This window comes from Astatotilapia calliptera, chromosome 3 (assembly GCF_964374335.1).
Source record: "Astatotilapia calliptera chromosome 3, fAstCal68.1, whole genome shotgun sequence".
NCBI classification, from domain to species: Eukaryota; Metazoa; Chordata; class Actinopteri; order Cichliformes; family Cichlidae; genus Astatotilapia; species Astatotilapia calliptera.
The window spans coordinates 81,934,695-82,078,486 of NC_137424.1; the positions used below are offsets into that span (position 1 = coordinate 81,934,695).

The following is a 143,792-nucleotide window of genomic DNA, read 5'->3' on the forward strand; positions in this document are numbered from 1 at the left end:
TTTGGGTCCGGGATACAGTGGTACAGTGTGAAGAAATTAAGGCATGCTATGGAGAAACTGGACGAAATGACAATTGCCACCCTGAAAGGTATGTGACTGTTTTGTTTTTTCTATGTTTTGTGTTCTGCTATGTTGCATGTTAAGTCGCTAGCATGGCAGGCTATACCCGGTTGTTAGCTTAGCTTGTGCGGTTAGCTTAGTTGCATTAGCATATTTAAATATGCTAGTGCTATTACACTACATACATGGGTATTTCTGAAAATGGAGATTTTCCGTTTTCATTTTAAAAAATAATCCCGTCCACACGGAAACGCAGAAATGAAGGAAAACGCTGCTAGGAACATGCCAAAGCAACAGGTGGCGATATATTCCTAACCGTGTAGAAATGTTGGCCAATCAGAAGTCTAGAAGCCTCGGTGGGAAATAGTAAAGAAAGATGGGGCATAGAAGCAGAACCCAGTCTGGAGGGACAGTAACTGTGTGTGTATATGTAAGTATTTAAACACTGCAGAGAGTAAAATTAACAGTAACATTAGCCTATTGTAGAAATTCATTTCACCGAAACAATAACGTGGCGCACAAGGCCCACACCTTTGACGCTGCGTTTCCTCCGTTTTTCTCGTCCACACCTAAATGCAAAAAAGGAGTTTTCGAAAATATCCACCCTGGCAAGCGTTTTTAGAAATCTCCTTTTTCAGTGACCGAAAATGCTGTTTACGTGTGGACGAAAGGTGCAAGCGAATCACAAATATAATACTTTTTCCAGTCAATGGGAGGAAGGTAATTTAGAACCTGTGGAGCAGTCAGGAGGGAATATAATGGAATAGAGTATTGTTTTTAAATGGTAAATATTAAATTATGTTTCTTGTGTATCCTGTTTGTTACCCAAGCAAAGCTGTCAGCTGGCTTGCACATGAGGATGATGCAATGTAGTGATAATTGGAAACTCCTATTGCAGAAGCAAATGTTGGAGAAGACCTGCTCTCATCACTTTCACGAGATGACATCAAAGATCTGTTTCCTGGTCCTGAACATTTCCTCAGGCGTCGGGCTCTATGGCTTGCAGTGCACAAATGTGAAGAAGTAAGTTCTGTCCTATCGCTGTGTGACAAAACTGAGAACACACCAGCTTGTTTTATGCAGTTTCAAGTAATTCCACCAATACTCACTTAACAGATAGACAGTAGAATCTTCTTTAGTTTTGATTTAAATCAAGTGGCCCACACATTTATTAAATATACATATTTTTTATTGTTCAACACTTTACTGATATTTTGTTGTACTTTCTTTCATGTGTAGAGACCTAAAGTTCTTGTGCAATCCTATGTGAAATTAGCCCCATGTACACTGTATTTTAGAACAAGACTGCTGCTGAAAAAATGCTAACAACTACTGGAGATGGTGACTTCTCCAGAGAGCAACCCAGCACTTCTAAGTTTGTGACTATGTCCAACCCAGAGTACATAGTCTTCACAGACAGTGAACTTGAGCAAGCTCGACATTCCTACTTTGAAAAGAAGCGGCTGGGGACAGAGTGTGCTGAACCTTTGTCAAAGGAACTCTTTTGTCGACTCGTAAGAAACACCATGACAAACATGATTTCGATAGCAAGAGCAGCTGAAGACTCCAGATACCCCAGCAAACATGAGGTTGATGCCATGGCAAAGCGATTAATGGAGTACTACCCAATGCTTAAAGAAACGTGTGGTGAGTGGGTAAGTAGCATTTGCTCAATACCACTCTGTGTTAATCATGAGTGATGTATCTTATCATCTTTTAATTTTTACCGTTTGTACCTGTTAGGAGCATGTTGCTAAAAAGCTAATGAAGAGACTCTCCAATGTCAAAAGTCCAAGGAAGGGCAAAAAACCTCCTGCGAAGAAGCCAAGAAAGGATGGGAATGAAAGCGTTGCAAAAAGTGACAGCAGTGGGGAGTCCAGTGCATCAACTATTATTCTAGATAAATCACCAGTTAGATCGATGGGCACCCCAGTGCACCACCAGGATGGCAGTGATGAAGAATGTAAGTATAATATAATGCACCCTCTTATTACAGCCTGAGTGTAAATGTGGTTTGGACGATACTTTTTGTTTTTTTGTTAAAGATTCTGCTAACAATGGAACACAACTACTTCACTGTTTATCTTGGAATCTTTGTGTTCCATTTAATAGTGACAACTTCACAGGATTAATGAACAATTTTAAGATAGGTGGTTAGTTAATTTGTTGATCTAATTTACAGATATATTTTGGTATTTTTGTTTTATTGTTTTGCACCAATAACAGATATATAAAGCCTTACTGTGGCAATAAATGATTTACACACCTCTGCTCTGTGTGTTTAGCTGGTTCAGCTGACTTCTTTGACAGCCAAAAAACCCAGGCAAGACACTACAAGACACTTCAAGAAATATACAAGACCAAAAAACCGAACAAAGCTGCTGTTACCCAACTGCTGAACCTGGAGTTTGAGTCTAGAAGACAATTCATTAACTCTGATGCTATAAAGGAGCAGGACAGAGCAGTGAAGATACTAGAGGCATATCCTTGTTTCAGAGAACTGGACCATGTAAGCAGCACTTATTTCTTTTAGCCATCCTGTTATTCCTTTGGGGACATTTTGATATGATTTTCAAATTTCTTAAATACTGGCCCTCATGTTTAAATTGTTATCACTTATTGTCAAGACCAGATACAGAGCTAGACAGATCTATCTCAGTTGGGTTTCTGTCTGTATTTTTCAGGTCCTTGATGAGCTGCGGAGAATTATTCAACCATCCAACTTGAAATACATTTCTGAGATGAAGGATAGATGGGAAATCTTCTACTCGAAGGTGCAGTTTTATGGTGTCATGAAGAAAGTTATGAAGCCGCCAAAAACTTTGGATGGAGGTAATGCTACAGTATCTTGATTTGTCTACATTTATGCTTTGCAGATTACATTATTTGCAATGCTTAATGGTGTTGCCCTGTCTTATTTTTCTTTTTTCAAACCAGTGGAACATGCAGCAGCTGTGTTCAGAGCCCTTCCCGTGCTTTTCCCTTCCAGCACAGTACCACCTAAGAAGCTGGGCATCTGTAGTGAGGCTTTTTTCCATGTCCTAAAGGTAAGGCTGCAATATTCTATGTGTATATATTGTTGAATTTTGCAGTTACTCATGTTTTCATTTTATATATTTTACTGTGGAGTCAGTCAAATATTCTTAAAGTTCAGATCCCCATAACATGTTGATGTTAATAAAACCTACAAAAAAGTTGATCTATTTTAAACTGTAATGCAACTCAAAAATTGTGTTTCTTACGGTCTTGTTCTAATCCTCTTTTTTTCTGTCATGTAGACTTCAGAAGACCCTGAAGGCTACCTGCGTCAGCGACCCCTGTCTGGTCCAGTTCTGCTTGTCTCTGAAGGCAACTGCATGATAGCTGTTGGAACCACACCGGTGAGCACTTTTGACCGGAAGGATCTTAATGAGGGACTGCTCTATCTGATGGCATATTACTATGCCCTCCACCTCACATATCCAAAGTGCATTTCCACGCTGCTGTCTGTCTTGCAAACTGAAATACTCAAAGACTCCATCCATGACCGAGATTCAACCCCCTCTTACAAGAAGGCGCTTGGTGAGTGGAAGTCATTCATTGAGTGAGTCTCTCAGATGACAGACTCCATCTGCCTTGTTTATCAGACTCAGTGTTGGTCAGTGAGGTTGTTTTTTTTCTCTCTAGAAAAGTTGTTCAAATGTAAAACACATGTTTGTTTGTGTGGTCGTTAAACTTGTTCTTCTAAAATGTTATGTAATATAGGATTTGAAATAGTGATTGTTTTAAGCTTCAGCAAAATTTATTTTTGATACCAGCCATGAGTGTGTTATACTGTTATTATTCATGTTAAGAGTATCTGGAATATGCACTTCTTATATTGGCCATGTTACACAGTACCCTGTTGAAATGTATAATTTTAGACATGATTCTCCTGGAACAGACCTCAGTGAGTTACTGACCCATTGCTGTGTCAATAAAAGCGCAAAATCTAAGAGTGCTTTTGCTGTCTTAATTTAAGATGAATTCTCTTATTTTTAGTAGCTTTTTGAAGAGATGGTGTCTTATTCTCAGGAATTTTTGCTGATTATTGTTCTCAGAGTCGAAACATAATTCTTATAGTTAGCTCAATCAAGAAAGAAACAATTCAGTTTTAAGAAAATTTGTCCTATAGTAAGGTTTTTTTTTATGTGAAAAATCTAAATTAAGGTGTCGAATCTTAAAGTAAGCAAATAATTCTTGAAAACAGCTTGTTCAAGAAAGCATAATACTCATTTTAGGTATAGATTTTCTAAATATCAAAGTATCTTTTACTTATAATAAGTCATATTTTCTTCAAATAAGCATACATTTTAGACAATTTTGTCTAGTTAAAAGGCATATGGCAGTTAGATTAATTTGCTAGTTTTAAGAATTCTAGTCAAGCAACTTTTGCTTACCCCATTGGCAGATTTTTTTGCTCAAAACAAGAAAATTTTGTCAGATTTAAGAATATTTGGCTTGTTTCAAGTATAGCTGTTTTTGCAGTGTATGCATGTGACAAATAAAAAACCTTGAACCCTGAACATGGATGCTAAGGCTAATGTGTGTGTATGAATGAAGCTTGCACTGAAAATGGTGACAAGTGGTGTAGAGCTGAAGATATATATACGCCATATAGCCTTACAAAATGACAATACAGGGTGGTGATGTTGGGGTTATATGTCGCGGCCTTTTACGTTCTAAACACCAAAAAAGTCCAAGCAAAGGCCGTGGGTGGCAACGGGAGATTTGTTTTAGAACGCACTTCTGACTCCATTGTTTAAAAATCATATGCCGTTTATTTCGTGGAAAATTCCAAACAGAAATCAGCCAAATAACTTCTTAAAACTTAAAATTAAACGAAAGTTAACTTAATTTGCTTTAACTACTTCAAAAGTGGTCAAAAAACCATTTTCTAACCCTCCCGTCTTCCCATCTGACATTTGGCAAACAAAAAACCTCTTCACCACACCCATCCAGGGTGCTCTTAATCTCTTAATTAATGGGAGGGTCCATAAGCTAATAAACCAATCACTTTCCAAAAGCTTCTCCAATAAAATTAATTACAAGTTTACATAACAAAACCAGGTCAGTATATTCTTACACCTTTAAAGAAAAAACAAAAATGAATACAAATTGCATTTTATAAACATTCAACAAAAATGGCCACAACATTATATTTTATTATTCTCATTTGTATTGAGAAACATGTAATCATTTGTGTTTAGAAGTAAATAGTTGATGGCATATTGAAAGAATGTCTCATCCTAGGAGGTCTCTAACAACTCTGTGTAGCATGAAGAGGGGAGTGTGTTCACTCCTCTTCAGAGTGTTCTGGCATAGATCACACGCCTCGTAGGAGAGGTCGTATCTTCTCTTCCTGATATATGGTATAGCAAACACACATATATCTTTTTGGGCTTAAGGGCCTTTTGTTCAAATGTACTGCTAGACTCCTGGCACCAGCTTTGGGGAGTCTTGATGGGGTCACATCATGACCCAATACACACACACACACACACACACACACACACACACACACACACACACACACACACACACACACACACACACACAGCACTCAAGCTGAGAACTTTCTTACTGTTACAAATGCATGCTAGTGAGGCCAAAGAATAATTAGGGTTAATAATTAAACACTGGTACACCAGTTAAACCATTGAACACTGGACTGAAAAAGTTTACTCAGTATATTTTATTTTGATAATGCCATATCAAGAAAATAAAATCTGAGAAATTCCAAGTCACTACAGCTGTTTTAAATTTTTATGAAGTACCACCACCCCTCTAAAGAGAAAAAAAATTCACAAATCTAAAATACGGTTAATCATGTCCTAATGAGCCACAATAGGATAACAGTCAGTCATGGTCCAAATCACAAAAGTGGGACTTGTTTATTTGATTCTCATATTTTGATCTAATGTTAGAACTGTGCATCAGATAGATGTGTAAAGCTTTATTATGAATTGTTGAACTCATATTGTTGGAGAATAATGGTTCTGACTGGTCTGTGTTTTCTTTGAGTTCAGGTCTGTTTTCAGACAGAGACCCAATTCTGCTGCGGAACCTAGAAAAAGATATACAAACAGACTGAGGAGATTAGAAAAAAGCTGATATTTTCTATAAGACGAACACACATCGTATCAGAAAGTAGTTTTTCTTCTTTAACTCATGACCTACTCACATATATCTGTAGTAGTTTAGGCTAATTTATTCTACCTGCCTTGATTACAGTACTTTTTGATTTATTAACTTTTGTGGTTTTCGATGAAGTCATCTCCAAAGGTTATCATTTTTTCCAGTGCGCTCAGAATCAGTGTGTCTGCATGTGGGTTCATGGAGATCTCATGGCTGTAGTTCTTCACAGGAAAGATGCAGTTCATTGGGATTCCTATTGCTGAACTGAACTCTGACATCTGAAGAGTAAAGAAACACAACATCTTGTTCAGGCTTTTCTTAGCATCATATTATGTATCATCGTATTTCTTAATACACTCACCTTCTTCCTCAGGTGTTTGCTCTTATACACATTCCTCAGGTCCTTCTCAGTTTCAGGACAGGCCTCATCAATTTTGGTAACTATTGCCATTTGAGGAATACCTTCAGATAGAAACATTTAGCAGACCATAAAAATCAATATTTTTTTCATTCTGTTTCTTTTTTAAACAACACCATGGTGTGTGTTAGTCCCCATAGGGAAATGACTCCTCTGCATTTAACCAATTCACCCACTGAAGCAGTGGGTAGTCACCAATGCAGCACCCAGGGAACAGTGTGTGGTGACGGTACATTGCTCAGGGCTACCTCAGGGTAGCCATACAGTGGAATTGTACCCCCAACCTTCCGATCATGGGGAAACCAATCTAGCTACTGAGCTATCCCTGCCCCCCCCCCTTTTTTTTTTTAAATCTTTTCTCTTCTCTTTTGCAGCTAATTTTAAATTCAATTCAACACCAAAGCACAAAAACAGACAACAATTCAAAGAGATTTGTAAGATTAAGATCAAGGTTGTACAATGGTCTCTTCCACAGTGTGGAGATTTCCCAACTGTGCTCACTGGAACCTTAAGTAGTTTAGAAATTCCTCTTCATCCAATGCCATGAGTATGTTTTGTAACAATAAGTCCGCGAAGGTCTTGAGAGTCATTGGTTTTACCCATCATGAGATGTTCCTTGTGACACAATGGAAATGAGACGATTTTTTTTATTTTTTATACAGGCAATCAGTTGGGACTGTACCAGCTGATAATTATCTGCACTAAGGGGCACCATCACTTTCTAATCACTGATAGATTACACCTAGTGTTGTGACTGTTACCGCCCTTTTTTGTGTGTTCAATACTTTTTCCAGTGTCACTTATGGCTCATAGGCATTAACACAATATTTTCCCCATTCAATTTTTCAGTTGTTCTGCTCTTCCTGCTAAGGCCAGCTATATCTTTTGGTGCTCATAACTTTTACACTTTTTGAGATATTAAGCTGTTTTAGCTCACTGAGATGACCAGCCGTTCTCAGACCAGGAGGGCTGGGTTCGAATCCCGCTTATTGAAACATTTTATTCAGTAAACAGTTCAACAGTTTTAACTCTTTTCAACACAATTTTAAGTTTCTTCACCTCTTTTTCAGCACAAATTTCATTTTTATCATCTTTTTTTGCTGAACATTCAGCTTCTTCACCTCTTTTCAGCAGAAAGTTCAACTTCAGCTTTTGTCAGCAGAAAGTTCAGCTTTTTCACCTCTTTTAAGCATAAATTTCAGCTTCTTCACCTCCTTAAGCAGAATTTTCAGCATTTTTCTTTTTTTTCAGGACAAATTCCAAATTCTTCAGCTGTTTTCAGCAGGAACTTCAGCTTCTTTACTTCTTTTCAGCAGAATGTTTAGATTTTCAGTTTTTATTTCAACACAATTGTAGCCTTTTCTGCTCTTTTCAGCAGAATTTTCAGCTTGTTTACCTCTTTTGCACAGTTTTCAGTTTCCTCATCTCCTTTGCTAAACCACCAGATCATAGTAATTATGTCATATCATAGTATTTCTGCCAAATCATAGTATTCGTAACAAATCATAGTATTTGTGCTAAGAGATAGTATTGGTAATATTTTTGCTAAATCCTAGTATTTCTGCAATGTTGCAGTATTTAGCCTAAGTTATATTATTTCTGCTATGTCACAGTATTTATTTCATAACTTTTCTTATACTTGTTTTCTTATACCTTTAAGCAGACAGTTCTACTTTGTAACCTCTTTTCAGTATGATTTTCAGCTTCTTTACACCTTTTGAGCACAATTTTCAGTTTTTTCATCTTTTTTCAGCCAAAAATTCAATAAGGTCACCTCTTTTCAGCAGAATTTTCAGCTTTTCCACCTCTTTTCAGTTACTTGAGAAACAGTTTGGCTCAGTGAAATAGGGTTAGGGTTTTCCTAATGTACATACTTTCCAACTTTTCAACTTCTCGCAGAGGATTCAGCAGCAGATCTCAGAGAACGACTCAGCCTTGGTGTGGAAAACCTTTAGGAAGATCACCAGCTACAAGCCTCACAACATATGAGGCTGGGAAGAATGTCTTGGACTCTATCCGGGCTGTGTTCCTTCTCCTCTGCTTTTGTCCCTGTACACCAATTTCTGCACCTCCAACCACCAGTTTGTCAAACTAAATAAGTCTGCAGATAACACCACCATTATTGGACTCATCTCAAATGGCGATGAGTCCGCCTAGACGATGGAGGCTGAACATCTGATGTCCAGCTGAAACAACCTGGTGCTGAATGCCCAGAAGACAGTGTAGACTATTGTGGACTTCAGGAAGCACACAACACAGTGTTTTAGCCAGTTTGCCCAGGTCAGCTAATAGCTCTGGCCAGTCTGACAGCACCTATGTCAACTTCGGCCTGCTTAACGCTGCTTCCGCTTGCTTATGAACAAGGGACACCTGATCCAGGATCAAATCAATTTATTTATATATCACCTTTCACAGGATAAAACCCACAAAGTGCTTCACACTGATATAACACAGATACATAAAATAAATTAATAATCAAACATACAGCACAAATCTAATTAAAAACCAATCTAAATAAATGAGTCTTAAGCTGCTTTTTAAAAGAATAAATACAATCAAGTCAACATAATGATGGAGGGAGAGCATTCCACAGCCTGGGGGCCACCGCTATAAAAGATCTATCACCTCTGGTTTTAAAATGTGTTTGTTGGACTACCAACAGCCTTTGATTAGATGATCTCAGGCTGCGAGAGGGAGTGTGGAGTTCTAAAAGATCAGAAATGTAAGCAGGGGCATCACAATTCAAACCTTTAAAAGTCTGTACCAAGATTTTAAAATGAATTCTGAAATGTACTGGAAGCCAGTGTAATGAGTGTAACACTGGTGTAATGTGCTCTCTTTTGTGTCTCATTTAAAAGCCTTGCAGCAGCATAACCCTCACAGACCATAAGTTTGACTTTTTTCTGTTTGACTGTGACCTGGCAACAGCCCAATAACTTTACGCAGCTCAATGACTCCACTTCCCCAGGGTTTGTTTACACCTACCAACCTCATGATTCCGGCTATGGTGGAGGTCTTGTGGTAATTTATCATGAGAACTGGAAAGTCTCGTCATGATCTGTACCTGTCTACAGTTCCTTTGAATCCGTTCTTTGTCAAGTGTCAAGACCTGTTCCAACTGTTATAGCTTTTATTTACCACCCTCCAAAGTTTTATAAGTGACTTTGCCGATTTGCTGAACCATATGGCTACTGTTTCCCCTAATATAATACTGCTGGGAGACTTTAACATTCATTTGGATAACAGTTATCATCTTCTTACCAAAGATTTTTCATCTTGCCTCGATAGTTTTGGCTTTAAAAGACATATGAACTTTCCTACTCATACTAAGGGCCATACTTTGGACCTAGTTTTTTTGCTCTGGACTTACTCCTCTCAATCACCAAGCTTATGAGCTGAACCCATTCAAGGTTCTTTATCAAGGTTCTTTATTTGTCACATGCATAGTTATACAAGTATAACACACAGTATAAACTAATAAAAAAACTAATAAACTAATAAAAACACTTTAAAGTCTATTCTCTGAGCTACAGGGAGCCAGTGTAATGACTTTAGAACTGGAGTAATGTCCTTCATTTCCTTGGTTCTAGTGAGAACGAGCAGCAGCGTTCTGGATCAGTTGTCTAATTTATTTTTTAGGTAAACCTGTCATGATACTATTACAGTAATCAAGGTGGCTAGAGATAAATGCATGGATGAGTTTTTCTAGGTCTCCTTGTGTCATCAGTCCTTTAATCCTAGAAATGTTCCTCAGGTGATAGAAGGCTGACTTTGTTATAGCTTTTAACATCAGTTTTAAAATACTTTTGCATACACAAGAGGCTATTCATCATCTCTCCCCTCTCTGATTTTGTTCAGATCACAATTTCATATTACTCCCGCTCCAAAGGTGTGTAGTCCTACCACTACACTATCGAGCTGTCTGCATACAAGCAGCGGAAATGGGCTTTCTTCGAGGTGTGGCTGGCCTCTCCCTTAGAGAAAGGGTGAGAAGTTCAGTAATCTGGGAGGGGCCCCAGAGTAGGAGTCAATTGAAGTGGTTCGGGTAGCTGACAAGGATGCCTCCTGGTTGAGGGGGGCATGTCCCACAAGGAGCAGGCCCTGGGGCAGACCCAGGATACGCTAAAGAGATTGTATGTCTTGGCTGGCCTGGGAATGCCTAGGTGTTCCCCAGGATAAGCTGGAGAAGGTGGATGGGGAGGGGGAAGTCTGGGCTTCTCTGCTTGTGCTGTTGCCCCGTGACCTGGCCCCAAAGAAGCGGAAGAATATGGATGGATGATGTATAATATATAGTTCAAAATGTAGAAAAAAACCCCAAAAAACTGTGTTTTGCAGACCTTAAACTAGGAGCCTGAGCATGTCAGGAGCAATGTTCCCTCTAAGCTGCACACATGTGCAATTGCGCAATGCTGGCACGGTCTCTGCGCACAGAAAATCTGCTTTGTGCACAAAAAAATCAAATCATCCATCCATCCATCCATCCATTTTCAACCGCTTATCCGAGGCCGGGTCGCGGGGGCAGCAGCCTAAGCAAAGAGGCCCAGACCTCCCTCTCCCCAGCCACCTCCTCCAGCTTGTCCGGGGGAATACCAAGGCGTTCCCAGGCCAGCCGAGAGATATAATCTCTCCAGCGTGTCCTGGGTCTTCCCCGGGGCCTCCTCCCGGTGGGACATGCCTGGAACACCTCACCCAGGAGGCGCCCAGGGGGCATCCTTGTCAGATGCCCGAACCACCTCAGCTGACTCCTTTCGATGTGGAGCAGCAGCGGCTCTACTCTGAGCCCCTCCCGGATGGCCGAACTTCTCACCCTATCTCTAAGGGAGAGGCCAGCCACCCTTCGGAGGAAGCTCATTTCCGCCGCTTGTATCCGCGATCTCGTTCTTTCGGTCACTACCCACAGCTCGTGGCCATAGGTGAGGGTAGGGACGTAGATCGACCGGTAAATTGAGAGCTTCGCTTTTACACTCAGCTCCCTCTTCACCACGACGGGCCGGTGCAGTGTCCGCATTACAGCAGCTGCAGCCCCAATCCGTCTGTCAATCTCCGGCTCCCTTCTCCCATCACTCGCGAACAAGACCCCGAGATACTTGAACTCCTCCACTTGGGGCAGGAACTCATCCCCGACCCGGAGAGGGCACTCCACCCTTTTCCAGCTGAGAACCATGGCCTCAGATTTGGAGGTGCTGATCCTCATTCCCGCTGCTTCACACTCGGCTGCGAACCGTTCCAGTGCGAGCTGGAGGCCCTCACCTGATGAAGCCAACAGAACCACATCATCCGCGAAAATCAGAGATGAGATTCTGAGGCCACCAAAGCGAAAGCCCTCCGCCACTTGGCTGCGCCTAGAAATCCTGTCCATAAAAATTATGAACAGAACCGGAGACAAAGGGCAGCCCTGGCGGAGCCCATCACCCACCGGGAACGAGTCCGACTTATTGCCGGCAATGCGAACCAAGCTCCTGCAACGGTTGTATAGGGATCGAATGGCCCGTAGCAATGGGCCAGACACCCCATACTCCCGCAGCACCTCCCACAAGACACCCCGAGGGACACGGTCGAATGCCTTCTCCAAGTCCACAAAACACATGTAGACTGGTTGGGCAAAGTCCCATGCGCCCTCAAGTACCCTGGAGAGGATAAAGAGCTGGTCCAGTGTTCCGCGACCAGGACGAAAACCGCATTGTTCCTCCTGTATCCGAGGTTCGACTAGCGGACGAACTCTCCTTTCCAGCACCCTGGCATAGACTTTCCCAGGGAGGCTGAGGAGTGTGATCCCCCTGTAGTTGGAACACACCCTCCGGTCCCCCTTCTTAAAGATGGGGACCACCACCCCGGTCTGCCAGTCCACAGGTACTGCCCCTGATCTCCACGCAACATTGCAAAGGCGTGTCAACCAGGACAGCCCTACAACATCCAGAGCCTTCAGGAACTTGGGGCAGACCTCATCAACACCAGGGGCTCTGCCACCAAGGAGTTGTTTAACTGCCTCAGTGACCTCGCCCCCGGAAATTGGCGGGTCATTCCCCTCATCCCCAGACTCTGCTTCCTCCTCGGAAGACGTGTCAGTGCGATTAAGGAGGTCCTCAAAGTATTCCTTCCACCGCCTGACAATTTTCTCAGTCGACGTCAACAGCGCTCCACCAGCACTATACACAGTGCAGGTAGAGCACAGCTTTCCCCTCCTGAGACGCCTGACGGTTTGCCAGAATCTCTTCGAGGCAGTCCGAAAGTCTTTTTCCATGGCCTCTCCGAACTCCTCCCACACCCGAGTTTTTGCTTCAGCCACTGCCCGAGCCGCATTCCGCTTGGCCTGTCGATACCTGTCAGCTGCCTCCGGAGTCCCACAGGCTAACCAAGCCAGATAGGACTCCTTCTTCAGCCTGGTGGCTCCCTTCACCTCTGGTGTCCACCATTTGGTTCGGGGATTACCACCACGGCAGGCACCAACCACCCTGCGGCCGCAGCTCAATGCAGCAGCTTCGGCAATGGAGACGCTGAACATGGTCCATTCGGACTCAATGTCCCCAGTCTCCCTCGGAATGCTGTTGAAGCTCTGCCGGAGGTGTGCGTTGAAGATCTCGCGGACTGGGGCCTCTGCTAGACGTTCCCAGCACACCCTCACTACGCGTTTAGGTGTACCAGGTCTGTCCAGTGTCCTCCCCCGCCACCTGATCCAACTCACCACCAGGTGGTGATCAGTTGACAGCTCAGCCCCTCTCTTTACCCGAGTGTCCAGAACATATGGTCGCAGGTCTGGTGATACGATTACAAAATCGATCATCGACCTACGGCCTAGAGCGTCCTGGTGCCACGTGCACTTATGGACACTCTTATGTTCGAACAGGGTGTTCGTTATGGACAAACTGTGATTAGCACAGAAGTCCAATAACAAAGCACCGCTCGGGTTCAGATCAGGGAGGCCGTTCCTCCCAATCACGCCCCTCCAGGTCTCGCTGTCGTTACCCACGTGAGCATTGAAGTCTCCCAGCAGGACAACAGAGTCTCCAGGTGGAGCACCTTCCAGCACCCCCCCCCCCCCACCCCCCCCCCAGGGACTCTAAGAAGGCTGGGTACTCTGAACTGCCACTTGGCGCATAAGCGCAGATGACAGTCAGGACCCGTTCCCCGACCCTAAGGCGCAGGGAACAAACCCTCTCGTCCACCGGGAAAAACCCCAACGTACCGGCAGCAAGCCGAGGGGATATTAGAATACCCACCCCAGCCTGCCGCCTCTCACCAGGGGCAACTCCAGACTGAGACAGAGTCCAGCCCCTCTCCAGGAGACTGGTTCCAGAGCCCAAGCCATGCGTAGAGGTGAGCCCAACTATATCTAGCCGGTACCTCTCAACCTCACGCACTAACTCAGGCTCCTTCCCCACCAGAGAGGTGACATTCCATGTCCCTATTGCCAGTCTTGGCAGCCGGGGGTCAGTCCGCCAGGGCCTCCGCTCCTGGCCGCCACCCGACACACAATGCACCCAACCCCTATGGCGCCTCCTGCGGGTGGTGGGCCTGCGGGAGGATGGGCCCATGTCTCCTCTTCGGGCTGTGCCCGGCCGGGCCCCATGGACTAAGGCCCGGCCACCAGGCGCTCGCCCTCGAGCACCCTCCCCGGGCCTGGCTCCAGGGCGGGGCCCCGGTAACCCTATCCCGGGCAGGGTAAACTGTTCCCTCGATGTCCTTTTCATAAGGGTCTTCTGAATCGCTTTTTGTCTGGTCCCTCACCAAAATCGAATCAGAGTTGAAATTAAAATTAATACTTCAACAATCCTGTTTTGCAGTGTTAGTCAGTGAGTGACTGGCTGCTCCCATATGGGATTAGAACGAAGCCAATTTATCCCATAGTCCAGCCAATAATGCGATTCACATTCGTATATACGCAGCCAATCAACGTGGTTGACAGGCTATGACAGCGTCCTTATGTGCTGACACCGGTGTTTTAGCTAACACAGCAGTGTGGCTGATGTGGAGGGAAGCAAGGTTAATGACAACGTGTACAACCATTGGAGATGTGAGCAGGACAGACGGAACAATTGATGGAAAAAGTGTGGACTTTAAACCAGTTTTTAAATTGTGTTGATCGGCCACGTAAAACCAGAATTATGATAAAAATATCTGCAATGTTTGGTTTTCTTCCTGAATACTGTCGTTGTTTATATTTACTGCAGGAAGAAACGGTAAAAACGGTGTTTTATAAGGAAAACGCTCGAAAGCCTGTGAGCAAAAACAAACCCCACCCTCCTCTGCCACAGTGCACACGTCTGCTGTTGCTCACAATGGTCCAAGGGACGCTCAGGGAGTTTGTGTGTTCAGACACATGAAACATTAGAGGGAACATTGGTCAGGAGTACTATCTAAATCTAGCATTTGTAGCAATGTTAACTGCACTCCTCTCTAGGGGGAAGATTCCGAAATGGAGGCACTTTTTAAATTGCCATTTTTGGGTCAGGTTTGGTGATGCACGCACTTGTCTGCTTCCGTTCTTGTTCTGCTTCAGTAACATCTCACATCTCACCTTTGAGTTTGTTAGTGGGGCCTACAGTTTTTGCATTGCAGCGGTTTCTTTCTGGGCATCTCGACAGCAATTTCCTGAGTCTTTTGGCATGAAAGAAGTAAACGGCCCGCGGAAGAAGACAATTGCTCCTTATTGGTGGAATCAAATTCAGCACATTCAGACCAATTACTCTATAAAATACAGACATTTGGTAATAGCATTTAACCACTTCTGCATATTTTGTCGTAGGAACTGTTCTGATATAAAAATGTTCAGCTTTTTCTTGAGCAGTGTGCTATTATTTTTAACTTTTCAAAACTTTTTAACCCTCTGGGCTCTCTGGTGGTCATTTGTGGCCACTTCACTTTTCCTTTTTCAACTATATGGGTTGTGTTAATCCAAATGGAACGGAACTTCCCACAGGTCTAGATTTTTTCATATTTTAAAATGTTCAACTTCAGCTCCTCAAATATATCAATAATATAAAATATGAATCAAATTGTTCCTCATGGCTCCATCGTGGCCATTTTTGGCTAATTGAATCCTGTTATAACATTTTTAAATTCCTTGTTATTGACAGTTTTAAGTCATGTAATTTAGGTAAAATTGCTTTCATTCTAAACTTAGCGCATGAAATTGTAGTTTTTAATGTTATTAAATTGTTGTTTATTAAATGTTATCAAATTATACCATTTACCCATTTTTGGCCAAACAAGGAATGTCATGCAATAGTCCTAGTTTGTATTAGGGGCGTTTGATGGTCTACTGCACTCTGATGGACCAAAAGAATGACACAATTTTGACATAGGTTTGATCTTAACGATCTAATAGTTTGTGTTTGTGCATGCCATTGCAGCACAAATATTTATTTGCAAGATGGACTGGAATTAGTTATGATGCATAAAATATTCTATAGGCTGCAGTGAATTTCTGTTGATGCAGGAGTTTTGAGGTTCCCAGTCAAACTTAACTGGCACATACTAAAAGCACTTTTACTCTTGTATTTTTCATAAAAAGATAAAAGATTTTATATTGCTCCTGTCATGTGTCACTCAGGAAATCGAGTCTTTACTGGTGTACGATTGCCAATCACTTCTGAAGTTCTGGACAAAAAACTGTTCCATTTTCTAATGGTGGACAGAATTCCTGGTGCCCGCTGCTGTCACAAATCCAGACTTCCCTGTGCTGTGCTGTCATGCTACCTCCCCAGTGAAGGTTTCAGGGTAGGCGCAGTGGTCGGCTGGTTACACTCAAGCAGGAAGGTTGGTGGTTCCATTCCTAGCTTTCCCTAGTCTGCATGTCCCAAATTGCTCTCCGATGCATCCAATGGAGTATGAATGTGTGTGTAAATGCTAGTTAGAAAACACTAAGAAAATGTGCTTGTGGGAATGGGTAAATGCACAAGTTGTGTAAAGCACTTCAAGTGCTCAGAAGAGTAGAAAAGCGTTATATAAGGACAATATGTATGTGAAGGTTCTCAGTCATGCAGGTCATCGTAGTCTAAGGAGCTTGGAAAGAAAAGCGTCTGGACTTCTTTGGGTACGTTCACACTGCAGGCGAAAGCGCATCAAATCCGATTTTTTTGACCCTATGCAACCCATATCCGATCATGCTATGACAGTGTGAACGGTCTGGGTCACTTTCGTATGTGGTACTGAATCCGATACATATCCGATGTTTCAGAAAGTGACTGCTGTGTGAATGGTCAAGTCGCATTAAATCCGTCTTTTACGTCACTGACACAAGACAGATGCCAATTATCAGCGCCGGAGAAGCGCCCGAGAAGACATCGCGAACGCTTCCTGGCCATCCGGTGAAACTGCTAGGAGGACAACGTTGGAGAAACGTTAACATTTTATTTCTACTGCATAACCTGCAGATTCTGACAGAAATCTGCAACTATCCTTTGAAGCACCGCTCCTCTAAAACAGCAATAAGGATCATTTTTAGGTTATCTACATTATTATGTAAATAACAAAATAACTTAAAGCAAAAATTGGGAAACATGAAGTCCGAAGTCTTTATATTAAGGGCCATCAGTCAAACAATATTGTTTGCTCTGGGTCTAAACAGAGCGCGTTGTGTGTGACGTCTTCTTTTGCGCATGTGGGCCGCTTTGAGCGTTCACACTAGAGCGCGTTTGCTGACGCATTTTATTTGTAGTGTGAACAAGCAGACAAAAAAATCGGATTTGATCAAAAAATCGGAATTGAGCATTAAGACCTGCAGTGTGAACGTAGCCTTTGAGTTGCTTGAAGACGTTTCACCTCTCATCTGACAAGCTTCTTCAGTTCTAAGGGTCAGTGATGGGGAGTCCAAGATTTAAACGTAGTGGGAGTTTCCCCCCAAAGAGGGACAAAGAACGCCCTGATGATCCTCTACCTAATCACATGAGCCAAGGTGTGAAACTGGGTGTGGGTCCCAATCAGCCAGGGTTTCAGGTGTGCTCACTGTGAAACCTAGCCCCACCCTATCATGTGATTTCCTGAGGTCAGATGGCCCAGGATGTGAGTGGGCTTTGAGGCGTCTGGGAAGGGATCTCAAAACTGGATTATAGATGGCAGAAAGTTGGTGTCGTAAATCACCGCCTCTGTTCAAAGATGGTCGCTCACAGTGGACATAGATGGCTTCTTTCATCCATCCATCCATCCATTTGCTGCCGCTTATCCTTTTCAGGGTCGCGGGGGGCACTGGAGCCTATCCCAGCTGTCATAGGGCGAGAGGCGGGGTACACCCTGGACAGGTCGCCAGTCTGTCGCAGGGCCAACACAAAGGGACAGACAACCATTCGCACTCACATTCATTCGCACATTCACACCTAGTGACAATTTGGATTTTCCAATTAACCTATCCCCACAACCTGCATGTCTTTGGACGGTGGGAGGAAGCCGGAGTACCCGGAGGGAACCCACGCAAACACGGGGAGAACATGCAAACTTAGAAAGTGTTCTGTATATTTTAGATAATAATTTGGGGGATTTAAGAGTAAGGAAATGTGCCGCACTTGGTGGTGTTTGTAATTCAATTTGACTGAGGTTAAATTTCTTTTTTATTATGGATTTAATTTGTTGATATTCTAAAAAATTTTTCTTGTTGATCCCATATTGTGCAACTAGTCTGTCAAATGGGATAAATTCTGTTCCCTCTAATATATGTTCCAAGTATTTAATTCCTTTACAACTCCATTCTGGGAAATTAATCATATTATTGTTTTGTAATATATCAGGGTTGTTCCAGATAGGTGTACATTTGCATGGGATTAATGAAGACTCCGTTATTTTTAGAAACTCCCACCATGCTGTCAGAGAGAAGCTGATGTTGATACTTTTAAAGCATTCATGTCTTTTGATGTTTGAGCTAATAAATGGTAGGTCTGAAATCTCTAGATCCTTGCATAGTGCCTGTTCAACATCTAGCCAGGGCTCATCTAGGAAGGTATGTTTTGACCATTCTGAGATGAACTGAAGCCTGTTGGCTAAGAAGTATTGGTGAAAATTAGGCAGATCTAATCCTCCTCTATCCTTGGTTCTTTGTAGCGTTTTTAAGCTGATACGCGGGGGTTTATCTTTCCAAAGGAATTTGGAAATATATGAATCCAGAGATCTGAACCAATCTTGTGATGGTTTGTTAGGGATCATCAAAAATAAGTAATTTATTTTTGGCAAGATCATCATTTTTATAGTGGCGACCCTTCCCATGAGTGATATGGGTAAAGATTTCCATCTAGTCAGATCGCCTTCTACTTTCTTTAGAAGTGGGATGTGATTTAATTTAGTTAAGTCTGAAAGCTTAGGAGAAACATTAATACCTAAATATTTAATATTTCCGGATTGCAGTGGGGCAGAGGAAGAATTATGGAAGGAGCAGTTAATGGGGAGAACTGTAGATTTTGGCCAGTTAATTGAATAATCTGAAACTCTTGAAAACCAGTTTATTAGAGTAATTACCTCAGAGAGGTTGGTTTGTGTGTTTTGCAGAAAAAGCAACACATCATCCGCATTTTCACCTTCCACTGCTCCTCTCTCCTCTGCTTTTAGTCGGTTGGCTGTCCCTGCTGATCTTACTCTCTTGGACTGAGGACCTCGGCTCCTGGTTTATATCTTCTAACTATTCTCGACTCTTTGGCACCATTAAAAACCAGGTAAAAAGGCTAAAATTGAGCCTTGGTTTAATGACACCACTCGGGCTATGACGAGGGAGTGTCGTAGAGTTGATCGCTGATGGAAGAGGGACAAACTGCAGGTCTCTCTTCAAATCTTAAAGGACTGCGAATGCCTCTGTCAGGATACGGTCAAAGAAGCTAAAAGAAAATACTTCTCTAAGATCATTTCCTCTAACAGTCACAATCCACGTGTGTTATTTTACTCTATTGACTTAGTCTTAAATGCTCCACAAAGTGGCTGTTTGGAGGCCTCTCATAAACTGTCTAATGATTTCATTTGTTTTTTCATTGAGAAGGTTCCGCAGGCTCTCATTTCTTCCCGAGTCTCAACCCTTTGTCCCGATCCCTTGCTCTGCAGTTTTTAAGCAGTTTGACTCTGTGACTCTTCCCTAAATAAAGGATGTGGTTGGCCACCTGAGGCCATCTGGTTCTCCAAATGATCCTGTCCCACCACAATTTTTTAAGGAGAGGTTTCCTAGCATAGGGCAGGCTGCCCTGACTGTTATAAACAGCAGTTTAATATCTGGTGTAGTCCCTGCTAATTTTAAGCATGTAATAGTACAACCCCTGCTTAAGAAACCTGCCCTGGACCACACTGTATTGGCTAAGTACAGGCCTATCTCCAAGTTGTATTTTATGTCTAAAATCTTTGTATATTGCCAATTGATGGATTTTTTTTTTTTTAATGAGAATGGTATCTTAGAGGTCTTCCAATTAGGTTTTAAAACCCTTCATAGCCCTCTTCAAGGTTTCTAATGATATCTTCCTTACCTGCGATTCTGGTAATCGTGCTTTTCTTGTCCTCCTTGACCTAACAGCAGCTTTTGGCATTGTAGACCACATTATTTTACTATCTCGCTTACACCGTCTTGCAGGCAGTCGTAGTACTGCTTTGAATTGATTTAGGGCTTATGTTTCTGACGGAACTTTTAGTGTTAACTTTTTACGGTTTGAGTCCTTTTCTTTTCAGTTTGGGGTCCCGCAGGGCTCAATTTTAGGGCCTCTGCTTTTCATTATATTTTCAGCCCCTAGGAACCATCCTCTCCATCCATGCCTTCTGAGGATGGTTCCCAGGGGCTGTAAATATATCCTTTCACTGTTGTGGTGATGACTGTCAGATTTATGGGGCGATCGTGGCTCAAGAGTTAGGAGTTGTAATCGGAAGGTTGCCGGTTCGAGCCCCGGCTTGGACAGTCTCGTCGTTGTGTCCTTGGGCAAGACACTTCACCCGTTGCCTACTGGTGGTGGTCAGAGGGCCCGGTGGCGCCAGTGTCCGGCAGCCTCGCCTCTGTCAGTGCGCCCCAGGGTGGCTGTGGCTACAATGTAGCTTGCCATCACCAGTGTGTGAATGTTTGTGTGAGTGGGTGGATGACTGGATATGTAAAGCGCTTTGGGGTCCTTAGGGACTAGTAAAGCGCTATATAAATACAGGCCATTTATCTGCCTCTGAAGCGGAAAGATACTTTCTCTATTAAATCACTTCTAGAAGGCATTAAATCTTGGATGTCCCTAAACTTTTTAAGATGTAATTCAAGCAAAACCGAGGTGATTGTGTTTGGTCCTAGCATACCTTGTGGACCCTTTGCTATTGATTTGGTACCCCTGGCAGAGTATTTTAAACCTGTTGTTACTAACCTGTGTTTTAAGATGGACAGTGATTTTAAATTAGACACTCAAATAGGGCTGGGCCATATTATACCGTTCATGGTAATACCGGTGCAATTCTTAGTTAGTGTATTGTCTGTCTTGTCTTAATGTTGGTTTAAAATGGAGCACTGTAACAAAAAATAATTTCCCCCAGGGATTAATAAAGTATTCTGATTCTGATTCTGATTCTGATGTTAGGCAACGATAAGAAAATGAAATATCGCGATAGAACATGGGTAATACGCGCATGCTCAGTGCCTTTTGTTTTCATACGCACATGGCCGAAAAAGCATGGCAGATCATTGAGTAAAATGGATGAACCAGATTTGTAAAAAGGGTGCCACTTCAGTGACATGGAACTGGTTTGGTGTTTGTCCGTCAGATATCAACCAAAGCACTTTTTTTTTTTTTTTGTAGAACATGCAAGCCGTATTGCAAAATCCAGTGATCCCATCTGCCGGTGGATCACTGACTTCCTGACGGACAGGAAGCAGCACGTGAGGCTGGGAAAGAATGTCTCGGACTCCCGGACCATCAGCACCGGCTCCCCTCAGGGCTGTGTTCTTTCTCCTCTGCTCTTCTCCCTGTACACCAACTGCTGCACCTCCACCCACCAGTCTGTCAAGCTAATCAAGTTCGCAGATGACACCACCGTCATTGGGCTCATCTCGGACGGGGACGAGTCTGCCTACAGGAGGGAGGTTGAACGTCTGGTGACCTGGTGCAGCCACAACAACCTGGTGCTGAATGCCCAGAAGACAGTGGAGATTATTGTGGACTTCAGGAAGCACACAGCTCCACTCCCCCCCATCATCCTGACTGACACCCCCATCACCTCTGTGGACTCATTCCGCTTCCTGGGTACCACCATCACCCAGGACCTGAAGTGGGAGCCCACCATCACCTCCGTCATCAAGAAAGCCCAGCAGAGGATGTACTTCCTGAGGCAGCTGAAGAAATTCAACCTGCCAACACGGACGATGATGCAGTTCTACACTGCAATCATCGAGTCCACCCTCACCTCCTCCATCACCGTGTGGTACGCTGGAGCCACTATCAGGGACAAACAGAGACTGCAGCGTGTTGTGCGCTCTGCTGAGAAGGTGATTGGCTGCAAACTCCCATCTCTGCAGGACCTGTACACCTCCAGGACACTGCGGCGTGCAGCCCGGATCTCAGCTGACCCTTCTCACCCTGGACACAGTCTGTTTGACCTGCTCCCCTCAGGCAGGAGGCTCCGGTCCATTCGCACCAGAACCTCTCGCCATAAGAACAGTTTCTTCCCCTCTGCTGTTGGACACATGAACAATAACCACATGACTGTCCCCACCACTAACACATGACCCTACGCTGTGTCACTGCATCATTTCATGTTTGGCACTGATCACCACCTGCACTCATGTATATATCTTTCTACGTAGCACTCATAATTCTTATTCTCATGTATATATCTCATGTATATCTCATGCACATATCTTTCTTTCTACATAGCACTTTAATTCTTATTGTTTGCACTGAAGCACCGCAGCAATTTCCTAATGTTGTAAACCTCAACATCTGGCAATAAACCCCATTCTGATTCTGATTCTGATTCTGATTCTGAAAATCTGTGCGCTGCTTGTGCCGTTGTTGTACGGCTGGCAGCACGAGGGCTGCCGCCGTTGAATGTACTGTTACAGCAACCGTGTGATTACTGCAAGGGTGGACAGCTTGCAGCTCGGGATGAGCCTGAGGCTGGCACGCCAGTGGGACCTGCCAAGCTGGAGACGGAGGTCGAGATGTGTGGGCGTCCTGCCACGCCCGAGGGCAGTGTGCTGTCCGATGCCGCTGCAGGTTTGGTGGTGGTGATGTGTATGGCTGGCAGTGGGAGAGCTGCAGCCGTTGAGCCGTTGAATGTAATTGTTACAGCAACCGTGTTATTATTGTAAGAATAAATGATGCTGCAAAGCATGAAAATGCCATTGGGTCTGGTGTGGTGGCAATCTCTTTTTTGTCTTAAGTGCACGCAAACAAGTAAACAACTTAAAACAAATACTGTTGGTGAAATATAATACAAAAATTACAATTAAAATTCTCAACAACAAAAACAACTGGTAAAAATATAATTAATATGTAAACAACTTAACAACCCCCAAAAAGTGTCTAAGTCACGTGACATTACAGCGCAATGCCGAAACATAAGAGGGGGAGGAGGAGCAAAGTGTGCCTGCTCTTCACTGACACAGGAGCAGGAAGTCCAGCGACCTGCTTGTTTCATCTTTGCTGAAAGCACCGCATTGTAAACAAGCAGAACTCAAAGTAAAGAATTGATCTAACCAGGCTAGTATCAACCCGATTCCGATGCAGAATTGGTAACGATACTATGAATATTTGGATTGATCTGCCCACCACTAGATTTTATGCTTTTATCCCTTTGTGAATCATGGCAATTATATAATCTAACTGGTATTCAAAGATTTTAACATTCTGAATTTGAAAAATAATTCAGTCTTCATGAACAGCACTGATGCTAAATTAAAAGATCAACGTAGTGAAAGTAGAAAAATGTTTAAATATATGTTAATTTTATAGCATTTTGTAAACGTGAACAAGTGGTGGCCATTTTTGGCCACAAACTAGCTGAGAGGGAGTTTTGTTGATTTTCTCTTCCAGCACAAAAGTAAGAATGCACAATAATCAATGTTGATGTGAATTAATTACATGTCCCAGATTCTACTATTAATAATGAAAGAAATTCCAGTAGCACTACATATATATGAAATTGTGAGATTTGAGGTTGTCTCCCAACTAGTGCAGTGTACAAACAAACTGGTGTTTAAAGGGTTAAAAAAAATCTTAAAATTAATAACTATTTTATATTTATGAAAAGAACTGATGTTAGTTAAAAGATTTATGCAGAATAAAATAAAATAAATTTCAGACCTAATCTGTTAGTGGACACTTTTGGCCACGAAAAAGCTGAAAGGGTAGTGATTCTGAACAAACCCAGAGGGTTTTCAAGTGACAATCATTTGCTTCTGGACATCTCGGCAGTTATTTCCACTTACACAGACACAAGCTGCTCCTAACTGGTGGATTCAAATTTAGCAGATTCAGACCAGTGACTGTATACGTTTGCGTCAAAGGGGTGTTTACAAGCTACCACCCTTCAGAAACTCCCTGGTTAGAAATTATACTGTAGATTTAAGTTGAGAATATTTCAGGTCTCTTTCTCTCATTCAGCATTTGTTTCAACACTTATTCATTTTGATGATATTCAGCTCCAAGTTTTGCTTTTTTTGATATCGTGGCCATCTTATGCAAGTAAGCTCATGCTCATGCAAGATGCAGCTCTGAATATTTCAAATGTGCATTCACATTGCATTTTTTTTTTGTGCCAAGAAATGATTTATTTTTTGGTTTAAACTAAAATTATTATCCTCCTATAAGCAGGTTTCTGTGAGACAGAGTAACTTAATTTGTTAACCAACTACTAAATGGTTTACTAAAAGGACGTTAGAAGACAAAGACCTAATGTTTAATAATACAGTTTTAATACTTGTACTCTGAATACTGTATATTATTCGTTTCTTGTAATTTTTAATGTTTAAATCATTTTGCTGTATTTTGGATTGTTTTGGGGACTTGGTATTGGGGGGATGACTGGAGAGCAAGTTCTTACCCATTTCACTGGCCATCTGTCTGACACTGCTCATCTTCTGCAGAACTGATTGCTTGATTTCTGATGAGTTGGCAGAAAGCACACAGACCAGAACGTGAACTTCATCATCTGCAGTGGGTTTTGGGTTGTAGCCATGATCTTGTGACGACAGCGGAGCCACTGGGTTGAACTAGAAAACAGTAAAAAAAAAAACAAAAAAAAAACCACAATAAAAAGTCAGTATTGTTTTATTTAAAAGTCCAGGAGGAGATGTACAAGAGATGACCTGTTTCATGACTGCAGGATGTTTGGAATGACTGGTAGAAACTTCTTAATGTTATTAATTTGGAAGGAAAACCTAAAAAGAAAGCAAACTCCCGCAGAACCACACTTGGAGGAGCAGTCATTTGCCATGATTGGTTAGGGTGAGGAAGGGAATACAGGAAAAAAGAAAGAGAAAGAGAGGAAGAAATAAAACCAAAACTAATAATTGAATGCAGAGTGATATACAAACACATAGAAAGTGAAAAAAAGTGCATTATGTAAAGCACCCAGCAGTCTAGAGTTATTGCAGTGCAACTGGAGAAGGGTCACTTTATCCAGTTCTAGGCTACACAAAGGAAAGTTTCAGTCCTAATCTTAAAAGTGGAGATAGTGTCTCTCTACTGGATCCAACTTGTATATATGTGTATGTGTGTATATGTATGTATATATGTGTGTGTATATGTGTGTAACCAAAGTGCTGACATCACTTGGGCAATAAATTTATAAAGTAGGACTTCAGCATCAGTTTATCAGTCATTTAAAAAAAATATATATATATATATATATTGCGCAAATGGAAGAAAGCAGCCCTACATATTCATTGAAAAGTGCATTTAGGACATATTCTGGTCAAAAATAACCTTCACAGTGTTACTGGAGATAAAGGTAATGCCATCCAAAAACAGTATTTGATCAGAATCCGTATTTGTAGGATTTTTAGGGCCAAGTATAAGAACCTCAGTTTGATCTGAATTTAGAAGCAGAAAATTAGAGTTCAATTCCACCATCAGGCCGGGGTCTTTCTGTGTGGAGTTTGCATGTTCTCCACGTGTTTGTTGTGTGGGTTCCCTCCGGGTACTCCGGCTTTCTCCCACAGTCCAAAGGCCTATAATTAGCTAAGACTGCTGGGTCAAGTGATGGCTTTTTAAGTAATGGTATAAGTGCTGAGAGCTTGAATGCCTGTGGTGTATTGCTGACAGATAACAACAAATAGAACTGTTTGAGTTTTCCAATTTGGAGTGTAAAAGGATAAGAGTTATGCTTTCAAACTAAATTAAAACTCTGTCTTGGTCTTAAAATGAGTAGATTGGCATCTGTTTTTTACTGATTATTCCATGCATGGAATGTATTGCTATAATATTACTTTAAGTAAAAGTCGAGTAATTATGTTAATTAGGACTCAAGTTATTACCTAAGTTGAGAACTAATATGAATCTTCTTAAAACCTTTGATGCCACACAGATCACAGGCCTGAAAATATTTCATATAATGAAGACAGAGATTTACCTTGTGACCCTCCTTCACGTGTCCCTTCATGGCCAGTTTGATGTCATTATGATGAATGCCAGAGTTATTCCCATCCTCCAGACCCATGATGTCATTGAAGATCACAGAGTAATATGAAGCTGAGCTTCCTCTTCCTGCTTTTATTTTATGTGTTTGATACTGAAACAGAAAACACATTAGATGTTGATTTGTTAAAAATTTAACTCTCAGACGTTTTCACCTGTTTTTCCTGTGCTTTGATGTTGTTTCTCCCTGTTTTTGTCTACTTAAATCTCAGCCACTACTTTTCAACCTGCATCAAGTTGTCGTAGCTTTGTGTTGGTATGCTATGTATAGTATAATTAAATCCGGTGTACATTTCTCTTAAGGTTAAAACAAAAAATAAATAGGATATATACACATAAGTAAATAATCAAAACTAAAAATAAACTTAAACGTCGCAGTAAACTTACAGTCATGGCCAAAAGTTTTGAGAATGACACAAATATTAGTTTTCACAAAGTTTGCTGGTAAACTGCTTTTAGATCTTTGTTTCAGTTCATACGTTTCAAAGGCTTTTATCAACAATTCCATGACATTTATGCAAAGAGTCAGTATTTGCAGTGTTGGCCCTTCTTTTTCAGGACCTCTGCAATTCGACTGGGCATGCTCTCAATCAACCTCTGGGCCAAATCCTGACTGAGAGCAACCCATTCTGCCATAATCACTTCTTGGAGTTTGTCAGAATTAGTGGGCTTTTGTTTGTCCACCCCCCTCTTAAGGATTGACCGCAAGTTCTCAATGGATTAAGATCTGGAGAGTTTCCAGGCCATGGACCCAAAATTTAACGTTTTGGTCTCCGAGCCGCTTAGTTATCACTTTTGCCTTATGGCATGGTGCTCCATCGTTCTGGAAAATGCATTGTTCTTTACTAAACTGTTGTTGGATTGTTGGAAGAAGTTGCTGTTGGAGGGTGTTTTGGTACCATTCTTTATTCATGGCTGTGTTTTGGGGCAAAATTGTGAGTGAGCCCACTCCATTGGATGAGAAGCAACCCCACACATGAATGATCACAGGATGCTTTACTGTTGGCATGAAACAGGACTGATGGTAGCGTTCACCTTTTCTTCTCAAGAGAAGCCTTTTTCCAGATGCCCCAAACAATTGGAAAGAAGTTTCATCTATTGACTTTGCCCAAGTCCTCAGCAGTCCATTCACCATACTTTCTGCACAAGATCAATCTGTCCCTGATGGGTTTTTTATTTTTTGTTTTGTTTTGTTTTTTTTAGATTAGTGGCTTCCTTGCTGCCCTTCTTGACACCAGGCCATCTTCCAAAACTCACACCTGCCTGCTGCCATTCCTGAGCAAGCCCTGCACTGGTGGCACTCCGATCCTGCAGCTGAATCCTCTTTAGGAGATGATCCTGGCGCTTGTTGGACTTTCTTTCCTGAAGCCTTCTTAACAAGAATTAAACCTCTTTCCTTGAGGTTCTTAACCCTTTAAAGCCGGTCGGAATGGGCACGCTCCGTTTTGCATAACTATTTTTAAATCCCGGTAGCACTGCAACCACATAAGCTGGCGCAATAATTTTTTTTACATATGAAACCGGAGGAGTTGTACTTACATCTTCTGCCATCAGCTTGTCCTAGGTCACAGTTTCCTTCCACATATAGCTTTGCAAAAATTGCACAAAACGCACTTGCAGCAACACAAACATAATATTCTAGAAACGCAAACTCTTGCATTTCCGCCATTACCTGCCTGAAACCAGAAGTGACGTCATGTGCGCGGAAATGTAGTTTTTTTTTTTTGTTTTTGTTTTTTCAGGGCCTCATGAGCCTATACTGGTGTCTTTAAAAGTTATGTTTGACTTTATGATATCCTTTATCGTTTCTGGGTTGTTTAGAACTCAAATTGCACTGCTGGAAATAGTTTATTTTGATGCATACGCTGTTTTTTTGTTTTTTATATTTTGCAGTATTTTCGTTTTCCTGCAGTATATAAAAATTGGTCAATTTCAAAAATAAAACTGTCACGGCTGGGAAGGCAAGCTGTGTGGTGTGGAGGAAGGAGGACCCAAGATGCAAGCAGTGGATGAAAATGCTAGTGAAGTTTATTTACAAGGTGGAGTGGCAAACAAGCAGTGGGGCATGACAATTAACTGAAAACACCTAAACTGGGAGAACATGTCAAGAAAAACATATTATTTTACTGTCACGGGGTTATCATTTACATACACTGTTATTATTTCATCATTACTTCATTAGTCTGCATCAGTTTATCAGCAATATTATCATTTATCATTTTCAGTAGACCTGCTACAATGTAATTCTAGATCCAATACTCTATCATGGGAAGCACCAGTTTAGCTGCAGGCCCAGGCGGACCCAGAAAGTCAGATAAGGACACTGAACTCTTTTTGGCCTAAACCCACAACTTCACAAAACTACACACGGTACACACAAACTGTTTATGTTCTCAGATACGAATGAGTGGAAACATCTGGACTCGAGTCTGGGAAAAGGTTGATGTTCTGGGAAGATGAGTTCTGGGGAATTCTACTGACGTCATAATGGCTATAAAGCTTTCTGTAACAGGGCAGAGACCGAGGCTTCCCACACTTGTACTATCTGTGTGTGTGTAATAAATCACTTTTTGGACACCACCCCGAGGCCTCTGTCTGCACTTATTTTTCCTTCCAACTGAAAAGAACCATTACAAACTAAAACTAGAAAGTGCATTTTCTGAAGAAACTGCAGTGTGAATGCTTGAATCTGAATGTATGCACTGAAATGAATTAATTGCTGAATTTTGAGTTAAAAATATTGAATGAGATTAAAAAAAAACAAAAAAAAAAACGAATTTAACCTGAAAACAAAGGTGCTGAACTGCTAAAAGCTGAAGGTTACACAGAAGAAGGAGTTGGAAAAAAACTGAAAATGTTTTAAATGTAAATTAGAAAACCCTAAGAAATGAGAAAAGAACATTTAGAGTCAGAAAACATCTGAATGAATATTAAAAGGTCATATTCTTTGAATCACTGAATGACTCAAATGTGATCCCTCCACTTTGATCCACACAGTTTAAAAAGTTTAAATGCCTGAGCTTTGAAAGATACGGTGTTGGAAAGAGAACAATAATGGCGACAATTTGAGGGTAAAATGATGGCTGTAACACTGTGGACACAGCAGCAGTTGAAAGAGAAGTGCTTAAGATGAATCTTGGTACAGTGGCAGGCAGAGCTCGTTAAGCAGGCAGGTGTGAGCCTGGTTGCTATAGTGACCGCACCCAATGGCTCCATACACACGTACACAGACATGCGCCTCACTTTTGCTGCTTAAAATGAACAGAAAAGTCAGGCCGAAACAAATCGTTCCCAAATGAAAAGTAAAAGTCGTATTGACAAAATTCTTTCACCGTGAGCGACAGCAGCTTCTAGTCTACTGAATTCTCAGTTTTCATGCCTGTGGAGTTTATTATATGGACGTGGTGACAGTGGAAAGACACCATGCTCTTCTGATTTTCAAACGAACCTTCTGAGCCATTTTAACATTAGAGTCTATGGAAGAGTTGGAGGGAGGAGGCTGTGCATTGGTGACATTTATGAAAGAACCATAACACCTAGTACAATAGTAAACACATTGGATGAAAGAGGACAGCCATGGCTACGTTTTGAGGGTAAAATCATACCTGTAGAGCAAACGCTGCAGACACTGCAGCAGTTTTAAAAAATATTTTAAGATTAATTTTTTTGCTCCTCTCACTCTAGCAGTTGAGCTGCCTCACTCTAGCCCCAACATTCCGTCCCATACACACCCATTATAAACTCTGAAACGGGTGAAAAAACATCATGAAACTTAAACTGGAACTGAAGAAAAAGTATAATAGATATTGAAAAGATAAATACAAGTTGAATAGTTGAATGTCTTGTCTTCGTTTTAAAGTTTGAATGGTGGCTCTATGTCAACGTATGTTGAAGTAGTAAGAGTTTAAAAATGAGTAAGTTGAATGAGAATTTGAAGGGTCTCCCCATTGAAATACATGGGAAATTTTTGTTGAATAAAGTTGAATAAAATTAAAAATATAAATGTTAAAAATGAGAAAAATAGAAGCAATGTTGTCCAAAATAATAGGAATCTAACGATGTTTGAATGGTTTTTCTAAGTTGAACGGTTTTGAAGGAGTAGGCTTTCAAAAAACGTACGGAAAAATAAAATATAACTAGAAAGTGCATTTTCTGAAGAAACTGCAGTGTGAATGCTTGAATCTGAATGTATGCACTGAAATGAATTAATTGCTGAATTTTGAGTTAAAAATATTGAATGAGATTAAAAAAAAACAAAAAAAAAAAACGAATTTAACCTGAAAACAAAGGTGCTGAACTGCTAAAAGCTGAAGGTTACACAGAAGAAGAAGTTGGAAAAAAGCTAAACATGTTTAAAATGTAAATAATAAAAAAATGAGTAATGACAAAAGAAAATTTAGAGTCAGAAAATCTCTGAATGAATATTAAAAGTTCAAATTCTTCTAACTGAAATGAACTTAAAAGATGAACAAAAATTCTGGAGAAAATGCTAACTTTAATATACAGCATAATGTTTTTCAGACATATACACATGTGTATATCATGTTTAATAGTATTACATACATCAATTTGTTTTGTATGTCATAGAAAATAAAAAAAAAATCTTAAGTCATATTTTACAGCTTCTTTCTGAAAAGGACTAGTAGAATAAATAAAAATAACTAAATTAAATAACTAAATAAAAAATAATAAGCAAGATATGAAATACATGAAAATTCAACTTTTAAAACCACAATCCTGAACCTTTAAATTGTGTTGGTTTCTTAGAACATGGCTGAACAGCTGTTTCTATCGTCCTACTTAATCTGTCTACACATCTTTTTATTACTCATTCTTCTTTATGTTTTAATGTAAACAGAGTCCACACAGTGGTAAAAGAGAACTGTATAGAGATTTTTGAGTAAACTCAAATGAAAGCCTAAGGTGGTGACACAGTTTAACACGTGCAAATAATCAAATAAACACATTAGTCCTTTTTGTGAACATGGATAAATAAGTATCCATACAGCATTGTTCAGCCATGCCACTAAATGCTTTTTTACACATTGTTTTAACCTGGGCTCAGACACAAAGTCCCAAAATTAGTTAGTCCCTGACTTTGAGTTGTGGTTATGACTAATTATTATACACAAGGCTTTATCTATCTGAACTCTAAGGACACAAATATGAAAAAAAAAACCTATACTTACCAGCTGATACCCCACACTACACACTAGGTGTGCCATGTGACCTGAAACTTTGGTACAAAATCATCATAATCATTCTGTTAACACTGTTTTTTAACACTGTTTGTGTTGCTGTTCAGCAGTTTAAAATGTTTTAGATTGGATTACATGGAATGAATTTGAATTTTCTTGGGGGGTTTTGTGTGTGTTTTGTTCTTAGCAGATTTTTTCTTCCATAACGTTGAATTCCAGTTACCACATTTCTGGCCATATGACATCCCGAGTGCCCACTTAAAAAAATCCCCACAGTTAATTCAACATTAAAACAAAATAAAAATATGTTAAATAAATAAAGGTTTGCTCTGTGATGAAATACTAAATAAGCATACATTGTACAGAGCACTAACAATGACAACAATCCTTTAGCCTGTTGATCAGAGAGAGGCAGTCATTATGTCCATTTAAAACCTGTAATCACAGAGCACAACGTTTCTGTGAAACTATAAAGTCCCATATGATCCTCATCATGTCCAGTGACTTCAGAGTGGATCCTCCCTGTCATCCGGCCAGTGTTTGATGTGTGGCAAGCAGCACAGAAGCAGGATAGCTGAGGACTTTAAAAGAAGAGCAGAAAACAGGAATATGTAGTTGTAAATGTAAATATCAGTGATACTTGTCTTGTCAAAGGGAATAAAATAATGAAAATGTTAACTTACACACTCATTTAGGGAGGATCTTGACACTGCACAGAGGAGGCACAGTCAGTCTGACAATGATGGTGATCTCCAGGGATGTTTTCCTGCAGCAACATTCCTGCCAACTGGCCGTATGATCCAGAGTAGTTGGTTTGTAATAAACAGAAAGGTGTATATGTTAGGTAGTGTGCACTCAGAGCTGGTCCTAAGAAACAAACACATCCTGTAATAAACTGAATACCTGTAGTAGTGCTGCTGCAAATATGAAGCCCTTCTATCATGAGTGGTTTCAAAGAAGGTGTTTTGGAGGCTCAGTCACAGAAACTGTGCAGTCTGTTCAGTCCTGAGTGTCTCAGCTCTGAAGGGGATGGATCACAGAGGGAAACACCTGAGTACAGACATTACAATACACTCTAACACTCCTAAGGTCAAGTGAAAACACAATTTAAACACTTCACAAAGAATGAATACATGTTTTCATGGAAATAATGTCATTAACCCTTTTTGTTGTTAGTAAATCTCACCGACTGCTTGTGGGACAAGCTAGAAGGAAGACTTATCACAGAATCTCTCCTGTGCTCCAGATGTGAAGTCTCACGCTCTGATCGTATGGCGATGAAGATGGTGATGATGAAGTTTCTCTGATCTGTGGCATTACAGTTTCTAGCTGCTATGTGCTTCACATTGTTGGATTTTACATGTGAAGATTGGAGAAGACACAGGAGGACTGTGTCTTGCTTAAAAAAAAAAAAGAAAAAAAAAAGGAAACCTAACAGGAAAGGAAACCCCCCCTCAACTCCCACCGTACCCCCCCCCCCCCCTCCCACTCAACTCCCCAACCTCACACCATCAAATGTCTATACAAATGTAGGGTATCAGCTGGTAACAGAAAGCAAGTGTAACATATGCACTACATATGTAACACTGCTGAAACATTTCTGGCCAGAAATGTGCAGTTATCAACCCAGACCCACCCTGATGATTGCACTGGCCAGAAACATGATAAAAGCTCATAAAAATTTATGTTTCATAGAAAAATTTGTCCAAAAATATAATTGTGTACTTTTGAAAAAGTTTAAAGTTTATAACAAACCAAAATAATAATATTTTTGTAAATAGTATTTCAAAATAGAGGCACACATAAAGTGGCTTAACTGTCATTATTGCTGTAATTAGGTTTGTTTGTTTGTTTGTTTGTTTGTTTGTTTTTTTAAAAAGCAACCTTTAGTCATTATTGTTCTCTCAGAAACAATGAAGAAGCTGTTGAACATTTATGTTTTGTGTGGGCAATCCTCTGGTCCACCCTCCCTCCCTCCCAGCCACAGTGAGACTGGGGCAGCCTGGCAGGATGTTGAAGCCTGGCTGCAGAGAGGATATGCCTACACTATTCATTTTAAACTGCTATATTTGATTTTTCTGACATTTATAGGTTACTGTTAGTGAATTTTAGATTTTCTGTAATAAATAAAATTGTCATCAAACATTATACTGCAATGCAGGGCGTCAACTTTTAAATATCGCTCTACTTTCTTAAGTCATTCAAAAATATAGATATTACTTACTGTATTCAAAGATCTAGATCATGAATCATCACAGGACAATACACAGTATACTGGGTCATGGTAACTATGGTATGTCTTCATGACTCCAGAATGGAGACATCGATCTGACTGAGAAATGAAAATTAGGTCAAGCAGTGTGTTCTTCTCTGTGGTAGGGGCAGTGATGACCTGTGCGTATCCCCTAGACTCAAACAGCTCCAGGATTGGTTTGTTTGCACTGGATAAAACATTCTCATTAAAATCACCACAAACTATGATGGGATGACAGTCCATGATCTCCAATGAGTCTAATAGGCTTACCAGGTTTTTCAGGAATGGCCTCAGAGTGTAGTCTGGAGGTCTGTATACAACTGCAATCAGAGCACTGACTGGTGCTTCAACCTTTAAAGCCAGAAATTCAAGGTCAGTTACATTATGGATGTACTGTTTTTCATGCACTTGAATGTCACTTTTCACATAAACAGCAACTCCACCACCACTTCTGTTTGCCATCTGGGGAAAGTTTGTGTAGGACAGGTGTCTGTTGCGTTTGAACAAATTGTAATTTTCCAAGTGGAGACTCTCTGCGACAAAAGAGCCCCGCAGGTGTGTTTCTGTTAGGCACAAAACATCTGCTAGACACAATTCATGGTGACTTTTGATGTCATTAATGTGAGCTGGCAGTCCCTCTGTATTATGATGAACAATGGTGAAAACCTCTGACCTGCTCAGTGTTTGCCTCACGTGTAGAAGAGGCATCATGTCATCAAGGTTGGCTTGTCTCATGTTCTCAAGCGCTGCAGTGATTTCTGGGTTGGTGAATATTTTTTTCTCTTCCATATCAAGAAGATACAGTCCACTGAGAGACGTCACTCTACTGACAGCTACGTAGGCCATGCCGGGCTCAAAAATGCTCTTAAGAGAGACAACAGCTGATGTAGTTGTCATACCCTGTACCTTATGTATTGTACATGCAAAGGCCAGCTTCACTGGGAACTGTCTTCGTACCACTCCTTTCTGCTTCAGATTCTCCTCTGCTCTCTCAATGTACACCATGTCGTCTGCTGGTGTGCGGTTATTCTTTCCAGATGTCTCATTATCCATTTTAAGTCCAAGCTTGATGATGTGTTGGTCGTTTTCAGAGTGAACTACTCTAAGTAGTATTCCAAAAGCTCCATTAACCAAACCATTTTGTATGTCAATGTTTCTGGTGAGCATGACACGAGCTCCTTCTGCAACTTTCAGTGTGTCTGGTAACTCGTTTTTACCTCCTTTCAACGGTCTGTCTTGAAGTGCCATTCTGCCAGTTCTAGGATCTTTTCTATAATCATCTGCATGGATGTCAATGATATGAGTGTGGAGCAGAGCCAGTGTTGCAGAGTTGTGTGCATCCACTTCTTTATTAGTTGCAAAAATGTGCAACGCATCAGTTGGACAAAGGGCTGGTTCAGTTATGGCCTGTGACAACAAATTTCTATCTGCTTCGCAAAGCTCATCCAACTTTCCTTTCACACGAATTCTGTTCAGCATCTCTGCAAAGACAACATCATCTTTCTGACGCATAATCTCAGTCAGAGTGATCATCTGAAAATGCTCCCGCCACAGGTCGATCTCGGACGGGTCGTGCACACAGAGAGGTTTAGACTGTCGCACTGGGGGTAGCTGATAGAAGTCTCCGACAGCAATGACTGACATGCCTCCAAAGGGTCTCCGAGTCCCTTTGATCTGTTTGAGTCTTGCATCTACATATGCAAACAGATGTCTTGACACCATAGACACTTCGTCAATGACGATTATTTCAGCATTCAAAAGTTCTGATCTGACTTCATCCAGCTGATTGCCAAGTCCCTGAATGGGAGGTTTTAAGCTTCTAGGCAGCTTGAGAAGAGAATGCAGTGTTGTTCCAGAAATGTTAAAAGCTGCAGTCCCAGTGAAAGCAGTTAACAGGACAGTGGGTTTTGATATGTCAACGTCGTCTGCATATCTGGGCACTTTGCTCAGTATCTTAGATGCTTCTGAGTAGATGCATTTGATAAGATGTGATTTTCCTGTTCCAGCACCACCATTAATATAAAAGAAAAACTGCTCTGGATTTAGAGCACAGACTCTTTTAATGCACCAGTCTCTAACTGCATAAAATATGCAGGCTTGCTTCTTGTTCAGATTCTGAAACATCTGACGTAACAATGTGGGATCAATAGCAGGGGGTTCCCTGATGGCTCTGACTTCTGTTGAAGCATCAGCCTGACGGCTGTAGTCGGGCACATCTTCCTGTTCATTTTCATTGTCTCGCTCTCTTTCTTGTTCAACAAGTGGCAACCTTACGAGATCTGATTCAGGTGCCAGATTACACCATTCGTCAGTCACACCTCTGTTCTGCTCATATTCCTCAACAGCGCTCTCGATCTCCTCACTGTTTTTCTCATATTTTTCTCTGTTTCTTTTGACAATGTGTTGCACGTACTCAAGACAGTCAGTACCTGGCAGCTGTACACAGCCAGCACCATAGAAAGCCTGATAGGTTGGCAACGATGGTGTTTTCAGTTCGTGGTCTGAACGATGAGGAAGGTACAGTTTAAGCAGTCTTCCGTAATATTGCTCTGGATGTTTTTCTTGTGAGCAGCGGTGAAATCTGATGATAGCAGGCTTATTGTTTTTGCGCCTTTGCACAAACCCCATCTCATTGAGAAGGGGCAAAACATCTTTACCTTTTTTCTGTTGGCCATAGACAATCCTGCAAGTAGCAGCAAAGTCTGCCATGCACATCTCCTCATACTCTGGTGTTTCAGGTCTGGCTTTGTATTTGTCATTCAAAGATGTCATCCAAACATTGGAAGACTCAGGTGTTGTGTTGTCCAGAACTGACAGGGGACGACTCATTTTCACAGGATTATCATCAGTTGGTATGAATATTACAGCACGTGAACATTGCTTCATGTGAAGACCACATGCACGAGCAACACACTCCTGTGCACTGATCTCTCGCTTCTTTGAATATGCCTGCATGACGGCTCTCATTTCATCGCACTCATTTACACTGTCCTTATTGGAGTTTTCAATGACAGTTTTCAGGTACTCAGATAGCCCGCCCTCTTTTTTTGATATATATTTCATTAAATAATTTGCAGCGCCAAAAGCATCTAAAACAAAGCTTATGTCGATATTACTGTTCCAGGCTTCAAGCAGATGTGGATTATAGCCATTTATCCAAGAGTCTTTTGGATCACGCTTTAGTATGATCGTACTCCTCATGTTCATTTTATTCAGGTATCTCTCATATTCTGCATGTGTCAACTTGCATCTTTCCAAGAGCTGCTCTAAACTCATGGAAGCAGTTTCAGGTTCATTCAGCAGCTGGTTCAGTGGTCTGAGCTTGTTCTTTGCCGTTTCTACTTCCAGTGCATCATCCTCACTGGGTCTTGTGATCATTGTCTCATTGCAGGGTGGTTTGGGAAAACCAAAACGGCACCCGGAGCTTAAACTCCTAAAGCACGTCTTTGTGTGGTTCTTACTGTGTTTTTGCACTTCTGTTACTTTTTTGTACAGTTCGGGTTGTTTATGTGGATCAGGCAGCTGAGCTGTGATGTATTTGTTTATAAAATCAACAACAGTTTGCTCATCATCCTCCTCAAACACAGGAGCACCTTCTACCCACAGGAGGCAGTGTATGTGTGGGCTTCCTCTGTGCTGAAACTCAACTCTGTAAAAGTAGTCAATGACTTTGCCAAGTGGCTCTGCGGGAGATAAGAGTAAATCTCTGAATAATGCTTCAACTCTCTTGTCAAACATGCGCATTGTTGTGACAGGATTGCTTCTCAGGATGTCACACTTTGCTGACCAGTCGAGTCCTTCAAAATTCACTTGTTCACCTTGCTGCCTTGTTATTGCCTCAATCACTTCAGGCCAGCGCATTTCAGCAGCTGAAAATGTGCAAAAGAACGTGGGAGTTCCCAACTGTCTGATCATGGCAAAAAGATCTCTTGTTGTTTTCTCCCAATAGGCTGGGGTTCCTCTCAGAGGCTGCATGAATCTCACTGCATCTTTATTTCGCACCAGTTTCTCCACCTCATGTTTATCTTGTAACATGCCTGAGGTTATTTTTCTACCATCTCTGGTCAGAGGCTTTGCCTTCCTTAACTGTACTGTCATGCTGGATGTAGCCAAGTGTATTTCAGTCACAAACTGTGCAAAGAACAAATAGTTTGTGTCTTTGGCAAAACGATCATCAATGCAGAAAAGTCTTGATTTGAAATACCCACTGGGGGATACTTTGATCAGCCTTCTTTCATCAAGTGTGTTTTGACCTGTAGGAAACTGCACAGGGAAGGCCATGGCCTCCAGTTTAGGTGTTTTGAAAAAACTTATTGGATTGTTTCTCTCTGCAGGAGCAACAGAGTAGATTCCTTCACTGAAACATAATATCTCCTCAGCCACATCAGGGGGCTGCAAACAGGACTCGAGTGCAAAACCACCATTAGTCAGTCCATCTGCTTGCTCTGAATCATCTCTCATCTGTTCATGCGATTGTTCACCATCACAGGGTAACATGTCAATGTCCTGTTCATTTATATTTTGTGCTTCACTCAGTGCATTTTTCTCACAGCTGTCAATTTCCATTAAATCAGCCTCATCATAATCTTCCTCATTCATGTTTTCATCATCATCATCCTCATCATCTTCATCAGGAAGAGTTGGATCACACAGCTCAGCATCATCTCTGATGCTCACATCCTTATACTGTGGATGAATCTGCTTGAGTTTATGCAGTGCTTGCACAAGTTTAGACCAGCTTACAGTCTGAAACAGCTGATGACCTTTGTAAGACAAGCGTCTCTTCAGTTTCACTCTGATCACCTGAGAATTAATTCTCAATCGAGGTAGTGTTTCAACAGTTTCCTGTACCTCTGATGGGACACAGACCACATTTCCTCTAATTGCTCTTTGTCTGCCTTTGGGAAGAGGAATGATCTTGGCAAATGGTATGCACTTGGCTATGAGATGTCTCTCCAGTATGTTGAGATCAGACAGTTCAGCTGGAATATCAGCAAGATCCAACTTATTGGCAACAGCAAGTGCTGGCATGGATCCATTTTTAAGATGATCGTGGCAGGTGTGACAAATCCACTCTCTCTTTCTCTCATCGGGAACATTGCACTGCTCATTTCTGCAGTTTTCATCACAAACATGAACAAACTTTCCTGTCAAACATGTTGTAACTACATGTGGGTTTTTGACATAATTTGACCTTCTGCAGGGTCGTACTTGGTTTGGAAATGAAGCCTTGAAACATACAGTACATGGGTATGATGGTCCAGCTTTGATTTGTGATTTGAACACAGATATGGCCTCGTTAATCACACTGTTGTCACTCTCTTGGGTTTGTCTGTTCACCCATCTGTATTTCCTTTTTATTTTCATTGCACATCTCATATTGTGCATAATCCTGAAGGCAAGATTACTTTGATACCTGTCTCGCATTAGTTGTTTCATTAGTTGTCTGTGTCTTACTCTGAATGCGTTATCACGTGCATAACGCTGAGTCACTCGAGATCTCTGTCTCTCTCTGAAATCTGGGCTCTCTTGATACCTTTTAGTGATATAGTTTTTTTGTTTTTGTCTAAATTCAGCATTGTCACAGTAGCGTCTTTTAATATATTGTTGTTGTTTCTTTCTGAATTCATCGTTCTCACAGTAGCGTCTTTTAATATATTGTTGTTGTTTCTTTCTGAATTCAGCATTTTCACAGTAACGTCTTTTAATATATTGTTGATGTTTCTGTCTAACTTCAGGATTGTTTTTATATGCCTCGCTTGTAGAAGATTTCTTCTTTTCTTTGTAATCTTTATTTGAAGCGTACTTTTGTCGTTCTTTCCTTTTTTGGTTTTCTTTTCTCTGATTTCTTGGTTTGTCTGATGCCATTAATCTTCTTTTCATTTTGCGCCTTTGCTGTTTATTAACTTTTGTCAGTTTATAGATTTTTTGTATAACTGTATCAGAAAGATCACAGTTAGCACCATTTTTTATTGCAGTCCTTGACTGACAGGAAAAAACATCATTTGATGGAAGGAAATTAAAGTCACTCGATAGTTCTTTGGTAGTTATAAAAGTAAATTCATTTTGAGGAGCTTCGTGTGATGTGAACTGAGTCATACGGACTTCTTGTTGTTTCTCCAGTGGTGTACAAACAGACATTGGAGAGATCTCAGTAAGATCAGTGGTTGTGTTTCTCCTTGGAGAAGAGGAGTTTGCTTCATCAACAGTTGTATCAGAGTGAGTAGGTGCCACAGCAGTGGCAGCTGTTGGTCTGCAGACTGTGTCTGTGATAGTATCACTCAGGTTGACTGTGCTCATACTGTAGAACTGCACAGGCTTCAGTTCATAGTTACAAGAAGGTGATATCTCCATCATTTCATAAGAATCCTGGAGTCTCTTAATCATGTCACTGAGGAGTGTGAATTTCACCATCACAGCCGTACCACGATCACGTGACCATAGTGCTAGAGGAAGACCACTGGCTGTTCTGGAGTGTGGATCAAAGAAACCATATTTGCCCGATGTGGATCTGAACACTGCGATACACAATCCACTCATAATCAGTAAGGCATACTGCACATCTGACAACAGGCAGCTCAGTCCTGCTTCTAAGCTGAGAAAGGTATCTACTGCCTCCTCTGGAGGTTCTTCAAATGTCCCATACCGGGAAGGCTGTGTCATGTCGACATCATACATAGACCTGCGAGCATCAACTTTGTCTGGCAGCTCATCGGTAGCCAAATGAATATTTTTAGGAAATCTTTTCTTGGCCTCTTTGTACATCACATCACCTTTATCCAAGACCAGATTAAGGTCAGCTGTAGTCATGTTATCATTCTCATGAAGGAATGCAAGAAATGTGAGTGAGTTACATGTGCACTGCTTGTTTCTGGAGTCTCCATATTTAGGATGAGCCTGGCTGCGAGATGCACAGACATGTATAACAGAGGGCTGGTTTTCAAGGTTCAGTCTTTCTGCATGAGATGGTCCTGCCACATCACTGTGACGGCCTCTTTTTACAATATCAGCATAACCCACCTGTGGGGCACTTGACACCTCAGGTTGGTCTCTATGGTTTACCTGATGATCATTAAATTCATGCTGCAATCCAATCTTTACAGCATCTGCATAGGATACCTGTTGTACATGTGCAGGAACATGTTGACCTGCCTGTTTGACACCATCAGCATTGGTCTTTGCAGACACAAAGTCTTCTGCAGAGCTCTGAGGAAAATCACACTCAGCTTGTTCACATGTTGGTACTTCATGAAACTCATGGAACTTCTTCCAGCGTTGTTTTGCAGCTTGTGACTTTTTCTGCTTCCTTGGCATTTTTACACAAGTGTTTCTCTTAGTCTTTAGAAAAATATGTTTATAAAATAAGAGTGGCACAGAGCAGGAGATGTTTTCTTTGTCTTTATATTTCAGTTTTTATTTCTCAGAAACAGATGTCTTTGTTTGTTTGACAGTTTGTCAGTCGAGAGAATAATATGCACTCTCTTTATTGGCTTGGCACAACTTAGCAGCAAGCGCAAAGTGAAAAACAGCTAGAGAGAAAATTTAGAAGAGAGAACAGACAGAGCAGGAGAAACACGGCTGGGAAATCACAATCAAACCGTGAATTAGAGTTTTCTTTATTTGTTCAGTTTGTTCTCAGGTAGAGGCAATATGCACTCTTTATTGCTTTAATGGCTTGGCATTTTTCAGCAGCAAGCCAAGAGTGAAAAACAGGTAGAGAGAAAATTTAGCAGAGAGAACAGACAGAGCAGGAGAGACACGGCTTTAAATCAAACCGCAGAGTTTTCTTTGTTTGTTCAGTTTGTTCTCAGGTTGAGGCAAAATATGCACTCTTTATTGCTTTATTGGCTTGTGCATTTTTCAGCAGCAAGCCAAAGAGTGAAAAACAGGTAGAGAGAAAATTTAGCAGAGAGAACAGACAGAGCAGGAGAGACACGGCTTTAAATCAAACCGCAATAAGATTCTTGGTTTGGCAAAATTTCTCACAAACCACAGGGTGAAATACAGATGGAAAGAAGGCAGAGACAACAGGTGGAGTAGGACAGAAGATAGAGGGGTTGGGGGGTTGGGATGTGAGATAGAAGACTGGAGATCTGGTCCTTGTTCTTCTTCTGCACACTGTGAACAAAAAACAAGAAAAAAAAATAATTTTAATAAAATTATATCACATGGTAATTGTATGAACTAATTGTGACTACTGAAAAAGGACAAAACAAATATTCAAGCTAAACTGTTGTCGGCTGCCATGTGCAAAAAGTTGCACAATTTGGCACTTTTTAAAAGAATAAATATTTAATTAAATTCAGCAATAATATTTTTAAATACAAATATGATTGAGTGAATTGTTAACTAATCACATGTAATGTGCAAAAATGTACGAAAAAAATATTTTAGCCCAATTGTTAAGCTGAACTTATGTGTATTTATTATAAAAATGTGTTTAAAAGGTCTAGCACAAAGTTTGAACCCATCACTTTAAAGCTTATATTAGTCAGACTCTTTTTTTTAAATTTTGGTGTACTTCTCTAACAGTATGTGCACACCTACCAGGCAAAGCACAGATGTGAGTCAAGTTCCTGAAAGTGTAAGACAAGAAATAACATGTTAGTTGTCTGTACAGTGTTATCAGACTAACAAAAAAAACAAAGCCCACACGACATGATACACTGAACTTATAGTCAGCAGGGTAATTATAGAGTAATATAGCACACCAGCTGATACAGCAGCCATTTTATAATTCAAACTAATTAACTGAAGTATTTATTTAAGTACTTATATAAGGCTACTGTTAGACTGTTACTAGCCTTAGCATCGCTGCTAACGCTAGCATTCCTGCTAGCGTTAGCACTTCAGTTAGTGTTAGCACTGCTGGTAGAACTAGCACTCTTACTGTTAAAACTGAGGCACAATGGCAATAATAAAGCTCATTTGTTACTTTTGTCTCACTGACCGCCAATAAATATCACAGGAATATTCTTTTTGTCAGTTAAAAACTGCTAAGGCTAGTGTTGGCACTATAGCTAGCGTTAGCATTGATGCTAGCATTAGCATCGAAGCTAGCATTAGCACTGCTACTAACAGCAAAAGTCATTAAGTACTCTTACTGTTAAAACTGAGGCACAATGGCAATAATAAATCTCATTTGTTACTTTTGTCTCACTGACCGCCAATAAATATCACAGGAATATCACAAGAATATTCTTTTTGTCAGTTAACAACTGCTAAGGCTAGTGTTAGCACTATAGCTAGCATTAGCATTGAAGCTAGCGTTAGCACTGCTGCTAACAGCAAAAGTCATAAACCTATATAAATGGTAGCAAAGGTTATTCTTTTTTTGCTTTCTTTATTCTTTGAACTCTGTTGAACTTTAAAAAGACTTGATATGTGAGTTTAAATGTCAAACATGTATTTTTACCATCATAAAATTAAAACAATGCTGTACTGAGTGTATTGTACTTACCACAGCAGAGAGCAAAGCGGAATGACGGCAGTTGGTGCAGTGATTAGTTAAAGACTGATGAGGCGTTCAGGTGGTGCTTGGAAATTTGAGCATCAGTTTGAACATCAATAATGAGCATATATATTTCTCTGTCATAGAGAGACAGAGAAAAAAATACACAAGACTCACCAGCATACAAATTGGTACTTTTTCTCTTTATGTCACTCATTCGCTTATACTCAGGAAAGAGGGCAACTGGCATTAAATTAGCAAATAAAAAGTATGTCATCTTGAACTGTTTTATGGATTTTATTTTAAGACTACTTTGAGCGTATTCGTGGGGAGATAAACTATACAGACTAAAAACAGAGACATTAAATGAGATTCGATTATTTAAAATGTGGGAAAATACACTACAGACAGGTAGATGCTGTGAGCTTTAATTATCCAGTCAGAAAAGATTATTTTAAAGTCATCAACTGACTAAAACTGCCGAGGTATGAAAAACCTGTGTGGAGAAGACAAGTCCACCAATACACAATCAACTTGAATTTAACAGGGCAATAATTCAGGGCTCTATTCAGTTAGCCTATATTAACTACTGACATACTGTTAATCTGTGGCAAAAGCCTGTCAAACCTGTCTTATTGTACGTATTGAAAAAGTTAATCTTACTACAACTGCTTAGATGTAACACACATTTTTGATTTAATCTTGGCAGAGTGAGAGACAGAGCTCGTTAAGCAGGCAGGTGTGAGCCTGGTTGCTATAGTGACTGCACCCAAGGGCTCCATACACACGGACACAGACATGCACCTCACTTTTGCTGCTTAAAATGAACAGAAAAGTCAGGCCGAAACAAATCATTCCCAAATGAAAAGTAAAAGTCGTATTGACAAAATTCTTTCACCGTGAGCGACAGCAATGTCTAGTCTACTGAATTCTCAGTTTTCATGCCTGTGGAGTTTATTATATGGACGTGGTGACAGTGGAAAGACACCATGCTCTTCTGATTTTCAAACGAACCTTCTGAGCCATTTTAACATTAGAGTCTATGGAAGAGTTGGAGGGAGGAGGCTGTGCATTGGTGACATTTACGAAAGAACCATAACACCTAGTACAATAGTAAACACATTGGATGAAAGAGGACAGCGATGGCTACGTTTTGAGGGTAAAATCATACCTGTAGAGCAAACGCTGCGGACACAGCAGCAGTTTTAAAAAAGATTTTAAGATTAATTTTTTTGCTCCTCTCACTCTAGCAGTTGAGCTGCCTCACTCTAGCCCCAACATTCCGTCCCATACACACCCATTATAAACTCTGAAACGGGTGAAAAAACATCATGAAACTTAAACTGGAACTGAAGAAAAAGTATAATAGATATTGAAAAGATAAATACAAGTTCAATAGTTGAATGTCTTGTCTTCGTTTTAAAGTTTGAATGGTGGCTCTATGTCAACGTATGTGGAAGTAGTAAGAGTTTAAAAATGAGTAAGTTGAATGAGAATTTGAAGGGTCTCCCCATTGAAATACATGGGAAATTTTTGTTGAATAAAGTTGAATAAAATTAAAAATATAAATGTTAAAAATATGAAAAATAGAAGCAGTCATGTCCAAAAGAATAGGAATCTAATGGTGTTTGAATGGTTTTTCTAAGTTGAACGGTTTTGAAGGAGTGAGATGCCAAAAAACGTACGGAATATATAATAATAATAATAAAGATTCGAATAACAATACTGTGAATGCTTTTCAAGCATTCACACTAATAATAAAGATTACAACAACAATACTGTGAATGCTTTTCAAGCATTCACACTAATAACAGACCTGGGAGCATACGACGAGGGGACGTGCAGGGGACGAGCAGGACACAGAGTAACACAGACTGACACGGAGGAACACAGACGAACCGGCAACAGGCAGGAGAACACACAGGGCTTAAATACACACACCAGTAATCAGGGGATGAGAGACAGGAGGGCAACACAGCTGGGAGGAATCAGAGCTGACGGGACAGGGGAAATGTAAACTGAACACACTCACATCAGACAGAGACCTTCACAATAAAACAGGAAACTCAGACACGGGGAAACAAACAAGACACAGAACTAAACAGACAGATTCACAAACAGACGGGGTGACACCATAGACAGAGACACAGACTCAGAGGCAGACCAAATATAAGACATAGAACTCAAACAATAATCATCATCATCTGGAACTGGTCATCACCCATGGGCTGTCCACCAGCGTGTCCTCTGTTGTTGACTTGGCTGTCTCTGACCACTACTGTGTGTTTTTTAACATCACCGGTTTTATTCAGCGGGAGACCTCGGTGCGAACTGTGAGGAGGCGCTATCTAACCTCTGAAGTGGCTGCAAATTTTACCAGGGTTTTAGACGAATGCCCCCCTGTGATTTTACCTGCACCCTGTGATTTGATTTTTAATCATTTCAACAGCAAACTGAAGAAAAGCCTTGACTCCGTTGCTCCACTCACCACCAAAAAGATTAACGTAAAACATGCATCACCCTGGAGAAACGAAGAAGTCAAAAAACTCAAAAGAAATTGCAGCGCAGCAGAAAGGAGATGGAGGAAAAATAAAAATACTATCAACCATCAAATATTTTGCGAGCAACTTAAAATGTACAATAATACATTAAGGAACTCAAGAAATTCATACTTCGCCAAAATAATCAGTAATAACAAAAATAATCCCAAGGTCCTCTTTTCCACCATAGATCATTTATTTAACCCTGATTTTAACAGCTCCCAAAGAAGCCCCACAGACTCGCTCTGTGAGCAGTTTGCAGACCACTTCAGGGGAAAGATCAGCGCCATCAGATCTGATATTTTATCTAATCGTGATATGATTTTAAATACATCTGAGGCCTCGATTGTACCTGAGGAGACACTGGACAGCTTTATCCTGGTTAATGCTGAGAACCTTCAGAAAGTTTTCTCCACAGTGAGACCCACCACATGTCTTTTAGATCCAATCCCTTCTTCACTCTTTAAAACACTTTATGGATTTTTTAAGGCTGAGCTTTTATACATGATGAATTGCTCTCTTCAGTTGGGTGTCTTCCCTGCTGCCTTTAAAACAGCGGTGGTCCCAGTCTTCAATTAATTCAATACAAAATATTACATAGAGTGCACTATACAGGTCATCGGATGTTCAAGATGGGCTTTACATCTTCCAACAACTGCTCACACTGTCAAGGCAATACACCAGACAATTACATTCACGCTCTTTGGTTCTGTCCACCAGTGCAGAAGTTTTGGCGCGAGATATGTGAAGACTTATCAAAGTGTCTGAAATGTAACATTCCAACTTCCCCCTTAGTGTGTTTGTTGGGCAGCTTAGATAATGTCACTTCAGAAAACAATATAGCCCATATGGTTTTCACTGCCCTATGCATAGCCAAGAAAACTGTCCTCATGAACTGGAAAAATAAAAACAATCTTAATTCTAACCAATATAGAAATTATCTATTAGATTACATTAGTCTTGATACAGCCTCTGCCACCACATCAGATCAATTGCTCTGGGCTCCTTTGATCTGCTCCATCACCTAGTGGGGGTGGGGGGTCATAGTTTGGTCCCGCCTTCACTGTTGTGATTGGTGTGGGGGTAGGGACAGGCTTAGGGCGTCGGGGGGTTCCCCGGAGGCATCTTCCTTGGGAGGCTCAACCCGGGGTAGCGGTCATGTCCGGTTAGGGGCTCTGTTGGCTCTCAGGTGACTGTTTCCTCGTGGCTGCGTGCAGCGGGGCTAGGGGAGGGTCTGTGCTGATGGACGTGGGTTACTGACCTGGTAGCCTGGCTGCCCCTGGGTGGGTCCGGGATGGGCGTGAGGTTCTGGGGGCGCTCCGTCTCTAGACTGGGGCCCTGGCCGGGCCTCGGGGGCTTGGGTCCTGGTTGGTGTGTTGCCGGGGTTGTGGGCGGGTGGGTGCATGGGGGCCCGGCCCTCGCGCAGGGTGCCGCCAGTGCGTCGAGCCACCTGGGGGGCTCTTCAACCGGTGGGGAAGATTGTCACACCTTGCAGGAGCTTTCCTCTCCTCAGGAACTCTCTGCAGGAGGGGGAGATACAGGAGAGGTGGAGGAAGATCTCAGCCTGGGCGTCTATTGTCTTATGTAGTCTGGAAGATGAGTGGATGGTGGGGTGGGTGCAGTTTTTTCAGTGGTGGGGTTGGGTGGACTGTCCTGGGATCTGTGGGGCCTGGGGGTGCTGCTGCACTGGGCTACGGTCTGGATGGGCCTGGGCCCCCTTTCCCTGGCGGGTCGCAGAGTATGGGAGTGCCTACTGAGGTCAGTGGGGGAGCTGGGATCACCTACCCCTCCCTTCCTTCCCTCCCATTCTCCAGCTGCCTCCCTCTTCCCGCTCCACCACAACCACCCACACATGCAGGGCCTTGGAGTAGGGGTATGTCACCAGGGTGCAGAGGAGGCTACCCCCCCGTCCCCTTCTGGCTGCCTCTGCCTCAATTTTATCCCACAACTTAGACATTCACATTACTCACACCCTCATTACACATACATATAGGATCTTGGGGGTGGGCAGTCCAAATTACCATCAGGGTGTACACCTCAACCCTCGCGTGGTTGCCCACCTCTCAATTTTGAATACACGTAGACATTGAGGGCTAGCAGGAGGGGCTATGTGCTTACCTGCTGCTCTCTGGCAGGTAGCTCCATGCCCTCCTGGGTTTTAATTGCACCTTAGAACACACATGCATCAACACTACAATGAGCGGGTGGAGGGAGGTTTGGAGTCTTCTCTCACCCCCGTTCTCTGCGGCCTGCTGGAGCGGGGGGCTAGGAGAAGGAGTTGGCCGTCCGACTTTGGTCATGAATGTGGGGCCTCCCTGCTGCTGCGGAGTCGGGGCGGTCTGCCTCTCCCCACCGCAGGGAAAAGGGTCACACCACCTGGGTCTGGGTGCAGTTCCCCCCTCCATGGGCAAGGGTACGTAGACCCGGTTCTTAGAGTATGCTTGGGGAGTGTGATCGTGTGTACAGCGTCTCTTTATGTCTGTCTCCACGTTGGTTGAGTGTGGAGTAAGTGCATATGAGAGCATGAGGGTGGGAATGGATGTTTGTGTCTGTGTGTGCCTGTATGTCTGTGTCTATATGTCAGGTTGGGTATCAGACGCCACCTCTCTGGGGACATCACAGGCCCTCCAAGGTTTGGAGGCCTATCTCCCCCCACCACCACTTCCCCTGCCAGTGGCGGACTCCCTCAGGCATCGGTGCGTTGGTGGTTCTTTGTGTCTTGGGATGGGCGTCCAGGTACACACCGGCTCACTCCTTGGCGGCCGCTTATCGGGGCCTGGAGCCTGGGACTCGCTCGGTCCACTTCGGAGGTGGGGTGCCCCCGGCCTCTCGGCCTGAGGCTCGGTCACTCAGGCACAGCTGGCTGCCGGCGGAGCTCACGGGCGCGTCACTGCAACTCCCCCTGGCTTCTGCTCCACGGCTGCTGAGTGAGCCCTCATCTGGGACTCTCCTCAGCTCTTTCTGGGACAGTGGCGTGGCTGCCCCTCTGTGGGTCTTCCTTGGTCTCTTGTGTTCTGGAGGCCTCTGGATGTCTGGAGTTTTGATCTCCTCCATACCTGCTTCATGCCCCCCCCCTCCCACACCCTCTAGCAGATCATTACATGAAGGAACCTTTTAAAAAAACAAGCGCGTCCATGCTCACAGGTTTACACACGGGTGATCACACCCACAAATTACACCCTTTTTGGCTCCTACCTCAAAGCACACTGTGTTCTGTTGATCTTATGTGCTGCACAATAATGTTTAATATTTAGTATTTACTGTCATATTCCCATATATCATTGTGATGTTGTTTATTCTATTGCTCTTGTTCTCTTCTGCTTGTTTTCTTTTTTCTTTCTCAACAGGTGATCCAGGTGATCGATAGATGCATTTTTTTTCTGCTTATTCTGTTGGTTTTTGTTTTTTGCTCTTCTCCCCCGTCCCTCTTCTCAGCTGTTTCTCTTTCTTTCTCCGCTTCTTTCCCCCAGTCAAGTCTGTCCCGTATTCAGCAAGTGAAAATAAAATAAACAATAAAAGGTGAATCAAATGGACCATTATAGCAGGGCTGTGATGGTCAATTTGGTAAAGTAAATCCGTTGGGCATCTTTATTTTCCTTTAGACAATAATTCTGATGCAAAAGAGCCAAACAGGACAGGCAAAAAGAAAAAAAAATAGGTCTTAAAGGGTTAATGATCCTTTAAATTATTGATTTAGGTGCAATCTTAGTAGCCACAATATTCTTGCCTGTGAAGCCATTTTCATGCAAAGCAATGATAGCTGCGAGGACTGGGCGATATGACCTAAATTTCATATCTCAATATTTTTTAGCTGGATGGTGATATACGATATATATCTCGATATTTTTTAAAACCATAAAGTAAGAACAAAAAGAGAGTTCTTAGTCACAGATGTGTCCCAGATGTCACACAGGCACTTTTATTAATATACAGCGTAGATGTACATGAAAAATTTAGTCAGGAATAAATTATCAGCATTTATTAAATAATAATGCTCCATAAATGAAATAAAACAATGTTGTTTTTGTCCATAACAAAAAGCTCACAATTGTGCAGTCAAAATGTAAACTAAAAGACCCTGAGCATGATAACAAAGACAGATTTCACAGCAGCTCTGTTCCCAAGTTGTACTGCGTGACTGACAGCCTTGACTTTGAAATCTGCTTCGTAACCATGCCTCTTAACAGGTGCCATTCATGGTCCTTATACACACAAAATGCGATAATATTACGTTGAACGACAGTACGTATCACTCCGCGTGTTCTGTCACCACTTAACCGTGTTCTGTTTAAATAGATTTTTCCTGAGAAAGTTACTCTTTAGTGCCCCCTTCTGGCATGACCTGGTGTAACATGCGCAAATCTGTCTCTGTTCTATGATGTCATCAGAAAGTGCATGCTATTGTTTGGGAAAAAGACTCTCTGCTGTAGTGACAATTTTCTCCCTTAAGATGGTCTTTAAGGGCATTGTCGGTATGTAATTCTGTTCCATCCTTACTAATGAACAAATCTACTTGAAGAAATGTGATTGCAGTGTTTACTTAATAGAAATGTTTGTAAAGAGAGGATTCGCTAACGCTTTTGGCTAAACAAGTAATTTGTACTGTTATTGTGTATTTGTCCTCATCTATGATTTCTAAGAGCATTTCATGTTATTTCTCAGTTTTACCCTACTTCAACTGGCCTAAGTAAAGGGAGTGAAATCAAACCCTCTTGTCTGCGTGGTCATTTTGAAGAGGAGTTTAGTCTGAATGTCGACTCTAGCAAGGCGTTAGAGGCAGAGGACATAACACCGCGAGGCTCCAGACTGCGGTAGCCATAATGCTCCGACAATCCATCAAGCGGTGCAGCTCCGTAGATTAGCAAAGTTGTACTAAAACATTTTGACAGATTGCTGAGCGCCGTGTACCATCATTTAGTCAATGTATTATTATTATTATTAGTAGTAGTAGTAGTAGTATGCGATCAGTTCTATATTTTGTGTTTGATTTAAAATGTCTGACTTATAAAAAGTCATTATTAGACTGTCCTAAAAACGTGCTGAAATTCCCTTCACTTGATCCAAAATGCTGCAGCAAGTGTAGCTAGGAACAGCAAGAGTATTTACACACCTTTCTGCATTTAGTTAATAGTTATTAATCTCTGGCTCTCTTCCACAGTTTGTCTTTTCTCCTGTTTTCCTCCCCTCACAACCAATCTGCCTGTCTCTGACCCTTTTGTTTAGACCATTTATTTTTGTTTAGAGCAATGAAAGTCAAAAAACAGCTTGAAGAGAGTAAGCTCAAGGTTTGAAGTTGTCTTACCTTTACGGTGAAACTTCTGTCAGAGGTGGTTGAACTAGCCAAAGCAGGAATTGCAATTCTACCTCGCAGGACACTGCTAACAGAGCTGATGAAGCTGGACTTTCCAGATCCAACAGGCCCGTGCAGAAGAACTCTGAGATGTGTGATATTCTCAGGTTTGTATGACTTCACAAACTTAAGAGCCGTTTGGTTCTCTCTGTTCAAAAAGAACAAACACAGAATGTAGGTTTCTAGATTTTTGATTTTTGTCTTTAAGAGGATACACTTTCATTTATCAAGACCAACTACAGTCCATATGATAGTGGTAATGGTATATGCCCATGGAACCTCAGGCCGGGGATTTGAGTACCTACCAGGACACCTTTATCTAGTAAGGGTGCCTGTGCGATAGCACACTTATTACTGTTCTCTGGATTTCTTCTTATTATTATTATTAATATGATTAAGTGTGCCTATGCCAATTGCTATTGTGCCTATGCCTATGCTATTATATTTCTGCCAAGTATTATGTTTCCTCTAAGATATTGCAGTTCTGCTAAGTTATTCCATTTTAGCAAAGTTCCTTTATTTCTGCAAAGTTTTTATAATTTTGCAACTTTTCAGCTTTTTCAACTAGTTTTTGCATACAGCTTCAGCTTTAAAGCATCCACACTGCATTTTCGCAGGAAATGCAAATTTTTCTAGTTGTGTGGATGCTTTAAGCATCCACACTATTGAGTTCCTGTTTCTCTTTATTCTTTATCCTACTTTATTGTGTGGATGCTTTAAGCATCCACACTATTGAGTTCCTGTTTCTCTTTATTCTTTATCTTTACTTTATTCTAGTTGCTTCCGTACACTTTTTGGCACTTAACTACTTCCACAATTTTCAGCCGATTTTCACCGTTCAAATTTGAAACTATTCTGCTATTTTTGCTCTTTCCGGCTATGACTTTTGGTATACCAACACAAGGTCTCAAAACTCTGCATAGAAAGTCAATGGAGAGCTTGTTCAAAATCATCGCTGGATTTCTGTAATGAGAGGCATATTCGAATCGTCATATCTCCTTTAAGACATGAGGCTTGTCCCGGTATATCTTCGGACACTCCTGACGCTCACAATTCAAGAATTTCTTTCTCACCTATTACCGTTCTGAAATGAGTTGGACTTGTTTGAGGGTAGGAAATTTGTCCTTCGCTCAGATTTCTTCAGATTTCAAACTCTGGAAATGAACCACTTTTTTCTCTCGTCATAAATTTTTGTTGGATTTCCACAGAGACCTGAAAATTTCCATGACTGTTCACCAAAGCCTGCTGACTCTTACGGTGAAAGAATGATATCCATCCATCCATCCATTCATTCGCTTCCGCTTATCCTTTTCAGGGTCGCGGGGGGCGCTGGAGCCTATCCCAGCTGTCATAGGGCGAGAGGCAGGGTACACCCTGGACAGGTCGCCAGTCTGTCGCAGGGCTAACACATAGGGACAGACAACCATTCACACTCACATTCACTTGCACATTCACACCTAGTGGCAATTTGGATTATCCAATTAACCTATCCCCACAAGCTGCATGTCTTTGGACCGTGGGAGGAAGCCGGAGTACCCGGAGAGAACCCACGCAAACACGGGGAGAACATGCAAACTCCACACAGAAAGACCCCGGCCTGATGGTGGAATTGAACTCAGGACCTTCTTGCTGTGCGGCAACAGTGCTAACCACCGTGCCACCGTGCTGCCAATGAAAGAATGATATCGATACTCCAAATAGATTTAGAGTTACAAAGCGTTGTTTGAGGGCAAGTCAAGGCAGTTTTTGCTTCGCTCTACTCAGTTATGGTGCATTAGAAGTCAAATATCTTTAATAATTCACATTTTAATGATACATTGTCAACACTGGAAGATTCCCCCATCTCTTCTGAACAAAACGGTGTAAGAATGACCGCTCTAGCCCCTACAGTTAGGAAATTATGGTCATTTGTTTGAGGGGAGTCGTCACTATGAGAAATAAACTGCAATAATGTGCCTCTCTGTGCTGCGTGTGTAAAAAGATGCACCTGTTTTGGCGGGAAAACGTAAACAGCCACTCTGATTGGTGGATTTAAATTCGGCAGCTCTCTCCCTCTGTGTGTGTGTGTGTGTGTGTGTGTGTGTGTGTGTGTGTGTGTGTGTGTGTGTGTGTGTGTGTGTGTGTGTGTGTGTTTAGTGGGAGAGAGAGAACCCTATCCTTATTTGGCAGCATGTCATTGTAGGATTTAAATTGAATATAGTTAGACTGGTTGACTGGATTAGAGCCTGTGTTTGTGTGTCCCTCTGTGCATTTGTGTTTCAATATGCCTCCATATTTGTAATTTTGTAAGTTATTACTATTCTGCTAAATCATACTATTTCTGGTACTTTTCGGTACTTGTGCTAAATACAGTATTTCTGCTAAATCATACTATTTCTGCTTTTCATAAGATTTGTGCCTAATATAGTATTTCTGCTAAATTATAGTATTTCTGCTTTTTATACTATTTGTGCCTAATATAGTATTTCTGCTTTTTATAGGATTTGTGCCTAATATAGTATTTCTGCTTTTTATAGGATTTGTGCTTAATATAGTATTTCTGCTAAATTATAGTATTTCTGCTTTTTATAGGATTTGTGCTAAAACATAGTATTTCTACTAAATGTAGTATTTATGCTTAATCATACTATTTCTATTTATTTCTGCCAGGTCCCCAGGCAGCCAATCCTCTGTGAGGACTGAGACATTCAAATTTTCAAATCAGGGCCTGCACGGCTTCCCAGCCAATCATATATGTGTCCTGAGGCATTCAAATTTGCATATTGGGGCCTTCATGGCTTCTAAGCCAGCCAATCATATCTGAGGGCTGAGGAATTCAAATCCACAAATCAGGGCCTGCACGGCTTCCCAGCCAGCCAATCATATATGTGGCCTCAGGCATTCAAATTTGCATATTGGGGAATTCGTGGCTTCTAAGCCAGCCAATCATATCTGAGGGCTGAGGAATTCAAATCCACAAATCAGGGCCTGCACAGCTTCCCAGCCAGCCAATCATATATGTGGTCTGAGGCATTCAAATTTGCATATTGGGGAATTCGTGGCTTCTAAGTCAACAAGTCATCCATGTCATATATCTCTAAAAATTCACATTTTAATGATAAATTGTCAACACTTGAAGATTTCCCCATCTCTTCTGAACAAAACGGTGTAAGAATGACCGCTCTAGCCCCTACGGTTAGGAAATTATGGTCATTTGTTTGAGGGGAGTCCTCACTATGAGAAATAGACTGCAATAATCCTGTGTCTCTCTCTGTGCCGCGTGTGTAAATGGATGCACCTGTTTTGGCGGGAAAAAGTACACAGCCTCTCTGATTGGTGGATTTAAATTCAGCATCTCTCTCCCTCTGTGTGTGTGTGTGTGTGTGTGTGTGTGTGTGTGTGTGTGTGTGTGTGTGTGTGTGTGTGTGTGACAGAGAGAGAGAGAGAGAGAGAGAGAGAGGCTTTTAATGGGATGATCTCATTCTAAGATTCAAATTCAATATATTTAGACTGGTTGACTGAATTGGATCTTGTGTGTGTGTGTCTCTGTGCATGTGTGTTTCCTTATGTGTACATATTTGTGATTGTGTGGCTGTTATAGATTTTTTTGCCAATTTTTTTCATTTAACAAGTATATTTTAGGGACCCTCAGCATGTTCAGCATTTTTTCATCTGTCCATTTTGCTTTTCCAATTTTTCTGTTTATGTTATTACTATTGTGCTAAATCATACTATTTCTGCTATTTTATAAGATTTGTGCTTAATATAGTATTTCTGCTTCTTTATAGAATTTGTGCTTAATATAGTATTTCTGCTTTTTATAGGATTTGTGCTTAATATAGTATTTCTGCTTTTTATAGAATTTGTGCTTAATATAGTATTTCTGCTTTTTATAGGATTTGTGCTTAATATAGTATTTCTGCTTTTTATAGAATTTGTGCTTAATATAGTATTTCTGCTTTTTATAGGATTTGAGGTAAATATAGTATTTCTGCCAAAACATAGTATTTCTACCAAATATACTATTTCTGATTAATTATAGTTTTTCTACCAAATCATAGTACAGTATTTCTGCTTTTTATAGGATTTGTGCTTAATATAGTATTTCTGCTTTTTATAGAATTTGTGCTTAATATAGTATTTCTGCTTTTTATAGGATTTGAGGTAAATATAGTATTTCTGCTAAATGTAGTATTTATGCTTAATCATACTATTTCTATATATTTCTGCCAGGTCCCCAGGCAGCCAATCCTCTGTGAGGACTCAGACATTCAAATACACAGATCAGGGTCTGCTTCCCAGCCAGCCAATCATATCTGAGGTCTTCCGTTTCCTCTCTCGTCATATCTCAGCAACGGTTGTACAACGAGCAATGAAAATCACAGTCAAAGTACACAAAAGTCCGCTGATTCACCCAGTACAAGAATTATGCTTCTAGTCCACCTAGTTTTTGAGTTACACAACGTTTTGTAACTCCAAAAAACGGCGTTTTTCGCCTCTCACCGCGATCTAATTCTGACTCCTCATCACCCCGTTTTTCAAAGCGGCTGCTCTCTTTCCCAGTGGCGCAGTTGGTAATGACACGGGTCTGCTAGCCAAAGATCGTGGGTTCGATTCCACCTTGTCAACATGTTTTTTTCCCTACAAATTAATACACTGTCACAGACCAGTAATTCATATTCATCATTTATTACAATTATGCAAACTTTTATGATTTTACCAGCTTTTCTAATATGGACCTCACATTCTTGTTAACACTCCATGGCACAAATACTCTTCCCTTTAGGCTCTGTGCATGTGTGTGTGTGTATCAATATTTCTCCCATTTTAAAGTATTACTCCTCCATAATTGTATTTCTGTTAAATCAAAATACTTTTACTACATCTTAGTACTTCTGCTCAATCATAATATTTCTGCTAAATCATAGTATTTCTGCTACTTTTTGGTACTTGTGCTAAATACAGTATTTCTGCTAAATCATACTATTTCTACTATATTATATTTTTCTTTCTAAATTTAGCATTTCTGCTATATAATTGTATTTCTGCCAAGTATTATGTTTCCTCTCAGATATTGCAGTTCTGCAAAGTTAGTCCATTTTAGCAAAGTTCTTTTGCTTCTACAAAGTTTTTACAATTTCTGCAACTTTTCAGCTTTTTCAGCTACTTTTTGCATACAGCTTCAGCTTTAAGCATCCACACTGCATTTTCGCAGGAAATGCAAATTTTTCTAGTTAGTGTGAATGCTTGAAAAGCATTCACAGTATTGTTCTTCTAATCTTTATTATTCTATTTTATTATTAGTGTGAATGCTTGAAAAGCAACAAAAATTTCCCATGTTTTTCAATGGGGAGACCCTTCAAATTCTCATTCAACTTACTCATTTTTAAACTCTTACTACTTCCACATACGTTGACATAGAGTCACCATTCAAACTTTAAAACGAAGACAAGACATTCAACTATTCAACTTGTATTTATCTTTTCAATATCTATTATACTTTTTCTTCAGTTCCAGTTTAAGTTTCATGATGTTTTTTCACCCGTTTCAGAGTTTATAATGGGTGTGTATGGGACGGAATGTTGCCGCTAGAGTGAGACAGCTCAACTGCTAGAGTGAGAGGAGCAAAAAAATTAATCTTAAAATCTTTTTTAAAACTGCTGCTGTGTCCACAGCGTTTGCTCTACAGCCACCATTTTACCCTCAAAACGTAGCCATCGCTGTCCTCTTTCATCCAATGTGTTTACTATTGTACTAGGTGTTATGGTTCTTTCATAAATGTCACCAATGCACAGCCTCCTCCCTCCAACTCTTCCATAGACTCTAATGTTAAAATGGCTCAGAAGGTTCGTTTGAAAATCAGAAGAGTATGGTGTCTTTCCATTGTCACCACGTCCATATAATAAACTCCACAGGCATGAAAACTGAGAATTCAGTAGACTAGACATTGCTGTCACTCACGGTGAAAGAATTTCGTCAATACGACTTGTACTTTTCATTTGGGAACGATTTGTTTGGGGCTGACTTTTCTGTTCATTTTAAGCAGCAAAAGTGAGGTGCATGTCTGTGTCCGTGTGTATGGAGCCATTGGGTGCGGTCACTATAGCAACCAGGCTCACACCTGCCTGCTAAACGAGCTCTCTCTCTCACTCTGCCAAGATTCATCTTAAACACTTCTCTTTCAACTGCTGCTGTGTCCACAGTGTTTGCTCTACAGCCATCATTTTACCCTCAAAACGTCGCCATCGTTGTTCTCTTTCCAACACCGTATCTTTCAAAGCTCAGAGATGTAAACTTTTTAAACTGTGTGGATCCAAGTGGAGGGATCACATTTTAGTCATTCAGTGATTCAAAGAATATAACCTTTTAATATTCATTCAGATGTTTTCTGACTCTAAATTTTCTTTTCTCATTACTTAGGTTTTTCTAATTTACCTTTAAAATATTTTCAGCTATTTTCCAACTTCTTCTGTGTGAACGTCAGCTATCATAAGTTCAGCACTTTGGTTTTCAGGTTAAAATTTCTATATTTTTCATCTCATTCAAAATTTTTAACTTAAAATTCAGCAATTAATTCATTTCAGTGTATATATTCAGATTCAAGCATTCACACTGCAGTTTCTTCAGAAAATACACTTTCTAGTTGTAATAGGTGTTATGTTTTTTTCATAAATCTCACCAATGCACAGCCCCTCCCCCCCTCCAACCTTTCCATAGACTCTAATGTTAAAGTGGCTGAGAAAGTTCATTTTAAAATCAGAAGTACAGGCTGTCTTGATACTGTCACCACGTCCATATAATAAATGCAGTAAGTTCTGCAACAGTTCTGCACTTTGAATTTTAAAGTGAAGGATTCTATTTTCAACTCATTTCACATTTCTTTCCACCAAAGATACAGCCATTAATACATTTTAGTTTTTAAAAAATTCAGCTATCAGCGTTCACACTAAAGTTTCTCTGTGCATTCTATTCTCATTAGCTAATGCTCAGCTGGTTCCAGATGCTATTTCTGCATTAATAAAATGTTCAGATAAGTGTGAAAGGAAACTCACCCCCAGGAAAGTTTCCTCCATGGGTCAGCCAGAGCTGAAAAAAAGATGGGGAAATAAAAGACGAGAGAAGTTCATTATCTTTTTCAGAGAGAATGCTAGTATTTTATCTGAATAATGCTGATAAATCATTAACTTCTTGGAGTAGATGGTCACAAATGTAGGTGAGATAATGTGGTTAACATGCATGAAACCCTTCAAAGACAAATCTATACAAACCATGTTCATGAAATATATCCCAGAATAAATAAATCCAAACTCAGACGTGTAATCAATAGTACAAAACAGATGATTTACATGATTTATACAAGCATATTCATAAATCTTTGTACTGTTTAGTTAGAAAAACACTGATTTAAAAAAGTTACTTACAGGTTCCATTCTTTCAGATTTTGTTTTTTACAGCATCCAATATGAACCAATCAATCTCTTAACACACTAAACGTTTCCATGTATCTTTTCATGAAATACATTTAAATTCATTTAGTAGACATGTCGTTGCAATTTTTATTGATGTCAATTAATGTCTGTATCGTCTGTGCGTTTTCAGCAATTTTTCAGTCGAAGTTCTTTACTGTAACAACACCTGAGTGATGTCGATTCTGGTCATTTCTGGTTCGGAAGTAATACTAGTACTAATACGACAAAAAATAATAATACTAACCAAAAAAACAGATTCAATTCAAGGTGAGTCACACTTCATTCTTTATTTATTATGAACGAAAGTTCGGAATAATATTCTCTGGACTTCTATCTTCAGTAAAACATTTATTGCATTAAGTGAAACATCTCTACTTACAAGAACTCATGATATTGCCGTAGTTTTGATGCCAAAGAAGCGAAGGAAGGACAAGTCACAGACTGAAAGATACTCCTGCTTTTATAAAGTGAATGATGTCATATTGTTACGATTGTTACTCTGCTGTAGTAGTCTAACAGTCCAAGTCACATTCCATTCAAAGAATGCTGTAGAACATTAATGTTTGCCATACTGATACCAGATCGTGAATTCTGCATCCAGCCTTCTATTCTACTGGCTCCTAAAGCTGCTGGTTTTAGTGTCATTGGCTGTGGTGTTATTTTGTAGATTATTACTGCCATCTTATGGAGAAATAGAATAAGGAAAAACTAGAGGAGCCACAGAAACAAAGTTCTATCAAATTAGGATTAGGTTAGGTATTACGAATTTGAATTTTTGTTGTTCCACTGTTGTGATTTTGGTGCACTGGCATACAGAGGGTTAGGGTTAGGGGAAGGGTACTGAGCCCGCCACCTCTTTGCAAAATACTAACTCTCACTTGCTCTCTGACGCATCCATCGGAGTATGAATGATAGTTAGAAAGCACTAAGAGCATAGTTAATAGTGGGAATGGGTGTGTATTCTTGGGTGAATACAGACCAATATGAATGACGTGTGTTTTATAGAGCACTTTTAGTACTCCAGGACAGTGGAAAAGTGATATAGAAGTCCAAGTTCATTAACTCAGTCTTAGCTCGAGGTAAGGTTTTGCCCAACCTTATAAGTGGTACATTTGCATAATGACCAAAACTAGCACCACTGATTAACAGTTGGCCGTGAGCTCAGATGCATGAACATAAATAGGCAAAATGTCATGACCATTGATCAATGACCATGTAGCACAGTTTAAATCTACACAAGAACAATTTGTATATCCAGCTCCAATGCTCCGGCTTTGCTTCCCTTCTAACGGGACCCCTGACCACACAATATAGCTACCGTCCTTCTCTCCATCACGTCAGGAAGTGAGCCCCCTTTACCAGTCATACTCCCTACATTTAAAAATCCTTCTCTCAACTCCTCACTCCCCTGTCTTTCCTTCTCTCTTGTAGCCTCCTAGCAGGCCTTACCCCTCTCCTTTTCCTTTGTCTTCATCCTACAGCAGTAAATTCTCCACTAAGATCACTGGTGGTGGTGACTGGTAACCCAGACCCCAAATCAATCCAGCGAGAAAAAGCTCATTCTTCCAGTCTGCATGTTTGATTTGACCAAGATTTTATGGGAGATGCCTGTCCCAACACAACCTTCCTCATCTATCTGGGCTTGGTTTCGGCACTTGGAATCCCAGAGCTGCTGTAGCTACAACCACTACTGCTACCGGATCAAATCAAGGAAGCTGTCAGGTCAAGAAGATTTTAAGTCCAGGTTTTTCATGTGTTGTGCAAATCAACTGTGCAGGATAGTTGAGTATATTTTTAAACTGAAGCTGAAGCTAGGGAGAGGGCCAGAGCTTTGGAAAGTATTTTGGGGTTTTAGCTGTTGCCAAGAGAATGGGTTGTGGCTGGGATGTTGAGATGGAACAGAGTGGGTGACATTTGCGCAGTGTGTAAAGAAGGTGTGGTAAACTGGGTGTTGCTGGCTGCAAGGGGGAGATCGTAGAAGTCGAGTCTACGATGGTGCAAAGTCTACGCTGTCTGTAGACCGTTACATCTTGTTATTGGCCCAGAGTCTACCGTGAGCGTAAACACTGTAGACTCGGGCCAATAGGGGCGCCGAATCCCACTGTAGACGACCAATCGTCTGGTCGACGGAAGTTGCGTCACCAAAACAACAACAACACACAGCAGAAGAGCCAAGAAGCCGGCAAGTCCGCCATTCATTTTTAATGGAAACTGGCATTTCTTCTATGTTTACGTTAAGTTACAGACTCTGGATTTAGCGGAAATTACACGACGCTGAATAGCGCATTTAAGCCTTTTTCTTTGTGGTAAATGTTAGCCGCGCGCTAACCAACATCTAATGTATTACGCCCATTTCTAGTCTTTTCAGTGGCTGCAACTGATGATCGCGACATTAGCAATTCATGTTGTAAATCCAGATGCCCATGAGAAGTATGGTCTTCACCAAACCTGCACACAGCAGCTGCTCAGCCGAGCCGCTGCCTTCACTCACGCACGGAGGGTATCCACGCGCCTTCAAGTCAACATGGTGCTTAATTGTCAGTACATCTCGCTCGTTGTAAACTTTCTGTAAGTATGTGTAACATTCACAATGATATTGTTGATGGTAACGTGTATGATTCCAGCCTACCTGATAGGCACTTTTGACTTTTTCTAGTTCAGTTCACTGATTGACTACCCTGCAGTGCTGTTTTCCTGTATTCCTGTTTCATGCACTTTAATAAAGTGTCCTGTGTTACAGTAACAGTGAGTTGTGGATTTACTTAATGAATACCCAAATTGGGCTTTAATCTGCCTTAGACACGTAGACACAACTATGTAGAAACACATAACAGACCTGAACCAAAGACGCAATGCGTACAAGCAGGCAAAGACAAGTTTTGGAAGTATTTGTACAACACATGGCTCCGCAACAACTTCAGTGTTTCCTGGAATTGATTAGGAAACACTAACAGAGCTATTATCTATCTGTTATGTGTGTCAAATTTCCCCAGAATAGTCTTGGTTGACATCAGGTGACTGTGAAAGCCATGGTGTATGATCACGCCATTTTCATAATCAACTACTCAGTCTATTTGTCCCGGGAGAAACATAATCTCTGATAGCAAGTTTGTAATGATTTTACAACTCTTTTACTTTTGACAAGTGAACCCTAACTTGGCAGCAAAGTGCAACAATGTATCTCTGTGTAGAGTTCAGGGCATGCCTTTAATTTCTTGCCTGTCTGTAAATGACAGTGTCATGGCATGAATAATCCTTCAGATTTTACCAGTAGAAAAGTAAAACAATTACATTGTCTCATCAGGAGAACCTAAAAGACTCCTCTTATGGCTAGTCTTTGCACAGAAGAAAAGAAAGGAATTGATTTTCAATTGCATTTAATTTCAGGAGACTTTCCAACATGTCGGTTCAAATGAGCCAAAAGAAAATCCTCATCGATGTTGGAGTAAAAACTAGATGCTTTTATTGGAATATACACTGATAATGCTTGCTGTCCTGTCATTGTAAACCAGTCAAAATACATAAATAACACATTGTGATCACGCTGAAGACCACAGACAGCAGTCCAGGCGTCAGGTGGGATAAAGGAGCTGGAAACATCACCTGATAAAGAAAAAACAGACAACAGACTGAATGAATAAAAGAAGGCTTCTTCATTGCACATTTTTCACCAATCACAAGCCTCTTCTTTCACTCTAGACTTCCGACCAATCACCGATCAGGATGAATTGCACTACTGTACTGTGCATCCCCGACTGCAGCTGAACTCAGAAGAGTAGTGCTTTAACCATAATTAATTTGTTATAGTCAGCTGCGAGGGTGGCTATAAAAATCAGGTAATGAGATGCTCACTCTGATCTTATGCCTTCCTTATTTCGGCACAACGGATACCACCCATTATCCAAGCTTCATTTTGCCTGTTCCATGATGATCTTCTTCTTCTACAATAATTCAGTGATTTCAGGGTGTTAGCTATCGGTCACTTATGAGTGGATTTTAAATGATATCTTTACAATCTGTAACATCAAGAGCTCAATCATTTGTACAACCCAGCAAACCCCAAATCATCCTCTTGAATAAATCTGGTGTCAGATCCAAGGTGTATTTATACAAGTACCTGTCCAACCACCCACAACCAATTAAGAATGTGTAGTTAACCTAATGTGCATGTCTTTGCAGGGTTTGGAGGAAGCTGGGGTACCAAGAGAAAACCCACACAGGACCAGAGAGAACCAGTTTCCAAAGAAGGAAATATAATACACCTTGTCGATTTCTTAAAGCACAAAACAACACCTGCACGAATAACTTCTCTTTTACGTCAGTTGTCTTAAGGTTAAAAAAATGTCAGATAAGAATGAGGATATCGTTGAAACAATTTTGTGTTTGCTGGGTGTCACAAGGTCTTTTCAACTAAGATACTGAACAAAGATACGGAGTTCCTCATAACACATTCCACTGGAGTATCAGTGTGTGCACACTGGAAATGAAGAATCCCCCAGTACGCTTTAAAGCTCGGGATTTTACAATTCTTTATAAATGAGGATTTCGTGGCAGATGGGGTTTTTGAGTCAGGTTGTTAGCACGGAATGGGTGCCATGACAAGAGGGCAGAGCGATGCAATCAGCCGGCAGAACAGATGTCTACAAGATCCAGTCAGCATGGTTAAATGCATATTCCTATCTACACTACATCCCAAAATCTTAATTCTGTTCATTTGGACGTAGAGTTTTCAGTGTGAGAAACGTTTCATCGCTCACAAAAATGAGTTCTGCATTGTCCGCGTATAGATGGATTTTTGTAGCCAGTGCATTTTAGATTTCAGGGTGGTTATGGTTATACAGGACACACAAACACACATGCAGGCAACACACGTATTGCTCATATAACTTAATGTTCATAGATATATTCACTCAACATCAAGCACCACTCAGGTCCCCATATTGCATATGCCGTTTTGCGACCTCTCACCACACCTTGTTAGTCCCAATGGGTGTGTTTTTTTTGTCCATTTTGTGTGTCACTAATTTCACATAGTGGGCTACGTAATGCCCAATTTGATCTTAAATGGGTTGGACCAGTGAAGCTCCCCTGCAATTTTTTTGTGGTGTAAGTAAAACTGCCAAAGAAAGACAATTCATTATAACATTTTTCCACTATTACGTGTAATTTAGTCTTCTTTTCCTGTTGGTTCTATGAATTTTGCTTGGATTGTGATGAAACCTGGAGTCTCACAGATTATTATTTGTGAGATGTCGGCTTTCAGCTCCCAATGTCATGTCTGTGCACGTCCCATCGGGTAAATGAGCTGTGCTTTGTTTTTAATTTTTGTGGATTCTCTTTATCTGCTGTTTAATCGTTTGATGTTTGAGCTCTTTGGTGGTTGTTGAAATGTTCTTTTGAGCTTTTAGTTGACATTCTGACATTTCCATGGATACCACATATGTCTACAGTGCCTTGAAAAGTATTCATACTACTTGAACTTTAACACATTTTGTTACCTTACAACCACAAACTTAAATGTTTATTGAGATTTTCTGTGGTAGACCAACACAAAATAGCACATAATTGTGAAGGTTTTCAAAAATCTGTGGTGTGCATTTGTATTCAGCCTCTCTGCATCACTACTTCTTAGAGCCACCTTTCACTGCAGTTACAACTGTCATTTGGGGTATGCCTCTACCAGCGTTGCACATCTAGAGACTGAAATTTTTGATAGGATCTGTGAACACCAACTTTCAAGTCTTGCGACAGATGCTCAATGGGATTTAGATCTGGACTTTGACTGTGCCGTTCTAACATATGAACATTATTTGATCTAAACCATTCCATTGTAACTCTATGTTTAGTGTCTCTGTATTGTCTTGTAGAACGTTTTTCTCACAATCACCGACATACACGTGCCCACATACACACATGTATATACATTTACACTGAAACTCAGTCTAACATATACACCTGGTTTCATTACCTGCTATGCTTATGTACCGTATATATTCACCTGCTGGTACACATATTTGACCCCTTCTAGGCGATATGATGACAAGGTCAATGGATGTAAGGGGCCCTCGTGAATAGGTCAACTCAATGAGTGGAAGCATATATTTTGTCCACATTTTTTTAATGGGTTTGCTTATACAACAAAGACACATCATCTCATAACCTATTCAAATATTCCAGTAGATGTTTACTCAAAATTATTTAGCTTGACTTGTGTAAAGCTTTTTCAAATAGTACTTTAGGTTTTATAACAGCATTATTTCAATTCAATTCAATATTATTGTTATAGCAACAAATCACAACAGTTGCAATGAAGGTTCTTTATATTATAAGGTAAAGACACTACAATAATGTAGTTTCAGAAAATTAGTTTTCTATGAAGTCGTCTCCAAAGTCGATCATTTTCTCGAGTGCACTGAGAATCAGCGTGTCAACAGCCTTGTTCATGCTGATTTCATCGCTATAGTTCTTCACAGGAAAGATGCAGTTCATCGGGATTCCCACCTGTGCGCTGAAGGCTTTCATCTGAGCATTAAAGAAACACCACATGATGTTCAGATTTTTTGCTCTATCATCATATTTCTGTACAGACTCACAGACTTACCTTCTTCTTCAGGTATTTGCTCCTATACACATTCCTCAGGTCTTTTTCAGTTTCAGGACAGGCATGATCAATTTTGGTAATCATTGCCATTTGAGGAATCCCTGAAGACAGAATCACTGATTCACATCATATAAATCTTCATCTTCCTGTTTCGTCCCTGCCATTTGAGGCATAAAACATGGTTTAAGCTTGTCCTTCACATCTGTCCTCCACATGTTTCTCATATATATGTACATACGCGCACACACACACACGCATACATATACACACACACACATATATATATATATACATATATAAAAACACCCAGCACGCCCCTGCGGGCAGTTTATCCTTCAAGCTCGGGTCCTCTACCAGAGGCCTGGGAGCTTGAGGGTCCTGCGCAGTATCTTAGCTGTTCCCAGGACTGCGCTCTTCTGGACAGAGATCTCCGATGTTATTCCCGGGATCTGCTGGAGCCACTCGCCTAGCTTGGGAGTCACCGCACCTAGTGCTCCGATTACCACGGGGACCACCATTACCTTCACCCTCCACATCCTCTCGAGCTCTTCTCTGAGCCCTTGGTATTTCTCCAGCTTCTCGTGTTCCTTCTTCCTGATATTGCTGTCATTCGGAACCGCTACATCGATCACTACGGCCATCTTCTTCTGTTTGTCTACCACCACTATGTCCGGTTGGTTAGCCACCACCATTTTGTCCGTCTGTATCTGGAAGTCCCACAGGATCTTAGCTCGGTCATTCTCCACCACCCTTGGGGGCATCTCCCATTTTGACCTCGGGACTTCCAGGTTATACTCGGCACAGATGTTCCTGTACACTATGCCGGCCACTTGGTTATGGCGTTCCATGTATGCCTTGCCTGCTAGCATCTTGCACCCTGCTGTAATGTGCTGGATTGTCTCTGGGGCATCTTTACACAGCCTGCACCTGGGGTCTTGCCTGGTGTGATAGACCCCAGCCTCTATGGATCTTGTACTCAGAGCTTGTTCTTGTGCTGCCATGATTAGTGCCTCTGTGCTGTCTTTCAGTCCAGCTTTGTCCAGCCACTGGTAGGATTTCTGGATATCAGCCACCTCCTCTATCTGCCGGTGGTACATACCGTGCAGGGGCCTGTCCTTCCATGATGGTTCCTCGTCTCCCTCCTCTTTCTTGGGTTTCTGCTGCCTGAGGTATTCACTGAGCACTCGGTCAGTTGGGGCCATCTTCCCAATGTATTCTTGGATGTTCGTTGTCTCATCCTGGACTGTGGTGCTGACACTCACCAGTCCCTGGCCCCCTTCCTTCCGCTTAGCGTACAGCCTCAGGGTGCTGGACTTGGGGTGAAACCCTCCATGCATGGTAAGGAGCTTTCTTGTCTTTATGTCAGTGGCTTCTATCTCCTCTTTTGACCAGCCTATTACCCCAGCAGGGTACCTGATCACGGGCAGGGCGTACGTGTTGATGGCCCGGATCTTGTTCTTACCATTCAGCTGACTCCTCAGGACTTGCCTGACCCTCTGCAGGTACTTGGTGGTTGCAGCCTTTCTAGCGGCCTCTTCATGGTTCCCATTTGCCTGCGGGATCCCCAGGTACTTGTAACTGTCCTCTATGTCTGCAATGTTGCCTTCTGGTAGTTCAATCCCCTCAGTTCTGACTACCTTCCCTCTCTTTGTTACCATCCGACTACACTTCTCCAGTCCGAACGACATTCCAATGTCATTGCTGTATAGCCTGGTAGTGTGGATCAGTGAATCGATGTCTCGTTCACTCTTGGCATACAGCTTGATGTCATCCATGTACAGGAGGTGGCTGACAACTGCTCCGTTCCGTAATCGGTATCCGTAGCCAGTCTTGTTAATGATCTCACTGAGGGGGTTCAGGCCTATGCAGAACAGCAGTGGGGACAGAGCATCTCCTTGGTAGATCCCGCACTTGATGGTGACTTGTTCTATGGGCTTGGAGTTGGCCTCTAGTGTTGTACGCCACATCCCCATTGAGTTCCTGATGAAGGCTCTTAGGGTCCCATTGAGCTTGTACAATTCTAGGCATTCCAGTATCCAGCTGTGGGGCATTGAGTCATAGGCCTTCTTGTAATCAATCCAGGCAGTGCACAGGTTGGTCAGTCTGGTCTTGCAGTCTCGGCTGACTGTTCTGTCTACCAGTAGCTGGTGCTTTGCGCCTCTGGTATTCTTGCCAATTCCTTTCTGTGTCCCACTCATGTATTGACCCATGTGCCTGTTCATCTTAGCCGATATGATGCCTGACAGGAGCTTCCATGTAGTACTGAGGCAGGTTATTGGTCGGTAGTTGGAGGGGACCGGTCCCTTCTTGGGGTCCTTGGGGATCAGGACCGTCCGACCTTCGGTTAGCCATTCCGGGTGTCTCTCGTTAACTAGCAGCTGGTTCATTTGTGCTGCCAGACGCTCGTGGAGTGCAGTCAGCTTCTTTAGCCAGTAGGCGTGAACCATGTCGGGCCCTGGTGCTGTCCAACTCTTCATACTGGAGACCCTTTCTTGGATATCTGCCACTGTGATGGTTACTGGACCCTGTTCAGGGAGGTCGCTGTGGTCTGCCCTCAGATCCACTAGCCACTGAGCATTGCCGTTATGGGTTGCGTCCTTCTCCCATATGCTCTTCCAGTATTGCTCCGTCTCCAGCCTTGGTGGTGCTGTTCTCTTATTATTGTTCCCTTGCCACTGAGAGTACACCTTTGCTGGTTCTGTGGAGAACAGCTGGTTTATTCTCCTGCCTTCTATCTCTCTGGTGTACCTCCTCAAGCGGCTGGCCAAGGCTGTGAGTCTTTGCTTGGCAGTTTCTAAGGCCTCAGGTATGGACAGCTTGCTGTATTTCTTATGCACCTTCTTTGTCGCACCTTTCTGCAACTCCGTTAGTTGGCTAACCTCCCTCCGTGCTACTTTGATCTTGCCCTCTAGCCTCCTTCTCCATGGAGGGTACTGCCCCTTGTGGCTGTTCAACTTGTAGCCAAGCATCTCACTGATCACTGCTGCCGTATTGTAGATCAGCTTGTTAGTGTCGGTAATCGTGGTTGTAGGTATCGTCCGTAGTGCTGCATTAACATCATCTAGCAGACCTTCTGAGGGTACTTCACGTAATCTTGGTAACCGGCTACGGGGGATCCAGGTTTCAAGCTTGGCCATTATCCTATTTTTCAGGTCAGTTCCTCTCGCACTCAACAATCCTTCTCCTATCGCACTTGGGGCTATGTACCCAATCTCGGGTGGGGGTGATGATATCTCCCCCCTGACCTGGCGTCCTGACTCCTCCTTGCCGTAGCATTTGTGTTGTACCTCGTCAATCTCTAGCTGTGAGAGCAGTCCCTTCTTTCGAATGTTGGAACACTGAGCTACTAGCTGTTTCGCCGTCATTGTGGATGTTGGGTATCGAAGAATCCATAGGTCCATCATCCTATTCATGTAGCCCCTTCTGCCGGGGTTACTTGCGTAGTAGCATTCCAACAATGCCCTGTTTTCGTCTCTTGCCCACCGATGCCTTCTTGTTCCAGTAGTCCACTTTTCGTCAGGGTGCCACTACGCTATCCAACGTTGATATATATATATATATATATATATATATATATATATAAAAACACCCAGCACGCCCCTGCGGGCGGTTTATCCCTCAAGCTCGGGTCCTCTACCAGAGGCCTGGGAGCTTGAGGGTCCTGCGCAGTATCTTAGCTGTTCCCAGGACTGCGCTCTTCTGGACAGAGATCTCCGATGTTTTTCCCGGGATCTGCTGGAGCCACTCGCCTAGCTTGGGAGTCACCGCACCTAGTGCTCCGATTACCACGGGGACCACCGTTACCTTCACCCTCCACATCCTCTCGAGCTCTTCTCTGAGCCCTTGGTATTTCTCCAGCTTCTCGTGTTCCTTCTTCCTGATATTGCTGTCATTCGGAACCGCTACATCGATCACTACGGCCGTCTTCTTCTGTTTGTCTACCACCACTATGTCCGGTTGGTTAGCCACCACCATTTTGTCCGTCTGTATCTGGAAGTCCCACAGGATCTTAGCTCGGTCATTCTCCACCACCCTTGGGGGCATCTCCCATTTTGACCTCGGGACTTCTAGGTTATACTCGGCACAGATGTTCCTGTACACTATGCCGGCCACTTGGTTATGGCGTTCCATGTATCTCGGGTGGGGGTGATGATATCTCCCCCCTGACCTGGCGTCCTGACTCCTCCTTGCCGTAGCATTTGTGTTGTACCTCGTCAATCTCTAGCTGTGAGAGCAGTCCCTTCTTTCGAATGTTGGAACACTGAGCTACTAGTTGTTTCGCCGTCATTGTGGATGTTGGGTATCGAAGAATCCATAGGTCCCTCATCCTATTCATGTAGCCCCTTCCGCCGGGGTTACTTGCGTAGTAGCATTCCAACAACGCCCTGTTTTCGTCCCTTGCCCACCGATGCCTTCTTGTTCCAGCCCTCTTGTTCCGGCTCGGACGTCCAGGGCGACGTCCGAGCCGGCATGCCTTCATATTTATCTGTCTCGCTCATGTCTGCGGTAGGCTTGCTTAGCATAGGGGGTCTAGCCTTAGGACCCTTACTGGATACAGACGCCCCAGGCAGGAATCGAACTTGCGATCCTCTGTTCCAAAGGCGTGTAGTTTAACCACTACGCTATCCAGCTGCTATATATATATATATATATATATATATATATATATATATAGCAGCTGGATAGCGTATATATATATATATATATATATATATATATATATATGCAGCTGGATAGCGTAGTGGTTAGACTACACGCCTTTGGAACAGAGGATCGCAAGTTCGATTCCTGCCTGGGGCGTCTGTATCCAGTAAGGGTCCTAAGGCTAGACCCCCTATGCTAAGCAAGCCTACCGCAGACATGAGCGAGACAGATAAATATGAAGGCATGCCGGCTCGGACGTCGCCCGGATCAACAAGGTCCGCGTCAGGTGTTGAGGAACCAGGGCACCCTGACGAAAAGTGGGCTACTGGAACAAGAAGGCATCGGTGGGCAAGGGACGAAAACAGGGCGTTGTTGGAATGCTACTATGCAAGTAACCCCGGCGGAAGGGGCTACATGAATAGGATGAGGGACCTATGGATTCTTCGATACCCAACATCCACAATGACGGCGAAACAACTAGTAGCTCAGTGTTCCAACATTCGAAAGAAGGGACTGCTCTCACAGCTAGAGATTGACGAGGTACAACACAAATGCTACGGCAAGGAGGAGTCAGGACGCCAGGTCAGGGGGGAGATATCATCACCCCCACCCGAGATTGGGTACATAGCCCCAAGTGTGATAGGAGAAGGATCGTTGAGTGCGAGAGGAACTGACCTGAAAAATAGGATCATGGCCAAGCTTGAAACCTGGATCCCCCGTAGCCGGTTACCAAGATTACGTGAAGTACCCTCAGAAGGTCTGCTAGATGATGTTAATGCAGCACTACGGGCAATACCTACAACCACGATTACCGACACTAACAAGCTGATCTACAATACGGCAGCAGTGATCAGTGAGATGCTTGGCTACAAGTTGAACAGCCACAAGGGGCAGTACCCTCCATGGAGAAGGAGGCTAGAGGGCAAGATCAAAGTAGCACGGAGAGAGGTTAGCCAACTAACGGAGTTGCAGAAAGGTGCGACGAATAAGGTGCCTAAGAAATACAGCAAGCTGTCCATACCTGAGGCCTTGGAAACTGCCAAGCAAAGACTCACAGCCTTGGCCAGCCGCTTGAGGAGGTACACCAGAGAGATAGAAGGCAGGAGAATAAACCAGCTGTTCTCCACAGAACCAGCAAAGGTGTACTCTCAGTGGCAAGGGAACAATAAGAGAACAGCACCACCAAGGCTGGAGACGGAGCAATACTGGAAGAGCATATGGGAGAAGGATGCAACCCATAACGGCAATGCTCAGTGGCTAGAGGATCTGAGGGCAGACCACAGCGACCTCCCTGAACAGGGTCCAGTAACCATCACAGTGGCAGATATCCAAGAAAGGGTCTCCAGTATGAAGAGTTGGACAGCACCAGGGCCCGACATGGTTCACGCCTACTGGCTGAAGAAGCTAACTGCACTCCACGAGCGTCTGGCAGCACAAATGAACCAGCTGCTAGTTAACGAGATACACCCGGAATGGCTAACTGAAGGCCGGACGGTCCTGATCCCCAAGGACCCCAAGAAGGGACCGGTCCCCTCCAACTACCGACCAATAACCTGCCTCAGTACTACATGGAAGCTCCTGTCAGGCATCATATCGGCTAAGATGAACAGTCACATGGGTCAATACATGAGCGGGACACAGAAAGGAATTGGCAAGAATACCAGAGGCGCAAAACACCAGCTACTGGTAGACAGAACAATCAGCCGAGACTGCAAGACCAGACTGACCAACCTGTGCACTGCCTGGATTGATTACAAGAAGGCCTATGACTCAATGCCCCACAGCTGGATACTGGAATGCCTAGAATTGTACAAGATCAATGGGACCCTAAGAGCCTTCATCAGGAACTCAATGGGGATGTGGCGTACAACACTAGAGGCCAACTCCAAGCCCATAGCACAAGTCACCATCAAGTGCGGGATCTACCAAGGAGATGCTCTGTCCCCACTGCTGTTCTGCATAGGCCTGAACCCCCTCAGTGAGATCATTAACAAGACTGGCTACGGATACCGACTACGGAACGGAGCAGTTGTCAGCCACCTCCTGTACATGGATGACATCAAGCTGTATGCCAAGAGTGAACGAGACATCGATTCACTGATCCACACTACCAGGCTATACAGCAATGACATTGGAATGTCGTTCGGACTGGAGAAGTGTAGTCGGATGGTAACAAAGAGAGGGAAGGTAGTCAGAACTGAGGGGATTGAACTACCAGAAGGCAACATTGCAGACATAGAGGACAGTTACAAGTACTTGGGGATCCCGCAGGCGAATGGGAACCATGAAGAGGCCGCTAGAAAAGCTGCAACCACCAAGTACCTGCAGAGGGTCAGGCAAGTCCTGAGGAGTCAGCTGAATGGTAAGAACAAGATCCGGGCCATCAACACGTACGCCCTGCCCGTGATCAGGTACCCTGCTGGGGTAATAGGCTGGCCAAAGGAGGAGATAGAAGCCACTGACATAAAGACAAGAAAGCTCCTTACCATGCATGGAGGGTTTCACCCCAAGTCCAGCACCCTGAGGCTGTACGCTAAGCGGAAGGAAGGGGGCCGGGGACTGGTGAGTGTCAGCACCACAGTCCAGGATGAGACAACGAACATCCAAGAATACATTGGGAAGATGGCCCCAACTGACCGAGTGCTCAGTGAATACCTCAGGCAGCAGAAACCCAAGAAAGAGGAGGGAGACGAGGAACCAGCATGGAAGGACAGGCCCCTGCACGGTATGTACCACCGGCAGATAGAGGAGGTGGCTGATATCCAGAAATCCTACCAGTGGCTGGACAAAGCTGGACTGAAAGACAGCACAGAGGCACTAATCATGGCAGCACAAGAACAAGCTCTGAGCACAAGATCCATAGAGGCTGGGGTCTATCACACCAGGCAAGACCCCAGGTGCAGGCTGTGTAAAGATGCCCCAGAGACAATCCAGCACATAACAGCAGGGTGCAAGATGCTAGCAGGCAAGGCATACATGGAACGCCATAACCAAGTGGCCGGCATAGTGTACAGGAACATCTGTGCCGAGTATAACCTGGAAGTCCCGAGGTCAAAATGGGAGATGCCCCCAAGGGTGGTGGAGAATGACCGAGCTAAGATCCTGTGGGACTTCCAGATACAGACGGACAAAATGGTGGTGGCTAACCAACCGGACATAGTGGTGGTAGACAAACAGAAGAAGACGGCCGTAGTGATCGATGTAGCGGTTCCGAATGACAGCAATATCAGGAAGAAGGAACACGAGAAGCTGGAGAAATACCAAGGGCTCAGAGAAGAGCTCGAGAGGATGTGGAGGGTGAAGGTAACGGTGGTCCCCGTGGTAATCGGAGCACTAGGTGCGGTGACTCCCAAGATAGGCGAGTGGCTCCAGCAGATCCCGGGAACAACATCGGAGATCTCTGTCCAGAAGAGCGCAGTCCTGGGAACAGCTAAGATACTGCGCAGGACCCTCAAGCTCCCAGGCCTCTGGTAGAGGACCCGAGCTTGAAGGATAAACCGCCCGCAGGGGCGTGCTGGGTGTTTTTTTTTATATATATATATATATATATATATATATATATATATATATATATATATATATATATATATATATATATATATAAACGTGGGAATGTCCTTACCCAGATCACTGGCCAGCTGCTGGACATTTTTCATCTTCTGCAGAACTGATAACTTAATCTCTGATGCATTGCCAGAATGAACACAGACCAGCACATGAACTTTATCATCTGCAGTGGGGGTTGGGTTGTAGTTGGGATTTTCTTCTAACAGTGGAGCTAGTGGGTTGAACTGGAAACCAGGAAAAACACTGAAAATCGGTCAGTTTGTTAAAAGATACCACAGGCTGCAGAATGTTTGGAGTTATATATAGAAGCTGTTTATTCATGTTATTCATACATTGATATTAAAAGTTGTGTATTGAGGATGGTTTTACAGTATAACTGTAAGAGCTCGTTGGTTGAGAGTTAATCCCCAGGTCACAAGAGTGTCCCAGTCCCTTATAGATGAAAACTGATCATTTAATTTGTGGATTTTTAGATTAGTCCTAAAAGGTTTCCACTGGATAAACTGTAACACGTACCCTGTAACCATCCTTCACGTGGCCAAGCATGGCCAGTTTGATGTCATCAGGATGAACGCCACAGTCCACCCCTTCCTCCAGACCCATAATGTCATTGAAGACCACAGGGTATACTGTAGCTGAGCTTCCTCTTCCGTTTCTTATTTTATGTGTTTGATACTGAAACAGAAACAAATTGAGTGTTGCTTTTACTAATAGCAAGACCTTTTATGTTCCTCATATTTCAGGTATTTTTCCTCTGTACCCTACTTTATCTTCCTCTTCTGGCCCTGCATCATATTCAATTCAATTCCATTCAATTCAATTGTATTTACATAGCGCCAAATCACAACAACAATCGCTTCAAGGCACTTTATATTGTAAGCTAGACCCTACAATAATACAATACATACAGTCCTAAATTTGTGTTGTTCTTTTAATACTTCATGTTTATTTATTGTGGCATCTCTAAGGTTTCTATCACCTCAGTTCCTGTGTTTGAAATGTTTCCTCTTCATTTTGATTCATTCTGTAACTCTCCTTATTTTCAGTTGTTTTTAATTTAAGTTTACAATAGTAGTCTGAAGGCTACAGGTAAAGACTACAATATCAGATAAAGAATCCCAACAATTAGTGGAGCCACATAGATTCAGAATATAATTACTTTTCATTTAGAGTAACAAAGCTAAAAGAACAGTTTGAAGAAGTAGCGAGCTGAAGCTATCTCACCTTTGTGGTGAAACTTCTGTCAGAGGTGGTTGCACTGGCCAAAGCAGGAATTGCAATTCTACCTCGCAGAACGCTGCTGACAGAGTTGATGAAGCTGGACTTTCCACATCCGACAGGTCCATATATAAGAACTCTGAGGTGTCTGATTTCACTTATTGTAGGCTGGTAGTCCTGCACCTTCGTAAGAGTTTTGTGATTGTCTCTGTTCAAAATAACAAAAATAATACAATGCAACTTTTTGGATTTAAGAGCCTTGTTCTTTTGGAATGAAACACAAAGACTTCCAGCCTTTGTCTTTGCTACCTTTATAGATTATTTGAGCAGCAAGTTTAATTATTAACGATGCTCATGTGGTTTTAACTACTCATTCTATATTAATAATGTGTTCAGATATGTGTGAAAGGAAACTCACACCCAGGAAAGATTCCTCCATGCGTCACCCAATGCTGAAGAGGAGACAAAAGAAAGAAGAGACAAATTAATTATCATAATTCATAGAGAATACTGATAGTATTTTATCTGAGTAATATTCAGAAATCATCTGACTTACGGGGAGAGGGTGGTGACACAACTTTAGGTGAGAGGAAAAAAAATGTTTGTCAACATGCATGAACCACTGAGTCTTTTTTTTCATGAACATAAACAGTTTGAGTAGATTTGTCTTTAGAGGTTCAAAAGGCAAAGACTGGCATCTGGGGGCCGGTTCGATCCCCGGGCTCTCTGTCCTGGTCGTTGTGTCCTTGGGAAAGACACTTCACCTACCGCCTACTGGTGTTGGCCAGAGGGGCCGATGGCGCGATATGGCAGCCTGGCTTCTGTCAGTCTGCCCCAGGGCAGCTGTGGCTACAACCGTAGCTGCCTCCACCAGTGTGTGAATGTGAGAGTGAATGAATAGTGGCATTGTAAAGCGCTTTGGGTGCCTTGAAAAGCGCTATATAAATCCAATCCATTATTATTATTATCTTTCAGCATTACTGGTACAACAAGAAGCTTTCTTTATTCAAACCCAAACTATTTAATAAAAGCAAAATTTTATTATATTCTTAACTTAATTTGAGTCAAATTGCAAAACAAAACAATCTGTATGTGCACTCAAAGTAAAAAAAAAAGTCAGTTAATTCTGCTTTGTGTTCCATAGTTAAGCATGTTACTTACCAGGAGGAGGATAATAATAATTACCTAAAGAGAAAAAGTCAGATGATCAAATGATGTACAACATCTACCAATCTCACTGTTGTTATAAAAGAAAACAATCACTGTTAATAAAATAAATGTTTGTATAAATTTACTGTCCTGCAGTTAACTGTGATACTTACGCTGAGGAGGAGAAGGAGAAGAACCCTCTAAAGAGAAAAAAGTCAGATGATCAAATGATGTATAACATCAACCAATCTCACTGCTGTTACTAAGGAAACGATCACTGTTAATACAATAAATGTTTGTATGAATTTACTGTCCTGGAGTTAACTGTGATACTTACTAGATTGACCCTGACCTAAAGAGAAAAAGTCATATAATCAAATGGCGTACAGCATGAACCAACATAACTGTTGTTAACAGAGAAAACTAAATACTGGAAATAAATTAATTGTTTGTATGGATTTCTCATGAAATGAATTTAACTTGTTTAAGCAGAATTATTTGTGTTAAAGAACACTAAATTCAGGAGGTACAGGGGTGGATGGTCTCAGAAGTGTCGCTCTCTGTACCAGACGTTAATCTGAATTTTATATAAACTCGACTCAGTGATTTAAAAAAAACACAAATTATGCCAAAAGCTGAATCTGACTTACCCATTGTCCTGCGGTTTTAGTATTAGTCCTGAAGGAAGGACTGTTTATCTGAAAGATCCTCCCGCTTTTATAAACCTCATGATGTTTTCATGACTTACTTTCACTTTCATTCTCTGGTGCAGGAACCTGATTACATGCACACAAAGACATGCCATTGAAGCAGTAGGCGTTTCATTATTGTTCACATGGTAAATGTGGGTGGGGCTGTGGTATCTTTACATAAGGAGATGATTAGAGGAAATTTGAGAGAAAGAAGATCAGCAGTCTGGGAGCAGCAGCAGCAGAAGAAGAACTGCAGAACATCTGAAAGCTGAAGGTAAACATTTTTCTCCTCAAGCAAACTGCTGTACTGCCTGTATAAACCTGGATGCTGTCTGATCACTTCTGTTTCCAGCCTTAGGTTCATTTAAAACCTTTATTTTCATTTACTTTAAATGAAGCAGTATTAATGTGCGTGTAGAACAGTGGTTCTCAAAGTGTGTGTCAAGTTCAGATAGGTGGGGTGCAAGTTCCCTGGCAGAAAAATCATGCGAAATAAATTTTTAACATCCGAAATCACTTTTACCGTGGGACATAGAAATTTGCAGCAGTTACGTTAATAATTAATTTGTGTATCTGCTGAAAAGCTGCAGCCACGTGTGTAAGTCGACAGCTGCAAAAAGAAGTGTAGCAAAAAGTGCAAACATGTCTCGTTGTGCATCATTTACAAGTGGTGCCAAACCCCAGGACTGGGGCACGACAGACCCTGCCACTTGTTCGCACTTTTCACTACATCTATTTATTGCGACTGTCAACTTACACACGTGGCTGCAACAGCTACAGCCTACACACATCGACAACAACAACAGGACCAGTTCATTCTGTTTTAAGCCGTTATTGCAGAAGCCACTCAGGTTTGTCCGCCTGCCCCGCAGCCGTGCCACAGACCACGCCCTGCCACCGCTCTGCATAGTAAAGAAAAAAAGAAAGAGAAAGAAAGAAAGAAAGAAAGAAAAAAGAAAGCGAGAGAGAAAGAAAGAAAGAGTTTTGAGTTTTAAAAACACATTTATTACCAATAAATAAACATCAAAACATCACAAGCGTTGTCACAAAGGGAAAAAAAAACAAAAAACAAAACTGTCACATGAACATAGGGCTGAAGTACAAACGGCCATCTATGACAGAACACACCACATTCCTAACACACCACTGAGAAGAAAACTCTGTTAAATTATTCATCAACGAGTAAAACTGAAACTCCACTTTAACTCTATATTTAACCAGCAAAATGAAAGTTGTATCAACCCGTTTCTCTGAAAAAAAATCAATCTTATCCTTTCTACTTTTATATATAGAATATTTCGCTAGGCCCACCACAAAATTTAGCAGCTTCCATTTTGAAGCCTCTTTTTTTTGTATAACCAGCACCAAGGAGAAATGCCAATGGAGACCAACCCACTCCACATTTGTCAAAAGACACTTTTTTATGTGTGTGTGCGTGCGGAGTCCTGTCTGTGCTCCTCAACAATAATATTTAACTATTAATCACAGTTTTGCTAAATAAAAGGATCTGGCTTGCATCAGTCACATGATCACTATTAACCAATGATCGCCCTTGATGGCAGAACGCGCTGGTTACGAGCCGGGAACGAGCTCACAAAGAGCACGCGCATTTTTAGCGGTCCGGAGCTGTAGGAGAAACACAGACTGATGCGACACAACCAGGAAGTAGGTGTACAGCGTACACTGTAGTGTGTAGCACACAGGAGTATTAGCTTATTACGTACACGTTGGTAAGCTGTCTTGTTGCAACTGACGAACTGAAACAAACGAGCGTGCTGTGTGTGCAACAGCGCGACAAACATTACCTGTCCTTTTATTAACTGCACAAGCAGTGCTGGTCATAGCTGCTGGCTACCTGTGTAAGGCTGTCATGGGTCTGTAGCTCTGTCACCGTTTTAGGGAACATATTTAGTTTTAAAGTATTTTGAGCATATTTAGTTTTAAAGTATTTAGAACATATTTAGTTTTAAAGTAAGTTTCTGGGCATTTCCTGCCTTTCTGGAGGGATTATATTTCACTAAAAACGATCTAATATGCATGTCCCCATAATTATGCATTATTACAATTATAATATATTAAAAAACACACGCTGTATTTTAAAGAACATACATTAAGAAGCAGATTATATTAGATTTATATTTTAAATAAGACAAAACTTGGATTTTACAGCAGTAAAATTATTGTATCTCTACAGTTTAAAAATGTAATAAGCTTTGCCCTGCACAGAGTGGATAGTGAAACAAATGGAATCATCATAATGACATTATTTCATATTTATTACTTCCCCCTCCTCTTTGCTTTATTATTGTAGCTCTAGTAATGAATAATAATGTAAGGATTCTGGATCAGCACCATGATGCCCATAGTATATACAGTATTCTGAAGAAGGTCTAAAATGTCACAGTGTGTGCATGTGTGTGTTTTATTTAGCTGGATTTTTAAAAAAAATATTACTCATGATATAACATTGTGCAGACATGGCTGGTAAGGACATGAGGAGGAAACAGCAGGAGCTGTGTGAGGCTACTAAAGGCAGGGCTATAACATTTTTCTGTCATCATTTTATTATAGATTAAGTGCAAGAGTTGTTAGGTGTGGATAATTAGATTATAGTTTATTGCAATAGCAAGTTGTGCCTTGTTCTCAGATGGACAGCAAGTAGAGAGTGATATATGAAATGATGGGATGGAAGGAAGAAGAGAAGCATATATATATATATATATATATATATATATATATATATATGTACACACACATATATATATATATATATATATATATATATATATATATATATATATATATATATATATATATATATATATATATATATATATATATATATGTGTGTGTATGTATACACGTCTGGTCCTGGAGCTTTGTGAGGATTGACCTTTTTAAAGGTCCATCTCACAGCTTCTGTTTTCAGAGTTAAAGTTGCAGCCTCACTGTCCTCCTGAGGGTAGAGGATCTGCTCTCTGTATTCTGCATCAAAACAAGCATAAAAGTTGTTGAGCTCGTCTGCTAGAGATGCAGTGGGCTGAACACTGCCTGTGTTGGCCTTCTTGTAGTCAGTGATGCAGTCAGTCCATTCCACAGTCGCCTGGTGTCAAATCTGTGGTAGCTGTACTCCATTTTGTCCCTGTAGTCCTTTCTGGCCTTTTTTATGGACTTCCGGAGGTCGTACCTGGCTGCTTTATATGCATCAGCATCCCCGGAGTTAAAGGCAGAGGTCCGCACTTTTAGCTTGGCACGAACGTCTTTATTTACCCAGGGTTTCTGATTTGGATATATGCGGACAGTGGTTTTTGTGATGGTATCATCCATGCACTTTCCAATATATCCAATGACAGAGTCTGTGAGTTCATTGATGTTGCCATCAGCTGCATCCACAAAAATCTGCCAGTCAGTTGTGTCAAAGCAGTTCTGCAGGACCTCCTCAGCCTCACTGTCCCATTTGTAAATAACCCTGGAAGCTGGTTTTTCCTGTTTCAGTCTTTGTCTGTATGCAGGCAGCAGCAGTATGGAACAATGGTCTGCCTTACCAAAAGCTGGGCGGGGGAGGGGTTTGTAGCACTCTTTGAATGGAGTGTAACAGTGGTCCAATGTTTGATCACCTCTTGTGGGGAAGGAGATGTGCTGGTAGTATTTGGGGAGAACCTTCTTCATGTTGGCTCTGTTGAAGTCTCCCAGCACAATAAAGGCAGCTTCTGGATTTTTTTTCTCAAGTCCAGTAATGATGTCATATAGTTCGTCCACAGCCGTAGCGTTATCAGCGTGTGGAGGAATGTAAACAGCTGAGAGGAGAACTGAGCTGAACTCCCTCGGGAGGTAAAAAGGCCTGACTTTAATGGTCAGCAGCTCGAGGCTCTGAGAGCAGTAAGTTTTTAACATACACACATCTCTATCCCACAAAGAGTTAACCATAAAGCACACCCCTCCTCCCCTTTTCTTACCTGAGTCCTTCGTTCGGCCTCTCCGGTAAACAGTGAATCCATCCGGCATGATGGCGCAGTCGGGGACGCTGGGCTCCAGCCATGTCTCTGTGAAGGCCAGAACGTCTTGTCTTGTTGGTGTTTACTCCGTGCACGCAGCTCGTCAAGTTTGTTGTCCAGAGACTGGAGATTCGCGAGCAGGATGCTGGGCAGAGGTGGCTTGCTGTTTCTCTGCCGCATTCGGCACAAAACTCCTGCGCATTTCCCCCTCTTTGTTTTCCCTCGACGTCGCGTGAGTAAACATAGGATCCCAGGCAGCAGAGCGTCCACGGAGTCGAGACCCGCTGTAAAGTCCGAGCTGGCTGACGAATGTAGCATCAAAAGCGTTTGTCTGTCATACCGAGTGTATGATCGCGCTGTGCGCACAGAAATAGAAAGGAGTGCAAAATAATAATTTGCTGAGATGACTCGGAGCTCTCATCGGTGAAGCCATCTTACCGCAGTTTTCCCTTGTTGTATTTGAAATATGTATTGGTAAGGCAGAGGTCTAACAGGGTGCAAATCTGATCGGGTGTGAAGTTTGTCCTGTCCTCCAAGGAGCTGTCTTCTTGTAGTCCTTTTATGACAGTCTCCACTGCCTCCGTGGTGGGTATGCAAGTGAAGAGAGAGACTACATCAAAGGACACCATGGTTTTATCTGATAAACACAAGGTCCAGAAACTTAGGGTAAGTCTCCTTAGACTACAATGACCTGGATGACTGAGAGCCTTCCCAGACATTAAAAGTTCATATTCTTTTAATCACCGGATCACTGAAATGTGGGAGAATCCACTACAGACAGGTAAATGCTGTAAGTTTTCATCATCCAGTCAGAAAAGATGATTTTAAAAGTTATCAACTGACTCCCAATGCCAGATGTGAACCACCTCTCTGCTGAAGACAAATCCATCAACAGAAGCTTGGAATTCATGCGCCAATCAGAATGCTGGATCCAGTTGTCCAGGACTAACTACTGACATACTATTACTCTGTGGCAAAACCTTTCTAAAATGTATCTCAGTCCACCTTTTGAAACACTGCTTCTAAATCCAAGACCCTAACTTCTATCCAAATCATTTTCAAACTGTTAGGATGCCTGGGTCGTTGACCCAGGGTTTTTGAGTTTACGATATTATTTATACTGTCTAGTTTTTGGTTTCTTTAAGTTCTGTCTTATGGCTTAGGTCTCTGTCTTCTTTAGTTGCTCTGTCTCCCCTATCACCTGCATCCCCTTGTCTAGTTCGCGTCTATGTGTATCCTAAGTTCCTATATCCCCGTGTTCAGTCAGTGTTTGTGTCTGCCCTGGTCCCACGTCTCTGTTCCCTTTGTAGTGCCTGCATATGAGTCTGTGTCTTTGTTCAGTCTGTGTTATGTGTTTCCTGTTTTACTTTGAAAGTCCATGTCTGATGTTAATGTGTCTGGTTTTGCTTCCCCTTGTCTCATTAGGCCTGATTTGCACCAGCTGTGTTTCCCTCCTGTTACCCATTCCCTGATTGCTCCCTCTGTGTATTTAAGCCCTGTGTTTCTCTGTGTCCGTGTCGCGATCTACCGTTTATTTTGCTGTGTGTTTTGCCTGTCCACCGGTGTAAGTTTATTTTGAGTTTTTCTAGTTATGTCATGTTGCGTTCAGCATTAAAGCCTTTTTGAGTTCACGTCTGTCTCCGGAGTCTGCACCTTTGGTCCTATTCCTGACTGCACACAGCCTCACCTAACAGAAGATCGCGACCAGAACATGGACCCTGCAGACTCTTCAGCTTTTGGATTCGATGCTGAGATGGAGCGGATGATTAGGCTCCTTGACCGCATTGCTCAGGCCAATGATTTGAGGACCATGGCAGTTGGGCTAAGTGCTGTGGATGCCATCATTCGGAGCAACCCTCGGCTTACTCAGTTTTCTATGGACACTGTGCTGGGCAGCTCCATAGCTGCCTGGAGGGAGCAAGTCAGGGCTGGCGAGCTTGCTCTCTCTACCTTCACTTCCACTTCTTCACCGCCGCCCCAGGACAACACACACTCACCACCTGCCTCGTCTCTACCTCAGACTGCCTCTCCTTCCTCACACCAGCCAGGACCTTGTTCGCCTGCCCATGCGCCTGCCTTTTTCCTGGCGGCCATGTGGTCAGATGAGGAGGAGGTCTCCGTATCTCCGCCAGTTTCAGTTCCCTCATCTAGAAGGAAGCGACGCCATCGTCACTCCTCTCCTCTGTCATCCGTCCAGCAATCTGCCTCCGCTGGAGGGTCCGAGGGACTGCTTCAGCCGTCTGTTCCCGCTGGAGGGCCCGAGGGGCCCGTTCAGCCGTCTGTCTCCGCTGGAGGGCCCGAGGGGCCCGTTCAGCCGTCTGTCTCCGCTGGAGGGCCCGAGGGGCCCGTTCAGCCACCTGTCTCCGCTGGAGGGCCCGAGGGGCCCGTTCAGCCACCTGTCTCCGCTGGAGGGCCCGAGGAACCGCTTCAGCCTCCTTTCTCCGCTGGAGGGTCCGAGGGGGCCGTTCAGCCACCACCGGCTCCACCGCCTGGTCCGGCCTCCGAGTCTGCAGCTCCGCCTGGTCCGGCCTCTGCTGCTCCGCCTGGTCCGGCCTCTGCTGCTCCGCCTGGTCCGGCCTCTGCTGCTCCGCCTGGTCCGGCCTCTGCAGCTCCGCCTGGTCCGGCCTCCGAGTGTTCAGCTTCGTCTGCTCCTGAGGTCTCCATGCTGTCTGTTCCTGCACGTCCTGTCCGGCCTGCACGGCCTGCTCGTCCCGTCCGGCCTGCTCGTCCTGCACGTCCTCTCTGGCCGATGACTGGACGTCATTGCTGTCATGGACGGCCCCCTGAACTACGTCGCCGTCGGTGCCTCCCGCCCGGCCGGCCTCCTGATCTGCTCGGTCGCCGTCGGTGCCTCCCGCCCGGCCGGCCTCCTGATCTGCTCCGTCGCCACCGGTGCCTCCCGCCTGGCCGGCCTCCTGAACTGTTTTCTGGGCTCTTGGGCCGTCAGCCTCCGGGCCGCCCCCCTGAACTGCCCGGGTTTGGACTATTGTGCTGTCAGCCTCCGGGCCGGCCCTCTGAACTTTTTGTGAACTGTTTTTCCTGGCTGCCTGCGCCTGTCATGAGCCTGTTTTTTGTTCTGTTGCTTTCCGGGCTCCAGTGTTTGCACTTTTTTTGTTTTTGGCTCAATGTGTTTCATTTCTTTCGAGCCCTCCATCCTGTTTCCCCCGCCGCCCACCCTGGTTGGGTTGTTTTTTTTATTTTTTTTTTTATTTTGATGTTTTGGTTTGGGCTGTCTGGAAGCCAGCCCTTAAGGGGGGGGTACTGTTAGGATGCCTGGGTCGTCGACCCAGGGTTTTTGAGTTTACGATATTATTTATACTGTCTAGTTTTTGGTTTCTTTAAGTTCTGTCTTATGGCTTAGGTCTCTGTCTTCTTTAGTTGCTCTGTCTCCCCTATCACCTGCATCCCCTTGTCTAGTTCGCGTCTATGTGTATCCTAAGTTCCTATATCCCCGTGTTCAGTCAGTGTTTGTGTCTGCCCTGGTCCCACGTCTCTGTTCCCTTTGTAGTGCCTGCATATGAGTCTGTGTCTTTGTTCAGTCTGTGTTATGTGTTTCCTGTTTTACTTTGAAAGTCCATGTCTGATGTTAATGTGTCTGGTTTTGCTTCCCCTTGTCTCGTTAGGCCTGATTTGCACCAGCTGTGTTTCCCTCCTGTTACCCATTCCCTGATTGCTCCCTCTGTGTATTTAAGCCCTGTGTTTCTCTGTGTCCGTGTCGCGATCTACCGTTTATTTTGCTGTGTGTTTTGCCTGTCCACCGGTGTAAGTTTATTTTGAGTTTTTCTAGTTATGTCATGTTGCGTTCAGCATTAAAGCCTTTTTGAGTTCACGTCTGTCTCCGGAGTCTGCACCTTGGGTCCTATTCCTGACTGCACACAGCCTCACCTAACACAAACAGTGAGGATCCCGAGCAATTGTTTCAGTTTCAGGAGTTGTTCTACACAACAGTGCGTTCTTTCTGTTCCTGCTGTCAAATGTGGTCACAAGAGCAATTTAAAAAGTGGGGTCATCCCTGCTGTTGACACAAACTCCTGACTGAAAATTGTTGAGAAATCAGTTTTACCCCGGTTCTTTTATTTTCTTTTATTTTAAACTTCCAGAGACGGCACCAGAACTCGGTAGTCATTTCACAAAACCTGTATTCATCTTTATTCATCTTCATTTAAGCATGCACTTCTAGAAGGGAGGACGAGTCCAGTGTCCCTCTGCAAAAATCTTCACCCCTTTGTCTGAGAAAAAAACAGTTTTATAGAAGCGACCCCATCATAAACCCCCTACGGTGTGCTGCAAACTCTGTCTGTGTCTATGTGCACAAGCACATGAATGCCTATATGTGCACGTTCCCATGTGTCTATGTGAGTGCTCGTGTGTGTGACTGTGTCCGCATACCTGTGTGTATGTGTGTGCACATGAGTGAGTGTGCGTGTGGATGTGTGTGCGTGACAGTTAAAACACTGTGGGTGTAGGTAACTCCCTAGAGGTCATAAAACCCCTCTCCCTTCGAAACCACAGTTATCCAGTTACAAATATTGAGACCCCCACCCTAAAACATCCTCTGGGGAATTTCCACTCAGTGGGGGGAGGTCTCCTACACTCTACTCCTAAGTTCACGACACAGTCAGCCTTTATTAGTTTAAGGGCAGTGTCTCTACAATAGTTCTACATTATATTTTAACACATTTCTAAACTCTAAAATAAGCGAAACACTCCTACAAAATGCAATGTATTTCTATGGGTCAGTTAGAAGGTTATCACTCTACTTATATCTACACACTTCAAAAAGTTTAAATCTCTGAGCTTTGAAAGACACACTGTTGGAAAGAGAACAAACATCCTCCAGCTTCACTGTGCTAATGTTATGCTATCATAGCTGTGTCGCTAGCAATCACTTAGCACATCATTATATACCAGCTAATCCAACATCAGTAACCCTATAAACGTCACTGCTGTTTACTTTCCTGTCTTCATTTATGTCGAAAGTGATAGCAGAGCTGAATGTTTTCTTTTTTTCAGAAATCTCTCAAACAGATCATGTTTAGGTGGAAACTAGCAAGTTAACTTCCAGCTAACTTCTAACTCTGTTAAATTTAATTAATTCTGTTTTCATGAATGTCTGGATGTTAAACTTAATTGCTACAGCTGGTAGAGCAGCCACACTGATCATTTTATTAAAGAAGAAAGAATTTAGACAGTTTTTAACTCTTAGTGATGCCGCAGTGATTGTTTGACTTAAGAGCCTACAGCGGAGTCCAGATATGGCTCTGCTGCAGAAATGGCTAATGACGTCAGACTTAAAGACCAGATAGCGACTCCAGCCAGTGGCACCACACACACACAGACATGTGGCTGTCTGCTGCTGTTTTAAATAAAAACAGAAACGTAACCCCGAAACACATACTTCCCAAGAAAAAACTACAAGTCGTTTTGACAAAATTCATTTACCGTGAGTGCCAGCAATATCCGCTCTACAGAATGGAGTTTATTATATGGATGTGGTGACAGTGTAAATACAGTTGAAGACAGACAAATTTTCGGAGCCATTTTAACACTGGACTCTATGGAAGAGATGAATGGAGGAGGGTGTGGATTGGTGACATTTATGAAAGAATCATAATATTAATTATAATAACAATAACATTGGATGAAAGAGGGCACCAATGGCTATGTTTTGAGAGGAAAATGATGGCTGTAGAGCAAACGCTATGGACACATAGCAGTTTAAAGAGACGATATTAAAATAAATCTTTCCCTGCTCCCATTCAGTTGACCTGTCTCACTCTAACCTCCAATATTCCGTCCCATACACACACATTATAAACTCAGAAATGGGTGAAAAAAAGCATGAAAGTTAAACTGGAGCTACAGAAAAAAATGTAAACAATATTAAAAAGATTAAAATGAAGCCTAGCCATTGAACTTTTCAGCTTGTATTTAAGTTTGAAGGTTGGCTCTAGGGTCAACGTATTTGGAAGTAGTTAGAATAGAAATAAGAGTAACTGGAATGAGGATTTGAAGGGTCTCTCCATTGAAATACATGGTAAAAGTTTTGTTGAACACATTTGAATAATTTAAAAAATATAAAAGTAAAAAAATGAGAATAATACAACCAGTAATGTCCAAAAGAAGAGGAATCTAATGGTGGTTGTATGGTTTTTCTAAGTTGAATAGTGTTGAGGCAGATAGACGGCAAAAACATCATCCATGTACAGGAGGTGGCTGACAACTGCCCCATTCCGTCATAGGCCTTCTTGTAATCAATCCAGGCAGTGCACAGGTTGTTCAGCCTAGTCTTGCAGTCTCGGCTGACTGCTCGGTCTACCGGTAGCTGGTGTTTTGTGCCTTTGACATTCTTGCCCATCCCTTTCTGTGCCCCACTCATGTATTGACCCATGTGGCACTGAGAAATGTTATTGGTCAGTAGTCAAAGGAGCTTGCAAAGAAAAGCGTCTGGACTTCTTTAAGTTACTTCCAGATGTCCAGACACTTTTCTTTGCAAGCTCCTTTGACTACGATGACCTGGATGACTGAGAACCTTCACAGACTTATTGGTCAGTAGTTGGACAGGACCAGTCCCTTCTGGGGGTCCTTGAGAATCAGGACTTCCCGGCCTTCAGTTAGCCATTCTGGGTGTGTCTCATCAACAAGCAGCTGGTTCATTTGTGCTGCCAGGCGCTCATGGAGTTTTACATCCTCTAAATGTCATGATCCAGCTTTGTGCAGGCAGGAATGAGACCCAAGCGCAATTCACCAAAACGGGGGACTTAACTCTATCTATTGCAGCATAACTAAGGGAGGATTCAGGGTCACCTGGTCCAGCCCTAACTATATGCTTTAGCAAAAAGGAAAGTTTGAAGCCTAATCTTAAAAGTAGAGATAGTGTCTGTCTCCCGAATCCAAACTGGAAGCTGGTTCCACAGAAGAGGGGCCTACTTTTAAATACTCTAGGAACAACAAGTAGGCCTGCAGTGCGAGAGCGAAGTGCTCTAATAGGGTGATATGGTACTACAAGGTCATTAAGATAAGATGGGGCCTGATTATTTAAGACCTTGTATGTGAGGAGCAGGATTTTGAATTCTGGATTTAACAGGAAGCCAATGAAGGGAGGCCAAAACAGGAGAAATATGCTCTCCCTTTCTAGTCCCTGTCAGCACTCTTGCTGCAGCATTTTGGATTAGCTGAAGGCTTTTCAGGGAGTTTTTAGGACTTCCTGATAATAATGAATTACAGTCGTCCAGCCTGGAAGTAATAAATGCATGAACTAGTTTTTCAGCGTCACTCTGAGACAGGATATTTCTAATTTTAGAGATGTTGCACAAATGGAAGAAAGCAGTCTTACATATTTGTTTAATATGTGTGTTGAAGGACATGTCCTGGTCAAAAATGACTCCAAGGTTCCTCACAGTGTTACTGGAGGCCAAGGTAATGCCATCCAGAGTAAGAATCTGCTTAGATACCATTTTTCTAAGATTTTCAGGGCCGAGTACAATAACCTCAGTTTGATCTGAATTAAGAAGCAGAAAGTTAGCGGCCATCCAGGTCTTTATGTCTTTAAGACATTCCTGCAGTTTAAGTAATTTGTGTGTGTTATCTGGCTTCATGGACAGATAGAGCTGGGTGTCATCTGCATAGCAGTGAAAATGTATGCTATGTCTTCTAATGATGCTGCCTAAGGGAAGCATGTATAATGTAAACAGAATTGGTCCTAGCACTGAACCCTGTGGAACTCCATAATTAACCTCAGTGTGTGAAGAGGACTCTCCATTTACATGCACAAACTGGAGTCTATTAGACAGATATGATACAAACCACTGCAGTGCAGTACCTGTAATACCTACAGCATGTTCTAATCGCTCTAATAGGATGTTATGGTCGACAGTATCGAACGCTGCACTGAGGTCTAGCAGGACAAGCACAGAGATGAGTCCACTGTCAGAGGCCATAAGAAGATCATTTGTAACCTTCACTAAAGCTGTTTCTGTGCTGTGATGAGCTCTGAAAACCTGACTGAAACTCTTCAAATAAACCATTCCTCTGCAGATGATCTGTTAGCTGTTTGACAACTACTCTTTCAAGGATGTTTGATATGAAAGGAAGGTTGGAGACTGGCCTATAATTAGCTAAGACTGCTGGGTCTAGAGATGCTTTTTGAGTAAAGGTTTAACTACAGCCAGCTTGAATGCCTGTGGTACATAGCTGATTATTAGAGATTTGATTGGCTAACAAACACCAGTCCACAGGTATGAGGTTAGTGAGGCTGTAAATACTTATAGAAGCAGCTGTATAAACTGTGATGTGTACAGCGCTGTACTCCCTGCTCACATTCAGACTAATGTTGCAAAAACTTCACAGAGCAGAGTACTGACAGGGTCTAGAAACAGCAAACATTGGTGTCTCTTCATTGGCTCCCTGTTAAATCCAGAATTGATTTAAAATCCTGACCCTCAGATAAAAGGTCTACATTAATTGGGCCCATCTTATCTTAATGACTTATCTTAATGACTTTAATGATGTATTTGTATATGTATTTGTGTCTTTGTGTGTCTTGTATGCCCTCTAATGGTGTGTCTCTAGATGCTTAATATTTGATAAATAAGCGGTCAGTTAAATTAAAAAAATGTTTAAAAGTATTAGTTAAACCTGTTATTTAAATATCAATATAATATGGATATATTCTGCCGATGACAGCTTGTTTCAGCATCAGATGAAACAAGGTATCATCAGAATCGAATGTTAAACTACACTGTTAGAAAAAGCATCTTGAAAAAACGGTAATATTCCGGCAGCTGGGGCGCCAAAATACGACCTTATAATTACAGAAAATAACTGCCGCATAAAAATACGGTTATTTCCAGTAATGAAAATACAATTAGTTGCGCTAATTTGACATGGGATCTTGCCTTTTTCAAGTGCCGCTAAACATTAAATCAGGAACATGTTAATGTGATTAAACAAAGAAATCATCTATAAATAGGGAAAAAAAAACATCTTAAAAAAAAGGTAATATTCCCGCAGCTGGGGCGCCAAAATACGACCGTAAAATAACAGAAAATAAGTGTCCCATAAAAATAGTTATTTTCAGTAATGAAAATAGTTTGTTGCGCTAATTTGACATGGGATTCTGCCTTTTCCAAGTGCTTTTAGACATTAAATTAGGAACATTTTTACGTGATCAAACAATGAAATTACCTATACACAAGGTCACTGAATGTGGCAATATGAATCATAATAAATGTACAGAAATATACAGTTAACAGTTGGTTTAAATAATAATTGATTGCATGCCCTGGGAAAGAGGCGAGGCTGCCATATCGCACCATCGGCCCCTTTGGCCATCACTAGTAGGCGGTAGGTGAAAAGTCATGACCACGGAAACAATGACGGAGAGTGTCCGAGCCAGGGCGCGAACCGGCAATCTTCTGATCACAAGGCGAACTGCCAACTCTTGAGCCAAGAACGACCTAACTAGCAATGATCATAATACTTATGTGATGTAACACAAGCTTATAGGAATCATGTTATATACTTTTCCATAGCATTACATTTGAATTCAACAGTTCAATCTTTCAAATAACGGACAGATATTTGTGAAACCATGATACATTTGTGAATGTGTTTTAACAATCTAAATATGCATATGTACAGACAGATACATTTAATAATCATGACAATTATGTTGTATTACATTACAGTGATTTAACGTTAATTTACATTCAAAATGTGAAGTCAAAGTCTATTTACGTAACTTTAATGATGTTCTAGAAGAACAGAACATTACTGTAAAATGCACAGTAAAATACCTTCATATTAGGGTTTTTTCCTACGGTCGCAGCGTTACCCGCGACCTTGTTGTTAGTTCACATTCATTGGCCGATGCTTAGCGCCATGTTATTTATATTAATTGCAATTCCTACCTCTACATTTCTTTTTCAAATTATATATTAGCACAGCGTGTCCGTGCAATGTTTTACATTGTGGCATGCAGAGAAATTTTAACAAGGAAGCTCACAGAGAGAGATTGAGCTTGTTATTTAACCCCAAGCTGGTAGGAGGAGCTCTTTATTGAAACACTTGATGGTACTACAATGTGCCTCAAGGTTCAACAACAGCACAACAGAAATCACTCATGGTACAACATTCTCTCCACAAAACAACAACTGTCAGTGACGCTGCACCACGGCGTAAACACAACATTCAAGATAACAGTTTAAAGTAACGTAACCATAAACAATAAAACAAGAACATCTAAACAGCAGCACATGTCCAAAGGCATGATGGGAGACATTCCTGGATGTATTTTTATGATCTAAATATGCATATGTACAACAAAATATATTTAACAAACAAGTAAATTGTGTTTTATTACATTTACAGTGATGTTCCTAATGTTGTAAACCTCAACATCTGGCAATAAACCCCATTCTGATTCTGATTCTGATGTTATGTTATTTTACATTTGACGTGTCAGATCATAGTCTACTTATGTAAATGTAATGATATTCTAGAAAAACAGTGAAAAATACACAGTAAAATAATTTGACATTACTATTGTTTGGAACAGTGTATGTTAAGCATCAGTTTTGAACTTTATTTCATCAGAAGGGAAAACTTCCAAGCAACCGGCACAACCAGTCAGAGGTAAGACCTTTGTTCATCAGGTCCTCGAAACTCTAAAGTTCAACGCTGGTAAATTAACATTAATCATCATCTTTCTCAGGAAAGGACCGGCAATCATCTCCATCATGTTCATCGACTCGGCCCACAGTGAGAGTCGGGTTTGTTGTTACTGCTCAGAAGACCTTTGGTGCTGATGCATCCATCCTGGAGCAACTACAGAGCCAAACATCAGTGGAGGTTCAAATCAGCAGCAGCCTTCATGAATGTGACATCATAATGGTCTTCTGTCCAATCACATCCCGTATTGGATCGGATTTAGAGGCAGCCATGGGAATAAAGGAATGTAAGAAATAGATTTTCATTTTTGTTCAGTGGACTCTGTGGGACACTTTACTTTTCAAACTGCCTTCTGGTACTAAAGATGTTCTTCCAGCCATTCCTCAGTCTGTTTAAAGCTTTATGTCTTTTGTGTTTATAAGACATTTTACCTTGCCATTCAGGGTTCTCTCCCTTACCTCTCCTGCTTGGCTTCTATGTCCTTTTCTAGTCTCATCTAGCTCTAACTGTCAGATAGTGACTCAGGCTTGTTCTCTAGAGTTATGGAGTTGATCAACTGGTCCCTTAACGAAATTGACACCCTATTCTCAACAAAAAGCCTGGGCTCAGGAAAGTCCGATTGTCCTGCAGAGAAGGTTTTCTGCCAGATACGGGATGGTCAGTTGCATCGGGTGCCTGGTGACACTCTTGATGGAGGGCATTGAACGAGATGTACCTCCATCGAGAGTCGGAACCATGATAACCATGTATTTTTTTTTCATACCTCTCTGACCTGGCACTGATCACCACCTGCACTCATGTATATATCTTTCTACGTAGCACTCTTAATTCTTATTCTCATGTATATATCTCATGTATATCTCATGCACATATCTTTCTTTCTACATAGCACTTTAATTCTTATTGTTTGCACTGAAGCACCGCAGCAATTTCCTAATGTTGTAAACCTCAACAGCTGGCAATAAACCCATTCTGATTCTGATTCTGATTCTGACCTGTCTGCCCAATGCTATGTTTGTGTATTTTATATATGGTTGGAATGGGTGCTCATGGTCTGGCAGCCTTTAAAACAATTTCCATTGGGATAAATAAAGTATTATCAATCAATCAATCAATCAATCAATCAATCAATCAATCAATCAATCAACTCCACAAACCTGATGTTATGTCTCTCTTTTGGCTTTTAGTGTGGATTGGTAAACCCATCATTCTTGTGCTTATGCATCACATCCGAGATGTTGACTACTCACCTGGAGGAAAAAGCCTGGATTACTGCAGTGTGAAATAAACAAGCAGGCTGTCAGAGAAATATTCAACGAGTTATGCAATCACAAAAAATGTAAAGGTAGAAAGGAGTCACCTAAGTTAAAATGTGGTTTTCTTTCCTCATTTTTTGGTCACAAACAGTAATCAAGAAATGGAAAACATGGGGGAAAAAAGATGACCATTTATCAGTCAAAAAGAAATACAGTACAATAGAAAACTGATTGTCTTTCTGTGTGTTATTGATCATGCTGTTCAAAGATGTGATGTTTAATCCCGAAGCTTTGTCATAGAGGTTCTGTAAACATGTGATGATCAGTACATCTGTTTTCATTTAATTATTCAATTCAAATTATTATAATCAACATTTTACTGTGTGGATAATTAACACTGTTAATGAATATGCAATAAAAATTTACTGTTTAAACAATATCTAAATTATTTTTTAAAAGTATATTTCAGATTTTATTGATCCTATCCTGATCCTATCAGTTCTAAAACTGCTTTTCCTTCTCAGTGTTTACTGGTGTTACTCCTCTCTGTAACTGATATCAGACTAGATCAGCTAGGAAACTACCAGCAACATAGTTTATCCTAATATTTTAATTAGATGCTTCTATATCAAAAGAAACACAATACAAATCCTGTGGGCTGGATTTTGGACTGTTTCCCTAACAGGACTCATAGAGCCCAGTTACATGGGACCCTGTCCGCTAAGGTGTGTTCCTGATGTGGCTCCTACATCGATTTGTCCTCTTACTGTTATTGCTGATCCGAGAAACAAACATGAGAGCATGAGAGCAGCTGTGACAAAAGGAGTATTTTTTGAAGGTCAGCAGATTACTGAGTTAGCTCCAGGAGTATGAGAGCAGCCTCAGTTTGCTCCCTGATGATTATGTTAACTGTGATTTAGCAAAAAGGAAAGTTTGAAGCCTAATCTTGAAAGTAGAGATAGTGTCTGTCTCCCGATTCCAAACTGGAAGCTGGTTCCACAGAAGAGGGGCCTGAAAACTGAAGGCTCTGCCTCCCATTCTACTTTTAAATACTCTAGGAACAACAAGTAGGCCTGCAGAGCGAGAGCGAAGTGCTCTAATAGGGTGATATTGTCATGGTCCTGGGTCTGTGACCCAGTGAGTTGAATTGTTTATTATTTATTTTCCTGATGTTATTGCAGTATTTTGGTTTTGGTATTTCTAGGTCCTAGCTTTTGATCTCTTTGCGCCTCATGTTATTCTGTGCTCCCTATGTTCTGTGTCTAGTCATCCCCGCGTGTGTGTTCCCTCTGTTCCAGTGTAGTCAGGTCTCTATGTAAAGCCCGTGTCTCTGAGTCTGTCTTAGCATGTGTGTTGAGTTTCCTGTTTTATTGTGAAGGTCTGCGCCTTATGTTAGTGTATTCTGTTTTGCTTCCTTGTCTCGTCTTGCACAATTAGTCCCAGCTGTGTTGTCATAATACATAAAACTATCAAAAGTAAAAGTACAAAAAACAAAAACACTGGGTCCTTTTGTCATGGTCCTGGGTGGACCATGACAAAAGGACTTATCCAAAAATTTCAATTTAAACCATTCAGGGGTGCTTCTTTTAATGCCTACTAAATATTCTAGTCTTGTTAGCAGAATGCTGCGGTCCCCCACATCAAAGGCTGAAGACAAATTCAGTAAAACAAAGACCACAGGGCTCCCAAAATCTGCAATTAAAAGGTCATTAACAACTCTCAGCAGAGCCGTTTTAGTACTATGATGTGGTTTAAACCCAAACTGAAATCTGTCGCCATTTCGATTAGCATCTAAAAAGCATGGTAATTGCTGAAGAACTACGTATGCCTGTTCTTAAACTGCTGTTTTAAAAATAAGTGATCCATTTTCCTTATTTGGATTTCTTTTTTAATAATATATTTTTGATCAACAAGAAATATGAAAAATACACAAAAACAATCAACAGTGAAACAAAAGGAAGCCTACATGAAACGAATGTGTGCAGATGAGAGTAAGCTGACATTTCCAGACTTTTCTGGTCCCCACGATGACCATGCCCATCCCCCCATAAAGTGTGTGCCTCAGCAGGAGGAAAGAATCTTGTTTGCAAAGGTTACACACTTCCTGAATTTTGCGGTCCCCACGTTACCTATCAGTTTATCCCCTCCCATGCTTACACTCAGCACGAGGATGTTGGATGGAGCAAAGCAATTTTAATTTCTGCAAAGACTGATTACATGATGGAAACCAGGTAAGTCCTCTCAAAACTTTAATATTGCTGCTCTCAACAGATGCAGAGACGTTTCAGAGATATATTTTAGCTTTTTATGAGTTAAAGTATTTAACTGCAATCTTTTTCATACATGGTTAGCGTTGATTAGATCTGTGGCCTGGAGGCTTACTGAGGGATGATGATGGCTCCTTGACACTGGTTTGGTTGTTTATTCATGGGAGCTTAAATTGACCTATATTACATTTGTACTAACTTTAAAAGCCTGAAGTCTTATTGAAATGCCCAAGCATGCAGTGGTGGAGGTGGTGAAGGGGGATGGAAGATCAGAATACGAACACGCTTTAACCTTTAACCGTGTTAGTTTACCTTGTTGTTTAACCTTCACATTCCATTGCAGTGATTATGTGCAGTTTATCTTCTAAATTATTCTGATGAGTTCCTGTTTGTTTTCAATCCATATAGCTATTTAATGTTACACGGTGGACATGCACCTGTAGACCACGGTCATGTGCATGAGGCCCAGTAAAATAACATTTGTGTAGAAACATGGAGTCTGGTCAACCTACTGTTATCTCAGCAATTTTATTGAAACAAAACAGCTGCTTCTGCTCTCCATGCCTGGTATGTGACATGGACAGACCCATGGGTTATTCATGCATGGAATGTTCATGCAGCTGCAGATCCTGTTTGGGTCAATGCAGCTCTGCACAAGGAAGAGCTGCATTGAGCGAATGTAACTGTGTACGTGTTAGCGGTGCCTCATTATTAGGATTAGGATTTAACTTAATTGCCATTACACATGTATGAATATAGGTTAACGCAATACAGTTTGTATCTAGTCAGAAGTGCAAGAGTAGTAAGTGCAATAAGAGCATATTATATACAGATAAGTTAAGCAAATATACAGATGTACTTTGAACAAATATATGTATTTGCTAAAGATATACAGATGTGCTACATATATGAATATGTGTCGGTGTAAGGTATATCGGCTCAAATTATGGTCATTGTAAATCAGTTTTGTACCCACCCAGCCCCGGACTCTGTGGGGCTGGGCGGTGCTGCTGCTGCGGGCCCCGGTCCGGATGGGCCTGGGCCCCCTTGCCCTGGTGGGTTCCAGAGTGTGGGGGTGCCTACCGGGGTCAGCGGGGGAGCTTGCCCCTCCCTTTCTTCCCTCCCCATCCTCAGCTGCCTCCCTATTCCCGCTCTACCACACCCACCCACACACGCAGGGCTTGGGGTGCAGGGGAGGCACTCCCCCTCTGTCCCCTTCTGGCCGCCTGTGCCTCAATTTTATTCTGCAACTTAGACATCCACATTACTCACACTCTCACATGACACATACATATAGTGCAAGCCTATTCAAATGGCGGCCCGTGGGCCACATGCGGCCCAGAAGCAACCTGGGAGTGGCCTGTGGTCCTGGCAGAAACACAGAGAAAACGCAAAAAAATAATTAATTAATTTAAAAAAAATTACAAATTCCTATAGCGTAGTCCAGACTGTGAATGCAACACTCCTAGTAGTCTAGCAATGTTAATGCACAGTGATGTAAATATATTAAACTATCCTCGTAATGTATGAAGTGAAAACAGCATGTCTTTCTCAGTCCAAAAGTGTAAAATTGACAATGAAAACCGTCAGTTTAACCCTGCCTGGACTGACATATACTATAATATTATTCATTTTACTGCCAAATCCAAAGGCCAAACCTATGTGTTTAATTTGCAGTGAATGTGTTACGGTACTTACGAAGACACCACAAACACCAGACTTCCTGCACAAATTTTCCAGAGCAATCTTAGGAGAGGGCTGCAAAAGTACAGTTTAATTGCGAGTTTAACAATCTTACAACCGGACTTGTGCTACCATGGTGAGGGTCCTATACAGCCTAAGAGAGAGCTGCAGCATCTTCCCTTCGTGTTTGCTGGATCTTGATGAAGAAGAAAAGGCCTTTCACAGATTCTGAAACAGTGAAATGCTGCATGCTGCCCATGGTGGATGCGGTGATAAGTGACAAAAAAATTAAAGTAAGTGTGACATCTGCTATTAAAAACGTACCCCTGTCAGATATGTTCAAATATTTGTAGAGTTGAAGTTCTGGCTTCAGACGAGCTTGAAATGCTGTTAGATGACCTGAAGAAAACTGATGTGATGTCTATAGTAGGACAGACATTCATTCACAGATAGAACTGATAATGCACAGTTGTTGATGGCAAATTGCTCGGCTTACTACTGTGGGACACACACCTGGCGAATTAATGTTCATGTAGATTTCAGCTTTTTTTTTTAGGAAAATGGACTGGAAATGAAGCGTTTCTGTATACTTGTGACGGGGTGCTCCATCCATGGCCTACCCTACCCTAACCCATGAAAAATGGGTGGTCAGCAAAATATTTATTTTAATTTGAAAGGGAATTATCAAAATGGTTTTTGTTATTATTTGAAATGTGCAAAAAAAAAAAAGAAGTTTGGTTATAGCTCCCTTTCTCTTTAAATGGACCTTTTGGCATGCATTTTGGAGAGGTCACCAGATTTACAGGGGAAAAAAGAATGATAAATTACTGATCATGATCTGCTGCTTAGTGGCTGCAAAAAAAATATCTGGCCCAGATAAATTCCTCGGTTTGAAAATCTGACTAACCTTTTAGTTGAATAGCCATGATATAGGGCCTTGGGGGTGGGCATGTTTTACAGCATCCAGAGGATGGTCGGTGTACTCCAACCCACCTCTGGCGCTGGTGCCCTACCCTCAATTTTAAATGCATTTAGACACTAAGGGTTTTCGGGAGGAGCCGTGCTGCTCTCTGAGAGGAAGCTAGTACCATGCTCTCCTGAGTTTTAAATGCACTTTAGAACAGCACACAGCAACACTACATATGAGCGGGCGTAGGGAGGTTTGAGGTCTTCACTCACCCCGGTTCTGTTAGCCGTCAGGGCTGGGGGGCTGGGAGGAGGTGCTGGCCGTCAGACTGGGGTCAGGGATGCAGGGCCTCCCTGCTACTGCAGATAAGGAGGTGGTCCTCCATACCTGCTTCATGCCCTGGTGGATGGGACTATGGTTCCCCACACTCCCTAGCAGATTGTTACATGGAGAAACCTTTGGAAAACAAGCATGCTGATCCACACAGGTGTACACACAGGTGGTCACAGACGAGGACTACAGCTTTCTTGGCTGCTGCCACAAAGCACATTGTGCGCTGTCTATCTTGCGTGCTGCACAATATCATTTAATATTTAGTATCTACTGTTATCTACTGCAAGCTAGATTATTGTGATGGTGCTGTATTTATTATGTTGCTGTCTTTGAGCGGCTGCTTCGATCAACTACTTTTGTTTTGATTGTCACGATCACCGTCGCTCTCACTGTCTGTGTGCGAGAAAATCTGGATCCTGTTCTCATATGAATGATGCTAATCTCCATCTGTCGTTATCATAATCTGTTATCATCCCAGCACTGAAACAAGCTAACAGTTCACCTGTAACTCAGTTTGTAATCCACATGTCTGAACTACAGATGAACGTGATCGGCTCAGACGCTGCTTGTCTGCATTTTTATTCTCTCCTTTCTTCTGCAGCTTAAGGACTGAAGCAGTGTGTGCATTACACCAGAGATTTGGATTTTCTTCTGCTTTTAATAAGCCTGAACAAACAGAATGCTTTCTACTCTATTTTGCTTGTAACTGTAGGTTTTTATATGAAATAAAACAATTTAAGCACAAACATCGTTTATTACTTAGTAAATACTGATATCTATGACTAGCTAGTTTATTGTGATGGTATGGTGCTTTGTTTTCTCTATTATTATGTTGCTCTTTGTTGTTTGCTGTCTCCTCTGTTTGTTTTTGTTTGTTTGTTTGTTTGTTTTTTTTCTCCATACAGGTGACCCAGGAGTTTTTTGTTTTTTTTTTTGTCTCTCTTCCCCCCCCTTCTCACCGTCTCTTCTCCCCTTTGGTTTTCTTTCTTTCTCTCCCCCTCTCTCTCTCATTCATTCCCCCTGTCCTATTTATTAAAAAAAAAAAAAAAAAAAAAATGACAAAGGATGAACTGAAGCTCTGCCATCACGTAATGTCGCATACTGCTGTTTCTGATGTCATTTAGAAAGAAAAAAAAAAAAAAAAAAAAGCACAAACATCCTAAATGATCTAAACATCAGATATTATCTGAGGAGTACCAGCCAGACAGAGTCAGGCTCACCTTAATGCACAACTTGGGAGAGAATTTTCAAACGCTGACACACTGATCATCAGACACCTTCACGAGACAGTGAGTAATGTATCAATCACGAGTATGAGCACGCAAATATGTGTGGAGATTCTTTTCTGAGGTCGGGTTACACCGAAGGACGGCTTTGTCACTCCCTCCTTGACAAAGCAGTCAGAGATGTGCGTATAGTGCTTATCACTGCTAATCAAGCCAGTAAAGTAAGATGTTCTTGCAGCGTTTAGTCAGTTGAACAAGGTTAATAAGGTCTTTTTCCACATCTGTTCAGCTTTTCTACAGAATATAATCCTGCATCCAAGAGGAAGGATTGACGGTTTGAAATAAGCTGTATTTTAAGGGGCTACACAATGGAGAGCTAATCGACATGTATTATTAAAACAATTGAGGTTACCACAGATTTTTGAAAACGTGGATGTTTAAATAAGGCAGAGAGATTAGAATATAAGTGCAGAATTCAGATATAGCTTCTGAACTTTAGAATGAATTATGTAGTAGTCATTTTGTGGAGTATGTCTTACTCGGCTTGTTTATACTCTGCCTGAACACTCACACCACTTTATACAACACGCCTCATTAATGGCACAAGCTTTAAGTGCTTTCTATCCCACACTCACACTGCAGTGGGCTGTGGAGAACAACCTGGGGTCAGCATCGTGCCCGAGGATATTTGGCATGCAGACTGATAGTCTCCCTTCTGAACCACAGCCACACTATGAGATCACATCCTTCTAATTACAAGGATTATGTTTCTTCCCTCAGGAGTTGGGATGATGGGCAGTGAGTACGACTGAACATAGAGATGGGAGGAGCTGAGGAAAGCATGAAAAGCTCTGAGACAGAATGATTGGCTGTTTATTATTTGACTCAATGGCACGTAAATCAATTCATAATCCTGCTAATGTGGTTTTCTTTCAGAATCTCTGGTTGCTATGCTCTCTCACAATTAAAATGAGTCCACAGTTCATTTCTTTTCAAACGTTCAAACTCAGTCTTTTTATCTTTCATGTTGTTTTTACGTTGTTCTAGTGCAACACTCAGGCTGTAGTTTCCAGTTCCTGTGTATTATCTGCACACATGGTTTCTGACAACAAAGCTGACTTTGACTTGGAACATGTCGTGTCAGCAAAAGCTCTGGATAATGTTTCAGTGAGTCCTGTTCTGCAGACAAGAAATACTATTTGGCAATAATAGCAATAATTTTCCACATGGAAAATCTTTCTATACAACTTTGTTTGCAGTGTGAGCTTCACTTCTATTTGTAGAACACAAACACTCATGTTCTCTTGTCCTCTTATACTCTGTCCAGGTCTGTTGAAAATAATGTCCCAGTGGAAAAGCTTGTTAGTTTAGGCCTTTATAGATTCTGATGATCTCTGAGCAGCAGCAGAAGGAAATAAACCTCCAACAGAACGAACTCTGGGAAATTCAGTCATCTTTTCACAGGTGGGGATGAGGTGAGAGAAACAAAGAGCTTTTAGAAATAACAGTCAACAAACACATTATTGGGATGAAGTCCTTTCAGCCTCTGTGCGACACACAGACAACCTCCCACAGACACACACAGACAACCTCCCACAGACACACACAGACAACCTCCCACAGACACACACAGACAACCTCCCACAGGCACAGACACACACAGACAACCTCCCACAGACACACACAGACAACCTCCCACAGACACAGACACACACAGACAACCTCCCACAGGCACAGACACACACAGACAACCTCCCACAGACACAGACACACACAGACAACCTCCCACAGACACACACAGACAACCTCCCACAGGCACAGACACAGACAGACAACCTCCCACAGACACAGACACACACAGACAACCTCCCACAGACACACACAGACAACCTCCCACAGACACACACAGACAACCTCCCACAGACACAGACACACACAGACAACCTCCCACAGACACACACAGACAACCTCCCACAGGCACAGACACAGACAGACAACCTCCCACAGACACAGACACACACAGACAACCTCCCACAGACACAGACACACACAGACAACCTCCCACAGGCACAGACACACACAGACAACCTCCCACAGGCACACACAGACAACCTCCCACAGGCACAGACACAGACAGACAACCTCCCACAGGCACAGACACACACAGACAACCTCCCACAGGCACACACAGACAACCTCCCACAGGCACAGACACACACAGACAACCTCCCACAGGCACAGACACACACAGACAACCTCCCACAGGCACAGACACACACAGACAACCTCCCACAGACACACACAGACAACCTCCCACAGGCACAGACACACACAGACAACCTCCCACAGACACACACAGACAACCTCCCACAGGCACAGACACAGACAGACAACCTCCCACAGACACAGACACAGACAGACAACCTCCCACAGGCACAGACACACACAGACAGACTGTAGACAGATGAAACGAACATATATTGATGAACTCAGGATGACCTACTAGCCTTGTGTACATGTGAGAGCTTCAGGTATATAGAATTACTGAAGGCTGTTGTTGAGTGTTAGTAAAAGGCGTACATGTGACAGGCGTGTACTCTCTGACGTGAAATGTTTCTGAGGCCAAGGTAAGGCCAAGCTGGGCAGCCAAGACCAAGAAATGGACCAAACACACCAGAATTGTTATATGTAGCAACGAGCAGCACTTTGCATGTTGAAGGACACGTGTATCAGCAGGGGTGGCTTACCCAAGAACACGAGCCACTCTTCTGTGGTCCTCGTGTGGTTCTGGGGCACACCGCTCCTCCTGGCTGCCTGACCCACGTCTTCGCCTTTCACCTTGAATCATGTTCGCTGAAGCCAGAACTTTTCTATGTCTCACAAAAAAACAAGTCATCTGTTCACCAGCCGTTATGTTTATCAGTAGGCTGGCTTTATTGTGCTCATTAATGCTGCAATAAGGACATAGTTAAAGCCTTGTATTCTTACTTGTATTGTTCCAACAGTTGTGCTGGGTCAGGGGTGTCAAACTCAATCGCACAGGGGGCCAAAGGTCAAGGCCCGCTTTAGGTCGCGGGCCACACAAGATAAACATTTATTGAACACTAAAACAATGTGTTTAAACATAAATATGAATCAAAACAGACAGGAATATTATTAAATAAACTTCAAAAAATAAACTTTAACTTTAAATATTTTGCTCTCCATAAAAATATATCCTGTCAAAATTACACAAGTTAGAAATATGAACATGCTGCCAGAAACCCAGAAAAATAAATGAGAGCAAACACAAGGTTGGAGCCGCATGTAGACGAGCTGGGCACTGCTGCAGGAGTGCAGCTAATAAACTGTGTGGGCCAGTCAGTGTCTCTCCCTGAGTGCATCATTACACTGCAGCTGCATCTGCACAGGTGCAGCTCAGCAAAGTGCGCTGACTTGGTTCAACATTACTGCAACAGGGAAAGTGAGGCAGGCTGCACACTGTTAACCTTTGCTGTATTTTTCACAGTAAAATACCACAAAATGCCCAGTAACTTACCTGAAAACATTTCTACAGTTAATTACTGTAATTTGCTTTGCATTATGGGTATATTAAGGTTATTTACATTTACTTACTGTATTTTTTAAAATTGCGGTAGTAGTTATACCTACCGTTAACACATTAGCAGTAGTGCTACTGTATTATGTGATTTGAATGGTTCATCATACTGTTTGTGTATTTTTACTCTTTCAGTGGTTGGTTGCAATAGTGCATTACATTTTAACTCTTTCACTGCCAACCATTTCCAGATTTTCCTCCAACCTATGCCATTTGTCAGTATGATACCAGTGAAAGTATTATGGTTTTGACTTTTTAGGGGACTTGCCTGTGTGTAAGGTTCAAGAATTCTGATCATCTAATCTGCTGCATGCAGTTGTATGCACATGCACAGCTGCTGCAAATGTGTGCTTGCCACTGCGTTGCCAAAGGCGAACTTCAGTCAGTGGAGAATATTGTAATAATTTGGCGGAGGCTTCTCAGTCGAGCAGTAACTGAATTGCTCATTTACTGAACGTGCAACATGTACAGAACTCTTCTGGGAACTAGTCAACCCAACTTAGTGAAACACACACTGAATGCATGCTGGCCCCGCCCACCCACCTACCTCTACCAACCACCACTCCATATCCTGACTGACATGACCTGTGACCCAGTGATTGACAGGAGAGGAAAGACAGTCCAACTTTGTTAACTCTTCATTACGATATGCTCGAGAGGACAAAAGATTTTGCACCTCGTTATTGTTGGACCTCTGTGTGGAAACTGCAAACAGGACGTCATAAGGTAATGCAAAGGACTCTCCTACCTAACATACTCGTTTATTAATTCTTTTTTTTTAATTTTTTTTTATTTTTTATTTTTTTTTCTAAATGACATCAGAAACAGCAGTATGCGACATTACGTGATGGCAGAGCTTCAGTTCATCCTTTGTCATTTTTTTTTTTTTTTTTTTTTTAATAAATAGGACAGGGGGAATGAATGAGAGAGAGAGGGGGAGAGAAAGAAAGAAAACCAAAGGGGAGAAGAGACGGTGAGATGGGGGGGGAAGAGAGACAAAAAAAAAAAAAAAAAAAAACTCCTGGGTCACCTGTATGGAGAAAAACAAACAAACAAACAAACAAACAAAAACAAACAGAGGAGACAGCAAACAACAAAGAGCAACATAATAATAGAGAAAACAAAGCACCATACCATCACAATAAACTAGCTAGTCATAGATATCAGTATTTACTAAGTAATAAACGATATTGTGCAGCACGCAAGATAGACAGCGCACAGTGTGCTTTGAGGCAGCAGCCAAGAAAGCTTTAGTCCGCGTCTGTGAATACCCATGTGTGCATACCTGTGTGGATCAGCATGCTTGCATTCCAAAGGTTTCTCCATGTAATGATCTGCTAGGGAGTGTGGGGGGGCCACAGCCCCGTCCTCCAGGGTGTGAAGCGGGTATGGAGGAGATCAAAACTCCAGACATCCAGAGGCCCCCAGAACACAAGAGACCATGGAAGACCAACAGAGGGGCAGCCGCGCCACTGTTCCAGTAAGAGCTGAGGAGAGTCCCAGATGAGGGCTCGCCCAGCAGCCGCGGAGCAGAAGTCAGGGGGAGTTGCAGTGACGCGCCCGTGAGCTCCGCCGGCCCCCAGCTGTGCCTGAGTGACCGAGCCCTAGGCCGAGAGGCCGGGGGCACCCCACCTCCAAAGGGGCCCGAGCGAGCCCCAGGCCCCAGGCCCCGACAAGCGGCCGCCAAGGAGTGAGCCGGTGTGTACCCGGACGCCCACCCCCAGACACAAAGAACCACCAACACACCGACACCTGAGGGAGTCCGCCACCGGCAGGGGAAGTGGTGGTGGGTGGAGATAGGCCTCCAAACCTTGGAGGGCCTGAGGTGTCCCCAGAGAGGTGGCGTCTGATACCCAACCTGACATATAGACACAGACATACAGGCACACACAGACACAAACATCCATTCCCACCCTCATGCTCTCATATGCACTCACTCCACACTCAACCAACGTGGAGACAGACATAAAGAGACGCTGTACACACAATCACACTCCCCAAGCGTACTCTACAAACCGGGTCTAGGTACCCTTGCCCCTGGAGGGGGGAATTGCACCCAGACCCAGGTGGTGTGACCCTTTTCCCTGCGGTGGGGAGAGGCCGACCGCCCCGACTCCGCAGCAGCAGGGAGGCCCCACACCCCAGACCGCAGTCGGACGGCCAACTCCTCCCACTAGCCCTCCCGCTCCAGCAGGCCGCAGAGAATGGGGGTGGGAGAAGACTCCAAACCTCCCTCCACCCGCTCATTGTAGTGTTGATGCATATGTGTTCTAAGGTGCAATTAAAACCCAGGAGGGCATGGAGCTACCTGCCAAGGAGCAGCAGGTAAGCGCATAGTCCCTCCTGCTAACCCTCAATGACTAAGTGTATTTAAAATTGAGAGGTGGGCAACGACGTCAGGGGTGAGGTATACACCCTGATGGTGATTTGGACTCCGTGATTGTGCCCACCCCCAAGATCCTATATGTATGTGTAATGAGAGTGTGAATAATGTGAATGTCTAAGTTGTGGGATAAAATTGAGGCAGAGGCAGCCAGAAGGGGACAGGGGGGGTAGCCTCCTCTGCACCCTGGTGACATACCCCCACTCCAAGGCCCTGCATGTGTGGGTGGTTGTGGAGGAGCGGGAAGAGGGAGGCAGCTGGAGATGGGGAGGGAAGGAAGGGAGGGGCAGGTAACCCCTCCCTGGGGCCAGCTCCCCCGCTGACCCCAGTAGGCACTCCCACCCTCCGCGACCCGCCAGGGAAGGGGGGCCCAGGCCCATCAGACCGGGGCCCAGTGCAGTAGCGCCCCCCGGCTCCACAGAGCCCTGGACAGTCCACCCAACCCCACCACAGAGAAAACTGCACCCACCCCACCAACCACACATCTTCCAGACTACATAAGACGGTAAACGCCCAGGCTGAGATCTTCCTCCACCTCTCCTGTATCTCCCCCTCCTGCAGAGAGTTCCTGAGAGAAGAAAGCTCCTGCAAGATGTGACCATCCCCCCCACCAGTTGAAGAGCCCCCCAGGCGGCTCGATGCACCGGCGGCACCCTGCTCCAGGGCCGGGCCCCCATGCACCCACCCGCCCACAACCCCGGCAACACACCAACCAGGACCTGAGCCCCCGAGGCCCGGCCCGGGCCCCAGCCCAGAGACGGAGCGCCCCCAGAACCTCACGCCCATCCCGGACCCACCCAGGGGCAGCCAGGTTGCCAGGTCAGTAACCCGCGTCCGTCAGCACAGACCCTCCCCTAGCCCCGCTGCACGCAGCCGCGAGGAAACAGTCACCTGAGAGCCAACAGAGCCCTCAACCGGACGTGACCGCTACCCCGGGTTGAGCCCCCCAAGGAAGATGCCTCCGGGGAACCCCCCAACGCCCTAAGCCTGTCCCTACCCCCTCACCAATCACAACAGTGAAGGCGGGACCAAACTATGACCCCCCACCCCCACTAGGTGATGGAGCTGATAAAAGGGGCCCAGAGCAATTGATCTGATGTGGTGGCAGAGGCTGTGTCAAGACTAATGTAATCTAATAGATAATTTCTATATTGGTTAGAATTAAGATTATTTTTATTTTTCCAGTTCATGAGGACTGTTTTCTTGGCTATGCATAGGGCAGTGAAGATCATATGGGCTATATTCTTTTCTGAAGTGACATTATCTAAGCTGCCCAACAAACACACTAAGGGGGAGGTTGGAATGTTACATTTCAGACATTTTGATAAGTCTTCACATATCTCGCGCCAAAACTTTTGCACTGGTGGACAGAACCAAAGAGCGTGGATGTAATTGTCTGGTGTATTGCCTTGACAGTGTGAGCAGTTGTTGGAAGATGTAAAGCCCATCTTGAACATCCGATGACCTATATAGTGCACTCTATGAAGTATTTTGTATTGTATTAATTGCAGACTGGGATTTTTAATTAATTTAAAAGTTTTTAAGCAAATCTGAGACCAGAAGTTTTGGTCTAGGTTGACTGATAAATCTGCTTCCCACTTTGCAGTAGGAAGGGATATTGATTCATCTAATTTAGAAAGTGTTCTATATATTTTAGATAATAATTTGGGGGATTTAAGAGTAAGAAAATGTGCCGCACTTAGTGGTGTTTGTAATTCAACTTGACTGAGGTTAAATTTCTTTTTTACTATGGATTTAATTTGTTGATATTCTAAAAACCTTGTCTTGTTGATCCCATATTGTTCAACTAGTCTGTCAAATGGAATAAATTCTGTTCCCTCTAATATATGTTCTAAGTATTTAATTCCTTTACAACTCCATTCTGGGAAATTAATCATATTATTGTTTTGTAATATGTCAGGGTTATTCCAGATAGGTGTACGTTTGCATGGGATTAATGAAGACTCCGTTATTTTTAGAAACTCCCACCATGCTGTTAGAGAAAAGCTGATGTTGATACTTTTAAAGCATTCATGTCTTTTGATGTTTGAGCTAATAAATGGTAGGTCTGAAATCTCTAGATCCTTGCATAGTGCCTGTTCAACATCTAGCCAGGGCTCAACTAAGAAGGTATGTTTTAACCATTCTGAGATGAACTGAAGCCTGTTGGCTAAGAAGTATTGGTGAAAATTAGGCAGATCTAATCCTCCTCTATCCTTGGTTCTTTGTAGCGTTTTTAAGCTAATACGCGGGGGTTTATCTTTCCAAAGGAATTTGGAAATATATGAATCCAGAGATCTGAACCAATCTTGTGATGGTTTGTTAGGGATCATCAAAAATAAGTAATTTATTTTTGGCAAGATCATCATTTTTATAGTGGCGACCCTTCCCATGAGTGATATGGGTAAAGATTTCCATCTAGTCAGATCGCCTTCTACTTTCTTTAGAAGTGGGATGTGGTTTAGTTTAGTTAAGTCTGAAAGCTTAGGAGAGATATTAATACCTAAATATTTAATATTTCCGGATTGCAGTGGGGCAGAGGAAGAATTATGGAAGGAGCAGTTAATGGGGAGAACTGTAGATTTTGGCCAGTTAATTGAATAATCTGAAACTCTTGAAAACCAGTTTATTAAAGTAATTACCTCAGAGAGGTTGGTTTGTGTGTTTTGCAGAAAAAGCAACACATCATCCGCATAGAGACTGATTTTATGTTCTATGTTCTTACATTTTATGCCCTTAATTGTTGTAGCCTGTCTAAATGCTGCTGCTAGAGGTTCGATAAAAATTGCAAAAAGTGAGGGGGAGAGTGGGCATCCCTGTCTGGTGCCCCGCTTAATTCTTAAGAGCATATATATTTTTTGTGTGTGGGGGGGAGGGAGGGGGGGCTTAAAATCGGTGTTAGCTTGGTCGAAATAGCACATTAGCTGAATTATTCTGGAAAAAATAGGTTGTGTGTGTTTTTTTCTTTTCTTATTTATTTATTTATTTATTTATTTATTTATTTATTTATTTATTTATTTATTTTTTTTTTTTGGCCTGTCCCGTTTGGCTCTTTTGCCATCAGAATTGTTGTCTAAAGGCAAGAAAGATACCCAACGGATTTACTTTACCAAACTGACCATCCCAGCCTTGCCGTAATGGTCCATTTGATTCACCTTTTATTGTTTATTTTATTTTCACTTACTGAATACGGGACAGACTTGACTGGGGGAAAGAAGGGGAGAAAGAAAGAGGGAAAGAGAAACAGCTGAGAAGAGGGACGGGGGAGAAGGGCAAAAGACAAAAACCAACAGAACGGGCAGAGAAAAAAAATGCATATATCAATCACCTGGATCACCTGCTGAGAAAGAAAAAAGAGAGCAAGCAGAAGAGAACAAGAGTAATAGAATAAACAACATCACAATGATATATGGGAATATGACAGTAAATACTAAATATTAAACATTATTGTGCAGCACATAAGATCAACAGAACACAGTGTGCTTTGAGGTAGGAGCCAAAAAGGGTGTAGTTTGTGGGTGTGATCACCCGTGTGTACACCTGTGAGCATGGACGCGCTTGTTTTTTGTTTTTTTTAAAAGGTTCCTTCATGTAATAATCTGCTAGAGGGTGTGGGGGGGCCACAGCCCCGTCCTCCAGGGCGTGAAGCAGGTGTGGAGGAGATCAAAACTCCAGACATCCAGAGGCCCCCAGAACACAAGAGACCAAGGAAGACCAACAGAGGGGCAGCTGCGCCACTGTCCCGGAAAGAGCTGAGGAGAGTCCCAGATGAGGGCTCACTCAGCAGCCGCGGAGCAGAAGCCAGGGGGAGTTGCAGTGACGCGCCCGTGAGCTCCGCCAGCAGCCAGCTGCGCCTGAGTGACCGAGCCCCAGGCCGAGAGGCCGGGGGCACCCCACCTCCGAAGTGGCCCGAGCGAGCCCCAGGCTCCAGGCCCCGATAAGCGGCCGCCAAGGAGTGAGCCGGTGTGTACCTGGACGCCCACCCCCGGACACAAAGAACCACCAACGCACCAATGTCTGAGGGGGTCCGCCACTGGCAGGGGAAGTGGTGGTAGGGGGAGATAGGCCTCCAAACCTTGGAGGGCCTGAGATGTCCCCAGAGAGGTGGCGCCTGACACCCAACCTGACATATAGACACAGACATACAGGCACACACATATACAAACATCCATTCCCACCCTCATGCTCTCATATGCACTTACTCCACACTCTACCAACGTGGAGAGAGACATAAAGAGACGTTGTACACACGATCACACTCCCCAAGCGTACTCTACAAACCGGGTCTAGGTGCCCCCGCCCCTGGAGGGGGGAACTGCACCCAGACCCAGGTGGTGTTTTCCCTTTTCCCTGCGGTGGGGGGAGGCAGACCGCCCCGACTCCGCAGCAGCAGGAAGGCTCCACACTCCAGACCGCAGTCGGACGGCCAACTCCTCCTCCTAGCCCCCCTGCTCCAGCAGGTCGCAGAGAACGGGGGTGAGAGAAGACTCCAAACCTCCCTCCACCCGCTCATTGTAATGTTGATGCATGTGTGTTCTAAGGTGCATTTAAAACCCAGGAGGGCATGGAGCTACCTGCCAGAGAGCAGCAGGTACGCGCATGGTCCCTCCTGCTAGCCCTCAATGTCTACGTTTATTTAAAATTGAGAGGTGGGCAACGATGCCAGGGGTGGGGTGTACACCCTGATGGTACTTTGGACTCCGTGTATCGTGCCCACCCCCAAGATCCTATATGTATGTGTAATGAGAGTGTGAGTAATGTGAATGTCTAAGTTGTGGGATAAAATTGAGGCAGAGGCAGCCAGAAGGGGACAGAGGGGGGGGGGGGGGGGGTAGCCTCCTCTGCACCCTGGTGACATACCCCTACTCCAAGGCCCTGCATGTGTGGGTGGTTGTGGTGGAGCGGGAAGAGGGAGGCAGCTGGAGATGGGGAGGGAAGGAAGGGAGGGGCAAGTGACCCCTCCCTGGGGCCAGCTCCCCCGCTGACCCCAGTAGGCACCCCCATACTCCGCGACCCGCCAGGGAAAGGGGGCCCAGGCCCATCCAGACCGGGCCCAGTGCAGCAGCGCCGCCCGGCCCCACAGAGCCCGGGACAGTCCACCCAACCCCACCACAGAGAAAACTGCACCCACCCCACCATCCACTCATCTTCCAGACTACCTAAGACAATAAACCCCCAGGCTGAGATCTTCCTCCACCTCTCCTGTATCTCCCCCTCCTGCAGAGGGAGCTCCTGGCGAGAGGAAAGCTCCTGCAAGATGTGACAATCTCCCCCACCAGTTGAAGAGCCCCCCAGGTGGCTCGACGCACCGGCGGCACCCTGCTCCAGGGGTGGGCCCCATGCACCCACCCGCCCACAACCCCGGCAACACACCAACCGGGACCCAAGCCCCCGAGGCCCGGTCCGGGTCCCAGCCCAGAGACGGAGCGCCCCCAGAACCTCACGCCCATCCCGGACCCACCCAGGGCCAGCCAGGCTACCAGGTCAGTAACCCACGTCCGTCAGCACAGACCCTCCCCTAGCCCCGCTGCACGCAGCCGCGAGGAAACAGTCACCGGAGAGCCAACAGAGCCCCTAACCGGACATGACCGCTACCCCGGGTTGAGCCCCCCAAGGAAGATGCCTCCGGGGAACCCCCCGACGCCCTGAGCCTGTCCCTCCCTTTTCTTATTTAAATATATATTTAGATATATATTTTCCACGGGGAGGGGCGAAGAACACAGGCACAACGACAGTCTTTGTCTTTTTCCCGCCGAGTGTGGTGCATTGTCCTCCTGCGCTTCTGTTCTATGACTATTGAGAAGCTGGCCATGCTAACAGTGGGACATTTAGCTTCAGCTAAAGCAGCAGGTAAAAATACACATTTAATGAGAATAAAGAAAGACAACTTTTTTTTGGAAATTTAGAGACTGCTAAAACAATCTTATCCAGTTTTGAGCTTGCTCATGTAGGTTAGCCTGCTTTATTTAATTTTGTGTGAGCTGCAGTACACAACACTAAAAAGTTAATATAACATTAGGTTGGTGGCATGAGGAACTCCAACCTAAGTTTAATATTTATTATTTTTTTAAGTGGGAAGGGGAGCATGTTTTTTTTCCTTTAATACAACGTCTTCCAGGGTCTTTTTCATAGGAAAACCGTGTAACGTCTGTGTTAGGTTGGTCAAAAGAGCAATTAGTTGAATTATTCTTGAAAAGATGGGTTGTGTTTTTTTTTTCTTTTATTTACTTATGTAAATATATTTTTCAAGGGTTAAATAAATGCAACATTAAATTAACAATTGTCTCTCTGTCTTTTCCCGCCCAGTGTGGTGCATTGCTGTCCTCCTGCCCTTGCTGGCTGCGCTGACAGTGTGATGTAGCCTCAGTGTTTGTGTTTTAAAGGCTTTTTCCACCAAGATGTCTGTTGAGAGAGAGATGACCTTACCCATCACACCAAGGGTAATAGCGCTTGGTAAGTAAATAGTTTCAATCCTCTTGTAATATTTTTTGTAAAAAATCTATGTAATTATTGTGGTATTTGTACCCACAACAACTTACTTAACAGGGGTTTGTCTGTTTTATATTGTATAAAAATAGAATCCACACAGTTTGCTGCTGTTTCTCTTATTATTTATTATACACAATGACCAACAGGAAAAAACAGCCTAACATTTCAGCACAGGCCAAAATGCCAAAACATTAGGCAGTTTTTTCCTGTAATTGATCATAATTTTCATTACATAATAAATAATAAGAGAAATAGCAGCAAACTGTGTGGATTCTATTTTTGTACAGTGTGAGGCCTGCTATCCAGCATTCTTGTGGAAACCTTATTTGTAAGGGTGAGCACATTGTCTTATTGGACTCTTGTCTGTTTTTAGGGAATAATTTCATGTCTGCAAGCCGCTGGATGATCAGTTTGGAGGGCAAGGTACTTTATGAGCCTGAGCAGATGCATGACTTTGCCAGCACCCTTGCTGTCTTCTTTGCGTCATACTACGTTTTCAACCTGGAGTATCAGGAGTCAGCGTCCATCACACTGGAGATGATACAGAGGTAAATACTTTACACCATTAAAGCTTACACCATTTAAGAATGAAATATATGTGATAGCTTGACTACAGTTGCAGAAACATATAGGTGATTGCTGTAATGTATGTTTTAATTTTGAAATTAAAGCAGCCTTTTTTCCGTTAAAAGGTTCTTTGTGAGGATCAATCCAGACATGGGAACAAAATGCTTTGCAAAACTTGGTACAAGCTGCAAGACAGGTCGTGTCGTAAAGAGGAAGGTTACAAGAATCAGCCCTCGGATCACCACCTTCCTCCAGCGGCTCTCTGAGTTTGAATGGAGGACTTCCAACTAGGTAAGAATACAGAGATGATAATATCTTTTACATAGCTGATAATTATATACATACTGTACACACATCCATACAACAGTATGAATGATCTCAGACAGATGTGAACAAGTGAATAACCTGAGCAAACATGAATATTGATGATGTGTCTTTGACAGGTGGTGATAAAGACTACGCTGAACCCGACCATCCTGGTAACGGAAATCTAAATCCCATGTCACATTCTATTTCCTGGGACCCACTGATAATTATTACATTTTGTAAATGATTTTTGTTTTATAATTGTAATAGTTTATTTAATGTTCATGCTGGTGGGTTTGTCCTGTTTTTAGTGGAATGAAAAACTGTTTTCCTTAAAAAAATCAGACACAGAAAGGTGAAGGACTGTGTAGTTTTCATGTACGCTTCTATTTATTTTGGTTATTGACATTGTTTTTATTCAGTTGAAAAATGTTTTTCTTGTTAAAAAAATATCAACAATAAATGTTGGTTTAATTCACTATTCTGAGACTACTTTATTGAATTATATTGTTTTTTGTAAATGTTCTTATATTGAATATGAATGTTAATATTATTTTATATGCTGTAAAACACAATTACAGTCTAAACAAATTATACTGTACACAATTACAGTGTTATACCATAAACCACATTTGCAGTACAGTGATACTATAAAACTTAATCACGGTAAGTCTTTCTAACTGTAAACCACGTTTACAGTAAAGCTGTTATACTGTAATATATGTTTACAGTAAAGTGGTTGAACTGTAAAACATCACAACAGTAAAGATACTGTAGATTAGTAATTACAGTAACTTACTGGCAATAGTGTTGCCAGTAAGTTGCTGTAAAAATACAATAAAATGTCTAACAGTGCACTGGTGCATTAGTGACAGCTTCACTGCGTCACACATGTCCATGAACTGACAGGTTTCCTTGCTGAGCTCAAAACCTCGATTGAGAACTTTTCCCAGCTCAGCCAGCGGAGCTCTGTGATGAGGAATGTGGGCAAACTCTGAATCTATTTCCCACATGAAAGACTGAAACTGACGGTGATTTAAACCTTTAGCTCAGATCAAATGTACTTTGACGTCTTTTCCCGTCGTTGTCCCATGCATCGATTTAATGTTCAATATTTCCTCTCCACGGATGAAGATGGTCAGCTGTGCAGTGTCCATCATGTCTGTACTTTCATCCACAGAGAGTATTTAATAACGTTTTTGCTTCTTTCACAGCTGTGTTCTTAAATCAGTGACCGTCTCACAAACCCGATCAGCAATCGTATTTCTGCTCAGGCTCACGTTTGCCTAAATCTGCGTTTTGTCTGGACACAAGACGTCCACAGCTTCATCCTGCAGCTCTTCAGAGCGGTACCGGCCTGATTTGGCTCCTCTGCTACAATAAAACTTGCTTTTACAACAGCTTCACTTTGTGATTTTGCTCTGGTGACGAACGTCTGCTGAAATGTCAGATTCTACTTCCTGTAGTTTCTGTATTTAGGTTTTTCAGCTCATCCTGACGTTTTGTCTCGCAGTGCCGTCTTAATTAAATTCCTTCATTACAGCCACATTAGCTCCACTAATAAGACGCACGGTTTACCAGCATGTCTGTAAACATATATTCAGCCTCCCACTGGTGCTGAAAGGCTCTGCTTTCAGAGTCAACTTTTCTCTCCACCATTGTGAGCAGCGAGCTTCAGTAATAGAAGTTTGACTTGATTGATGCAAATGTTCCCAGTTAGCCTAGCCAAGGAGGCTGCAGCGCTGCATTATGGGATCTGTAGTTTGTATATTATTAGCGCCTCATCTCGCCGGGCCATGCATAACAACAATAGCACATCTATATAAAAGGATCTCGCAGGCAGGATATAAATGTACGGATGTGGCCCGCGGGCCTTGACTTTGACACATGTGTGCTGGGTCCTGCGCTGTCTGGCTCTCCACTCCTGCTGCTGAGCAGCCTCCGCTCACACATCAGCTAGTCTTACGCCATGGGTTGATGTAGATTCTTATGGGTCTCCTTTGTTACTTTTTCATTAGCACTCTTTCCAGCCAACTCTAAGGCTACGTTCACTCTGCAGGTCTTAATGCTTAACTCTGATTTTTTGATCAAATCCGATGTTTTTGTCTGCTCGTTTACACTACAATTAAAATACGACAGCAAACGCGCTCTAGTGTGAACGCTCAAAGCATGCGCAAAAGAAGACGTCACACACAACGCGCTCTGTTCAGACCCAGAGCAAACAGTGTTGTTTGACTGATGGCCTTAATATAAAGACTTGTTTCAGACTTTGCGTTTCCCAATTTTGCTTTAAGTTATAAAGTTATTTTGTTATTTACGTTTGGCCTAATAATGATCCTTATTGCTGTTTTAGAGGAGCGCTGCTTCAAAAGATAGTTGCAGATTTCTGCAGTACAAAGAAAATGTTCACGTTTCTCCAACGTTGTCTTCCCAACAGTTTCACTAACATCTACACGGGATGGCCAGGAAGTGTTCGCGATGTCTTCTCCGGAGCTGATAATTGGCGTCTGTCTCGTGTCAGTGACGTAAAAGACGGATTTAATGCGACCTGACCATCAAACAGCAGTCGCTTTCTGAAACATCAGATATGTGTCGGATTCAGCACCACATACGAAAGTGACCCAGATCGGATTTGACAATATGGGATTTGTGCCGTTCACAGTCACACCATGATGGGATAGATGGTCTCATAGGGTCAGAAAAGTTGGATTTGATGGGCTTTCACCTGCAGTGTGAACGTAGCCTAAGCCTACTAAATGAAAACACGTGGCTCAGTAGCACAAAAGACCACTAAAGCTAGGAAACACTTATTTCAAAAGCATATGCTTTACTAACTATAAGAAGCTAACATTTTTAATAGCTCACCTGAGAGCCTGCATCATGCACAGTGGCTGTGTCTTCAACACTGTAGCCCACACCATTTACTGCATGTCACTGACTGGTAATCTGAAAGTGTGTGTGTTGTCCAACTGAACCATATCCTTTTGGTTTTTTATTTGGCAATATTGAGTTTGAAAATCATCAAGATGACATTTGCCATAATCTGGAGATACTTAATGAACCGCAGACGCACAAAGATGCTTCTGTCGCCGTTTCACAGAGGTTTTTGGTTTCCAAGCAGTTTTCAGCCGAGTCCTCTGGGCTGCTGTTAAAGCTCCATGCTTGAGTTAGCACTTGGGTTTTGTGTTCTTCTACAAAAAGGTTTGAGAGACCATTTTATTTCCTTTTCTTTTCTTTCTTTGCACACTTGAAATGTATATAGTTGGTGTACTAATAGATCATCTAATGACTTTTATTTTACATGGAAGTCATTCTAAACTGTCCTTTTCTGTCTCATTTTCCAATTGGCTGTTCACCAAATCACTGTTCAGGTTGCTCCCCAATTTCAGGGGTGTCCCCAGTCATTACTGGGAAGAACAAAGGAACACACTGTTGGCATGTTTTATTTCATCTAGTGTGGATAATGATGAGTAAAAGACAGCTACCTTCACCATGCAAAACAACAGTGTGACACAAAGATGAGGTTATGTATCTCTGTGTTGACCATCAGTCAATATGACAAATTAAACAGCAGTGACATTTTATCTGGGTGGAGGTAAAAACCATTGTTATAAAGCGAAATGCAAGCAAGCATGGAGCTAAAATAAATAACAGTGTATTTTAGTCTGTTTGCTCTTGGTTTTGAGTGAAGGTACAGAAACAGTATATAAGTGCTGGTGTTCGGTTCAGCACCTGCACACTTGAAGGCTGAAGTTACAAGCTGACACTGATAACAGGGAAGATAAGGTAAGAGAGATACTCCCTACAGTATGTGACAAAATTTGATTCGATTTGATTGATGACCCTAATCATGACCTTTTGACCTCCCCCCTCCCCCCCGGAAGTGTGTAATTTGATCCCCTAAGCGCGCCACCTGTTGCGCCACCTGTTGTTGGAAAGGCCATCAGACTGCTGAACACGTCATAGACACCTCAGCTTCACTACTGGAACTTCAACATTATGCACTCCACACTGTATATAAATGCCACTTGTTTTGCACATATTCAACTCTGTATATTTTATATATTTTATTTATTATTTTTTTACTATTTAATTTGTAAAATATGTGTATACACACACACACACACACACACACACACACACACACACACACACGTAGAAAAACATTTAGTATACACATCCAGAAATGCATACACTATTATATATTGTACATATATTTATTAGTTTCAGGTTGGCCATTCTTGTATTTTGCTCGTTTGTGTTGTTGTGTTTGCACATCTCTGTTGCTTGTGGGGCTCGCACACAAGAATTTCACTCGCATGTGCTGTGCCAGTGTGCCTGCACATGTGATGTGACAATAAAAGTGATTTGATTTTGATTTGATTTGATTTGAAAAAAAAGAAAAAAGTTTTTAGAGGGAGGGAGGGGTCTGCGGCATGGGAGGGGAATAAAAGCAGAGAGGAGGAGACCGTCACAATTTCTAGGCACAGACGCAAGATGGATCCTTTCATTCTGCAGCTGTGGAGCAGGGAAATTATTTTACTGCTATTGTTAAATAATTGTCATCATTACCATTGCATTAATAATATAATCTGGAGTTTATATTGCATTCAGAGGTTTAAACAGTGTCTCTTTCAGAAAGACTGAGTTGCAGGCTGACAGGAAGTTGTATGCAGAAGTGAAAGCAGATAGTTATTTTGAGCCGCAGGCTAAGACGAGGCTTTAACAATGTAACAGATAGCTTTAAGAAGGCCTTAAGCAGTTATGACTATTTTATACACAATGCATATCTGTGCTTATTAAAGAGTTGGAGCTCGGTCAATTAATTGGGGGTCGGAAGCTTTGTTCGGCGCGATGTTCGGACAATCTATTGTGCAAGTGACTTGGAGCCATAGAAGGAATTGCAATACATGCTTACAAAACACTTATATATCAGATCATTTTATATTAAGGGTTTAGTAGAGGTTCTTGGTTAAAACATTTATTTAGTAGAAGACATACACATAGTCTCAGTGAGCTTCTGGTCTGGTAAAAGGTCAGAAGTGCAACAGGTGAATTGAGAAAGAGCATTTGAGGACGAGACACAGACAGTAGGTGAAGAGGTGACACAAAGAGCATGTGAGGTCAACACATACACACACATTAGTCAGACTTATTTAGAGGAGAGATTAGTTATGTCTAGACAAAAAAGAGGAACAATTCACTTTAAGATAAGAATGGAAAGTACCAGCCGTAAAAATAGAAGATGATCTTCTAGGTGAAAAGTCATTCTGGTGTTGATCTGATCTATGTATAAAATGTATCTGTGACGCATGAAGGGGCGTCAGTAAATCAAACCCTGATGCTATAAAATATCTGTTCATGCTTTGATTAAGTCGAGGACTACTGGCTGTCTGCGTACAGAGTGTCTTCCCACACGTGTGTTCATTAAAATCATTGTTTGACCAAGACCTTCTGGACCAAGAGTGGTTTGTACTCTCCTTCCTCAATTTTGAACCTTAACACAGCCCAGCAGCGTTCCTGTGTACTTGGACGGCAAAGAGATCTGCTCTCCCGAGGCCGCGAGCATGGGAGGCAACAGCTGGGGAGATCAGAGAGGGAGGGAGGGTTCCTGAAGCATAGGGGTGATGCAGCAGTTGAGTCTGTGCTGTATAGAGAGACAGAGCGGCAGTTAGTTTTCCACAAACTCATAGTTTGAATTCTGTTTCAATATTATGACAATTTTCTCTGTATTTCTTTTTTTTACAATAGCGGATGTAATTTTACTTTCTTAAGCTGCACCGGTGCTTGTAATGGGAAAAAAGAGTGACTTCCTGTAGAGAACCGTTTCTTTCAATAGTATTTTATTTTCCTATAATACAGACGCAGTAAAAAACCTTTAAGATGATCAGCCTAGCAACAAATTGCATTTTTAGGCTACACCATAGCTTGTGATGAAAAGAAGAACTTTCTATCCGCTTGTAACCTACAGGCTGCCTACCCCGTATGTGTAAAAATGAATAAATATCCCTTAGTGAATAGTCTTCTTTGAATACTACTTTTCCTTTTGAGAGTCCTTTTTACAAGGGACTGAAAAACAAACCATAATTACCATGACAGGCGATCTTGTTTCACACACACACGCACACGCACACACACACACACACACACACACACACACACACACACACACACACACACACACACACACACACACACACACACACACACACACCGCGGGTCAAGGAGGAGAGAGACAGCAGATATCAGTTTTTTCTCAATGCTTATAACCTATAACGCGTCCCCCAAAAAAATATTATTATTATTAAAACATCTATATGAGGTAGGTTTTGCGCAGCCTGCTCCTTGGTAGAGTTTTTTTCTTCATTACTTTTACAATGGGTTTTCTCAATAGACAGAAAATGAAAATGATGACGCTGAGGAGTCAACAGCCGATATTATCATTGCTTGTAACCCGGTAAATAATTTCGTACATCTCCCCATAAAATAAGCCTTAGTGGAAAAAAGCTCATATTCGAATAAGTTTATTAAAGCACCCCCCTCTGTGGGAAAGAGTTTTTTCTCAGAGTCAAGTTTAAACCATGAGGCGAGTTTTGTCAACAGGAGGCGAGTTTTGTCACGAGCAAGAACAAGGGCAGACAACTGTTGCCCATAAAGTAAAACAAATATCCGCCTCTAAGTCGTATTTTACCGTTGCAGAATGTGGAAAACAGACAGCCCTCACAAGAAGGCACCCAAAAAGGAAATTGGACACCCCAATTTTCTTATGCTAGATACTATGAGGCTTGAGTGTCCTAAAAATCACACTTTCTCCCTGATAAACAGTTTGATTACATTCTCGCATCATATCACAATTAATTCAGTTAGTTTCCCTGGCAAAAACAGCAGTCCTCACCAACAGAGGAGTTCAAGATATCCTCAACACCTCACCTCAGTATCACTGTCATTGGATAGAAGTGAGAGTCACTGACTCGTTGACTCAGTTCACAAGTTTTAAAACCTCCTCCAGAGTAAATAAACGTGGAGTTATTTGTCCTACAGTGTCCACTGTACTTAGATTTATGCACTTGAATTGGAAGTGGTAAGAAAACAGAATTCAGTTGACTGCAGTCTCAAATTTGCTGACATCTGGTGGTGAGATTTTACTTACTACCTCTTTAAGGAAGTGTGGCGTACAATAATTCCACCAAAAGTAAATAAAGTTCAAATAAATAATTAAAAGCCCAGAATTACCAGGATAATCACACCCATGATAAGTGTACATAAATTTCTGACAACGACTGTAAATGTAAAATGAATCCAGATTTGACCATAGCTTTTTTGTATTATCCCAACACCATGTCCTGTAGTGGCTTGTATATAGATAAGGATGATTTATTATATTTTTCCACCTCACCCATAACACTTACTACACCATGACAATAACCAGTAACCTGTAGTAGAAGTAATAGTGGCAGTAGTAGAAGCTATTTATTTATATATTTTAATGTTACCACAGTACCTCAGTCGCTCTTGTATCATACAAATGGCCTCACATACCTACTGTGGTTCTTTCGTGCTGATAACACCTTTGAATTTCACTCCTGGGTCACAGTCCAGTGCCTTAACCACTATAGTTAACCATTAATTCTGTTTTTAAAAAGTCATCTTGATCTGTTTTAGCAGAAAATCGGAGAAAAAAGCTGAATAACTAAGCATACTCGTACATAGTTGTAGGTTGAGTGTTTCCATTTTGCTTTTAGTTCAGAGGATGTTTTAAATTTTCTGATATAAAGATACTAGCTTTATGGCCACTTGCGTCATTTGCTTGTTTAACTGTGAGTATCTACTGGCTTTACAGTCATGAAACATGCTATGTAAGGCTTTATATTGTCTTTTCATTCAGTGGCACTGTAGCAACATGAACAAGATGACTGTAAATAAATATGCCAAAAACATGTAAACCATATTTACTCCATATAGAACAGATCATCTGGTTTGATTTTGTTTAAATTACTTCATAAATAAACACAATTACACAATTCTGAGGTCAAATGTAAACAATTTTCACTTTTCTTTTTAATCAGCTTAAGTCAAACTAAGCCCTCTTCTTTCCTTTTTGTGGATACAATTTTTCTGATAAGCCTAAATTTCCAGTTGCAAACTGAATTTCTATTGCTTTTGGATATGATGACATCACTGTCATGGTATGATCCACAAAATATCAATTCAATTTCTCAGTTGTTCATTAATTTCAAAGCATCCTAATTTAACAAGTGATTGTGATACTTTATAAAAGTCTGTCATTTATTTATGAGGATGGTAGGGCTGCAGCACTAACCATCCTAATGGTCATCACTCTGGGAGCTATTATAGTTACTAATCTCATAAGCCTCAAAAGACTGCCCTGCTCACCTCATCCAAAATCCTGTGCTCCACCCATTAACCCGTTGAAGTCAAACGGGTCCCTGTAAAGATGTCACTGTTTTGCAGATCATTTCTGAAATTGTTAGTTCTAGACTGGATCAGTTCTTATGTGGGATCCAAACTATCCAAACAACTAATCACAGTCAAGTGTCCCTGCAGTTGCTTCACTCAAGCTGTATTATTTTATATCCATTGTTCACATATTATGATATCTGTTTAGGTTCTCAGCCATCCACGTCATGGCAGTCTTGAGACCTTGTCTTTGAGTGTTGGACCTCTTTTTACCGAAAGAAATCCGGTTGCCTTCTTTTCAAGTGCTCAACACTAGTGGATGATTGCAGAATTGGTTAGGAGAAAACTTTTTCAGTATCTAGCCAAGTCAAGACCAGGTACATAGACCTGCTCGAGAACCAGAGGAATTGGAACCAGAGGAATGTACTATAATGCAAGATTAATAGGTTAGAGTTATGCTCAGGTTAAAGTCAGTGTTCTGAAGTATCTTTTTACCTGCCTAGATCACTGTAATAACTTACAGATTCTCTGCCAGGGAAATATAATTTTTTGCAAGTGGTAATGCTGTACTTTACTAAAACCACTGAATAAAGCGCAAACTGTCCATCATATTGTTACAGGAATACCTGTGTATTGATTTGCTGATGCATAAAATGTATAAATGTTACCAGTAGATTAAAGTATCGCTTGCACTGCTGGAATTGCAGCGATTAGAACACAGAACTCTCATGAAGAGTACCTATTCAAGCAGTAAAATTGATTTCACTTTTTTATCTTTTATCTTTTTTAAAGTCATTCCCATTTTCCTTTATTAGATATTAGACAGGAGATGTGAATGTTTAAATGTTTCGGAGCTCTAATGTGCAGCTGTCACCTTAGAACAGCGGCACTCTGCAATAAAAATAATTAACTTGAACTAAAATGTAGTGTTAACCTCTTTATTTGTGTAAGTGTTGCATTTCACTGTTCTGTTTTGGGGTTTGTTTGTTTTTTTATGTTCTTGTGAAGATATGACCTGAGTCACACCGTGCCACTTGGTGAAGAGTGCTGTAAAAATAAAATAGGGGAGACATGATGGAATTAATGAAGGCCAGCTGATATCCAGCCTCCCCTAGCACTGCCCTCTGAACCCACTGCTCCACCCCTCCCTTGCAGCTGAGCCTGCCACTGTTCTTTATAGAGTTTTAATTACCATTTTATCACCATCCTTATCATCTGTCTGTGACTGGAGTAGGTGGCACTCATAGGGATCACTTTTGTGGGAAAGAAGTCATATGACCTGTGAAATGCCCTTTTTTTAACTTTGAAGTGAACATGCATAAAGCATAAGGCAGGAAGCTGGCCTTAGTGGAGAAAGCTGACAACCACCAATGTAATAGCTGTTATTTCTAACTGGGGTTTTAAGTCAGGCCAGCTAATGCAAAGAAAGCCTGGCTGTGTAAGTGTGCAGTCAACCCCTCAGGCCACTAGTGTTTATTGACAATATTACCTCTGATGGAAGTAGTCACATCATGCATGGGGCTGTACTCTGCTTGAATTCAGCCATATGCTGCAAAACTCTTTGGCCCTTCACAGTGCAAATGGATAATTAAGCAAGGTAAAGAAAATGGATAGTCTTCAGTGGCCAAGTTAGTCACCTGATCTCAGTGTAGTAGAGCAGCCTTTCTGTTACTGAAGGCAAAATTGAATACAGAAATACAAATAAACAAGCAGAAACTGAAGACAGCTGCAGTAGCCTGGAAGAGCATCTCAAGAGAGGAAACACAGCATTTCATGAACTACAGGCGTTCTAGCCTTATGGCAGGCATTGACTGCAAGATTTTACATACAAGTAAAAATATAAGTAAAATATTTTAAAAAGTCATAATATTTAAAATGATGTTAGCTTGTTGAATTACTTCCAAGTCTCTGAAAATGAAGACATAAGTATCAAAATGGTTGTAAGCACTTAACAACGTAATAATTTAGTTTTGAATAATAGATGAAAGCCTGCGCTTCAATCACATCTTTTTTTGTTCATTTAAGTTCTGCTGTGGTGGTGCACAAAGTCAAAATCACAAAAAAATAGTCATTGTCCAAACATTAATGGACCCAATTAAGGTGGTGACACCATTTCAAAATTGGCACCCAAAAAACCCCCACAGTACCTACAAATTAGTTTTGTTTTCAAGCTTGCTGTAAAAATTAAATCAAATTAGCTTTTTAAATTAAGTCACTATTAGTCAAGTTTCAGATTGTGTTAATTAAAGAAACAAATTCCCAATGTATGATGATTATTTAAAAGTGCATTCTTATATTTTCAGGCAAGAAATACTTTACTTTTATCTTCAGTCAACATGAACTTTATTGTTTAAGGACCATACTTTTGTCTCCATATTTTCATCAGTCATAAATTTGGCTGGAAAAGCATCACACCATTTGCTCTAGTAAAAAGACTCTTGTGTGCCTGAGTAATTTCTGATTTATTCTGGTTATTTTTTACCACAGTGTTATGACCCAGTGATGTGTTTGTTGGTGTTGTGCCTCCCACCGGAGGATGGCTGGCGGTATTTTCCCTTTTTTCTCTCCTAGGAGGTGGACACCTGGGCGTGGCTGCTAGGTATCTGGGTGGAGTCTCTACATATCTTCGGACTGGATAATTGATGGACCACCTCCAGTACTTAACGTCCGGATGACAGTCACCTGGGAGTGCTTTTTTTTTGGAACCCCGTTGACTCGGTCACGGAGTTGTGTGTGTTGTGTCATTACAGTATAGGCTGGAGTATTCACATGTACCTCTAGCCTTGCCATGTAGATAGTTGTAAATAAGTTAACAAGTGGCAGTCACTTTTTTTTCCTTTGCTGTATATCTTTCACTGTCGCAGCCTAGTAGGCGTGAGAAGCCGTTTTCTTTTGCTGAACAAGTTTTCTCCTGTTTTTGTTAGATAGTTAGGTAAGCGACTTGTCTTTTGTTTTGGCTTCTTTTTATTTTGGTGTAGGGAAGTGTAGGGATGGTTTGTAGGGAGTTTTGTTTATTGTTTTGGCATTGCTCACTGCCGATGAAAATAAATGGCTGCTTAAATAATTGAAAAAAGTGTTGTTGCTGAAGTTTGTGCGTGGGTGGGGAGTGAGTGGGGCAAACTTTTTGTTACGTTTATGTTTCTGCCGGGACCAGAACGTAACAACAGCATCACTAGATGTTCTTAGATGAGGAACATGTGCTTTGTCTGACTCATTTTTCTTTCTGCCTTTAATCATTTATCTTGTAAAAGTCTACAGCTGAGAATGTGGTACTCGACCCTCTTGGACATTTCTTTTTCTTTCTCAGTGCAGATGAATCAGTGATTTCTGTGCATTAGATATTACACTGCTCCTGTACGTTAATGCTCCTTTGTGTGACAAGACCTGAAAATTACACTGATTGCTTTTCAAATGTGAACATGAGATTGCATGTAAATATAACTGTGGGCAATTTCCAAGGTTGAAATGTTAATGCAGTCAAGTTGAAATTCACTGAATCACACCAAGAGAGTTGTGATATTGTGCAGAGAGAATACCCTTAGATGACACATGTATATGTAAAAGTAGGTGTAATTGTCCACATCGCATAATAACACTGGGAATGACTAAGAAATTCAAATTTAATTAAAATCATTGCTAGTATAAAATTATTCAGGCTAAAAAAACCCAAAACAAAACGCATTACTGGAAAAAAAAATCATTTTTTTGAGTTCAGATAATGTAGTATTTTCTAGACTTCTGTATATGGACTATGTATCTTTTTTTCTTTTCCTTCAGCTTTCAGCTCCAAGTATTAAGAAATAATATTATAGTATAAAGAAATGTAGTAAAACTAAGAGGATGCATTTTTTTATTAGGAACTTGTAGGCTTGATAGGCTAAACACAACATTTATTTGATAGTTGAACGTGTTGCTCTGGCACAGCTACAAGCCATGTGAGCTCGTAGCCCCTCCCACTAGGATGTACTACCACAGTCGACCGTTGTAAAGCAGCCGCAAATCAATAGCAATACAAAAACCCTCAAAATCATTGAAGAACATTTTATAACCGAACACCCAATACAGATATACTGAATATCACACCATATCAGATCACCAAATTAACACTGGGTTACATTAACATTTTACCACAACTTCACCAGATGTAGCTAAAAAAACTAAACTCATGTCCAGCCCAGTGGGACAGCAAGGAAAGATGACAAAAAACAGTTGCTTACGTGCAGTTTAGAGGGTCAAGCTGAAATTGAAGCAGCCATTGAAAGAGGTGAAGAGAGAAAGATGACAGCTTGGTCAGCACTAGTTGCCTCTATAATGTATGCAAATACATGCAGGTCGGAATCTCCGCCCCTTAAGCGCACCCCCGGACAGTGCCAGCAGATTGAAACTGAAAAACAAAAAATGTGATACAAAAAATGTAGTTTCAATTAATTGTTTTTCACTATCATTTTTTTAAACTTTCAATACAAGAGTACATTTATTTCAGTTACAATATTGTTTTTCAGTTTCATTTTAAGGTGGCATGTATTTATGTATTTATTTATGTATTTAAGTATTTATTGTCATTGTCAGAGAACAATGAAATTGCGTTTGGGGCTTCCATACAACCCGTAAATAAAATAATGAAGAAAATAATAAATACCCCTTAAAACCCAAGTGTAAATATTTAACCCAGTGTGACTCCAGTACAACAAGACAATCCTTAGCAACAACATGAGAAAATGACAAGTAATGTTCATAAGAAATTCAGACAAAGACCTGAGAAACATGACAAAATACAACAATGCAACCCATTCAATATTATTGTACTGTGAGATATGATATCAGATATGATAGTTATCTATTTAAGAAAGAGGGGGGGGCAGGAGGGGAAAGAGAATAAAGATTTGATGCACCAATGCAGACCAGTTCATTGCTATTAAGAAGTTGGATATGGTTATTGTCCGTGAGAGGGGGGCAGAGAGTTCAGGAGCCTCACAGCCTGTGGATACAGGCTGTTGGCCAGTCTGGATGTTCTGGCCTGTATAGACCTGTACCTTCTCCCTGAGGGCAGCAGATGGAAAAGGTGGCGCGCAGGGTGATGTTGGTCCCGCAGGATACTGTGCACCCTCCTCAGACAGCGAGTGGGGAAGATATTACTGATCTCTGGCAGACTTGTTCCAATAATTCTGCCAGCTTCTTTCACCACCCGCTGGAGTGCTTGCTGATCGGCCTTGGTGCAGCTGGGGAACCACACTAGAAATCCATACATCAGAACGCTGCTGATGGCACAGTTGTAGAAGTTCAACATCAGAGATCTGGGAATGTGTGCGCTCCGCAGTCTCCTCAGGTAGTAGAGGCGCTGTTGGGCCTTCCGTGCAACTGAGGTGATGTGGTTGCCCCAGGACAGGTCCTCGGTCACAGTTACCCCCAAGAATTTAAAACTGCTCACCCTCTCCACCGCCTCACTGCCAATGAAGAGAGGCAGATGGTTGTTATGACCCTTCTTCCGGAAATCTACAATGATCTCCTTGGTCTTTTTGGTGTTTAAGACCAAGTTATTGTCGTGGCACCATGACTCTCTAAATTGTTTTGATTTATAATTGTCGCATTTGCAATAACTTTCCTTTGTTGGATTGTAAGTTTTAATGTTTTCATATATTATTTGGAAAAGTGTTTTAACAATACGTTGCATTAATGCATAGTTTGTATGAGAGAGATGTTTTATTTTTTGTCATTTATGTCAAATATGACATCATCAAACTTCTAAGTTGTGAATTACAGCTAGAACAGCATAATTAATATTTGAGTTGCTGACCCCTTCTGTTGACAGGTCTGGTTTATTGTACACTGGATTGTTCCTGAGGTGCGAGCCTTCCCACCTGGACTTTGAAAGACTGAGATTCGCTTCTTTCTTGATGATCTGCTGCACTTTGCGTTGTGGTAGGACTGTATCACTCACACTTTCACACACAGCTGGTTATAACACCACTGACTGACATTCTCTCACCCCTATTTTCTTTCACACCCTGGGAGTTTTTGGACTTTACCCCTTGGACATGTTTTATTTGGGACTTTAAATGATAAGCTGTTGTGTAGAACATTCTCCACATGTGAAAGGTGTGTGAGATTTTCATCTGAATGAACACTGAATTTGTGTAATCTGCTTTCTATAACAGTTAAGGAGTCAGGTTACTAGGGTGTCCCAACATTGAGATCAAAAGTTATTATTTTTATGTGTTTTCCTTTGCTTTCATTTGTTGTTCTTTTCTACAATTGTAAATCGCCTTTAACCTGTGGTTGTCAAACTCATGCTTTATTTCACTAAAGCCGGTTTGTTCTTTTGAGTTACATTCTTGTCTCTGTGTCTCATTAAAACACATCCCTGTGCTTCTATAGTCGAACCTATTGGCCCATTAATATATTCTTTAATTAATAATAATTAATATTGTTTTTTCCCGTTACTGTGTTACACAACCATGTCCAGGTACAGTACACAATGTTCCTGCTTAAACGGAGCTCAAACCGGTGCTTAAAGAATGAAGAACACAAAATTGGTCCAAAAACCTCTCATGTTCAGCTGGTTTTTTGTAAAAAGATAACAATGTTAGCCTTTTCTGCAGCTATGGGGCATATATGGTATCACTCTTGGCTGGAAGCAGTGCTTAAACAATGGAAAAAACACAAACTTTGTCCAAAAACCTCTCATGTTCAGCTGTTTCCCTCTTTTTCTTTGGTCATTTTAGCCTTTTTGGCCAGGGTGAAGGGAGTATCTGCCATCAAACAAGAAGACAGCCGCATGTAGCTATGATGATGTTTGCTAGTTCACCTTACATGCATTAATGTAATAACGTGGTTAGCCTACTCAACGTAAATTACACACGAACAACATTAAGCTACTCACGCAGAGAAGAACGGCTGCTGCTGCATCATCATCCTCATCATTTCTGCTACACTGGCAGGGCTAGGGGCCAGGACTCTCCTCTTCGTGTTTTTGGGGGATGTTGCTAACTCCGGGTCCGATAACAGGCACCACACCCGCAGTAGATGTGCACGGTGTGAGGTCTCGCAGCAAGCTATCAAATACGGCGCATTTCTCGGCTTTTAAAAAAAACGCTATGCGTCGCCAGGTGTTTCATCAGATTTGAGGTGTTACCTCCTTTGACAGTATCACAGTATCAGCTTAAAGCACTTGTTGCTGCTGACTTTGCATATTTTGCTGTGAAGTACAGCCAGACTTTTGATCGCTTCGCCTTGGACATTTTTAATCTGTAGCTCTGCTCTAAAAGAACGTACGTACCTGGCCCCGCCTACTACACTTGCAAAGGTAAAATGATTGGCTAGAAGCCAAAGTGTGTGACAGCTCAGGAAAATAAAGCACTGAAATGTGCGCTGCTTTTCGTCTGGTTACTACCGTTTATGTCACCGGATACCGGTACCCATCCCTACATATAACAGAAAATCAACACAGGACGACATAAAGTGCAATGTGCAAAAATTGTAAAAAATCAAAACAAAGACAGAATAAAATGATATTGTGTGTGTGTGTGTGTGTGTGTCTGCAGCTGTTCTTTGTGTTGTTGCTGCATCGTTGCCTCAGGGGGAATGTTGTGTGTGTAACCCGGGTTAAAAAGATGCATAAATAGTAAAAGATAAGTGAAGTCTGAGAATATAAATATCAAAGAGTTCATTTATTTAAATTTTCTTGTTTATTAAAAAGGTAAAAGTTCATGTAAAATGATTAAAAACATGTTTGCATTGTTTAAAATAAGTTATCTTTCTTTTCTTGTGAATTGTTTGTGAGAACTGTAATTTCCTACGGGGATAAGGTCTGTGAAGGTAACACAGGGTGGAGAAGGAAAAGGAAAAAAAGAGAGCGCGAGGAGAGAGGGCGGTGGTGCGTGAGTTACACGAGCATCCAGAGAAGTTAGCTTAGTAGTAAGTGTGTTTTGACTTTTCGGACAGATAAGTCAGTGTCGGTAAGCTAGTGACATAACACGTAAAGTTTCAGCGTGAGTCTGCTGGACTGTGTGCTTTGTTTCTTGCGGCCGTGCACGTTAAAGTTAAAGTGAGGCTAACCCAGCCGTTCGCTAATAAGGACTACTGTAGGCTGCTGTTTAGCTAAAGTTGTGGAACATAACAAGCTGCAGAGGATCGTTACCGAACTGGATAACGACGGACACACCCCAGATAGTCACTCTGAGTGCCCGCGTCACTCAGAGTACCTCTGGCAACGTGGGAAGGTAAAACAGGTAGCTTGTGGAGCAGGTGGAGATCACGGACCTTCCTCATCTTTGTGCTGCTGCATTCAGAGCGGAGTGTTTCTGAAGGAGCTGAAGACAACTTGTTACCTGGATTAATCTGGTGGGAATTGCACGTTTCACAAGGTACTGAGTTTATTTATTTATTTTTTGCTCGTTGAGTGAAGAACTTCCGGTTGGGAGATCGTTTTGGATTTATACTGGAGCAACACAGGCCTGCAACGTAGGGTTTATCTCTGCCGGCTTTAGGTTTAGTTTGGGACTGTAATTGTGTTATCACTGGTGGTTTACACTGTGTGTGTGGAGATTCTGTGTACAGTGGGTAAATTGCTGTGTGTGTTTTTGGTTTGCCTGAATACTGAAATCTGCCATTTTGTTATTTTCTTGTTTTCATTGTTTGGTAAATTAAAGGAGGGTTGCAATGCTCTACTTTACATGGTGTATGACATGATTTACTGCACTGTAGACACTCGTGTTCATTTTCACGTGTAGTGCTGCTGTTAAGGAATAAGCTTCATTGATCCCAGAAACAAAAGAGAAGTTAGCTTAAAAATATCGTACGGGAGTACACTAGAAAAAGAACCCAAAGCCCATTTATTTAATGGTATTGAGTAAATGAGGGCTACATGTGTGTGTGTTATGCAGACTAGCAGAGACTGCAGCTGTCAGCAGCCACACACACTTTCTATTCTTCAAATCAAATCACAGTGAAACATGTTCACTGACAGCTCAGCTTCAGCATCGTCTGCATGCTGTGACTGCAGCCGTTCAACTCTGTTTGTCTTTAACCCAAATCATCACAACATGCAAATATAATCATCAAAATGATGTGACTGGAAGGATGCAGCAGTCTGTGCTCCACCTTTCTCCTCCACACCTGCAGGTGGAGGACATGGATGCATGAATCTCTACAGAGTTCTTTGAATATTATCCGTCTCATCAGTTTTCAGTGAACAAAACTCCTCACAGAGCCAAAATAAGCAGTTTGTATCCAACATAACTCAGCTGGACTCTGATGCTCCGTATAACAGCCACACATGAGTCTGGATTCACTCAAAGCATTGAACAAACTTTATTGGAAATGAAGCTTTTGGACATTTGTTCTCTGATATTTGCTCTTCAGCTCGAGTCTCCATCAGTGGGAACATTTCCTGATTCAACTTTTCTTCTGTTCAAATCAAACTCCATGAGAATCAAAGTGTGAATCAGAGTCCTGATGATCAGATTCTATAGAAACATGGAGACTGTAGAGGATTTACACTCAATATGTTCATTTGTTCCCTTCAAGAAAAATCAATCATTCATCCAATAAAATCAGTCGTTGATCAGTTTGATTGACAGGACAGATGATCAGAGGTGCAGAGTTTTTACCTCAAGTTTTTACTTCAATCAGAATCAGAATAGAAATCAAGCGGTTCTTCCAATGAAAGGGATCGATTAATGTTATTGACAGGACAGATGATCAGAGGTGCAGAGTTTTTACCTCCATGATTAGGACTGGGACAGAAGAATGGGTGGAGTTTGTGAGTGAAGGAGCAGCCAGTAAAGGAGTAGATCAGAGCTGCAGCACCTACATCATAAAAGGAGACCAGACCCTCCTCATAATCCACAAACACCCCCACCTTCTCAGGACCAGGATGGAGACAGAGGGGGACTGGAGAGGAAGCACAAGCACTGTACTCATTTCCATTTCTCAGCACTACAGTCCAGAAACCATTCTGAGGACTCGCTGTGATTCGTCCCTTCCTGTTGATCGACTCTGTGGCCACTCCTAAAATCCACGCAGTCTTTCCTTTAACCTGAACCTCAAAGTAAAATCTGCCTGAAGAGAAACTCTGCTCTCCTAAAACACAAGGACATGGAGAAAATCTCTCTGGGTTGTCTGGAAGATTCTTCCTCACATCACTATGATAAACTTGTTTTCCATCATCAGACAGGATGAGTTTAGGATAAGCTGTATCAGGATCCAGAGTCACATCCACCTCATGCTGCTGCACCCTCTGCAGCTCTGCAGCCTCTAACAGCTTCTTCTTCATGGGTTTCCAGACTGTCTCCTCCAGCTGAGCCACAGCTCTCCCCACAGTCCCCTCATATGATGGTGGATGAACTCTGACCTCTGTCCAGTCCTTGCTGGGTGGAGCAGCTTTCAGGGAGGAGAAGCTTTGGAGGAGGTGGAGGTGGTCTTCAGAGCGTGAGAGCTGCTCCACCTCAGAGCTTCTCTCCATCAGCTCAGAGATTTCCTGTTCCAGATCTTTGATGAGACCTTCAGCCTGTTTCTCTGTAGCTTCCTGTTTGTCTTCGATCTCCTTCATGAGCTCCTTCAGGCGTCTCTCAACAGACTCCATCAGAGCCGTGAGGACCTGAACACCTTCTGCTTTCTGTCTGTCTGCAGCATCTTTACTCATCTTCACCGACTCTGTGATCTCCTGAATCTTCAGTCGTCTCTTCTGGATCATCTGCTGAATCTCAGCCTCTGTCTTCTCCAGCTCTGCCTTCTTTCCTTCATATTCTTCTCTCAGAGGAACAAACTCGTGGTTCTTGTGGTCTAAAGCAGAGCAGAGCATGCAGACACATGTCTGGTCGGTCTTACAGAACAGCTCCAGGAGTTTATCGTGCTTCGTGCACATCCTGCCTTCCAGGTTCTCCACAGCATCAACCAGCTGATGTCTTTTCAGACCTTTCAGTGTCAGATGAGGCTCCAGGTGAGTCTGACAGTAGGAGGTCTGACACACCAGGCAGGACTTCAGGGCCTTCAGTCTGGTTCCAGTGCAGACGTCACAGGGAACTTCTCCTGGTTTGGCAGCTTGTTGCTCTGAGCTGCTGCTGCTGGCTTTCTGCTGAGCTTCACGTCTGAACTGAGCAACCATCTCAGAGATGAAGGTGTTGACCCTCAGCTGAGGTCGAGTGTAGAAAGTCTCTTTACACATGGGACACTGACAGATGACATTCATGTCCCAGTGCTGACTGATGCAGGTTTTGCAGAAGTTGTGTCCACATGGTGTAGAGACTGGATCAGTGAACACATCCAGACAGATGGAGCACAGAAACTGATCTTCAGATCGCAGATTGCTGGCAGCAGACATGTCTGCACTCTGAGGGAGAAAGAAGAGAAACATTTGATTCAAAATTCACTTTAAATTTCATTTTACAAAGAGAGAAACAAGCGTCAGTAGTCTGAGGAGCTTGGAGAGAAAAGCGTCTGGACTTCCTTGAGTTTCTTGAAGACGTTTCATCAGAGAAGCTTCTTCAGTTCTCAGAGTAACTGGTGGAGACCCAGCAACACACTCAGACACAAACTGGTTCATCCAAACACAAACCTAACATCGTAGTGTCTGCTGTACAGTGCAGCGTCCAGATGGACAGGATCAACGTTTGGGGATGAAGATAAATACAGTCGTTACAAAGATGTGAAATTGTTTCTCTGTTTTACAGAAGGTCCAAGATTCATCCAGATCATTTGTATACTTGAATAAATCAGTTTGTTGGATATTTTCCATCAATCACTGTGAAGTAAACTTCGACCTTGTTGGTGACTGAATACTTCTTATTGTACGTCCAGATCAACGAGCCATTAATATTAAACAGTGACTGTTCCAGTAGAGCTGACAGTGAGGAGGACGATGAATCACAAACCTCAGAAATGTGTTATTAACTGTTGATCCAGTATTTTAATGGCATTGATGAGAACATGTTTATTCAGAGGTGTCTGTATATTTGGTCCATTTGTGCGTCAGTAAAAACTGTCCTGTTTTCTCTCACAGATACTGGAACATCCTCACAAACTCAGGATGTGGAAGAAGATGAACTTTCCCAGTCACTCGCTGGGATACATCATTCATGTTATTCTGGATCCTCAGAAAACATTGATTTATTTTTGTGTTTCACATATTTGTTTGTCCAAATCAAAGATTGATGTTAGTAGAGAAGAAGCCACCATGATAAAGCCTGTGTGTGAAAACGAGATCAGTGGATTTGATCAGAATCCCATTTAAGGAGGAATTCTGTCCTCCAGTTTGTTTAAATAAGCTTTGGGATTAAACAGCATCATCTATGTTTGTGTCTGATGACATGTTTGATCCAGGTCAGCTTGAATATCACAGCTGATGTGTGGAACTCTGACATGTTTAAAGCCTGATTATCAGGATGATTCAAACACATCTGTCTAAATAATGAGATTCATGTTTCCACACAAAGTTATAAAGTGCAGCATCGACTGTTTTCTGAATGATTGAGGATCATCTGTGACTCTTACAGGATACACTAAGTCAGATAATCTTTGTAAAATGTGTGAATGACTTTTTGAAGTACTGACCAAAATCTGCTGGTTTACAGTATCAAAGGCTTTATATCAATAAAGAATAAATAGGTGTTTTCACATCTGTAATCCTTATGATCAATCAGATCCAGAATCAATCTAAGAGGAACAGGAAGTGATGAATAACCAGGAAGTGTGGAGTCAGTCTGAAGTCCAGAGCACAGCCTGAGTCCACAGTCCTGAGCAGAGCCACAGTGAGACTGAAGCAGCAGCTCGATGCTCCTACAGTGGATCTGTGGTTACATGAGCAGATTTCTATGGATCCAGTGTGACTGTGATGAGTCCTGATGAAGTGAACAGAGTGAAGATTTGTGTAGAAGCAGGAAGTGTGATCAGCTGCACTCACCACTGTTGCTGAGAGGAACCTGATGGACTCCAGTGAATCTTCTTTTAGAGACAAACAGGACTCGACTGCAGCTCTGCTGCTGTTCTCTCACACTTTCACTTCTGCAAAATGACGTTGGGCTTCTTGTTTTTCAGGTGTTGCTCCGCCTCTTCCTGCCTCTCCCTTTACAGGAATCAGCCGGTCTGTACTCAGTGACTGTGTGCAGCGGGTGGGAGGAGTGAGGAGTGGTGTGTGGGTTCACACAGTAATGACGGCCTCAGGTGATCAGGAGAAACTCACCTGGATTTCCTTTTTCCACAGCAGACTGAGAGCTTCAGGTGGACCCTGAAGGAGGTCTCAGACACAGGTGGTAAAAGTACACACAGTGTGTACTGAAGTAGAAGTACTACTGTTAAAAATACTCCAAGTACTAATTCAACTTCTTTACTGAAGTAAAAGTAAAAAGTAGTGGCTGTGAAATGAGAGTAAAAAGAGGTGATTGAAGAACATTTCTAACACGTGTTTATACAAAGCTAACTGAACCATGTGCTGCATCAACGTGATAATAAAATAATATTATTCACTTTGTTTCTAATAAATATTCCCAGCTTGAATCAGACAAGTTGAACATGAGCAGAGAAAAAGAAGCAAATCCAAATATTCCTGTGTTCAGTTTTCTCCATTTACAGGCCGACTGTGCCTCTAAACAGGAACATGAGCAGGAAGAGGCTGAAGTGGATTCAGCAGGTGGAGGATGCCTAACATCAGCTGGAAAGATTTACTGTGACGTTTGTTTGCTGTTTTCGCCTCGTGCACGAGAACATCACCAAATAAACTCCAGACAGTTTTTAATATTTCACTGTTCAAGAGCAAAAAGACTGACGGACTGTGTTTAAGGCCACCTCACAAATGTCACACATGAAATATTCAGTGTTTATTTGCTGGTTTGTTGGCAGCAGCTCCTTAAAGTCTGTCACACATCTGTTTGACCGTCTCCAGTTAATCTGAGACACCAGTTAATCTGCAACAGCAGCATCAGGCGGCTCAGCTGATCTCTGGTGTGTAGCTGCTGTGCTGCGCTCCCATTCCTCAGTGAAAGCAACAGCAGAACAAAAACTCTCTCCATCCACATGTTTGAAAAGAAAGCTTTTAAACAGATGGACACACTCAGTAAAGGACAAAGAAATAAGTAAGAAAAAATTAGAGTAAAGAGTAAAAGCAGGAGCAACTGAAACAGGCTGCATGCTAGCTGACGCATGCTAGCTGACGCATGCTAGCTGACACATGAGCACTAGAACTGTTCAACTTCATTGTTATGATTTCAGCACCGAGTTACATGAAATCCTGCGTCAAAAAGAACAACACAGCGATCACAGACATGTTTCTGCCAACAAACCAACATTAACCCAGAAAAGCCTCTAAAACAACCTGCTGTGGTTTGGAGTAGAGATTCCTGAATTTACCAGGTGCACCTGAAGGCAGCACAATTTAAACCGTAAATAATGATGTAGGTGCGCAAATCCTTTTCAAGCTTCACACCATCAAATGAGCCGGCTTATGTTTGTTGCACTTCTACACCAAGTTTTACGCTCGCGTTTCTTCGTTGCTGATTTTTGTTCCACAAACCAAAAGAAAAAAGATTCAACCTTTAATATATTTTCATGTGTGTTTCAAGCACTATGACATATCACACACACACATGCTGAGTGTGTCACTGATAAAGCTGTGACACAGCAGCTCACTCAGTCCAGTCCAGGTAACAGACTCACCTGTTAGCAGCAGCTCTGCCCTCACAGAGCTCAGCTGCTTATTTCAGTCAGCAGGAAACATTAATATTATGGACTACAGCCGTCTGTCAGGGCCGTTCAAGGACACAACGTCACACACAGGTTTAAACTGTTAGACTCATGAATACCCACAACGTTCGATGCACATTTCTCTTTAACAGGAGCAAACGGCCTGATCAGATAATATAAGAACTCATAAAAGAAGATCTAGTTCCTGCATTTATTACTTCCAGGCTGGACGACCGTAATTCATTATTATCAGGAAGTCCTAAAAACTCGCTGAAAAGCCTTCAGCTGATCCAGAGAGAGTTTGTTTCACACTGGTTCCTGTTCTACCCGCTCTACTGTGGCGTCAGCTCCCAGTCTGCAGTCAGGAGACCTTCTAGCTTTGACATCATGCTTTAAACTCTGAAAGATTTCATTCTGTTTCCTCCAGAGAACTCCCCAAACCAGCAGAACAAGAAGAACCACCGAAACCAGACCTGCTACAACCAGCACGAGGGTGGAGGAGGAGGGAGGAGCGGAGGAGTCTGTTACAGGCCAAACAAGAGCAGGAGAGTTCACAGGATTAGAGGAGGTGCAGGTGTGGAGATGAGGAGGAGGATCTGCAGGAGACATGGTGAAAATGGTTCAGTCAGCTTATTTTTACTTCAGGTGAGTTCAGGTCTTTATACAGGATGTGATGTCATTGTCTGACCTCTGACCCTCAGAAAGCCCTGAGGAGATTCTCCAAACACATCAGTAGCACAGGAGTAGAGACCTTCATCAGACTGCTGGACGTTTGTGATGATGAACTCTGATTTATTTCCAACATGACTTCCATTAAAGAAGAAATGAGCTGTGATGATGTCACCATTGCTCTGTCTGCAGCGCAGTGACATCACTTCCTGCTGGCACAGGATCTGGAGGGATCTCCAGGATCAGAGCTTTATTGGATCAGCAGACACAAACAGAGTGATGCATAAATCTGTGACTGGCATCAAATGTGTTTGTGTTCTTGTTGGAGCCTCACTGATGGTTTCACTTCATCAACTCACCTGCAGACAGCAGCAGCACACACACCTGCAACAGGAGGTCAGAGGTCAGTGAGAGTCAGAGGATACTGAGGGTCAGAGGTCAGTGAGAGTCAGAGGACACTGATGGTCAGAGGACACTGAGGGTCAGAGGTCAGTGAGAGTCAGAGGATACTGAGGGTCAGAGGTCAGTGAGAGTCAGAGGACACTGATGGTCAGAGGACACTGAGGGTCAGAGGTCAGTGAGAGTCAGAGGACACTGAGGGTCAGAGGACACTGAGGGCCAGAGGACACTGAGGGTCAGAGGTCACAGAGTGACACAGCCTGAGTGTATCATCATCATCATAGTTTATTTATATAGCACTTTAAAAACACACAAGGCTGACCAAAGTGCTGAACAATAGAAACATAATAGATACAATAAGAATAATAAATAGGATAAAATTACAAACATAGCAAAAACAATAAAATGTAAGTAAATACAAGTCAGTTAACCGCTGAGTCAAAAACAAGCAAATAAAAATGTGTTTCTCTGGATTTAAAAGCAGCACTGATGTCGACTGCCTCGTGTGAAGAGGAAGATTATTCCAGAGGAGCCACGATGGAGAACGCGCCGTCTCCTCAGTTTCAGCCCTGATTTGGGGACTGAGAGCAACGGCCGCTCAGCTGACCGGAGCGAACGAAGAACACGGTGAAGAACAGTTCCTGTTCTGTCAGTGACATACAGGAAAGACAGACGATGTCAGAGGAAACATGGACTGGTTTAGGAGGAAGTAGCACCAGTTTAGTGTGATGGTTTAGTCAGAGTGGGAGTTAAAAGTGAACCTATAGACAGAGCTCAGAGGAGTGTGATGGTCCCCAGTTCCAGAAACGGTGGCAGAGCCGAGATTAATAACAACTAAGAGGATATTTGCACAAATGGAAGAAAGCAGTCTTACATATTTGTTTAATATGTGCGTTGAAGGACATGTCCTGGTCAAAAATGACTCCAAGGTTCCTCACAGCGTTACTGGAGGCCAAGGTAATGCCATCCAGAGTAAGAATCTGCTTAGATACCATATTTCTAAGATTTTCAGGGCCGAGTACAATAACCTCAGTTTGGTCTGAAGTAAGAAGCAGAAAGTTAGCGGCCATCCAGGTCTTTATGTCTTTAAGACATTCCTGCAGTTTAACTCATTGATTGTATGAAATCTCCCAGAATAGATGGTTGTAGTGTTTTCTAATCATATTGTGTTGGGAAACATGAACATGTAAAAAGTTCCAGCACATCGAGCTCTGTGACCAACACTTGTGTGTTAAGAAGAACACTTGTATAACAATATGGTGTGAAATGAAAACTCTGACGTTCAACACAGCATTGTTTCAGTCATCAACACATTCCTGCACTTTAGCTGATGTGTATCATGTGGCTTGATGGAAACCTTTTGAACACAAGCTCACACACACAGGTGTACACAGACACACACTGTGTCGTCCTGGGCTGCTGACACTAAACACATCGTGCATTATCAGTCCAGTGTGCTGCTCAGTAGGATTCAGTGTTTATTAGTTACTGTTACTGGTGCACATGATGCTGCTGCTGTGGTTTGCTGTGGTTTACCAACAACACGGCACCGAGCTACCCTAAGGAACTGCTTAAATCGTACGTTCCTGCCTGATCATCTACTCAGTTACTCTTGGTGCAGCCTGGATCTCGGCTGAAGTCTAGAGGTGACCGGGCGTTTGCCCTGGCTGCACCAGAGTTGTGGAATAACCTTCTGATCGTGATTCTTTTAAATCACGGTTAAAAACCTGTTTGTTTAATCTCGCCTTTCCTGCTCGTTCATGCTCGCACCTTAGACTTACTCTATTTTCCCTTATACATATTTTTAATGCCTTGTGCTTTCATTATGTTTTATATTACCCCTGTGTATTAGTGCCATTGACCTGTGAGTATATTTGATACTTTGCTGAGGCCTTCTCTGTGTCTTATGTTAAGCACTTTGGTGTACCGCTGGTTTTTAAATGTGCTCTATAAATAAAGTTGTTGTTGTTTCCTTGGTGTGCTGGTTTCTTTTTGCTTCTTTTTGCTTCTTTTTGTTTCTTTTTGTTTCTTTTTGCTTCTTTTTGTTTCTTTTTGTTTCTTTTTGCTTCTTTTTGTTTCTTTTTGTTTCTTTTTGCTTCTTTTTGCTTCTTTTTGTTTCTTTTTGTTTCTTTTTGTTTCTTTTTGTTTCTTTTTGCTTCTTTTTGCTTCTTTTTGCTTCTTTTTGTTTCTTTTTGCTTCTTTTTGCTTCTTTTTGTTTCTTTTTGTTTCTTTTTGCTTGTTTTTCTGCAGGATGGGATCAAACAGATTTTAGTCTTTTCTCTCTGTCCCTCTTCTCCTCTATGTTTCTCTCCTTATCTTTACTTTGTCTTTCTTCTGTCTCGGCCCAGTCCTGTCTGTTCTGAGTGTAATAACTCAAAAGTAAAACAAATCTATTACATTTAGCATAGCAAAGCCATAATGATCCCTTTGGGAAATAACTGTGGGGGCGTTTTTCTTGGCTTTCAGATTGTTCTGATTATTCTGATGGTTACAGGTCAGGACAGGCAAAAGAAAAATGGTGTCAGCTGCATGTCAGTGAAACTGTACACTTACCTCCTACTGATGACATCAATGAGATATGATACCAACCACTGCACCTGCGACACCTACAGCCTGCTCTAATGGCTCTAACAGCACATCATGATCACAGCATTGAACACATCATACATTTGGGCAGGTTTGTAGAAATGAGAGCTGCTCAGTCCAAACTGGCTGAAAGCCTCCTGTCCTGTTGGAGTCTGTGCTGTGATTGGTTCTCATGTAGTGCTCTTCTACACCACCTGAACTCTCACTTTACTCAATATTTACTGGCTGTATGAAACTCGCCTCACACAAACACTTCTTTCTGTGCTTTTTCTATCAAAGTGCTTTCTGTCTAACGCACACACATCCACAGTCCAATGCATCTAACTTTGTGTTCGCGTCCCGCCCGAGGATGTTTAGCATGCAGCCTGGAGCCGCCAGGAGTCAAACTACCAACCTCCAGGGTCTTAACAGGTGCCCGCTTGACCTCCTGAGCTGTGAGAGTGAAAGGATGAAGGTGGGACTCAGGAGCAGGAGCAGGGAGGCAGCTGCAGCCTTCATGCACTGACTGAGAGACGCCTCCAGCTTCCCTTTGATCTCATCGGGTGTGTGCTCTCTGTGTGAGTATGCTGCTGTGTTACTCTGATGAGTTGCTGAGGCTGTGATGATTAAACAAGCTGTTATCATCATGAAGAATCCCCTCCACCCTCTGCACCACCTACTGGACAGTCTGACAGGTAACTTTGCTGCCTGACACTCTGCACGCATCGCCTGCATCCACCAGTGAGACAAACGTCTAAATCTAAACTCTCGTACAGAACTTAAACCCTTTGCTTTACTATTGAATTGTTCTTGTCAAGTTCAGATTGTGGTGCGTATTAAAGAGTCTCCTTTACTGTCTGAAACTGTCCAAAGCTTCCTGATCAACACTTCCTGCTGCACTTTCAGATCCTCTCTCTGCTCACAGGAGAATCAAACCACTGACCTTTGACCTCTGACTCCTCAGCGTGTTTGCTCTGCAGCTTGTAAACGATGACATACTGAAACATGTCGTTACAATAATGTCAGATGTTGGTGTCGCTGACGTTAAAGTCACAGTTGTAGATCACGAGAGCAGAAGTGTCGTGTTCAGGTGTGACGCAGCTGCTGTCATTAGATTTAAATAGAAGCGAGCGTCCAGCCAATGAGATCAGTCCTGCTCTGTGTGCTCTCTCCTGGTTGGTCTGTGGATGTTGTCATTACAGGTTATTTCAGTGCGGTTGGGGGTGTAGCGTCCTGATGGTGTTCCTCCTTCAGCTCGGCTCTGTCGGGGTCGTAGGTCCAGTGTTTGAGTTTCTGTAACTTCTTCATGTTTTTGGTGAAATGTTCCTGGTTCCTGTTACCATGACGTCTCAGTGTAGTGTCTCTGGGCTTCTTGTAGGTGACGTCTGGTTCTTTTGTCCTCCTGGTCCTCTGTGAGTTTTGTCCTTTGGTGTCCCTGTTATGAAGTCAGTCAGGTGTCTCTGTTTGGGCACCTGTGTGAGGTTAGTCTCTGTGTTATTGTGAGTCTCTGGTCTCGTGCACTTTGTGTTGTCCTGATTCTCTCCTGCTGTGTGTTTATTGTCTCCTGTTGTTCATTTCATGCTTCACACTCGTGCTGTATGATCTCTCACACAGCATGAGTGTGCTCTGTGTTTCTGTTACACTTCCCTAGTTTCTTCATTTAGTGCATGTTGTTGTATTGAGACTAGTTTGAGTTTATCAGGCAGTCGGATTCATGTTTCCACACTTTCATTCATTCATTCACCTCAAAAATGAATTGGAGATTACTGATGGATGAGTGAACAGATCAGAGACTCTGTAGAGTTTAACGTTTTTAACCTTTCGAGTCATCGAGAGGCTCCATCAGCTCAGTGGTGAGGTTGTTGTCAAAGCCCTCAAAGCCCTTTTAACCAATAGAGCTCATCCAGGTCTTTAACAGAAGCTGCAGGTTAACTCTACAGATCCAACAGCAGCATGATAAAGAACGATACATTCGTTCAGACTACAATAAACACATTCAGTTACAGAGTCACAGGTAAGGGTCTCATACTGTGATGTAGTGCAGGAACTTTTATATTTACAGTAAAGTAGAAATGAAGCTGGTTAAAGACAAAGTCAGACTGACATTGTGTGAGAGAGGAGTGCAGACTGCATTAATAACTAACATGTACACTATAAACACAACTGCATGAAGGTGAAATACAAACCATGTTTGGGCTCTTGTGGCTCACAGGTGAGTTCAGGCTGAAGACTCGTCATCCAGACTGATGGAGAGCAGCAGGAAGCACTTCCTGAAGTAGCACTAAAGCTTGTGAATGAATTGTTTCACAGCACGTGCAGTCCCATTAAGAGATTAAAGACAAATAAAAGACTTTAAACGAGCCTCACATGTACAGGTAGGGAGTGGAGTGAAATTAAAATGGGCTAATGTGCTCAGACTTGTTGCAGTTAAAGACGTGCTGCAGCACAAGCTGCAGACTCATAATGGATGCATCAGTAACCCCACAATAAAGTGCGTTACAACAATCCAGCCTAGATGCAACAAAGGCGGGTTACTGTCTCAAAAAGCTGTTTGGATCAAACAGGAACTTTTCTCTCCATCATGCTTGTAAAATGACGCCTAGACGGCAGAGTGTATCCTGGTTGGAAAGTGGTCAGCATTTCTTTGAATCCCTCACCCTCAACCACAGCAAGTGGTCTCATGTCTTTTAAAATCACAGCTAAGACGCTCTCAGTAAGTACAGCCACCTCCTGGGGGGTGCATGGTGTACTTCTTCTCTGACAGTAGTCCTCCAGACTTTTCTGTTTGTTCCTGAAATCATAAATCACACACAGCACACAGATGAATTCGAATAATTACAAAATAATTATATGGAAAGCATAATATCAAAATAATTAGATAAGGATCTGGTTGATATATATAGATATATATAAACCATGTATGTGCCTTACTGTTATGCCATGTGCTATCATAGCATAACAGTAAGAGATTAATGATAATCACCAATGTTGAACATATGATATGGCTGCAAAAAATAACTGCAAAAAATAGCGTTTAAACAGCCATAGCTGATGGCACCTTTACTGGTGCACTGCTTTCTAGCCATTAGATGGCATAACTTTGACCTATAAGATCAAGCTGGAGAAGCATTATGTATAAAAACAGCGTTCAAATAGGATGAAAGACATTAAACTTGACAAATCAAGAGTTCGTTGTCATTTTGCTTTTGCAAGCACTTTAACAATGTTGTAACAGTGTCCACGACGGCTACGTTTAGCAGGTGGTGCATTATCCTTGTTAACATTTCTCCTGCGGCCAATTCGCTGTCTCACATTTTCGTCTTTCGCCGATTCTGATAATCAGCCTGCGCGCATTCAGACTCATTTTGCCAGCATGGGCCACAAATAAAAAAAACAACAACTAAACAGCAGCTGCTATATGTTACTGCTAAGCAGCTTAAATTAGTTTTGCATTTATGGAGGTTGGGTGTTTATCTCTGTCTATGAGTGAGTGTATGTCTGGGGGGGGGGGGGGGTCTGGATGAATTAACGGGTAAAAACTAGCGTTAGTAAAAAAGTTGAAAACTTACGGTGGTTTGTCCTTTGCAGAAGCTGCTCCTGGATGTCGTCGTTTGAGGTGCTGGTGCATAGCCGTCGTGCTTTTATGATAGGCCATTTCCACCTCACAAAGCCGGCAAACGACTGAATCACTTCCTTTTCGGTTAAAATATCCCCATACTGTAGAGCTGCGTGTTCGGGTGCAGTGGTTTAAGTCGACTGCGACTGCCTCACTCATGTTACCGCTACTCGCTGCCGCCATGTCTGTTTTTGAAAGTGACGACGCATCGAGGGAAATTGTTTTACGTCGACGTATTTTACGCGTCGACGTAATCGATTACGTCGACGCATTGTCCCAGCCCCAATTAGGAGTACTCGATCCCTCCTCTGTGATGTCCATCACAGCGACTAGAATAAAACAAAAATGCTATATTTGTTCCTTTAAAAAAGATGTGTCAGAAAGAACAACAATAAATCACAAATGTGCAGCGTTGAAACTGGCCCCACGTCGCTGAGAGGAGTCGACCGTCCAAACAGATGATTGACGGCTCACGGCACCAATGTAACCCCCCTCAGTCTCCATGTCCGGTGCTGTATGAGTAAAACTCGCTGGACTTCAGATGGGTAGAGCTCAGGCGTGGTTTATTCCCCTTTAGTGGGTCTCTGCAATAACATGGGACATGAATAACCATGGGTTTCCAGCAACAGGACTCCGCCCAAACACAGCAAAAGCTTCATTGCTACTCACGGATAAACAAATGATCGTATAGTGGAACTCTCAGTTTTCTTAAAATAAATAAAAAAAACAAATATTGATTGAAAAATAAAATGGCAACAAAACTTATTGCGGAAAATAAAATAAAAATATTACTTCATTGTGGTTTAGGTAAAAAAAGAGAAATTAATTCTCTTAAATGCACATTCATGTAAATATAAATAAACTTCCAGACCAAATCCAAAATTTCCTTTCATGTACAATAGTAAATGGAACGATGCTGCCATCTACTGGGCAAAACTTAATAAGCAGTATTTCTTAAACAGAATTAGCCTGCAGCTCAACCAAATACATGTTTCAAATACACATACCTGCAATAACATGGGACATGAATAACCATGGGTTTCCAGCAACAGGATCCCGCCCAAACTATCAAGAGAAGTTTCACAGTATTAGACACGACAGCCTCCTCTAGCTGTTAGCCGCTAGCTCAGCGTGTCCATTTTTCCTACCGCCTAACCAATTAATTGCAAAACAAGGTCATAAAACTGAATCTACTCAGATGCTACTGGAGGGGCAGTTCATGCTGTTAATGCACTGTCATGTTAACCTCAATGAGGATCTTCAAATATGTTTTAAACTCATGTTGAGTCAGGGCGGACTGAGGAAGAACTTACCACAGCAAAAGCTTCATTGCTACTAACGGATAAGCTTAGGAAAGACCCGTTTACCAGTAGCAGACTTCCGCTGTGGATTTTCAAAATAAAAGTTTCAAAATAAACCCATGGTTGAGATCCCAAGTTTAACAGGAATTTAACAACAACAAAACC

At 42.2% G+C, this 143,792-nt stretch overlaps 5 protein-coding genes and 6 long non-coding RNA genes across 14 annotated transcripts; 4 read left to right on the top strand and 7 right to left on the bottom strand.

Moving 5' to 3' along the window:
* The first annotated feature begins 872 nt into the window (after nt 1-872).
* LOC113011008 (uncharacterized) lies at nt 873-4,028 on the top strand. Its single transcript, XM_080299483.1, has 7 exons — nt 873-1,083; nt 1,359-1,715; nt 1,804-2,023; nt 2,346-2,569; nt 2,745-2,892; nt 2,998-3,107; nt 3,339-4,028. Exons 2-7 carry the CDS (start codon nt 1,380-1,382, stop codon nt 3,645-3,647), a joined length of 1,347 nt encoding a protein of 448 aa, XP_080155609.1. The 5' UTR covers nt 873-1,083; nt 1,359-1,379; the 3' UTR covers nt 3,648-4,028.
* A 1,722-nt stretch (nt 4,029-5,750) lies between these two features.
* Nucleotides 5,751-58,881, bottom strand: LOC145425966 (interferon-induced protein 44-like). The gene is made up of 7 exons (XM_080299494.1): nt 58,814-58,881; nt 58,018-58,051; nt 50,939-51,134; nt 26,129-26,287; nt 24,599-24,767; nt 6,578-6,678; nt 5,751-6,494 (listed from the first exon to the last, which is right to left on the bottom strand). The coding sequence occupies exons 1-7, from the start codon at nt 58,821-58,823 to the stop codon at nt 6,327-6,329; spliced, it is 837 nt and encodes a 278-aa protein (XP_080155620.1). The 5' UTR covers nt 58,824-58,881; the 3' UTR covers nt 5,751-6,326.
* On the bottom strand, nt 30,705-33,278 carry LOC145425974 (uncharacterized). The gene is made up of 2 exons (XR_013906742.1): nt 32,075-33,278; nt 30,705-31,972 (listed from the first exon to the last, which is right to left on the bottom strand). It is a non-coding gene; the product is annotated as an uncharacterized LOC145425974 (long non-coding RNA).
* Nucleotides 33,561-38,199, bottom strand: LOC145425961 (uncharacterized). Of its 3 annotated transcripts, XR_013906730.1 has the most exons (3): nt 34,319-38,199; nt 33,916-33,996; nt 33,616-33,723 (listed from the first exon to the last, which is right to left on the bottom strand). XR_013906730.1 is itself a non-coding variant. In XM_080299459.1 (2 exons), the coding sequence occupies exons 1-2, from the start codon at nt 38,140-38,142 to the stop codon at nt 33,634-33,636; spliced, it is 4,317 nt and encodes a 1,438-aa protein (XP_080155585.1). In that variant the 5' UTR covers nt 38,143-38,199; the 3' UTR covers nt 33,561-33,633. The 3 variants fall into 3 exon arrangements, 2 of the variants coding, with proteins under 2 accessions (XP_080155585.1, XP_080155586.1); XM_080299459.1 differs by having other exon boundaries at nt 33,561-33,723; nt 33,916-38,199; XM_080299460.1 differs by lacking the exon at nt 33,616-33,723 and having other exon boundaries at nt 33,833-33,996.
* LOC113018507 (uncharacterized) lies at nt 41,033-43,955 on the bottom strand. The gene is made up of 3 exons (XR_003271806.2): nt 43,106-43,955; nt 42,193-42,221; nt 41,033-41,763 (listed from the first exon to the last, which is right to left on the bottom strand). It is a non-coding gene; the product is annotated as an uncharacterized LOC113018507 (long non-coding RNA).
* Nucleotides 58,882-64,535: 5,654 nt separating the features above from the next.
* Nucleotides 64,536-76,299, bottom strand: LOC145425965 (interferon-induced protein 44-like). Its single transcript, XM_080299493.1, has 11 exons — nt 76,264-76,299; nt 75,951-75,965; nt 75,787-75,813; nt 75,626-75,649; nt 75,021-75,041; nt 74,883-74,916; nt 74,471-74,672; nt 73,763-73,921; nt 73,302-73,470; nt 65,036-65,136; nt 64,536-64,956 (listed from the first exon to the last, which is right to left on the bottom strand). Exons 1-11 carry the CDS (start codon nt 76,265-76,267, stop codon nt 64,798-64,800), a joined length of 915 nt encoding a protein of 304 aa, XP_080155619.1. The 5' UTR covers nt 76,268-76,299; the 3' UTR covers nt 64,536-64,797.
* Nucleotides 76,300-90,855: 14,556 nt separating this feature from the next.
* LOC145425978 (uncharacterized) lies at nt 90,856-92,655 on the top strand. The gene is made up of 3 exons (XR_013906747.1): nt 90,856-90,935; nt 91,015-91,257; nt 92,159-92,655. It is a non-coding gene; the product is annotated as an uncharacterized LOC145425978 (long non-coding RNA).
* Nucleotides 92,656-110,481: 17,826 nt separating this feature from the next.
* LOC145425973 (uncharacterized) lies at nt 110,482-112,467 on the top strand. The gene is made up of 3 exons (XR_013906741.1): nt 110,482-111,077; nt 111,487-111,536; nt 112,124-112,467. It is a non-coding gene; the product is annotated as an uncharacterized LOC145425973 (long non-coding RNA).
* Nucleotides 112,468-125,270: 12,803 nt separating this feature from the next.
* LOC145425980 (uncharacterized) lies at nt 125,271-132,966 on the top strand. The gene is made up of 2 exons (XR_013906749.1): nt 125,271-128,767; nt 132,403-132,966. It is a non-coding gene; the product is annotated as an uncharacterized LOC145425980 (long non-coding RNA).
* On the bottom strand, nt 129,690-133,503 carry LOC113009827 (E3 ubiquitin-protein ligase TRIM21-like). 2 transcript variants are annotated; one of them, XM_080299476.1, is made up of 2 exons: nt 133,303-133,503; nt 129,690-131,733 (listed from the first exon to the last, which is right to left on the bottom strand). In XM_080299476.1, the coding sequence occupies exon 2, from the start codon at nt 131,722-131,724 to the stop codon at nt 130,027-130,029; it is 1,698 nt and encodes a 565-aa protein (XP_080155602.1). In that variant the 5' UTR covers nt 131,725-131,733; nt 133,303-133,503; the 3' UTR covers nt 129,690-130,026. The 2 variants fall into 2 exon arrangements, with proteins under 2 accessions (XP_080155602.1, XP_080155601.1); XM_080299475.1 differs by lacking the exon at nt 133,303-133,503 and having other exon boundaries at nt 129,690-129,997; nt 130,110-131,757.
* A 4,626-nt stretch (nt 133,504-138,129) lies between these two features.
* Nucleotides 138,130-139,480, bottom strand: LOC145425981 (uncharacterized). Its single transcript, XR_013906750.1, has 2 exons — nt 138,743-139,480; nt 138,130-138,617 (listed from the first exon to the last, which is right to left on the bottom strand). It is a non-coding gene; the product is annotated as an uncharacterized LOC145425981 (long non-coding RNA).
* Between the last annotated feature and the right edge of the window lie 4,312 nt (nt 139,481-143,792).

What these genes read in the sequence shown, in the direction of transcription:
- LOC113011008 (XM_080299483.1), top strand. Translation starts at nt 1,380, where the DNA reads ATGCTAACAACTACTGGAGATGGTGACTTCTCCAGAGAGCAACCCAGC. An exon ending in GGATGGCAGTGATGAAGAAT is followed by an intron (nt 2,024 to 2,345) that starts GTAAGTATAATA and finishes CTGTGTGTTTAG; the next exon opens with CTGGTTCAGCTGACTTCTTT. An exon ending in CTTTTTTCCATGTCCTAAAG is followed by an intron (nt 3,108 to 3,338) that starts GTAAGGCTGCAA and finishes TCTGTCATGTAG; the next exon opens with ACTTCAGAAGACCCTGAAGG.
- LOC145425961 (XM_080299459.1), bottom strand. Translation starts at nt 38,142, where the DNA reads ATGTTACCCTGTGATGGTGAACAATCGCATGAACAGATGAGAGATGAT. An exon ending in GGCCATTCCTGAAAAACCTG is followed by an intron (nt 33,724 to 33,915) that starts GTAAGCCTATTA and finishes TTCATTTCTCAG; the next exon opens with TCAGATCGATGTCTCCATTC.
- LOC145425966 (XM_080299494.1), bottom strand. An exon ending in ACAGAAGTTTCACCGTAAAG is followed by an intron (nt 26,288 to 50,938) that starts GTAAGACAACTT and finishes TTTCTGTTTCAG; the next exon opens with TATCAAACACATAAAATAAA. An exon ending in ACAGATGGCCAGTGAAATGG is followed by an intron (nt 6,679 to 24,598) that starts GTAAGAACTTGC and finishes TTCTATCTGAAG; the next exon opens with GTATTCCTCAAATGGCAATA.
- LOC145425965 (XM_080299493.1), bottom strand. An exon ending in TGTGTCACCACCCTCTCCCC is followed by an intron (nt 74,917 to 75,020) that starts GTAAGTCAGATG and finishes TCTCCTCTTCAG; the next exon opens with CATTGGGTGACGCATGGAGG. An exon ending in ACGTGAAGGATGGTTACAGG is followed by an intron (nt 73,471 to 73,762) that starts GTACGTGTTACA and finishes CCTGGTTTCCAG; the next exon opens with TTCAACCCACTAGCTCCACT.
- LOC113009827 (XM_080299475.1), bottom strand. Translation starts at nt 131,757, where the DNA reads ATGTTTCTCTTCTTTCTCCCTCAGAGTGCAGACATGTCTGCTGCCAGC. An exon ending in TGGAGGTAAAAACTCTGCAC is followed by an intron (nt 129,998 to 130,109) that starts CTCTGATCATCT and finishes AAAACTCTGCAC; the next exon opens with CTCTGATCATCTGTCCTGTC.